At 37.0% G+C, this 144,179-nt stretch overlaps 2 protein-coding genes and 1 long non-coding RNA gene across 7 annotated transcripts; 2 read left to right on the top strand and 1 right to left on the bottom strand.

Moving 5' to 3' along the window:
* The first annotated feature begins 24,601 nt into the window (after nucleotides 1-24,601).
* LOC143443562 (uncharacterized) lies at nucleotides 24,602-41,758 on the top strand. 2 transcript variants are annotated; one of them, XR_013112676.1, is made up of 5 exons: nucleotides 24,602-24,674; nucleotides 25,530-25,565; nucleotides 32,825-32,857; nucleotides 34,206-34,238; nucleotides 40,775-41,758. It is a non-coding gene; the product is annotated as an uncharacterized LOC143443562 (long non-coding RNA). The 2 variants fall into 2 exon arrangements; XR_013112677.1 differs by lacking the exon at nucleotides 40,775-41,758 and adding an exon at nucleotides 35,165-35,304.
* Smim10l1 (small integral membrane protein 10 like 1) lies at nucleotides 31,137-92,284 on the bottom strand. Of its 4 annotated transcripts, XR_013112678.1 has the most exons (4): nucleotides 91,947-92,282; nucleotides 85,810-86,605; nucleotides 33,202-33,390; nucleotides 31,137-31,198 (listed from the first exon to the last, which is right to left on the bottom strand). XR_013112678.1 is itself a non-coding variant. In XM_076940670.1 (2 exons), the coding sequence occupies exons 1-2, from the start codon at nucleotides 92,136-92,138 to the stop codon at nucleotides 86,594-86,596; spliced, it is 204 nt and encodes a 67-aa protein (XP_076796785.1). In that variant the 5' UTR covers nucleotides 92,139-92,282; the 3' UTR covers nucleotides 85,809-86,593. The 4 variants fall into 4 exon arrangements, 2 of the variants coding, with proteins under 2 accessions (XP_076796785.1, XP_076796784.1); XR_013112679.1 differs by lacking the exon at nucleotides 33,202-33,390; XM_076940670.1 differs by lacking the exons at nucleotides 31,137-31,198; nucleotides 33,202-33,390 and having other exon boundaries at nucleotides 85,809-86,605.
* An 8,349-nt stretch (nucleotides 92,285-100,633) lies between these two features.
* On the top strand, nucleotides 100,634-101,560 carry LOC117715783 (taste receptor type 2 member 140-like). Its single transcript, XM_034512630.1, has one exon. It carries the CDS (start codon nucleotides 100,634-100,636, stop codon nucleotides 101,558-101,560), a length of 927 nt encoding a protein of 308 aa, XP_034368521.1.
* The last annotated feature ends 42,619 nt before the right edge of the window (nucleotides 101,561-144,179 follow it).

The following is a 144,179-nucleotide window of genomic DNA, read 5'->3' as shown; positions in this document are numbered from 1 at the left end:
TAGAATGCAACTAAAACAATTATAATAACTGATATCGTTTTGTTCCTGTCTTTAACCAACAACTCTAAGGGAATTTTTCAAGACTGGTTCTGTGACGTTTGTTTAATAGTCTATGCTACTTGTGGGGAGCATTACCAACCAAATAGTGTAAATCATTTAATGTATACCTGTACATTTTGGAGACATACAGATATGTATTCTATCTGTTTTTAGTAAAAATAAAATGTTTCCTTATAGGAGGAGCTAAGGTGGGAAGAGTAAGTAGAGGAAGAGGAGGAGCTAGGGGAGAAAGACAAGAGAGGGGAACATGGAAGTGGATGTGTGCATGTCTTTAGCAGTCAAAGGTAGTTGGTATATCTAGGTTGGATATTGGGTTACACCTCTGATTGTATGGGCATCTTGTTATTGAGCATTACCAGACATATAAAGCCTTTGGATAATCTAAGCATGAGTCTCATTTGTACCGAGCCCATGTGGATGGCAGGATGGTCTGGTCTCAGCCAAGCATTGTGAAGACAGCATGGTAGATTGGCAGAGCCATCTCCCATGCTGGCATCTCATATGTGGCAGGGCTTGTGTCTCTGCAGTATGGCCACAGTTGCTCCTGGCTAGTTGGGAAGGTGGCTGATTAAGAAAAGCCAGATTGAATGCCACCATTTTAAAATCTCCTATAATATTTCCTTACTGTTTTGAAATATATTTAGTGTTATTTACCCTTCTCTCTTTCTTCTACTTCTAAATGGTCATTCTTAATATGCAATTTCTTCTCATTTTTTCCCATCTTTTCTCATAGGATTTTTATTTTACTATGGCCTTCTCTAGAGCTTCTTTTCTTCCACCACATGGTTGTTTCTTTTTACTTCCATTTTTTACTTCATGTTCTATATCAAAATCTAAAGATTCACAGCTATGACCCATAGACAAAAGAGAACATAGAACATTTGGCTTTCTGTGTCTGGGTACCTTCACTCTTAATAATATTTTCCAGGCCTATTTGTTTACCTACTAAATTTTTGACAAAGTATATATAAAGAGGATTCAAAAAGAAGAAAAAATGGCAAACATTGAAGAAAGTTTTCCAAATTCTTAGAAGTTAGAGAATTTCATATTAAAATCTTTTGAGATTTCATGTTACACTAGTCAGAATGATAAAGATCAAGAAAAGAGCTGGTGAAATATTCTGCAGAAGATGTTTAAAAGGTAACCCTCCATTCAGTCTTGGTGGGAGTGCAATCTAGGGCAATAAGTATGGAAATAGTGGTGGGGAATTCTGAAAATCTGAAGTAAATTTAGCACATGATCCAGATTCGCCATAACTTGGAGTATGCCAACTGACTCAACATCCCACTCTTCAGATACTTGCTCATGTTCACTGCCAATCTATTCATGATACCTAGAAAGAGGAAACAACCTAAATGTCCTACATCTATTGAGTGGATTTAAAATGTGTCACATAAGAACAATGCAATAATACTTGGTTGTATAAAGAAAATTGTCCTTTAATATCATTGCTGCATTAGACATTGCACTTCTAGATAAGGCAACCATCTCCCATACTCCACCCTGCAGGACTGGAGTCCCAAAGAGAAATAATGGAGCCAGTTCATCCAGTAGATGCTCAAAGATACTATTGTTTGTCTTCATTTCATAAAGAGTTTGGTCATGCATGCCTCAGCACACTATCAGGAGACAATTCAGAGCCTCCTCCAAGATGCTTGTGTTCTTGTTCAGATCAGCTCAGAGAACAGATGATCAGCTCTGATCAGCTCAGAGAACAGATGAAGGTACCAATGAATACAGGGTAGGATCTGGAGACATTCAAGAAAAAGGGGGTGGGGGAAGAAGGGTATAAATGACATACATGGATGAGGAAAAAAGACAGGCCCATAGGATTACTGTGATAAAGATTGGAATAGTTATGTCTTTATAATATAACATGGTCTTTTTACTTAATATTCTATTTGAAATGCATGAAATTCTTGAAGAGAGAAATAAGATGATATAGTTTACGTTTAGGAAAGTGCTTTCCACACTGGAAAGAAACATGGCAAAAAGGACAGATTTGAGAGTATATTTTCATAGTCAAGGTTAATATTGGGAGCAGCCAGCTTTGCTGCATAGTGGGTGCCAGAAACATGATACAGTCAAACACATCAGGATTAATTCAAGGCATACAAATATAGAAAAAAATGTAGTTCTCTAGAAACTGGCATACATTATCAGAGCCAAGTCTGTATATTTTATTCAGTCCACATACAGAATGTTAAGCAGATCATATAATATTTTAATAAAATTTTAAGAAGGGTACTCTGGGATTTGTCTCCTGACAGTATTAAGGATTATTGAAGAAACAATCAGTTGGGTATGTTCTCAAACTGAATTATGCAGCATAATTTTGAAATGTGCAACATACTTACAAACAAGGAGCAATTTAATAGTAATTATTCTGAAAAAATAAAAATGATCTCTTTATTTTCTTCTTGAGGGTAACAACACAGAGCAATCACACATGCTTTTGTATACCTGTATTTTTCCAGAAACATCTCAGACATTATCTGTTGAGCTTTGTTGTGCTTAGACTCTGGAAATCACTTTTTTGTAGGACATCTGTAAATTCTGAAAGATTGTGGTCTGAAGTTTCTCTTTATCCTATTCTTTATTTCTAGAGGTCAACAATACTGAGACCTTTGATGTTTAACCAGGTAAAAAACAATCCATCATCTTTGCATGCTGTTTAACTGTCCTTGTTTCACTGTGTTGTCTCATCTTATATTTGTCTTAGAGATGAGTAAATATTACATTCTCTATGCATATTTCTAAATTATATATATATATATATGTAATTATATAATTATTCCCCAACCTGATGTTGGGAACATGATTGAGTTTAACCAGCTGAACAAAGAAGAGACAAATCTTCTATAACTGCAGAAGAAATTTGTCTGGTTCCCACTCCAAATCATCACTAAGATTAGGCAGAAATCAAATGTGCCTTAATATGACTCCTCTGATTGTGAGAGAGTTCATGGTTTTATTCTTCCTTCATGTTCATGTATGTAATTATAGAGCTTCATGAACAAGATGGAGAAATACTTGGCTTTCTCCATACTTTCTTTGCCTCTCCAGTTACTAGGTAATTGTCTTTAATTAAAAGAAAAATAGACAAAATATCCCCAGGAACTTAATGAACTTGTTTGACACCATTATTAGTCTCTTTCAGGATTATAGTGTATAGTGTATTAAACAACTAACTTATATTTTATTCTTGAGATGGCAAACTCTGACTTAAACCATTTGCACAATTAGAGATTTCATACAGTGCCCTGAAGTGCAAGTGGCAACGCTCCAGATGTGAATTCAGTTTTCTTGTCATTATTACTCTTTGACTTTGGAAATACCTCATGTGATAAATAAGAGTCCAAAAGTTCTTGTTTACCAGAAGTAGGGGCACACATATGTGCTGAGATTACACATAGAAAAACCTGTGTAATTTTGGACTATGAAATTAGAAATCCAAGATGAGGATATCTGGAAGAGAAAGTTACCAGGTGGCAGACATATCTGAAAGAAAGGATTGCCTCATCAGGTCACGGAAAGAAAACAAGAGAAACGTTGATTACCAATGTCCTCATATCTTTTGGCCCTTTCTATGCATATTCTGTGCAGAAAACCCAAAACTCAGATTCAGATCCCTCTTCTGCTGATGCAAATGTAGAGAATGTTCAAGAGGGGAATCACAACTAGCAGCACCTGAAAAGTCTTCTGCTAATTCCCGAAATGAACAGTTAGATCAACACAAGGAACAAAACATAAGAGAGGTTCAAAAGCAACATCTCCTTTCTGAAAATTCACAAGGAACACCACAAGGAAGAGATTTAAAGCAGGACCCCACTCTTCCTAAGACTAAAGAAAGACCTCATCTTTCCAATGACAATGAAAAGAAGCAATTATCTCCTCCTGACCTTGGAACGACAAAAGAAAGAAGAGGAATCAGTCCAGGAATTTTAATTTTTTCAGGACTGGGTTGATAATTTTAGGTAAGATGAATGAGTAAAATTAATAACTATACAGACCATCCCTCTGTATTTCTCAAATACTAGTGTGAAAATTAGTTAGTTGGCAGCATATGGACATGACATTATCTTTAGCTATATTTCAAATCTTGGCATTCAGACAATACAAGATGATAAATTTTTGATGCTATAAGAAGACCTTTCATAAGCTCTCCTATGTCCTTGTGCCTTTGGTGAACCTATCTCCACAGTTCCTTTATATTTCATTGCTTGTTTAACATTTGTAAACTTATTTATTTTTAATCAATGATTACCCTTTTTGTTGAGTTGGTTTATAGAAATACAAAAACAATCCCTGTTTGGTCATATGTCTACTGAATTCACTCTCACTGACTTCTTATCAAGTGTGCACAATCTGTCCTACTCACACAGTGATGCTCTGATTCATTGTCTCTAAATGATACCTCAGAGACAGCTCTAAACATGACCAGATTTTAATATGTTCTTCTAAATTTGTGTATGCCCATATTCATCATTCTCCTACCTTCCTAGGAGCACACATGACTGAATGTCATAGTTATATATTATCCTAAGTTCTCATTTTTATCCTTCAAAGCTATTAATTTTAATCCTTTGTCAATCAACTTAGAATTAATAGTAAGTGTATGTGAGTCTATATAATATTGAACTTGAGCTTTGAATGATATTTATATAGAATGTTAGGTTATTAATTTCAACTACTAAAGTTCTTAGAAAACTTCATTGCTTCATAAAATATGTATATCTCTCCACAGAATGCTTTGCTGATGATTCTAGATTTACTTTGCTGTTTGTATACTCAGGATTTTTTTGTTGTATAGTATTAAATAGTATATACTATTATGATATCCTTATGGCTTGTTCTGTTAATAAATATTTAGGTTAGTTTGAGTCGTTCACTCAGTCAGGGTGTATAGCACTGGGAACTTAGGAAATATATCCTGAAAACTTTTAAATCAGGAAAATTTGATGAACAATGTAAGAACACTCATTCATATTCATCATGTAAGAATATATTAGTTCTATTGTCTTCTCTGTAAAACCAAGAATAAACTTGAGACATGACAAAAGAATGAGGTGTAGGAGATGAAGGAAGAAGTGGGCTCCCACTCCTCTCACTTCAACGGTACCAGTAGCAGTTGAGAAACTCCAGCATGTCCCAATTTTTCAATAATGTTTGTCTTTCCTTTCTTATTTCAGAAAGTACCTGAGTATATTATGTCCTTCCTATATACAGGTCAATGATCTGAATCTAAATAATTAAGAATTGAAGTAGATCATTTAATTAATAGGATTCTTTTTGTTTCTCTTTTACTTGTAATAAATCTATTTTAAAAAGAAGAAAATGTACTATTTGTCTTGAAAGATTTTCTACAGCTAATTTTTTTCTGATATCATCCTGTGGTATAGACTTATACTTGTTTTTATATGGATATAATTTTCTTTAGAATTATTTATTTTCTGTATATGAGTACACTCTGTCTTCAGACACACCAGAAAAAATAATTGGATCCCATTACAGATAGATTGTAAGCCACCATGTGGTTGTTGGGATTTGAACTCAGGACCTCTGGAAGAGGAGTCAGTGTTTTTAACCACTGAGCTACCTCTCAAGCCAGATGATATGATTTTTATTAGTTGCAATTTTGATAGGGTCTTCTGGAGACCAAGCTGGTCTTAAGCTCAGGTTCTCACTGTAGACAAACTTCAACTTCTTTCTTTTATTCCTTTTTCTTTTATTTAGTTTTCTCTCATAAAATACATCCAGGCCATATACACCACTCAGTTTACTTCTCCAATTTTTCCACACCCCTGCATCCTCTTTATTTGAGAATCACTGCCTCCTACCTTCTTTTTTATTCAGAAAAGAACACAGTACACAGTGATACCATCCAAACACAGAATAACAAGTTGCAATAAGACTAGGAACAAACTTTCATATAAAGGCTGGATGGGGCAACCCAGTAGGAAGAAAATCATCTTATAGCAGGCAACAGAGTCAGAAAATATTTCTATCATACTATTAGGAGTCCCACAAAACCTATAAGCTAAACAACCTCAGTATATATTTTAAAAAAGGCTTAGTGCAGAACTATGCAGGGTTTGTGATTATTGTGTCAGTCTCTGTGAGCCTCTACGAGTCCTGTTTAGTTGATTATGTGGTCCATTTTCTAGTGTCTTTGATTCCTCTGCCTCTTTCAATCCTTCCTTTGTTTCTTCTTCAAGATTCCTTGAGTCCCAACTAATGTTTGGTTGTTGGTCTCTGCATATATTTACATCTTTTGCTGAATGAAGCCTCTTTGATGGCTATTATACTAGAGTCCTGTCTATGGGTATAGCAGAATATTTGTAGGACTCATTTTATTATCTCAATTTTTCCCAGTAGCACTTTGATCTATCATAGATCTGTTGGCTACTTAGTGTCCGTTTCCTGGCACTATAAACACTGTCAGACATAAGGTCTCTCTCTAGTGGTATCGGTCTTATGTTGGATCAGTCATTGGTTGGCCAGTGCAACAAGTTCTGTCCCACCCTTACTCCAATATATATTACAGATAGAACAAATTTTAAGTCAAAGATTTTTTTGGCTAAGTTGGTGTGCCATTTCTTTTACTGCAGGGTTTGAGTTATTAAAGAAGATGGACAATTCAAGCTCTGTATTCCTTGTTACTGGGAGTCTTTACTAGGGTAACCTTTGTAGATTCCAGTGAATTTCCATTATTCCTGGTTTCTAGTCCATCCCTGAGAAGTCTCTCAGTTCCAGTCTCCTCTCTTAGGACTTTCTCCCTTCATCTATCTTTGCCTACCTGATTCTTATATTCCCGTCTTCACCTGCCCCCAGGGAACCTTCATAATTATTTTATTTTTCCTTCCCAGGATGATCCATGTATCTACCTTCACCCTTTCTTATTACTTAGCCTTTCTGAGGTCTGTGTCTATATTTCATTGGGTTCTGGAATTTTTTTGGATACAATTCTACCAAGGATAGTAGTAAGGGTGTTTCATAAGATTTTTTGTGGCATAAAGAAAGTTGATTTTGTGTTCTTACTACTTCTCTGGATTATTAAAAATACAAATGTGAGGGACATCTTCTGACTTTTTCAAAACAGTGCTTTTGTAAAATGTGACTCTAGCATAACTATGGACACCAGCAGGGGGCAGACTTTCTTCAGGCAGCAACAAAGAGATTAAGTCCTGATGGGAAAATATTTGAACAGGAATTGAAAGTGCTCATGCAATTAAACTTCACTTTGATTTTTTTATTCTGATTAGAGAAGTAATATCTACAAATGAGGCAGTGCTGACACAATAAATTGCAATCTTACACCTTAAGTGGTCATTTGCGATCATTTCCCAAGTTGCAATAACCAGAAATGCTACAATTTGGAGTCTTCAAACCAAAAGGACATATTCTGACAACTACATAAATTAACACAAAACCCAATGCAATTAGTTTCCCTAACTAGTTTCAGATCTTATCAGTACAAAGGTGTACCTACTTTGATAACTTAGTTTGTTTTTGTTTGTTGTTGCTGTTGTTGTTGTCTTTGTTTTTGTGATTGTTTGAGCAGTGGTCTCACTACATAGTTCTGGCTGATGATTTTACTTGAATTATATTTTCAATTGAATGATAATATTTTATTATTTCCAAATAACATTTTTTCCTTAGAAAAGATATAACCTGCCAAAAGAGGACCTTCCACTGCACTCCCCCCAAAAGGTAAGATTAGGCAGGATTTTGTTTTTACATATCCAGGATAACAAAACAATCCAACTAATGAATCTGGCCTGAGGTGTGTGGTACCACTTGGCAAATTTATTCTTTATCTTGGGAACTTCTCTCTTTTAATTTTTCATTTTTATTCAGATGTTTCATTTCACCAGTGGTCTCCAGATCCAATTATCTGTCTCAAATATGAAGAACCACCTGTTATGGGACAGGGGAAAACAAAAAATAATGGACTACTCTACTGCCACTAGTCCCATAGCTCTTTGGTTTTCAATTGATTCTCTAAAACTTTTCTTAAGGTACAAAAATATTTCAAAAGAACAAAAAAAATACATAAAGAGTCAGAGGAAGTCAAGAAATAGGCAGAGAAAAATAGGAAAAGAAGAAGAGTAGGCTATTGAGTTTGAGTGTTTTATTGAAATGGCATGGATAGAGAGAAGAACTCTCTGTAATGAGTCAGCATTGAAGGAGGGTCTGTTGGGTGCTTTCTCTGCCTCTTTTAGGGATCAGGCTTTCATCCCACAATCTAGCTTCCAATCTGCATTGGTTGGGTACAAATATCTGCATCTGACTCTTTCAGCTGCTTGCTGGGTCTTTTGGAGGACAGTCATGGTTGGTCTCTTTTTATGAGAGCTCCATAGCCTCAGTAATAGTGTCAGGCCTTGGGGCCTCCCCTTTAGCTGGATCCCACTTTGGGCTTGTTGTTGAACCTTCTTTTCATCAGACTCCTCTCCACTTGCATCCCTACAGTTCTTTCAGACAGGAACAATTAAGGGCCAGAAATTTGACTCTGGGATGGTAATCCCTTTTCTCACTTGATGCCCTTTCTTCCTGTTAGAAGTAAGCTCTATAACTTCACCCTCCCTACCACTGGGCACTTCATCTAAGGTTCCTCCCATTGAGTCTTGAGATTTTCTCACCTCCCAGGTCTCTTGTGCATTCTGGAGGGTCCCCCCAACTTCCTACCTCCTGAAGTTGCCAGTTTCCATTTTTTCTGCTGCCCCTCAGGGCTTCAGTCCATTTCCATCACCTAATACCAGATCAGGTTCCCCTCTTTCCCAACCCCTCAACTACTTTCCCTCCCTGGCTTCTCCCTCCCTCTCTACTTGTGATTTCTTTCTTCTCCCTCCCAAGTTGGACTGAGGTGTCCTTACTTGTGCTTTTCAGCTTGTTGATCTATTTTGAGTTCTGTGGACTATATCTTGGGTATTCTGTACATTTTGTAGGCTAATATCCACTTACTAGTGAGAACATACCATACATGTCCTATTGAGATGGTATTTTCTAGTTCCATCCATTTGTCTGCAAAACTCAGGATGTCCTTATTCTTAATAGCTGGGTAGTACTCTATTGTGTAGATGAACCACATTTTCTGTATCCATTTCTCTGTTGTGGGATAGCTGGGTTGTTTCTAGCTTCTGGCTACCACAAAGAAGGCCACTATGAACATAGTGGAATACAAGTGCCCAAGAGTGGTGTAGCTGGATCTTCACGTAGATCTATTTCTAATTTTCTGAGGAACCTCCAGATTGATTTCCAGAGTGGTTGTACCAGTTTGCAATCCCACCAGCAATGGAGGAGTGTTCACCTTTCTCCACATTATTGCAAACATGTGCTATCACCTGAGGTTTTAATCTTAGCCATTCTAATTGGTATAAGGTGGAATCTCAGGGTCGTTTTGATTTTCATTTCTCTGATCACTAAGGACTTTGAACATTTCTTTAGGTGTTTCTCAGCCATTTGAGTTTCCTCTGTTGTGAATTCTAATTTAGTTCTATACCCCATTTTTTGATTGGGTTTTTTGTGTTTTGGTGGTTAGTTTCTTGCATTTCTTATATATTTTGGATATTAGCTGTCTTTCAGATATGGGATTAGTGAAGACTTTTTCCAGTCTGTAGGTTGTCCATTTGTCTTACTGGCTCTATCTTTTGTCTTATAGAAGCTTTCCAGTTTCATGAGGTCCCATTTACCAATTCTTGATCTTAGAGCATGCACCATTAGAGTTCTGTTTAGAAAAATTCCCCCTGTGCCAATGAGTTCAAGGCTCTTTCCCATTTCCTCTTCTAATAGATTCACTGTATCTGGTTGAGATCCTAGATCCACTTGGACTCCAGCTTTGTGCCAGGTGAAAATAAGTGTCTATTTTCATTTTTTTTACATATTGACAGCCAGTTAGAGGAGCATCATTTGTTGAATTTGCTTTATTTTTTCCATTGTATATGTTTGCCTTCTTTGCCAAAGATCAAGTATCTGTAAGTGTGTGGTTTTATTTCTGGGTCTTCAATTCTACTCCATTTATCAATGTGTCTGTCTCTGTACCAATACCATGCAGTTTTTATCACTATTTCTCTGTAGTAAATGTTGAGGTCAGGGACGGTGATTACTCCTGCCATTTTTTTACTGTGAAGTATTGTTTTTGCTTTTCTGGGTTTTTGGTCTTTCCAGATAAATTTGAGAATTGCTCTTTCCACATCATTGATGAATTGTGTTGGGATTTTGATGAGAATTGCATTGAGTTTGTAGTTTGCCTTTGGTAGGATGGCCATTTTTACTATGTTATTTTTGCCAATTCAAGAGACTGGGAGATCACTCCTTCAATTTCTTTTTTGGAGGGACTTGAAGTTATTATCTTATAGATCTTTCACTTGTTTGGTGAGAGTTACCCTGTCTCACCCACCTTGTCCAGCAAGGAAGACACAATGCCATGCCGGAGCTCTTCCTCAAGCAGTTTACTCAGGAACTTTGTATCTTCTTCTGACCCCAGGGAAAGCCCGCCCACAGGCTAAATACTCCTGGAGCAACCTACCCTGGCAAGCTATGTGGCGGCAGCAGATAGGCACACGTAAGGGGAAGCAGCACAGATCACCAGCCTTGTCCATATTAGGACTTGTTTTTCTTAGAGAGCACTCACCACCGGGCAGGCAGGGGGTGGGAGCCAGTGCCATCTTTACAGCGCAGCACATCACAGCTCTCTACAATTCCCCCTATTTTGTTTTAAAGACGAAACAGGTGAGAGTAGGGGTCTGATCTCTGAAGCAAACATAGAAGGACATTGTACAGGCTCTCCTATAGGCTTCATCAGCCCAATTCAAGCCTGACCCGTCCCATCCCAATTTTCTCAGAGGTGGGAAGAACACTGAAAAGTGTTGGAGTAAGGGTGGCACAAAGCCGCATAAATCAGACATGCTCCCCTCAAGGCTGCCAGCGGTAATCGGCATGCCTCAAGTGCAGTGCTTAGTCTCACAACCTGAATGTGACAATCTTATTCTTTCATGGCAGCCAGCTATGCTTAGGGGGAAGATCCAACTCCTACAACTATAAAGGCTTGAATGATCATGGCCGCATTCCGTCTCTGCGTGGCTCTCATCTTGCACACGCACCACGGGCCTAAAACACTAACTAAACCCACCATAGAGCTCAAGGCCCCAAGATTCGCCCACTCTTTTATGTGGTCCATGGCTCTGGCAATCCAAGCCATGAACCCAGTCGTGAAACTGGAGTCCAGGCACATGGATGGAATTCACTGCCATGATGGCCATCTGCAGCTGTTTCATCAGGCCTTCAAAATCCACAGCCCAGCTTCCTGTCAAATAAGCAGACAACTGACAAGAAAAGTTAGCAGCCTGGGTATAATTATGATATTGAATGGAGGTAACACATAGCCCATGAAATTTCCACTCACAGCCAGCTTGGGCAAGCTACCACAAGGTATCTACTTGTTCTTGAACAAGGTCATGTCTTTTGTTAACCAACATAAGCCCTCCTTTCAATTGGACATTCAAGGATGCTTGCAAATCTAAAGCAACAGCAAGTTTGCCCATTGCACTCCCCCTAGCCTGGCATCCTGTCCACGGAAACAAAAGACTCTCTACAGTATAGTCCATACAAAAGAGTGCCCAATGGGGTAGACTAGGAGGCCTGGAAAAATTCTGTATAGTACTCCAGCTTCGGTCTAACCATTCTTGGCCATAATTGGCAGGCCACCATCCCTCAATCCAAGTGCCCATCATATAAGTTGTTCCAGGCATGGAATCATCTGGCACATCAAACCAGGCAGCAGTCTGGTTATAAAGTATAATACAATCACTCTTATCACTTATATTTCTAACTTTTACAATGCACAAACTACCTAATAAAACAAAGCTCCTATCTTCATTAATGCTGGCTATCTCACTATCCTTAGGCAAAAAGGGCAAATCCAAACTTCTATTACTAATAAAAAGGTGGGGATAAACTTAAGCATCATGACATATTGGCATGGGTCTCGGGATGACCGACAGGATCCCCCAACTTTGCTCCTCTTGACTCCTCATGATCATCATTCCCAGCGGGAGCATGAGTATTCAAGAAGTGACATTTGCGCAGCAGCCTTTCTGGTACCCAGAGCGGTCCATCTCGGTTCTGCAGGAAAACACAAACAGAACCCCAGGCCCATGCCAACACTGAATCCAGTCCATTCCATTCTCCTGTCAACACATCTTTCCATTTGACATAACCTTTTAAAGATCCATGTCAAATACTATGTCTTTCAGCAGCCGAACGGCCTTCCTCATCAATTTTCAAAAACTTTAAGGTAAATAAGGCAAGGGCTATTCTGTCTCTAGGGGTGCGGCCTTGGCCCATTCCCCTTTTTTGTTTTTGTAAACATTCCTTTAGGGTGCGATGCGTGCACTCCACCATACCTTGACCTTGTGGGTTATAAGGAAGGCCATGTTTAAGTATAACTTGCATTTGAGAACAAAAGGAAACAAAAGAGTGGGCTGTATAACCAGGGCCATTATCAGTTTTTAATTGTAGAGGCTTGCCCCAAGCCCCCCCAGGCTTCCAGGCAATGGGATATAACATTTCTTGCCTTTTCTCCACTCAGGGGAGTTGCAACAATAAGACCTGAACATGTATCCACAGATACATGAACATACTTTAACTTACCAAACTCAGGGAAATGCGTAACATCCATTTGCCAAAGTTGTAATGGCAAAAGTACCTTAGCATTGACCCCTATAGAGGGAGGATGTTGAAAAACAATACAAGTAGGGCATTGCAACACAATGGAACGAGCAGCTTCTCTAGTTATTTTAAATTTAAACTGCAACGTTCGAGCATTAACATGAAACTGAGCATGAAAATCTTTTGCTTTGCAAATTGGACTCTCCTCCTGAAGAAAGATAAATTCTCTTTTGGTGGCTTGATCTGCCTCATTATTACTGTTACTCAGGGGTCCAGGGAGGCCAGTGTGTGCATGAACATGTTGTACATAAAATGGGCCTTTTCTTTGCCAAATCAAGGTCTGCAATTGTGATAACAGGGACAAATGGGACTGTTACTTTTAATTTTTCCCACCACTTCTATAACCTTAACTAAATTAACAACATATAATGAATCTGAAAGCAAGTTGAAAGCATCCTTATAAACTTTAAAAACTTCCAATACAATTTTGAACTCAATAATCTGAGGTGATCCAGGGGAAAATTGTATAACCACAGGATCCATGCCTCCAATCTTATAGGAACTGCATCCCGTTTTGGATCCATCAGTAAAGATGATTACTGCCCCAGTAATCGGAGCTGCTTGGGTAATCTTTGGAAAAACAATGGGATGGGCAGGATAAAAACTCATTAGTGGATGCCTTGGATAATGATTATCAATTTCTCCTTTATATCCACACCTTAAGATAGCCCAATGATCAACAGTTGCGCACAAGACTCTCACTTGGTCACTATTGTAAAAGACAACAATTGTCGCCGGCTCTAGGCCAAAATGATGTAAACTTTGTTCAATTCCCTCCTCTGCCAAACCTGCCACAGCGGTAGGGTAATGTTCCACTATTTTAGCTGCTGATATCTTTGGATTTATCCACATTAGCAGGCCAGCTTGCTACAGCACAGCCGTGGGTTGCATCAGGGTAGAATGGATGCATAACAAAACTGGTTGTCCCAATGTAGAACACAGTAGCATGGCTTCTTGTAGCCCATTCTCTACCCTACAGAGTGCTTTTCTCCTTTCAGGGGTCAACACCCATGGGGAATCTAATGCCGGATCCCCTACTAGAATGTCATATAAAGGTTTCAATTCATAATTTGGGATCTTCAAATAGGGCCTAATCCAATTTATATCTCCTAATAATTTCTGAAAATCATTTAAAGCTTTAAGATGATCTACTCTCAATTCAATTTTCTGAGGACGGACTTCATTGGGCCCTATCCTTGCTCCCAGGTAACTTACTACCCGCTCTTGTTGTACATTCTCTGGGGCTATATGGAGACCATGATCCTTTAACTTTTGCACAAGATCTTGATAGGCAGTATGTAAAATTTTTTCACTTTTATGTGCTAAAAGGATATCATCCATGTAATGCAAGCATTTCAGAGAAGAGAAAGAATCTATCAATGGCTGAATGGCCGCTCCTACATAAAGTTGACACATAGTGGGGCTATTTGCCATCCCCTGTGGTAAAACTACCCACTCAAATCTCTGATCTGGTTCTTCTTAATTAATGGATGGCAAAATAAAAGCAAAGTGCTTGCAATCTTTGGGATGTAGAGGGATGGAAAAGAAGCAGTCCTTAATATCAATTACAATTATCGGCCAATCCTTGGGTAAAGCGGTCAACAGAGTTAAGCCCTGCTGCACCGCCCCCATGGCCTGCATCTGTGCATTAATAACCCGCAGGTCATGTAACAATCTCTACTTTCCAGATTTCTTCTTTATTACAAAATAGGAGTATTCCAAGAAGATACTGAAGGTCAAATACGTTTCATAGCCAACTGCTCCTTTACAAGTTCTTATGCAGCTTGAAGCTTTTCAGAGGATAAAGGCCACTGAGTAACCCAAACCGGATCCTCTATACTCTAGGTAATGGGAATTCCCTCCTCAGTGGCCCCTAAGAAAAACCCAAACCCTGTCTTGTTTTCCTTGGGGCAGGTGTAATAGGGGCATTATGGCCCTGGAGGTACTTCCCAATACCATGAGAGGGATGCCAGCCCATACCCCTCATCATCTCTTGTGAAGCTTTGGAATACTGTCCCTCATTGGTCAACCTGAGCCTCATATCTCTCAAAAGATCTTTGCCCCACAAACTAACTGGATGCTCCAGAACATAAGGTTGAAATATCCCTGATGCTCTTCCTGATCCTTCCAGGGTAACTCCCGAGCACTCATATCTGGTGTTTTGGCATAGCCCAGCCCTTGAAGGGTCTGAGCTGATTGCTGTATAGGCCAGTCAGAGGGCCAATCTTTAATGGCTATAATACTCCTGTCAGCCCCAGTGTCTAGAAGTCCCATAATCTGTTTTTCATTAACATTCAATTCAATCAAGGGGCACTGATCCAGATCCAAGGATAAGTAAACAGTAGGGTTCCTGGAAGAGCCAAAGCCCTTCCCTCCCCGTTTCTGCTTTTGTGCTGGAAACTGGGCATGCAAGCTGGATAATAGCAGTAGTTGCACAATGAGGTCCTCAGGAGAGATAGCAAGAATCCCTCGAGGGGATGAAGCCATGATCTTGACCACTCCTTCAAAATCTGAATCTATGACACCAGGGTGGACTATTAAGCCCTTTAAAGCCGAAGAGGATTGGCCAATCAGGAGTCCTACAGTGTTAGGTGGTAAAGGACCCTGAAGATCTGTCTCCAGCAGCTGCACTCCCATCTGAGGGGTCAATACGACTCTGGTGGTGCAGCGGAGGTCCAGCCCTGCAGATCCTGGTGTTGCTCTCCGTGGCTGGGAGGTTGAAGGCTCAGCCAGACTCTCTGACTGTTCTCTACTGCCCCATATATTTGAGGGCCCTGAGGTCTGGGGCCCCTCTGCCCATTTTTTGACCAAGCACCTCCAAAGGCTGGGGCTAAATGTTGGTCATTGATGTCCTTAACAGAACAACATTCGTTGGCCCAATTATTTCCCTTTTTGCACCGTGGGCAGAGACCTGGCCTGCTAGGGCATGGCTCCTCCTTCCTTCCCTTTTCAGGACATTGCCTTTTAAGGTGTCCTGTCTTGCCGCAATGGAAGCAGGCACCACCCGGGGTACTACCTTTTACTCTGGATAGTTGCATAACAGCAGCAGCCAATCCTGTATTAGAAAGACCACCCCCCCCCATTTTTCTGCATATTTTCATCTAGGCATCAAGTCCTTTAGACTTGCATGGGGTAATAGCGCTGCGACACTCCTTGGTACACTGCTCAAAAATCAATTGTTGGATAAGTGGCATCGCCATATCGGGATCCCCAAAAATACATACTGCTGCCTCCACCATGCGGGCCACAAAGTCTGAGAACGGCTCAGTGGCCCCCTGTACAATCTTAGTCAGATTTCCACCCACTTCACCTCTATTAGGCAGGGCCTTCCAGGCATGTATGGCAATGGTGTTAATTTGCTCATAGACCTGGATGGGATACCCCATCTGGGCGCCCGCATAGTGACCATGTCCCATTATCATGTCAAAATCCCAGGCAGCATTACCCGCCTGTCTGTTTAATCCTGCTTGCTGGTGAGAAAATTCCTGATAAAAAAAACTTCCAATCTAGATATTGTCCAGTAGTTAGACAAGCCTTAACTGTGCTCATCCAGTCAATCGGTGTCATGCAATGTCAGGCCAAGACCTCAAGCTGGACAACAGTAAAAGAGGCAGCTATGCCATATGTCCTTACTGATTCTGCAAAGGTTTTTTTAACAAGAAGGAAGACCAAAGTGTGAATATTTCAATCCCACTTAGAAGGGGGAACACAATAATCATAGGACACAGAGGAAGGGAGGAATATGTCTGGGAGAAGGAAGAGAAGGGCAAAAGCAAGGCAAGATCATGTATCAGAAGACACAAGAGAGAAGTTCAGACAGCCAGGAGAATTAATAGAAATATGTAGTAGTGGGGAGTAGGGAACAGATGGAACCACTTGAAAATCTCAGATGCCAGGGATGGGAGAGGCTCAAAAGACCTAATAGGGATGACATTAGCTGAAATACCCAACAGCAGGGAGATAGAACCTCAAGAGACCACTTCCAGTAGATAGACATGGCCTCCAGTTGAGGGATGAAGCCACCCATCCATCTCAAAAATTTTAACACAGAATTTTTCCTGTCTAAAGGAAATACAGGGACAAAAATAAATGAGTCTGAAGAAAAGGCCATCCAGAGACCACTGCACTGTGTGATCCATCCCATTCACAGACACCAAACCTCTACACTATTGCTGATGCCACGATGTGCTTACAGATGGGAGCCTGATATGGCTGTCCCCTCAGAAGCTTTACCAGCAGCTGAATAAGACAGAAGGAAGTACTTAGAGTCAACCACTAGACTGAGATCGGGGACCCCTATGTAGATTTAGGACAAGGACTTAAGGAGATGAAGGGGATTGCAACCCCATAGGAAGAATAAGAGTATCAACTAACCCAGACCCTTCAGAGCTTCCAGAGACTAAGCCACAGACCACAGTATACACAGGATGGCCCATGGCTCCTGATTTGGATGTAGCAGAGGACTACCTGATCTGACATCAGCTGGAGTCCTGTGAAGTTTGGTTGCTAGAGGGGTGAGGCAGGAGTGGGTGAATGGATGGTGGAACACCCTCTTAGAACCAAGGTGGAGGGGAATAGGGTGGCAGATTCATAGAGGGGAGACTGGGAAAGAGGACAATATTTGAAATGTAAACACAAAAATATTTTTTTCAAAAAGAGAAATTCTTAATTTTGTTCCATAATTTTGGGTATGCTTTTCATTCATTTTCATTCAATTCAAGAATGAAGTATATTTGTTTCTTAATTTTTGTCTTTACCCAATTTGCATTAATTGATGAGTTGTTCAGTTTCCATGAGTTTGTAAACTTTCTCTTGTTTTGGTGTAATTATCCAAGTTTAATCCATAGTGGTCAGGTAGTATGCAGTGTTATTTCAATTTTCTTATATCTTTTGTAGACTTTTTCTAGAGCATGTGATCAATTTTAAAGGAAGTTCCAAGAGATACAGAAGAAATGGTATATTCTTTCGTTTTTGGTGAAACATTTGTAAATATCAGTTAGATACATTTTGTTTATAACATCAGTTAGGTCCTTAATTTCTCACTTTTTCCACTTTTTAAAAAAAGGATCTAGTATTAGAGATAGGAAGGTTTGACATGCCCCACCATCAGTGTTTGAGGACCACTATGTAATTTAGCAGTAGTTATATTTCTTTTATATACTTAGGTGCTGTTATGTTTAGCGCATACATGTTAATAATTTCCCTATCTTCTTGCTGAATTCTATTTGATGAGTATATAGTACATTTCTTATTGTCCTCTGATTAATTTTGCTTTGAAGCCTATTTTGTTGAATATTAAAATGATTAAAACAATTGTAAGATTTCTCTGGCAGAATTTCTGGGGCCATTTATGTATACTAGTGACACTTTGATTTCTTTCTTTCCAATTTGTATCCACTTTATTTCCTTTAGTTGTTTTGTTGTTCTTGATAGAATTCAAGTACTATTTTGAATAGATAAGGAGAGACTGGGAAGCCTTGTCTTGTTCATGATTGTAGTAAAATTGCTTTAACTTACTATCTATTCAATTTGATTATGGCAATTGGCTTGCTGTATCTTGCTTTCATTATTTCTAGGTATGTGCCATGAATTCCAAATTTCTTTAATACATTTAACATAAAGGAGTGTTGGATTCTTTCAAAGACTTTTAAAACATCTAATAAAATAATTATGAGATTTTGTTTATGTGGTGAATTTTGTTTATGGATTTTCCTTTATTGAACTATCCCTGTATCTGTGGGATGAAGCCCACTTGATCACGATGGATGTTGTCTTTGATGTGTTTCTAGATTCGGTATGCAATTATTAAATTGTGTATTTTTGCATCAATGTTCATAAGAGAAATTGGTATGTAGTTCTTTTCCTTTGTTTAGTTTTTGTGTTGTTTAGCTATCATAGACTGAGTTTGGTAGGAATATTGGTATTGGCTGTTTTTTGAAAATCTGTTAGAATTCTTTACTAAAAGCCTCTGTTCCTGGGCTTTTATTAGCTTTATTAGTTTGGAGGCTTTTACTGACTGTTTCTATTTTGTTAGGGCCTATAGGGCTGTTTAAATAGTTTACCAGATATTGACTTAACTTTGACAAGTGATATCTTTCTAGGAAATTGTCCATTTCATTAAGATTTTCCAGTTTTGTGGAGTACAGGCTTTTGGGAAAAAAACTAATGATTCTTCAAATTTTCCTTGTGTCTGTTGGTATGTCTTGTCTGTCATTGATTTTATTTGTATACTGTATCTATTTCTGTGGTTTAGTTTGGATGTGTGTCTTACTAATTTTCTCAAAGAACCAGCTCTTAGTTTTGTTGATTCTTTTATTGTTTGATTTTAATAGATTGATTCCAGCTCTGAATTTGATTGTTTCTTGTCTTCTTGAAACAAAAAAAAAATAAAAAGTAATAACAGTGAACATTAAAATGCTCATTGCGGGGAGAGGAGGGATGGCTCAGAGATTAGGAACACTTGCTATTTTCCAGAGTACCTGAGTGCTGTTGGCAGCACTCAAACTAGGAAGTTGTGAGCTCTAGCAGATCCAAATCACCTCCCCACACATGTGTCATACACTCAAATAAACATGCATACCTAGAGAAAAGTCTTTTAAAATTTAATAAAGATTTTTAAAATTTAAAAAGACAATATTTGTCTATATTATTTTTATTGATATGAATTGTCTTCATATAATGCACTGTATACTATAGTTTGATAAGTCCAAGCATGCACTGTGTAAAAACTAAACATATGTAGGCATAGTGTTTTGCTACACTGTGTAAATGTCATCCTTCTGTTATCCAAATGCTGATCTCATTTTCTCACATCTTGTTTCAATCAGCACATGACATTAAAATGCTTAAATAAAGAATTTCTTGTCTCAAATTTATGTAAATAATTACTACTACTTATTCTTTGCCTTATCAATAATTGCTGATAATGGCTGGTAAGAAGAGAGAAATAGGGCATGGCTTTCACCAGCCAAGGGAAGAAGGAAGAGATAAGAAGGGTTTTGGAGAGCAGATTGATCATGATGAGGGATGAAGAAAGGTGTTTTTACAAGTTCATCTTGACCTGGGTTCTTGTTGAGGCAAGTCTGGCTGAGGCTTCTAGTAGTGGGGGACATGGGTCCTGAAGTGGCCACTTCCTGCAGTGAGGAATGACTCCCAGTGGAGTGACAAAGACAAAAACCCATACACAAAAACCCAAAATCAGTCCTACCCACAAAATATGCAAAGACAAACATTGAGAGCAGTCACAGACAGAATGTCACCAGTGACTGGGCCAAATTAAGACACATTGCACAGGCAAGAACCAATCTCTGACACTATTAATGATGCTCTGTTGTGCTTGCAGAGAGGATCCAAGCTTAACTGTTCTTTTAGAGCCTCTATACCCTAGGCAATGCAAATGATGCAGAGATCCACAGCCAAATATTAGAGGGAGCTCAGTGGTCTTAGGGAAGAGTTGGGATGTAGGACCCTAAGAGGACAAGGACTCCACAGGATAAGCAACTGAGTCAACTAACCTGGATACTTGGTGCTTCCAGAGACTGAACTATCAACCAAAGAGTAACCAGGAGCTTGACCTAGGCCCCCTGCACACATATAACAGAGAAGTAGCTTTGTCTCCATGCAGGTCCCTCAAAAACTGGAACAGTGCTATCCCTGAATCTGTTTCCTGCTTGCATGCAAATCATATTACCTTAAGTGGGGTACCTTGTCTGGACTTAGTGGGAGAGGAAGTATCTAGCACATCAGTGACTTATGGGGAAAGCGAGTTTGAAGTGTGTGTAGGGGTGAGGAAGGAGGAATGAGGGAAGAAACTGCATAAGGGGCTACTGGGAAGAGAGTGTAGGCTGATGTTGGGATATAAAGTGAATAAATAAATAAATAAACAAACAATAATTCACTGAACAATGGCAGCTACTGCTGCAAGTATTAATTGGGATCATGGGTAGGGGGAAGCCAGACTATATGAAGATTAATAGATCAATACTACCAATTATTGAGGTGAATCCTTAAAATAAATATTGGCCTTTCTCTGTGATTATTGGGAGCTAGCTTGGATAAAGAAACACAACTTCTGTATTAATTTAGTGTTTACAATTACATTCAAGTATTCATGGTTAATGAAATTTGCAGCATCTTGAGTGCCATTCCCATCTCTTTGTTCTGTGAATAGACAGAGTCCCATGCATGAATTCTGAACATAATAACATGCTATGTTTATTATAATTGTCAGCTTACCCTACTGAACCACATTAGAATTCATGCTTGCCCTTTATTTTTATATTTATTATCCAGCCTGTGGCAGGATTTTTTTCCTGTCCATTGTATTTGAGTGGAGCTCGGTGATTAGGCAGTAGAAGAGGTAGGAAGAGCTAGAAGTTGGAAGGAGGAAAAAAAGAGGAAGAAGAAGGAGAAGGAGGAGGAGAAGAAAGCAGGAGATGTTAGCCTCATGTTTCTAACATTTATTCATATCAAGGTTAGGTGATTGGGTTTACAATTCTAATTGTGTGGACATCTTGTGTATTGAATATTTGCTAATATATAAATCCACTGGATAATCTTAAGCATTAAGAGTCTTCTTTCTATCAGGTACTGCAAGTATGGCGGTTATTGTCTGGGGTTGAGCCGAGAACCATGAGGGTGGTGGAGTTGGCCAAAGGGCTATGCTTAAAGCCATGAAGTATATGGAGCTGACTTGTGGAGGCAGCAGCCATGCTAACATCTCCTGGGTTCCGGGCTGGTACTCCTGGTCAGCCAGTGCTGTGGTCAGAGAGGGAACATAGAGCAAAAACATAGAGCAGGAACATGGTGACAGCCAGGGAGCTAGCCAGAGCTGCCCGCTTTTTAAAAGATCTCTGGCTACACCAGCCCTTTTCTATCTTTTTTAACCTTATTCTTCCTAACTTCTAGTACAAATTCTTCTGTTGTCTTCTACAATATCAACTCTCAGCACTGACAAATGAGAAAAGAATGTGATGTTTGTCTTTCTGTGTCTCATTTACTTCATTTGCTAGTATATCTTCTAATTCCATCAATGTCACTACAAATGTGTAGTTATGGACTGTTTTTTTAAATCAAATTTATGTCTGAATAAAATTCAATTTTGCATCTATGTGAAAAGAAATTTTCCTTTAACCATTCATGGATATCTCACTTGATGTTAGCATACAATAAACATGGAAGTGCAGATATCACTATGATATTCTGATTTAGTTTCTTTTGGTACATATCTAGCAATAGAAAACTAATAATACTACAAGCTAATTAATTTTTACTTTTTCAAAAATGTAAATGATTTGAGTACTAATATACAATCAGTAGAGGTAAATAGAGTCCTTATCTGATCACATTCTTTCATTTATAGGTAAGTCATCCTTAGGCTTTGCTTTTTATGTTTCTTTATGCTTACTGCTATTGTGGTTTGCTTATATAATTGTTAGCTATCTGAACATCTTCTTTGAGAAATATCTATTATGAAATGATCAATGTCTATCACCAAGTAGGGTTTCATTCTTTTTCCTTCTACCATGATGTGATATATTTATGTGGTCTAAAAGTTATTATAGATGAATTATTTTGGCATTTAAGAGTTAAACATTCAGAGAAAATTGTTTATTACTACTTACAACACAAAAATTCTTAGTCATGTCAATATGAACAAAACATCTTCCAATTCAAAGAAACTTCACTCACATTCAGACTGTTTACCTATTTAGTCAATGCTTTTCTTAAATGCTGATTTTCACTTCTGTGTTCCAGTTAAATAAATACATGATAGAGTAAGGGAAACAGAAGTATTTACATTCTGGCTTACCTCAAGATTTTAACTCTCTCAGGACAAAGAGGCACATGTATGAAACATGTGGCAATTACAAAATACAGCACAACTGTGAGCATGTCTGCCCTTCAGAATATAGCCACAATTAAGCCAAGCAGAAAAGAAAAAGCCTAATTGCACTTCACTGTCCATATCATCTGGAGTAAACTAATTTGGTGAGGATATCTTCCTTTAAGAGACTGTACTACTGAGATGGCTAGAATAGACTTTCCCAGACAGAGTTTGGAACTACTAATACATACAGGTTTGTTTAGGATTTATTTTTCAAGGGTAAGATGCTATCTATCACAGCTAACATACAGACATATTTATCCTCTACCATCATCCTGCCCAAAATTTAACATTATAAAACATCTAACAAGATTTTGAATGATAAAAGGCAGCTCTCAATTGATTATGCCTCCAAAGAAACAGCCCAGCAGATGCTGCATGTATCAGTAATCAGCACAGGAAAAAAGCATAGCTATTCTAGTAGTGACTCAATAAGGATATTTTGGTACCACATCACCTTAGTACTGATTCAAAAACTAAGAACTAATGCTACAGTTGTGGCTTGTATGTCAAAGATACTTGATGCTCTTGTAGAAAACCCAGCTTTTTAGTATATACAGTTACCATATACACATCTACACATGTGGTGTACATACATACATGCAGACACAAAGTACATGCACATAAACTGAAAATATGTATTTAAAAGATAAAGACAATAAATGAAAAATAAAATAAAAAAATAATGACAGAGTATGGAACTGTCACACTTGAAACAAAAGACCAAAAATGAGTTATCACAAAATAAATGAGAAAAATTCAGATGTGGGAAGAAAATAGAGGAAAGATCTATCTAAAATAGAAAATATCAATACACATTTAAATATCAGTTTCTCAAACTATGAGGGCAATAATAAGTATCAGAATCTAATAAATATAAACCTGATTTGTGGTTTTGTTTTTTACACTGTCTTGTGTAGTTTTCTTTAGGCTTTTCTTTTCATATTGACCTTTGAATGAATAAAGTGGTTCTCAAATTTTTTGTGTGCATAAGCACACATGTTTATGTGCATGTTTGTTCAAGCACATGTGCTTCTACTTTCTGTATTTTATTCCTTTTTGATTTGTTTGTGTTTTTTATATTTTTGAAAAGAGAAAGAGACAGAAAAGGTATGGAATTGAGTGAGTTGGGATGGTCTAGGTAAGGTAAATGAAGGGATATTACCAACCAATTTTATTTTATTAATTAAATTCAATAATGAAAAAAAATTAGTGTAAAGCCAAAGATGATGGCAATGTCATAGAGAATTAAAGTGCTGTATCACAGCCGGTAAGCTTCAGTAATAAGCAATATCTTTGAGGAGATATAATATGCAAACACTCTCAGTAAAAGTCACAAAGCTGGAAGAAGGGGAGATAGGAAACGTAATGTTTTGTTTTAGGAAATATGTAGTTGTGGTGTTCTACCATGGAAAGCACATTGTACCCTTCTTAAACACCCTTAAGGATATTAAACCCACCTGTTTGCTTTATGTCATCCACTTCATCAGGAATGACAATCCCAAACACAACAGGCTCTGAAAAACTTGGACATTCTTTGTGGACATGGGTAAACACATACGGAGTGGCAGAAATATAAACATACACACAAACACAAATCATAATCACTGTAAAAGGATAATTCATTGTATTAAATACTAGTATTATACCTAAACAATAAGCAAGTATTAATTCTAAGGTTTGAGCTGGTTGTTTGGAGTGCTCTTCAAGATCTTTGCAAAGGTCACCTTTTCAGCACTGTGAGAAAAGGCTTATTGACAATTTCTTCTACATAATATCCTGTTGTGACAAATTCCCAAATAAGAATCACAGATGATAGTCTGCAGGTGTAAAGTTACTCAACTGAGGTACAAACAAAGGTTCCATTGTTCTACTAATTTTCTTATATAAACCCAGTAGCATTGCTTATCCCACCATACCTGTAGGAACAAATCCAGAGTGCTCTCCACGATGCTGGCTGTCCTGCCAACAGTGATGTTGCTGATTCTGAACTCAGCAGGTAAAAATTACTTCAGTTTTGGAGTAGATTCTGTTGGAGCACAAAAGACACTGATAGGTAGGAAAAAAGATGTAAGATAATAACCAAAAAATAGGCTAAAGATTTCATGTGGCAAGGACAAATTCTGGCTCTTAGATAAGTTCAGGCCACCTTTGTTGATGTATAGCCAGAACAAAAAACAAATTTACATAAAGAAGAAAAATGAGGGTTTTTTTGCAGAATGAATCTCTGTGATGTAAGGATGCATGGGATGGTGGTAAGACTGAGATAAGGGTGCCCCGTAAGGACATATGTGAACAGTGTACTGGAGTAGCCTTGTTGTAAAATAGATCCAGCTCCAATAAAGGAGATAGATGGACAGTCCTGCTGATAATAATAATAAGATGATAATTCTCACCTTGTTGCACATACAGAGAGAAATGGAACTCCCAATTCATGTACTTTATTCTCTTACATATTCTCTACTTTGAGATACTGTACATATGTTTGCTCTTAGTTTTTCTTCTTGAAACACATATTATTACAATCCAAACATAATGAAAATAATTCATAAATAGACAATATAATTTGACATTGAAATATGACTATTGAGCAAAATCAACAATTAAGTATCAAATGCAGAGGCAGCCCTAGAGGACATTTTTTTCTTTACAGTAGATAGGTAACAGCATATTGGGGATACTTGACAAAAAGTATATTTCTTCTCTTCAGAAGATCTTGGTGCGGCAAGGGAGTTTAAGTATAGTTTATGTAGAGAGTGGTTGGAAGAAGTATTTCAGCACAGGACATTGTTAGCTCTTGAGAACTGGGGCTTAACTTTTCAATTTTTTTTTTTTTTTTTTTTTTCTTTCCTAGAAACCGTCTCTGACCAATCTCCTTTCTTATCAAGAGGTAAAGCCTAATTCACCTTCAATCACCTTTCTATATTTCCCCAGTCATTTATTAGTTGTTAACTATCATTAAAATCACTTTTATTCTAAGAAATGATCAGCCACTACTCTCTCTAAAGACACAGCCTAAGTTTCCCTAACCTTGATAAAGAGAGAGTGGGCACAAACAGGATCAACGAATTAAGCAATAGAATTAATTTGCTTTGTGGCAGTACAGTGTTGGATTAAATTTGGTTTCATCATGGAATATCTCATTTATACATCTCTAGTGTTTAAAACGTGTCTAGTGTATTGTAACCTAGGCTCTAGTTTGTTGTTTCTTCAGCTTGACGCACATATGTCTGGGCCCTTCTGGGTCTTAGAGTCTTCTAAGTGAAGGCAGGTATACTTGTAATAGGACTGCATTATTACTTAGTTCTCTCCCCTTTAATTTTTAATGGTCTTCATTTGTTCTAATCATTTATTGATTTGATTATTATGTGACAAATTGACTTCCTTCCTGATTCAGTTTAGTGGAGTTCTATATTCTATTATATTCACATAGGTCCCCCTTTTTGTTAGGAATATTTTCTTCTCTGATTTTGTTGAAATATCTTCTCTTATTATGACATGGATTTATTCTCTTTCATCTATTCCTATTATACTAAGATTTGATCCTGTCATAATTTACCAGATTTCCTGGAATTTTCTTTCAGATATTTATTTGTTTTTATTTTTATATTACTTTTTAATTTATTCTTTAATTTTTTAAATTTAATTTAATATTTTATTTACATTTAAGATGCCATCCCCTTTCCCCATTTCCCCTCCCTAGAAAACCCCTGTCCCATGTCCCCCCCCTTTCCTTTTTGCTTTTATACAATTTTTTTAAAATGTTAATCTAAGGATTTATAAGTTTGGTAATGCTCAATCAGAAGCATAACCCAATACCCAACCTAGATATAAAAACTATCTTTGACTGGTGGAGACCTGTGAACATCTGCCTCCATGCCCCCTCTCTCTTTCTCTCTCTCATCACCTAGCTTCTCCTCTCCTTCATCTTCTCTCCTTACTCCATCTCTTCCTCTCAATACTCCTTCCCACTTAGCTCCTCCTACATATCACTCTTCCTGTTAAAGTAAAACTTTTCTCTCAAAATACAATTAGAGTATACTTATTCCTAATTGTACCAGTGAGGTACAAGATAGTCCTAATACCCAGTCCATCATTTTGTTGACTAACCAGAACCTCTGTCATCTCTCCTAACTAAAACACTTACTTTTGATCCTGGCTTTTTTCTTGGCTTTAGAATGAATGTCAGCTGAAAACTATCTACTCAGATCTTTTCTCTCAAAGTAAATAGCCAGGAGTTTTTTTTTACAGTCTAGATTTTATCCCCCTCCTGGTTCACCAGACTCTTCCACATCCCACACCTTCTTCCCAGGTCTCCAAGAGGATTTCCCCATACCCCTACCCAACCAGGTCTTCCCACTCCCTGGTCCCCCAAGACTCTTGATGGTTGGGTGCATCTTCTCTGACTGAGTCTAAACCGGCAGTCCTCTGCTGTATATGTGTTGGGTGCTTCATATCAGCTTGTGTATGCTGCCTGGTTGGTGGTTCAGTATCTGAGAAATCCTGGGGGTCTAGGTTAGTTGAGTGTGCTGTTCTTCCTTTTTTTCTTTATTTATTAGATCTTTTATTTACACTTCAGATGCCATCCCCTTTCACAGTGTCTCTTCCTCAGCCTCTTTCTGCTTTTTCCTAATTCAACCACAGGGGGTCACCAGCTTCTGTCCATTGGTAGGGTCTAAATAACTTCATCTGACTCTTTTAGCTGCTTGTTGGGCCTTTCAGAGGGCAGTCATGATAGGCCCCTGTTTGTAAGTCACCATAATATTAATAATACTACCAAGCCATGAGGCTTCCCTCTCATCTGGATCCCAATTTGGGCCTGTCACTGGACCTCCTTGATCTCAAGAAGGCTAACAAGCCAAGGGCCCAAGTGAGGATGCTTCAATCTCACATGGTAAGAAGAAGAAAGCAATCACAGAAAGGGGTGGAACCTGCGTGGGAAATGGAACAGGGAGGGGAACATGATCAGATATTCTGGGGTGGGGGTAGGGGTGGGGAAATAGGACTGAAGCCCTGAGGGTCAAATGAAAGAATGGAAACAGACAACCTCAGGAGGTAGAAGGTCGGGGACCCTGTAGAATGTACCAGAGACCTGAGAGGTGAGAGACTCTCAGGATTCATAGGGAGGGACCTTAGATGAAATGCCCTACAATGGGGAGAGGGAACTTGTAGAGTCGACCTGCTTTAGAATTAGAATGACAGGACATCAAGTAGAGGAATGGGGTTCCCATCCTACAGTCAAAAACTCTGATCTTTAAAACTCTGACTTTAATTTTTAATTAAAATGTATTTTAATTTTTTTAAAATACATTTCAGATTTTATCTCCTCACCCCATTCCCCCCACCACCCAGGAACCCCCATCCTGTCTCCCCTCCTGACTCCACAAGGGTGTGCCCCCACCTACTCCCCTACCCCTCCCCACCCTCGAATTCCTCTCCACTCGGTGTTCAGCCTTCATGGGACTAGGAATCTCCTCTCCCACACATGCCTGACAAGGCATCCTCCCCTAAGTATACAGCTGAAGTCATGGGTGCCTCCCTTTCTGCTCCCAGGCTGGTGATTTATACCCTGGGGAGCTCTGGTTTGCTGGCACTGTTGCTCTCCTCCTGGGGCCACCAATCCTTTCAGCTTCTTCAGTCCTCTAACTTCTTCATTGGAAACCCTTGATCAGATCAATAGGTTGCTGCGAGCATCCACCTCTGGATATGTCAGACTCCAGCAGACCTTCGAGGAGACAGCTACATCAGGCTCCTGTCAGCATGCACTTCCTGACATCCATATTGATGGCCGCTGATATGGTCCTTTTTTAAAAGAACTGCAGGGACAAAAATGGAGAGGAGTCTCCTGCATTCATTCTAAGCATTTTTTTGTCCAGTGTGCCTATATATTCTATCATATATTTAATGCCTAAGATTCTTCCTTTCATCTCTTGCAATCAGTTGGTGAAGCTTATCTTTGCAGTTCTTATTTGAATTCCTAAGTTTTTCATTTCCAGAATTACCTCAGTTTGAGTTTTTTTAATTAATTATTTTATTTACTTACATATCAAATGTTGGCCCACTCCTTGTTTCCCCCATCCCAGGATTCTTCATCCCATCCACCCTCCCCTTTTCTCTGAGAAATTGTCCCCCTCTCCCCTGCACCACCACATCTCTCATCTGCAGGGCATCAAGTCTTTAAAAGATTATGTGCACCCTCTTGCACTGTGTCCAGACCAGGCAGTCCTCTGTTACATATGTGTCAAAAACCCCATACAAGTCTATGTATGCTTTTCTATTGATTGGTGACTTAGTCTCTGGGAGCTCTGAGAAGTCCTGATGAGTTGACACTGTTGGTTTTTCTTCCTATGGGGTTGTCATCCTCTTCGGCTCCTTCAATCCTTCCTATGACTCTTTAATATGGGTCCTTGACCTCAGTCAAATTCTTGTATGTAAGTATTTACATCTATCTCAGTAGGCTACTTGTAGACAGTCACAGAGGGCAGTCTTGCTAGGCTCCTGTCTGAAAGCACTGTTACTGTAGCTTCAGTAACAGTGTCAGGGTTTGGTCCACACCCATGGAATGGATCTCAAGGTAGCTGCTTGTCACTGGTTGGCCTTTCCTTCAGTCTTTGCTTCATTTTTTGTTCCTGCATTTTTTATAGAAAGGAACAATTCTGGGTCAAAAATTTGAAGGTGTGTTGGTAATCCCATCTCACCACTGAGGGGCCCTTTCTGTATAATGGAGGTAGTCTCTTCAGATATCTTTCCCTACTGTTGGGCATTTTGTCAAATGTCACTCCACCTAATCCTGGAAGCCTCTCACATCCCAGTTCTCTGGGACTTTCTAGATGTTTCCCTCACCCCCAACACTGGCATCTGTGTATTTCCATTCATTCTCCTTGTCCACTGGGTTTTTCTCCTGTCTTCACCTGTACCTGATTCTGCTCAGTTCCCCTTTCCCCTCCCCTCTCCAATTCAGGTCCCTCCCTTTCTCTGCCTCCCAAAATTATTTAGTTCACCCTTCTAAGTGGGATTGATGCATCCTCACTTGGGCCTTCTTTCTTGTTAACTTTCTCAAGGTCTATGGGTTATATCATGGGTATTCTGTACTTTTTGACTAATATCCTCTTATCAGTGAGTAAATGCCCCGCATATCTTTTTGAGTCTAGTTTACCTGACTCAGGATAATATTTTCTAGTTCTATCCATTTACCTGCAAAATTCATGTTGTTCTTATTTTAATAACTGAATAGTATTCCATTATGTGAATGAACCACATTTTCTGTATCCATTCTTTGGTTGAGGGACATTATTGTTCTTATTTTCTTTGTCAGGTCTTGAGTAGCATCATTCACTTCTTTGAGTGTTTGCATTTTCTTTGATTTCTTTAGGTGATTTATGCATTTTCTCTTTAGGTATTTCAATCATATCCATACATAATTTTTAATATATTTTTCTTGTGTTTTAGTTATGTTGGACTATTCAGGTCCTGCTGTGGCAGGATAGCTAGTCTCTAGGGTAGACATATTATTCTGAAAATTATTGATTTTGCTTTACACTAGTGTTTGCATATTTGGAGTTTTAAAAATTATGGCTCTAGAAGCTGAAATCTGCATTTGTCTTTGTTGTGTGTGTGTTTTCTTTTTTGAATTTTTTTTGTCTCTGATATCAGTTAAATGTGGTGGCTGTCTGTTGCTTGGTATGAGATATTTGTGGACCTGATTGGTGTGAACACTGGGTTCCAAGTATCATGTGCTTATGGTTATAAGTAACTAACTCTTAAAAATGGGGATAGACTAAGGGTATGAGTGTGTTTACAGGAGGGAGGAAAGTAGAATATTCCATCAAGAACTGTTTAGTTAGTCTTTTTGGAATGAGGTCAGACTTTGAAAATTGGACATCCAGGTGTGCTATAAAACTGGGAATGAGACTGATGGATTGGATCTGGAGGATCAAAGGAGAGATGAAGATCTATAGTCAACCTCCCTGCTTCTCTGGAAGGGCTGACATGTGGCTTAGCACTGAATGCCTTCTGCCACTGGGTCCTGGGATAATGGGATTATCTGGGGGAAAGAAGCTTGGAGGAGAAATATATGATTCACTGGAATATGGTTAGAAGGGAAATGCAGATGTCAGCAGATATTCTAACACAGAGCTGTACATGAATCTGGAATATTGAAATAGGAGGAAGATAAAAGAGATGGATATATGCAGTCATCTCAATAGCTATCCCAATAGAAGTGACAAGTGGGTCACAAATAAGTCTTTGAAATCAAAATTGAGAGCAAAGTAATGACATTATAGGGAATTATTACCCTGAAGGAAATGAACAAATGTAATTATCTGAATATAAATGAGAAAAATCAGACAGACATAGGGAAATATTAAAATATCAACTCAGAGTAGAATACACACACACACGATTAATAGTTTGCAATTTTGTGATTTTATGTTTTGTGTTCAGTGTGAAGGGTCACTTACTTGTTAGTTTTTCTTTTTATTTAACCAGATTTGTTTGACTTTTTGTGTCCTTCTTGAGCTGCTAAAATATAAGAGATATAAAGGGTAAGGGGGTACATGGGTCAGCTAGATATGAAAAAATTTGGTGGAGGGGAAATGATCAGAATATATTATATAAAGTTATTTTAATGATAATAAAAAATTAAGTAAGCCAAAACATGGATTTAATATGTTATGGAGAATTAAAATGCTATATCTGCCCTGCTGAGTCAATCAGCTTCATTGATTAATACTATCTTCTAGGAGACATAATGTGCAAACAATCTTTGTATAAGTCATTAGCTTAAACAAAAAGTGGAGATGGGAAATAAAATGCTTTTTTTTTTCTAGGAAATATGGAGTCCTGGCATTCTTCATGGAAAGCACATTGTAGACTCTTTCAACCTCTTTCAAAATATTAAACTAATCTGTTTGCTTTAAGTCATCTTTTTTTCCAGGACTGAGTTCCTGAAAAACAACAAGTTTGGAGAATATTGGATAGTTTATGGATGTGGCAAGGAGGCAATCAAACTTTTTCACAATATGTGCATATTTTATACCAGACACTTATGGGACATAAAAGTAATGATCTATGATATCTGAAAATGTAGTTGACTATTATAGACATGGATATAAATACAGAGTATCTTGTAGAAACTGAAAGAGAAGAACAAATGTAGATAATCATGATATGCACTGTAGCATATGGCACCATAATTGACACAAATACAAGCACATGTGTGAATATTTGCCATATTATCACACTCTATGGTCACACATTAACAAGTATGAATACATATACAAATGTGTATGTAAAAACATATTATAGTACTATATACTACTTATTAATTAATTTATTTATTTATTCATTTTACAGACTGACTGAAGTCCCCTCTCTGCTCTCCTCCCTGTCCTAGCCTCAACACCTTTATTCCCTCCTCTTTTTCTCACAGACTGGCAGCACCCCATGAGTATCCATCCACTCTCTTACATGAAGTCCCAACAGGACTAAGTGCATCCTTTCCCACTAAGGCAGGGCAATGCAGATCAGCTATGGAAAAGGGATCCAAAGTCAGGAACTTTCCCAATTGGTTAATGTGTCAGTTATGGTCAGCCACCTAGAATCTTGGAAGGAAGCCTTCCAGAGATTCCCTCTCCAACTGATCTCCATTCTCCTTTCCCAGTCTTCTTCCTGTAGTTCCTATGATGGTTCTTTTCCCAACTATTCTTTCACCCATTCCCTCCCACCATCTACTTCAGATATCTATTTTATTTCCCCTTCTGTGTGAGTGTCAAACAACTTCCCTTGGGACCTCCTTGTTATTTAGGATCTTTGGGTCTAAGAATTGTAAGCATGTTTGTCCTGTACTTTATGTCTAATATCCATGTATAACTGAGTACCTAACATGTGCGTCTTTCTGGGTTACTTTACTGAGGATAATATTTTCTAGTTTCTTCCATTTGCTTGAAAATTTCATGATGTACTTGTTCTTCAATAGGTGAGTAGTATTTTATTGTATCTATATGCCACATTTTTAATACATTCTTTCATAGTGGGACATGTAGATTGTGTCCAGTTTCTGACCATTGTTGACAAGGCTGCTATGGAGCTATGCTTACAAATAATGGAGACTTAACTCTTTGCTTCAATCTGTTTTTTCTTTCCTAGATATGACCTTTGGTGATGCTGCTACTGTAGAAGGTAAAGCAGAGTTCACCATCAGTCATCACTCTACATTTCCCCAAGCATTTGTCAGTCTCCACCATCATTAACATTTTATTCACAGTGCTTTATTCATGTAAGCTTCACTCTCATTACCACCTCAAAACCTACCACTAACATAGTTGAACAAGTTTCATTGGGGTTTGATGAAGCATCTTTGGGCATATGCCTCATAGTGGTATAGCTGTGTCTTGAGGTAAATGTATTCCTAAGTTTTTGAGAAAGCGCCACATTGATTTCCACAGCAGTAGTAAAATTTTCATTCCCAACAACAATGAAGGAGTGTTCCCCTTGTTTCATCTCCTCCCATCATGTGCTCTCACCTGAGTGTTTTTATTCTTAGACATTTAGAAAATTGTAAGACAGAATTATTTTAAAAGCCACTTAAAAAAAAACTTGAGAGCCTCTTCATAGATGCTGACAGTCCTGCAAACAGTGGCTCAGCTGTCCCTGAGCTCAGAAAGTAGAAGGCATTCAGAGTGGGAGTAGATTCTACTTGGGCTTAGGAACTCCTGTGAAGTAGGAGAGAAAAAGGAAATGAATAGATGAGAAACACAGATAGGCTGAAGAGTTCTTATGGCAAAGTTTGGTTTTGTCTCTCTGACACAAGTACATTATCTTAGTTAATATGCAACTGTCATTCCATAAATAAATATTGACATTAAGAAGAGAATATGTTTTATTTGAAGAATGACTTTTCTATATTATAAGAATTCATGAGAAGGTATAAATGATAAGAAATTTTAGTGAAGACATAAAGTGAACAGTGCATATGGCTTGCTTTGCTATAGAGCACACTAAGACAGATGAAAGAGACAAACAACCTTTCTGTAACAGAAACTGATAAAAATTTTCACCTCTTTGCATATACAGAGAAAAATCCAATACCCAATTCACGTATTTTATTCTGTTAGATATTCTCAAACTTAAAGTGCTTCAAATATTTTTGTGCTATTATATATATTTTGCCTTTATGTTGTCTGAAAAATTTAAGAACATAGTTCCAACATTTAATAAAATAACCTATAAAAGGGTAATAAAATTTGAGACTGAAATATCAATATTCAGCAAAATCAGCATCAAAAATAACAGAATGTGAGGGCTCCAAGTTAAGACAATTTTTCATTATAAGAGGTGGTAACAGAATAGTGGCTACTCTGTTACATTGTATATTCGTGTATTTCCAGCAGAATCTCAGGATAATAAGGGAGCTCATTTACAGGCTGTGTAGCAACTGGGCAGAAATTTTATTTCAGCACCAAATATTTGAGAACTTTGTAGGTCTGGAGACTTAACTCTTTGTTTCAATCTGTTCTTTCTTTCCTAGATATATTCTCTGAAGAAACTGTGATCATATCAGGTAAAGTTAACTTCATGCTCAGTCATCCATTTCCCTGTCATTTATCAGTGCTCCACTACCATTATCATTGCCTTTATTCTTGGGAATTAATGGTATTTCCAGAGACATAGGCAAACGTTCCCCAACCCTGTTGCATGCAACCGTGATCAAGATGATAAAATTAAACAGTATAATAGATTTGTCTCAGACATAATAGGATATGAGTGGCTATAACTCAATCTTAAAGGACTACTTAAAAATGAAGCTCAAGTTAGAAGTAGCCTAATCCTGGATTCTTGGTGGTACAGAGAATCCGTGAATGGCTTTCCTTTTCCCCAGTTTCCATCCTCACACTTAAACTGATATTGGGGAAATGGACAATAATACCTATGTATAACACCTGTCTATGTTTGCCTATTCAACTGCACCTGTTACTTCCTTAAAACATTGATTTACATACTCTGAAAATCCTGAATGGGCTATCTTGTGTTTCTGTCCAGGATTCAAATACTGCCTGTGAAGCAATAGGCTCCTTACCATCTAACTCTTAAGAGGATTGATTGGGAACAGGTTTTAAATTCATGGGAACAAGTTATTTCAGGTTCACGAAATGCAATTTGAAGATATACTTGTAAACTTCAGTGCATTATTTCATTTTTGTCTTAGGAGAAAATGGAAATAAAATTTAAAGTAACATAATCTTTTTTATCAAATATAATTATTATTATTTTATGAATTATAACTAATTTTTACATAAGCTGATATCCAAGATGTTCTAAATCTTAATACTGGATTGAGTGAAGAAAATCTCAAACAGCAGTGGGAAGCAGGGGTGCAGGGTATTGAGAGTCATGATATAGAGGAAAGGTGTGTGATGCCATAAGTATGGGAAGACCAGAAACCAACTTCTTCCACTTCATTCATCAGTTCTTCCCTTACAAATACAGGAATTAATGCAACCAAAAATCTTAAACTGCACAGACTTTCCGTCTTTGAACTGATATCTGAGAAAGATGATTCTCAACAGAAATAATCACAAGAATATCAGCAGCAATCTCCACTCCACTTCTGAAAAATCAACAAGTATAATACATATAATGAAATCAATGGAACCTCTTACTTCTCATCCTTTCAGAGACAAAATGCCAATTTTTTCCTTATAGTCATGGAAACCAACATCAAGCCCCCCCAAGTTCTAGATATAAAGTGTCAACCATTGTCTTCCCAGGGGCAATCCATAAAGATCTCCCAAAATCCAGCCACTCCATTAATATAAGTGTGATGAGAGTATGTGTCAAACACTAACATTTCTCTCAGTGTAATGTGAGTATTAAGTAGCAGGAGCAGGTTGGAACATCTCACTTCTCAAACCCATTTCTAATATTTCCATTCAGATATTTAACAAGAGTACACAGAGACCTTACCTTTGGAAATCTCTCAAGGTCAATATTGGAGTTGAAAAACACAATCTTACCAAGTTTACAAGGGTTGAGTTGGCCTGTTTTGTGAAGCGCAGCAGTGAGCTCCCTTTATATTCTATCTCCTGTGTTTGAAGTCAGTTTTCTCACACCTTAACAAACATATTTACTTGTAATTCCCCATTTCTGGTTCATATCAGGATGATAAATGATACTATAATAAATTGATGCTAAATATTATCTGTACTTCCAGACTTGTTTTTAAATAAGAATATGTTCTAGCAAAGAAGAGTCTATTTCACAAGAAAGCAAGATAATAACTGCTATAATTATATTACCCCTGCTCCTCAAATCCATATTAATAAATTATTGTAGTCTCTAGAAGACAATGTCTTTCCTACATGCTTATAATCCATTTCCACTTTTTATTTTAGAGTTTACATGTAAGATTATGTTACCCAAAATAAAAACCCATGTCTTGGAAAAAGTAAACATAAATTTTTTTAATGATGTATAGTTAGCCCTAGAATATTGTGTTGTCATAAGAATTCAGTGATTTAAATGTAAAAACTACATACCAAAGGAAGGTTGAAGTTATAATTGAATGTTTCTTGTTATCTAAAAGTAAATACACTTTAACTTTGGATTTATATATAAAGAGAAATGCAAATTCAGATATATTTATCCTCTTATACTAAGGTATGTTTTAGTTACAAATTTTTGAAAGAGTTTTTAAAATATTTAATTGAAAGATAGTATTTTTTACTGCAGTCACAAAGTATTTTGCCCTTGAAAATATATACCCTGCCAGAAATCAACTCTCTAGAGTTAGGTTTGGGGCAGGATTTTTGCTTTTAGGTTTCCTGAAGAAGAAAAGCATCCAATTAAGGAATTTGGAGACCACTGGTCAAATGGAACATCTGAAGAAAAATGAACAGTTAAAAAGAGAAAAATGTCCTAAGATACAGAGTAAATTCACCAAGTTGTATCACCCACCTTCAGCTTGATTTTGCTTCAATCAAGAGACATGAGTGGTTTTTAAGTAGGTCCAAATCAATTCAAAATTAAAGCTTTGTATCATCTTTCCTCAGTTTCATTAAGAGTTGAAACTATAGGTTCAATGGGCTATTTTGACACTCAATTTTATAAGGTAATATAGTTTAGCAATTAATTACTTCCTGCACACTTACTTCCTTGGTCTTGTGTCTCTCAAGCCTTTTTATTATCACAACTCATTTCTCTTGTTGTACAGATATTTTTTTCAACATTTTCTGAGAGGAAATAAAGTCTGCAATTGAATGTATGGTAGGTTTATTCAGGTCATTACATGTGCAAAAACTACTACAACAGCTTTTCAAGTAATACTTATATTACCTCAACTTCTACATTTGGTTTTAAAAAATTAGAAATTGAAAACTTACCATTTTTATTGCAAGACTATTCTGTCAATACAATTTAAATTGTCTTATGTGGTGGCTAACTTTCTGACTCATAAGTTCCTACAATATTCCTTGTACTATGTTCAAGGCTCCTGCACTTTGGTAGTCTCTAGTATCTCCCCGGGTGTTCACCAGAACTTGAAGAACTGATGTTTCCACTGGGGAAAATCCCAAACTCCAAAGACAATTTTCTCTTGGCTTTATGTCAGACATCTCTTGTCCTCTGTGATATCTTCTATGATAGTCTCTTCTATATACAATGTTGGTGAGCTTTTTTCTTCTGAAGTCATGTTAGGCACAAGGTATAAAAGTAACTTTTATTTGCCAGATGTATTTTTGCCTCAGGGGCTTACTGCTGAATTAGCTCACCAATTGTATTTCTGTCTGAACTCTGCATGGCTGACTCAACTCATCTCTTCTGGTTCAAACTCCTCTCCATGTTCACCAAATCAAGGAGTCTTCTCTGAACTCACTGAATTGCTCTGCTTGGCCTTACATTTGTTATGTTTGTCAGGGATTTCAATACAATTCTATTGATCAACATATTTCTTCTGGTGCCAATATTATGATACGTATATTATTATAGCTCCGCCACACACCTAGAAATTAGGGACAGTTATGCTTTTAGTAGTTTCTTAGTATTCAGGATTGATTTAGCAAATATTTGCATTTTTTCTGATTGTGTGAGTATGTTTGTGTGGGTGTGTGTCTGTGTGTGTGTGTCTTTACATATGAAGTCATAGATAGTCTCAAGATCCGTGAATTTTTGTGTTAGAATTTTGATGAAGAAAAATATAATTCTTTAGAATTTTTAGTAATTACAGTCAATCCAATCAATATCTTGGTAAATCCAAACAATATCTTGGTAAATCCACAAGCAAGGGAGAGCTTTTCATCTTCTGATATTTTATTCAGTTTTTTTTCTTTAGTGACTTGAAGCTTTTAATCATACAACAATTTCAATTATTTGGGTAGAATTAATTATTCCAAGATATTGTAATCATTTAGGCTATGGTGAAACATATTATTTTCCTGTGTCTGCTTCAGTCCATTTGTCTTTTGTATGTAGAAAGGCTACTGATATTTGAGCACTAAATTTGAGTCTAGCCACTTTGCTGATTGTGTTTTTCAGCTTCAATAGTTTCTGAATTTTATTTGATAAATATATAATAAATTTTTTATTGCCTTTTGATAAGTTTTGCTTTGAAACCTGTTTTGTTGAATATTAAAATAACTAAACCAGCTGTAGGATTTCTCTGGTGGAAATTTTGAGGTTACTTACATATAATATTATAACATCTGCAAATAGTAATACTTTGATTTCTTTCTTTCCAATTTGTATCCCCTTTATCTCCTTCAAATGTATTGTTGCTCTGGTTAGAATTCAAGTACTATTTTGAGTAGATGGGGAGAGAGTGGGCAGCCTTGTGTTGTTCATGATTGTAGTGAAATTTCATTAACTTACTATCTATTTAGTTTAATGCTGGCTATTGGCTTTCTGTATATTGCTTTTATTATTTTTAATTATGTATTACAAATCTGAAATTTCTCTAATACCTTTATCATAAAGGGGTGTTGAATTTTATCAAAGCCCCCTTTTCAGTGTTTAATAAAATATTTGAACATTGTAATTTTTTTAAGTTTGTTTGCGTGGTGGATTTTTTTTATAGATTTTTCTCTATTGAACTATCCCTATTATCGGTGGGATAAAGCCCAATTGATCTAGATGGATGGTTTCTTTGATGTGTTCCTAGATTTGGTTTTCAAGTATTTTAATGAGTAGTTTACATCAAAGTTCATAAGAGAAATCCATGTTATTTTCCTTTCTTTGTTGAGTCTTTGTGTATTTTAGATACCATGGTGATTCTGTCCTCATAGACTGAGTTTGGTAGTGTTCCTTCTGTTTCTATTTTAAATAATAGTTTGAGGAATATTGGTATTAGCTCTTATTTGAAAGTCTGGTATATTCTATATAGCAGGATTTTATTCTGCTACATTGTATTTGCAGTGGAGCTCAGTGATTACACAGTAGAAGAAGAAGTGGAGCTGGGAGACAAAGAGTAGAAGGGGAGGAGAGAAAGGAGAAAGGGAAACAGCCATGGGGAAGCATGGATAGGTCGAAAGCTGTCCTGGGTAGCAACTTCTATCAAAAGGTTAGATATTGAATAACAACTCAAATTGTGTAGGCAATCTTGTTGATTGAGCATTTCTAAATATATAAGTCCTTCAGATAATCATTAAGCTTCAAGGGTCTCATTTCTATCATACTGCAAGGATGGCAGATATTGTCTAAGGTGCAGCAGATCTTTGTGGATACAGAGCCATCCCCCACGCTGGCATTTAGTTGATGCCAGGGCCTGTGCATCTAGCTAGTCAGAACCCCAATCAGAGCTGAGGAGCAAGGGGAACATGGTGGCTGTCTGAGAACAAGCTGGACTGGGCATCATTTTGTAAATATCTCCCATTTACAATTCTGCACTAAAACCATCTGGTCCTGGGCTTTAATTGGTTGGGATGCCTTTACTAAGTATTTCTATTTCTTTAGGGGCTGTAAGGCTATTTAAATAGTTTACCTGATAATTATTTAACTTTGATAAGTGTAGGAAGCCTTGGTCAGTGGTTATACGTTCGCCATTCCAAGATGGCGCTGGCCTCATGTCATCTCCACTGGTAAACAAGTAACTGCGCAGCTGCAAAGGCAGAAAGCGCGCCAAAGTCACTGCCAATCCCGAGGCGCAATATTGGGTGATGAGCGAACAGCCAATCAGAAGTGAATACGTCGCTCTAGGGTGTATAAATGGCTCAGCCATTAAAGGCTAGACTTTTAAAATATAAAGGCTGAACTCTCAGCAACCACATGGTGGCTTACAACCATTTGTGGTGGGAATCTACCGCCATCTTCTGACTTGTGAGTGTACATGCAAAAGAAAATGGTTTACTTTTAATCTTGATTTGCTCTTAGTGATTTTTAAAAGTTATTAAGAGATATTATTTGGCTAAAACCTCATTTTAAGCTTACCATAAGAGGATTTAAACCTCTGTTTGATGTTTTCAAAGGGATACAAGTCCTAAATTAAATCATATGTGTATTTTCTTGAGTTTATCCTGCTTCAATACAATTAAATTATGTATTGTAGCCACTGTTTAGAATGTTAAAAAAAGGGTGTATCCGCCTTTGTCTTGTTGAATGGTATGTTTCATGAAGTGCAGAATGTTTTGGCTACAAGATCTAATATCTCTAGCCATTTGAATAACATTAAAATTAATAAGATGTTTAAGAATACATCTACAAAACCGGTGTTGGTGTGTGTAGACCCTCCATTTTTCTTTATGTTATCCAACCTTCAGAATAATTCTGATATCTTGGATTGTAAGAATGTAACGTGCTTTTTAGCCCAATGTTGGAATGGATCACTAGACGTAGCCATGGTTAATAAAGTTACAGCAGCTACTGTTGTTAATCAAATTTCAAAAAAGACCTCTAAGGCTTTGACCATTTCACAGAAAGTGTAGGCATAATTGGCATCAGACATTTTGTTGGTCAATCAGGGAGTTGATTTGCTTCAAGCCCATGTGGAGCAGCTCACGGATGTGGTTCAAATAAGCTGTGTGTCAGCAACCCCACATCCAGGTATTACACCTCTGAGATTTGTGAATGATACATTTATTTAAAGCCATAATCTTTCTGCTTATTTAAAAGAGAATTGGAATGGGGAGTTGGACCAGATGCAGCAGCAATCGCAGATCCGGATTTCGAGCCTTGATGGAACTCCGGATTTCAAGCCTTGATAGAGTGTGGATGGACCCTGTTACCCCTGGCGATTTTACTTCTTGAATTTCTTCTGCCTTTTCCTTCTTTCTTAAAAGGTGGGAATAGGCCTGCTTGGTACAGCCCTATGTTGTGGATTAGTGTTCATGATGGTTGGTCTGTAAGCTCAGAGCCCAACAAAAATGTGACAAGGTCGCTAAAGCCCAAGCACTCGCAGCCTTGGAGCAAGCATCTCTCCCTGAAATTTGACTATCTACGCTAAGAAAGTAGCCAATGACTGAGACCTTCAGTCGATGCACCCCAAGGGTTCAGCCCATTGCACTGGGTCGATGAGAGGTCTAAGTCCAGCCAGCCCTTGCCTAAATAGCTGTGGTACCTGAATAGTAGGTTGACAGCCCTTGCACTCCTGGGAGCTATACTCCATTGCACAGGGATGGGTGTCAATTCCTCTTTACATCCCCTTAGCCCTTGCACCCAGAGGACTTGTTTCCATCACACCTGGAAGGGTAAGGGAAAATCTTCGGGCTGTAAGCTCTTGATCGCTTATTCCCCCAAGATGGAGTTTGCTTGATCGGGCTTAAGTTCGAATCTTGATTGGTACTGCGTTTGATAGGCAAAAGGCTGTTCCATATTAATAATTTAAACAGGGAGAGATGTAGGAAGCCGTGGTCAGTGGTTATACGTTCGCCATTCCAAGATGGTGCTGGCCTCGTGTCATCTCCACTGGTAAACAAGTACTGCGCAGCTGTAAAGGCAGAAAGCGCGCCAAAGTCACTGGCCAATCCCGAGGTGTAATATTGGGTGATGAGCGAACAGCCAATCAGAAGTGAATACGTCACTCTAGGGTGTATTTAAGCTAGGCCTCTTCCTGTCTTTGGCCCTTCCACATTTTCCACGCCTGTGATACAGAATAAAGCCTCGTTCTGCAGTAACTAACCGAATTCTGCCTCTCGTGCTTCTCTTCCACGGGTGATAAGGGGACACGGGAGGTGCACGCAACAGATAAATGGTATCTTTCCTGGAAATTGTCCATTTCATTAATATTTTCCAATTTTGTGGAATACAGGCTTTTGAAGAAAGAGCTAATACTTTTTCAAATTTCCCTAGTGTCTTTGGTATGTCATGCTTTTTATTAATAACTTTGTTTATTTGTATACAGTATCTCTGTCTGTTGATTAGTGTGGATATATGTCTTAATGATTTTCTCAAAGAACCAGCTCTTGGTTTTATTGATTCTTAGTATTGTTTACTTTTAATAGATTAATTATGGCCCTGAATCTTATTATTTCTTGCCTTCTACTCACTTTGGTGTGCTTGCTTTTTTCCCCTAGATATTTCAAGTGTACTTTTTAAATTACTTGGATGAGAAATTTCTAATTTCTTTATGGAGGCACTTAGTGCTATGAACTTTACTCTTATTACTGCTTTCATTGTGTCTCATAAATTTGAATATATTGTGTGTTCATTTTCATTGAGTTCTAGAAAGTTTTAAATTTCTTTATTTCTTCTTTGATCCAGAGATTTTTGAGTAGAGATTTGTTCAGTTTTCATGAGTTAGTAAGCTTTCTGGTCTTTCTGTTATTATTAAAGCTCAGCTTTAATTCATGTTAGACTGATAAGATATAACATTTTATTTCAATTGTTGTGTGTTGGTTGAGGCTTATTTTGTGGCTATATAGTCGATTTTGGAGAATGATCCATGAGGTGCTGAGAATAAGGTATATTCTTTTGAGTTTTGGTGAAATGTTCTATAGATTTTTATTAGGTCCATTTGATTCTTATTGCCTGTTAGTTTTATTATTTATGTCTATAGTTTTTGTTTAGATGACCTGTCAATTGTTAAGATTGGGTTGATCAATGGATTGAATGAAAAACTCAGAAATCAGCATACAAACCTATGTATACATGATTTTTGATAAAGAAGCCAAAACCATAAAATGTAAAAAAAGAAAGTAACTTCAACAAATGGTGCTAGTATAACAAGATCACTGCATGTATAGAAATGAAAATTGATCCATATTTATCACCCTGAACAATCCACAAGTCCAAGTAAATAAAAAATATAAATAGTAATATAGACACACTAAATTTTATAGAAGAGAAAAATTGGAAATATACTGAAACACATGGGTACAAGATACAATTTCCTGACAGAACATCAACAGCAAAGTCTTATGATCAACATTGTATAAGTGAGACCCCATGAAAATGAAAAGCTTCTGTAACGCAAAAACACTGTCAATAGTTACATACTGATTTGGAAAAGGTCTTCACCATCCCTACATTTGACTGAGTGCTAGTTACTAAAATTTACAAAGAAGTCAAGATATTAGACACCAACAACTGAAAAAAGCCAATTAAAATTTGAGGTAGAGAGCTAAATAGAAAATGCACAACAGTGGAATCTTGAATTTCTGAGAAGCACTTAAAGAAATGTTTAAAGTCCTTAGTATCAGGGAAATGCAAAAACAAACAACTGTGAGGTTTCATATTACACCCATCAGAATGGCCAACAACAAAAACTAAAACTAGCACATGCTCTGAGGATATGGAGGAAAGAAAACAAACAATTTTTCATTTCTGGTGGGAGTGCAAACTTGTACAATTGCTTTGAAAACCAATTTGGCAGATTATCAGAAATCTTTGAATAGTCCTACCTCAAGACCCATCTATACAACTCCTGGGCAAAGATCCAACATCCCACAATGACACTTGCTCAACTATGTCCACAGCTTCTTTATTCATAAAAACTAGAAACTGTAAACAACCTAGATGCCCCTCAACTGAAGAATGGATAAATAAAATATGGTACATAAACACAATGGACTGATATTCATCTATTAAACACAAAGATATAATGAATTTTGAAAAAAACTGGATGGAATTGAGAATATCATCTTGAGTGAGGTAACACAGTCCCAAAAGTACATGCTTGGTATGTACTAACTTATCAGTGAATACCCACCATGCAACATTTCACAGACCCAAATAAGCTAAACAAGAAGGGAGGTCCAAGAAAAAAAAAAAAAGCTCAAATGTCACTTAGAAAGGGTAATGAATAGTCATAAAAGGCATATTGACAGAAGGAGCATGGAGGGAGGGTGTTGGAATGGGGAATTAGGGTTAAAAATCAGGTATGAGGAAGGATAGGAGAGATGAATAGATGGCCATAAAATGAATTTAAAAAATGTAACTAATAGTAGTGAAGAGGTAGAGGATGTGGGATAAGTGATACAACCAGCAATCAATTCTTGTGTCCTTAGTTGTATCACTCACATTGGGAACATGGATCCTGAAAAGGCCACTTCCTGTAGTTAGGCAAAGATTCAAAAGGGACCAAAGGGACACAAACCCACTGACAAAAATTTGACCAAAATTAATCCTACCTACATGAAACTGAGAACATAGATGGAGCAGAAACTGAGAGAATGGTCACCAAATAACAGGTTCAACTTGACACCCACCACTTGGGCAAGAACCAATCTATGATACTATTAATGATACTCTGGACTGCTTACAGAAAGAAGTCTAGTATGGCTGGCCCCTGAGATGCTCTACTCAGCTGCTTAATCAGACTGATATAGACACCCACTGCCAAATATTGAATTGAGCTTGTGAAAAATTGTGAAAGAATAGGAGGAAGGATTGTGTGCTCTGAAGCTCCTAGAAACTTCACTGGAAGACCAATATATTCAATAAATCTGGATCATTGGGGTTCTCTGAGTCTGAAATCAGAGTCAACTAAAGAATATTCACAGTATGGATGTAGGCTTCCCCTCACATATATAACAGATATGCAGCTTGGTTTGAATGTGGGTCCAAAGCATCTGGAACGGGGTTATTCCAAAAGCTGTTTTCTGTAAGTGGATATGTTTTTAGCTGGGCTGCCTTTTCTTGTCTCAGTGGAAAAAGAAACACCTAAGCTTGCAGAGACCCAAAATTCTAATGCTATAGGATGCTTTGAATCACTTGTAAAAGAGTTCTTAAGAGTCATAAGACAAGAGCAATGTGAAGTCACCCTATTTTATCACACTCTACTGCATTTGAATTCTGCAGATACTATAGTTCTGAAATACATGCACACACTTACACAAAAATGCACAAAAATAAACAGAATGACAAACGTGCAAATATACCAGTTCTTTTGGAATTGCATGAGCCTTCAGATTTATAGAATTTAACAGAAACTCTTTGAATTACATAATTTGAAAAATAATTAATCTGTGACACAATTAATCTATGATACAATTATATTGACTTAATGTCATATTAAACAAAAGGACTCTGTAAATTCTTCTATAAAGCCTGGAATGCCAATAGCAGTGAAATGCCTTGTAAACTATCTAAAATATTTCTATCAGGTAATAAATAAAAGAGCTATTTGTACACCTAGGTTTCTTAAGATGTATTAAAGAATTTTACCTTTTTATGATTAGGATAGAATCTATCAGTGTACTGAAGCAAGAAGGGATGTTACACCACAGCACATCAAGAAGATCACTCATATCCTTTGTGTTGTTACAGATAAACATAGTTTCACATAATAGCATATACTACCTAGATGTCACATAAACTAGAGTTTGTAACTTAATATATGAATAAACATTTAATAGTCCAACCTGGTAGTACTGTGAGTTAGCATGCAAAGACCCTTTCATATCCAAAAGATACTGTTGCAGTCAGGTGCTTCCCAACTTCTGAGTTTTATAATCTTTCTTTTCCATCTTCTGCAATCATCCATAATTTGGGGAGACACAGATGATATTGATGGCCCATTTGTGGTTGAAAAGTCCACTACACTTTTAAATATGGTTTTCATTTATTTTTACTGGGGACTAAGAGATTTTTCTGCATTAGTACTGTACCAAATATGTTAAAGGGTGTGCACTATAGTCATCCTACAGTCCTGTGTCACATGGAAGGTAGTCCAGCTTTGCAGTTTTTGATCTTCAGTATTTACCTATACCTTATTTCTTTCCAATGCTTAATCTTTGTCATCTCCAGTAACTTTTGTCACACTTCTTTTATTCTATTATGCTTTTAATGCATTCACTACTGAGCACAGCCATTTGGTATTTGAGGTTAAGTAGCTTGTTTTTGTGTTTTGGGGATTTTTTGGGGGGGGAGGAGTTCAAGACAGGGTTTCTCTGTGTAGCCCTGGCTGTCCTAAAACTCACTCTGTATACCAACCTAGGCTGGCCTTGAAAACAGAAATCCGCCTGCTTCCCAAGTGCTGGGATTAAAGATGTGCGCCACCACTGCCTGGCTTAAGTGGTTTGTTTTACCATAATATGTCCAATATTGTTCACATTGTCACAAAAATATCGCTAAGGATTTCTAAAAATCAATTTATACTTCAATTGTTTTTTATTATATATTGACATTTTAAATTTATTATCTGTTAATGGGCATTTCAGTTAACTGTATAGCTTGGTATTCTGAATACTGCTGTAGTACACATATTCTCATTCCATTTCCTATGCAACACTAAAGATTACAGGACCAGGGCACTTCTATTTTTAGTTTTCTATAGTATTTTTATAATTTTCACCCTAAAAAAACTTCAGAAATATGTACATATTCTCATTTCACTACACATTTTCCATGTATTCACACCCAGTCTTAAAAAAGTAAGAGGTTGTTTCAATTTGCTTTTCTGCTCTATTACTCTGATCCTTGAGAATGCTGTGATTCTTAATGCAATTATTGGATATTCCTCAGGGCCTTTGATATTGAGGTTTCTGAGGGTTTCTCATTTTTTGAGAATTCTGAACATTAATTCCTTTTAAAGTATTTTCTCAATATCCAATAGATGGTCTGTTTGCTCTTCAATATTTACTTGACTGTGAAATGTTTATTAGTCTTCTAAAAATCACTTTGAACACTTGAGCTTCTAGTTTTAGAAATTATTTAAAAATGGAAATGTCTGCAATTATTTTTTATATCTTTTATTGTGGAAGTTTCAACATATTAAGGATGCAGGTATCTCTCTATCTCTCGCTGTTTGTCTCTGTCTCTATTTATGTTTTCTTATTGAGTGTAGGAAATTTCCTTTAGATCAGTTGACTCAGAGATGAAGATTCTGCAAAATCAACTGTCATTAATAGTCAACCCACACCATAACACAAACCAGGCAGCCTATCTGCTCTCACCCTTCAATCTACTCTTCATTTACTTCCCTAAGCCTTCTGAATGTTTTTCTAGGACTGTGACCTCCTTATGGTTTTTCACCCTTTTTGGGTGAATCTTTATAGTAAATTGCACTTGACTAAGACCTTGAAACCACCACATGTGACTAGGACAACAAATGTTCTGCCAGCTGCCTGACTTAGACCCTCAAGTTATCCGGCTTTGTGCTTCATGAACAAAACACACTTCTTGAAGAAAATTTTGTTATGTTTGTTGACAAAACTAGTAAATTATCAGAAAGCAGCAGAAAAAAAATAAGACCTGGTATTAAGAATATAACCCACATCCCCTCTCATACCTCCCTCTGCATCTCATGATTATTTTTTTCCTCCTCCTAAATGGGACTGAAGCATCATAACTTGGGCCTTTCTTCTCCTTGAACTACTTAGTGTCTATGGATTGTATCTTAGGTATTCTCTATTTTTTGGCTAGTATCCACTTATCAGTAAGTACTTACCATGCATTTTCTTTTGTGTCTGTATTACCCTGCTCAGGGTGATATTCTCTAGTTCCATCCACTAGCCTGCAAAATTCATGATGTTCTCATTTTTAATAGATGAATAATATTCCATTATGTAAAATGTACCATATTTTCTGTATTCATTAAGCTGAAGGAAAAGGGAAGGGTAAAATGCTGGAATTATATCTTTAATTTTAAAAATCAAAATACAAAAAAAAGAAGATTAATGAGTTCTGAATATCAAAATAGAAAAAAGTCAAATCATTCATAAAAGCAGACCCATTAGAAACATGACTGACATTCAACAGGAAAATTTCAAAACAGAAAAGACTGGGGAGATGTATGTCAAGTACTCAAAGATGATAAATATTAATCCAGAAAAACTATTTTTTAAAGTTAAGGGAGAAAGAGAAACTTTCCATGATATAAACAGATCACATAAATTTATAACTTGTAAGCCACTATATAAAGGGTTTTAGAAAGAAATCATCAATATGAAAAGCAAGGATAAACACTTTGAAGAATTCATAGGTAACAAATAAACACCAAGACCTGTGTTTAAAAGACACTTGAGAAAACAAAAGAAAACCAACAAAATAATATGTATTAATATATGTTTAGATAATAATTGTATAGATAAGATATGAAAGGTCACAATTCTCCAACTAAATGACACTGGACAGCAGATTGAATTAGCAAACAGTATTCATGCTTTTACTTTCCATATATATTCACTATTCACTATAGATGGAAAAATATACTCCAAGCATATGAAACAAATGAAACTTCAAAATGGGTAAGAGAAAGTATTCAAATAACTGAGAAAATGAAGTTCAATCAAAAGCCATCCAAACAGATAAGGAAGATAATTCACACACATTAACAGAAAAATTTACCAGCACAATACTGTAATCCTGAACACATATAACCAAACATTGGAACACCTGATTTCATCAAAGTAGTGCTGTCAGATACCAAAACCACACATTGGCTCCAAAACAGGAAGAGTGGATAATTTTAATATCTCATTCTTAATACTCGACATGTCACGAAAAATCTAAACAGATATGATAAATCAAATGAAAATAAAATTAAATAAAATAAAATAAAAGAAAGAAAATCTCAGGAGTTTCTATTCGAGCGCTAAAGTACATACATTCTTCTCAGCAGCTCACATAAGTTCATCCAAAATCAAAGAATGCATTTAAGTATGAAAGAGGTGTAAAAAATCATAAATTGGAATAACATGCTGCATTATTTTTGACTACAATGGAATAAGCTCAGTATTATTAGTAGTAGTAACTACAGAAACACATGGAGATAAAAAAACCACACTACTACATAGTGATTGTGTTACAAAGGAAATCACAAAGGAAATTCAAATTTTCTTAGAATTCAACAATAGATTTATCATATGAACCAATTATACCATTACTTAGGTTATGTCCAAGGTAATCTATCTGCTATCATAGACGTAGTGGTTACTCCATGTTCATTGCTGATTGATGCATGTTATTCTAGAAATATAGAGAGCCTACCTGCCCATTGACTTGGCGATAGGTACTGAAATCATGGAACCTATTCACAATAGATTGTTGTTCAGCAATGAAGAAAAATAATGTATGAAATTTATGGAAAAATAAATGCACCTGTTAATAAAAATTCAGAATATGTAACAAAGAATAAGAAAAGCAAATATGCTTGTCCTTTCTCATATATAGATGCTAGATTTGGGTATATACATATGTGTGTTTAAATTGGTGTACCCAGTGAAGGAAGGACACGAGCAATGGAACATGCAGGTGATATAAAGAAGGAAAGAGAGACGCTTCTAAAATATATACTTAAATATATATTTTTAAAAGGTTTATGTTGTGCTTTCCTCTAACAGGGAAAATGCAAGCTCCTGATTAACAGGCTATCATGTCAAAGTTCCAGTACTTTGTATGAGCTACCTCTTTTTGTGTTGTTGGTTTCTGACTCCTTGCCTCACTACAGGCCATTTCCATTTCTCTTGCTAATCATCCAGAACTTTACAGCAAGGTCCTTTACAACATACAGAAATCAATCTGATAAAATGTTAAAATGTCCATTTGTTCCTGCTAACTTTAATGGTACTTGAAGGTCCAATGCAGACAACCATTAAAGTAATCTATAATTTTATCCATCTGTGATGACTGTAAGCTACAATAATGACTTGTCTGGAGAGATATTCTCACTAGTATAATAATGATAGAAATATTATTGGAGTAACTATCCTCTCTCGTTTTTGCTTTAAAACACATTGAACAAGATAGACCTCAAGTCTGGTACTATTAACAGGACAACAATGTCAACACTGACTAGGATTAGTCTCTATGTAGAAATCTATTTTTATTATTTTCCTTAATGAACATAAAATAAACTTTTAGTTACTATTATTTAAAAATCATATTTATATATTTTTTCTGTGTTTGATTGCTGTTCTTGATTTTACTAATGTGCATCATGAGTGTGCAGTGGTAAAGGAAGACAGAAAAGTTATTGAATCTCAGGATCTTGAGTTTTATTGCTTTACTAGCCTTTATATAGATACTAGGGACAGGAAATGAAACTAGATTGATTGCAAGAACAGGTATTGTTAATTGCTAAACCATCTGTTTTCCTTCCCAAGTTAACTGTACACTCATAGATAAATGCATGTCTGAACTTGTGCCAGGGACATTTTTTATAGTAGAGGATGACCAATACAGATATTCCCTGTGTTCAACATATAAACTATAAAAGATTATGGAGTTTGAGCTCTGACTGAACATCTGTATATCATGCCCACCCCACTAGGCTTAGTATTAATTATAGAGAAACAGGTGAATATGTGAGAGTTATGGTAGTGGATAACAGAAGTATAAAAGTTTCAAATATGACAGTTGTGTTTGTCATGATTTCTCAGGTACTATCTCTACATGTATAAGACCTATACAAGATCAAACCAGACAAAACCACTGTATGATTGGGAAAGGGATTTATAAAATTTTACCACTTGTTTATAGACTACTAGAAATTGATGAATGCTGGAGAAGAGTCACTCTTCTTTGAGAATATTGCCATAAAAACCACCCATACCTTAGTAGATTGCCTGCCACCTATTAACACACAGAGAAATGTATGTGAACCTAGTGTGTTTACAGAAAGATTATATAAAATTGGGAAGGAATCAAATTTTAGAGGAGCGTGGAGTCATTAGCAGAGAAACGGATGGATTTGGTCAAAACTTACTGCGTGTATGTATGAAAATTTCAAGTCTCCAATAAAAATAGTTTTTACATAAATAATTAAACAAAAATTACTGAAACACGGCATATATGGTTTAACATGCAATTGACACCTGCTCATTGCTTATCTTTCATTTCCTCGCTGATAGACTTCCTTTATATTTGTTTTATATCCCCCGTTTTCACTGTGCATGCTGAAGTCAGGATGTGATTTTTTTTTTTATTGATAGATTTCCTGTTCATTGATTTACAGCATTGAGGAGAGTGAGAGACGGGGAGCAAAATTGGAAGAATCAACTGCTTTATTTCAAGGCACAAGAAGCCAAAGTCAAATGTGACTGCCAGCAGGAGCATTGCTCTCACTGCTGCACAGAGGTGTGAAATCTTCATCCCGGTCTTTCTCTCTGCTCCTCCTTTCTCATCCCATATGCTGAGGACCATTCTTTCACATTCCTTTCCTATTTAGTATCTGGTGAAATCACACTGTAAAACATTAAGTCAAAGGGCATACCAGGGCTTAGTACCTACTGTGTCACCTATAAAGTCTATAAGTCCAGGAAGAACAGTCTAGGTTTTTATAATAGCAGGGAAGAATTTGCAAATGCTAATATATCGCTAGTGAGAATATTGACATTTTCTCACAGGGGAAACCTCATTATTACTGGCAGTTTTCAAGGAATGCATAATCCATAATCCATAGTACTATCCCTCAGTTGCTGATGTCTTCCTGTAAAAATATCTGCAATTAAAAAAAATAAAATAAAAAGAATCTCTGCAATCTCCACCCTCACAGGAAGAGTCCAACTCTCAGTATTCTGAGTGGATCTTCCTAGGTATTTCTTATTAGATGTCCCAAACTGTTTCAACTCTACCCAAACTCCCTCATATTACTTCTGCCTTGAACTAAACTGGTTATCTCCACATGGTAGAGTTAAACTGTAACTCTCCACATGGTGTTGAATGACAAGTCAGCATCTCATGTTGAATAATTTGGATTATCAAAGTAAAGGATGAACAGGGAGTGCCTTTGTATAATACATTAAAACAGAAGAAAAAGCATAGCACCCAGTGCCCAAGAAAACTTCTTGGAAACAGACTACCTTGTATTCATAGTGAAGAATGAAATAAGATAGTTAAAGGCAGAGTAGCACCTAGACTAGAGAGCTAAATTCAAGAATTATCCCAGATTAAATAATTTTTCAGAAAAGTGCATGTGAACCAACAGTTTTCCCAACGTAACTGGGGAATAATAAATGTCAGTATTTTATGTAAATCTACTAAGAAGAAATGAAAGAACAGCAGGGAGATGCTGTATAACATTGCATGAATGAGACATAATACCTATTTAAATGTTGTACACACTAACCAAAGTGCATGCAGAACTGAGATCAGTCAATTACAATAGAAGTGACTAAAAGTATTTTTTCAAAGAATGCTTAGCCAAATTCAGTGCCATAGGATCTAGAGAGATAGAAGTTCTCAAGAAGATTAGAACATGAAGCAATGTTAATTTCAGGAGATGTTTACTCACACTGCTCCACAGTGAAATTCTCACTATAATTTCATTGGCTAACTTTACTTTAACAGCTCTTAAAATATTAATTAAAACAAAAGGTTCTTGGCTGTGTAATCTGTTTGAGTAAGAGATTACTCCCAGATTAGAATCAGGTCCCTCTAAGATTAAATCCACAAAGCAAATTAGGGTCTGAGTAAATTTAAACATGGGTAAAGGTGTCACAATTAAATTTTCAATTTCATATTGCAAAGGCATGTCACAAATGTGTTAAAGTCACAGTGAGAGGGCAAATCACAACCATGTTCAACTTCAAAATCTTTAGGAAAACAATGGTTTTTGCAAATAGTTCATAGCTGCAAACATATCATTGACAGAGACAAGCATTTTTTTCATATACCAGTAATTCTGACCCAAGGAAGATAGGAAACAGAAGGATCAGGCATTCGAAGTTCATCTGGGATACACCATTAAGGATTAGTCTTTTGATTAAATCAGGGCTGTGAGCGACTGACTAACTGAGTTCCTAAATTCCTTCAGTTAGGAACTCAGTTTCCAGCATTTCATATAGAAACTTTAGGCCCAGACAATAATGTGCCATAATATAATACCTAATATATAATATTTTTAGAAAAAAACAGACTGGGAAAATTCCTTCAAATGAGGCCTAGAAGCCATCATAAAATTTGCACCATGCTGCTTCCTTTGTAAGAACAATTATTTCCCTGTATTTCTTAAAGGTCCTCTTTTCTCAACCAGGAAATGTCATGCCTTAAGGATAAGAATACCATTGTTGACTGTAACCTTCATTGGCAGTACTTTCCTCTGGATCCATGTCAGGTTTTAACCGAATTTCATCTGGCATGCTTAACTTGAAAAATATTGCATTACTCTAAACTAAATAGTTACCAATAAAGAAATCTAGAATCTGAGTAAAAAGTTGTAAAACATATTTTCGATTCTTACTCTATGTTGACTTTCCTCCCCAGTAAATGAATTAAAAATAGCCTTTCTTAGTAATTAGAATCATATCCCTCTAAGATTAACGCTACAAACAATTTAGGGTCTGAGTAAATCTAAATATGGATAAAGGTGTCACAATCAGATTTTCAATTTCATATTTCAAAGGCATGTCAAAAATGTGTTACAGTCACAGTGAGAGGACAAATCACAACCATGTTCAATCTAGTGATTGAGCCATCCACCAAAGAGCAAGCACAGGATGGACCTACGCCTCATGCAGATACGTAACAGCTGTGTAGCTTGTTCTTTGTGTAGGTACCACAACAACTGGATCAGGACTGTCCCTGAATCTGTTGCCAGCCTGACTGGAGTTCCTCTTTTCTAATTGGGATGCCTTGTCTGGACTTAGTGGTAGGGGATGTTCCTAGTACTGCAGTGACTTGATGTACTGTGTCTAGAGAGGGTGTTTGTAGTGTCTGTAGCAGTTAGGAGGGAGGAATGGGGGAATCTGCATGACGGGGTGCTGGGAGGAAATAGCATGGTCTGATATTAGGATGTAAAGTGAATAAATACATAAATTAATGAAAATCTCCTAGACAATGGAAGCCATTATTTCAAGTATTAATTGGGATGATAGTTGGGAAGAAGCAAGTATAGCTTATAGGATTAATAGACACAGCTCCCTGGGTATTGAAGTGAAGCATTAAAATAATTCTTCATCTTTCAGTATGAATATTGTGAATTAGCTTGGATAAAGAAACATAGCTGCTGTATTAATTCTTTGTATACACTTATATTTACTTCATTTAAAAACATGGTTAATTGAATTTATAGCTTCTTCAAAGCAGTTTCTCTCTCTTTCTTTTGAGAATGGACAGAGTCCTGTGCATGACTTCTTAATATGTATATGAACACGATATGTATATTATGATTGTCACCTTACCACACTGAACCACATTAGACATTACTCTTGCTCTCTATTTTTATACTTATCTAATCCTTCTTTATATTGTCTAACATTATCCTTCCTAACTTCTAGTGCTCTTTTGTTTGTTGTCTTCTACTATATCAGCTCTTTCCAGCATTTGCAAATGAGTAAAGGTCATGTGGTGTTTGTCTTTCTGTGTCTTGTTTACTTCACTTGCAAGTATTTCTTCCAGTTCCAGTTCACATTACTACAAACATGTGAAGTTATGGGCTGTTTTGTAAAAATCAATTTTATGTGTTAGAGATCATAAATTGTGCATCAGTATGTTTTACTTTTCCTTTAATTATTGATGTTGATGTTATATGTAATTAACATGGAATTATGAATATCACCATAGTATTCTGATTATTTTCATTTGTTACATATTCAGCAACAGGGCATTAATATTACCAGATAATTTATTTTTACTTTATTCAAAAATGTAAATAAATTAAGTAATAACATTTAATCATTAGAGGTAAACAGTATTCTTAACTAAGTATATTTTCTTTTCATTTAATAACACATTTCCAGTTTCCTCATGCTGACTCCTCATGATATTGTGATTTGCTTATAATTTTGTTAGATATCTGGACCACTTTTTGAAGACATAACAATTATGAGATGATAATTGTTTACCATCAAGTAGGGTCTCATACTTCTTGCTGCCATAATGACATATTTATGTGTACTAACATGAAATTAGTATAAATAGAATATTTTTGAAATTTAAGAGTTATATTATAGACAATTGTCTTTATTAATATTTATACCATGAGAATGCTTAGTTGTCTAACTATGAACAATGCTCTTCAAATTCATGTAACGTCAGTTACAGTCAGACTAAGTTTATGTTCTCAGTGAATGCTTTTTTTTAACTCCTACCCATCACTTCTGTGTTCCAGTAAAATAAAAGCATGTTAGAGTTAGATAAATGAAAGAGTCTACATTCTATCATACCTGGAGAGTTTACCTCTTTCAAGACACAGAGGCACATGTATGGAATGTGTGGCAATCATGGAGCACTGCCCAACTCTGAACTTGTCTTTCCTTCAGAATACAGCAATAATTATGGCAGGATGAAAAAGCAAGAGCCTAATTGTACTTCAATGGCCCCATCACCTGAATCAAACCAAATTAGTGAGAATGCCTTCCTCTGAGAGTCTCAACTATTGGGAGAGGTAGAATACTTTTTCAGACAGAGCTTGGAACCATTAATATATACAAGGCAAGTGGGTTTAGGACTTACTTTTTAATGATGATACTTACCTGTCACAGAATCATATAGACTTATCTTCCCAGTATCATCATCCTGCCCTAAAGTGAACATGATGTAACTTTCAACAAGGTTTTGAATGATAAGAGGCAATTACTCAGTTGCTTAATTGATGTCTTCAAATAAAATACCCAACAGATGCTGTGGCTAACTGTAACCAGCAAAGTATCAGAACATGGTCAATTTAGTGACTCAAAAAGTGTATTTTGGTACCATGGCACCTTAGTACTCTTTAAAAATTACAAACAGATGCTGAAATGGTAGCTTGTCTGTCAAGGATACTTGATGCTTTTGTAGAAGACTCAGGTTTTTAGTATATACAGGTACCATGTGTATGTGTGCTATACATGCAGACATGCACACAAAAAGTCTTTGCACATAAAATGAAAGTATATATTTAAAAAAATAGAAGTAAGTTGAGAACAATGACAGAGGATGGAACTGTCACACCTGAAATAAAAGACCAAAACTGAATTATTGCAAAATCAATGAGAAAAATTATAGGTGTGGGAAGAATATAGAGGAAAGATTTATGCAGAATAGGGACTATCAATATAAACATGTTATATTTATATCAATATAAACATGTTATATTTATATCAATATAAACATGTTATATTTAGGACTTATTTTTAATGATGATACTTACCTGTCACAGAATCATATAGACCTATCTTCCCAGTATCATCATCCTGCCCTAAAGTGAACATGATGTAACTTTCAACAAGGTTTTGAATGATAAGAGGCAAACTATGTGGGGAATCATACTTAACAGTATCTCAGAGATAAATGTGCTGTGATTTTTTTTTGTTTTGCTTGTAGACTGTCTCATGTTATTTCTCTTAAGCTTTTTTTCCCTTATTTGGTCTTTTGACAATTATAAGGCTTGCTACTTTTTGTGTGTATGCACACATGTGTTTGTGTGACTGTTTGCTGATATACATGTTCCTTTTTAGTCTTTATTTTATTTCTTTTAATCTTATTTCTTTGTGCTTTGGTTTACCCTTTCATTTGCTAAGGTGAAAGAGAATGAAAATTCATGAAATTAGGTTAGTTGGGATCTTCTAGGTCAGTTAGAGAAAGGGAAAGTATGATCAGATTATATTGTATTAATATTGTTCAATAATAAATTAATTATTATAAAGTAGAACATGATGGTAATGTCATGGAGAAACAAAATGTTTTATCAGAGCCGCCCAGTCAATAGTGAGCTTTAATGCTCAACAATATCTTCTAGGAGACATAATGTACAAACACAGTTAGAAAAAGTCACAAAGCTGGAAGAAGTAGAGACAGCAAACACAATGCTTTGTTTTAGGAAATATGTACTTTTTGTGGTTTACCATGGAATGTACATTGTTGCCTTCTTTGTATTAATCATCTGTTTGCTTTACGACATCTACTTTTCCGGAACTAAGAATTCCAAACACAATGGTCTATGAGAATCTTGAGCATTCTCTGTGGATGTGGGCAGAGTTAGAGACACTGCTTAAAAAATATATAAACTTTTAGTACTAGATGGTTATAGAACATAACAGTAATTTAGGTCTATGCAAACTGAAAACCTAGTATAACACAGTGCACATGGTACAAATGCATAGTGACCTGTAGAAATGGAAAAAAATAAGTAACGGAGACACCTAAGGTATTCAATGTAGCATGTGGCACCATAATTGACACAAATACAAATATATGTACATATACTCCCCACATTTTAACACAGTCATGCTCACACGTTTATAAGTATAAACACATATAGAGTTGTATATATATCAACACACATGAACACAAATCACAATCATTGTAGAGGTACAATTGATAATATTAACAACAAGCATTATACTTAAACAATAACCAAATATTAATTCTAATGTTTGAACTGAGTGTTTGTAGTGCTTCTTTAAGATCACTCCAAAGATCATCTTTCAGAACTTTGAGAAAAGACGCATTGACACTCTCTTCTGTGTCATATCCTGTTGGGCTAAATTCCCAAAGAGGTTTAACAGATGACAGTCTGCAGGTGTGAGTTTACTAACTTGGGGTTCAAAGGTTCCATTGTTCTATTACTTTGTATAAAGCCAATTGCCTTGCTTACTTCAGAACATTCTTGGGAACATATCCAGAGTGCCCTCCAAGATGCTGGCAGCCCTGCTAACAGTGGCCTTGCTTGACCTGAGCTCAGCAGGTAGAAATCAACTCTTATTTGGTGTAGACTCTGCTAGGGCATACAAGACACTGTTAGGTAGAAAAGAAAAAGGAAAATAATAGACCCAAAAGGTAGCCTGAAGATTTCATATGGTAAAGACTAATTCTGTCTCTTAGACACATTCAGATCATCCTTGTTGGTGTAAAATCGGAATAAAAATATACTGACATGAGGAAGAAAACTAAGTTTCCTTTGCAGCATGAATCTCTACAATGTAAGGATATATGGAAAAATAGTAAGATTTAGATAATGATCCCAGTGAGGAAGTAAGTGAGCAATGCACTTGGCTAGCCTTGCTGTAGAGTAGATTCAGCCACAATGAAGGAAATAAATGCACAGCCCTGCTGTCAGTAACAGAAAAAGATTATAATTTTCACCTCACTGCATGTACAGAGAGAAATGCAACTCCCAAGTCATGTACTTTATTCCCCTACATATTCTCTACTTTGAGATACTGTACATATATTTACTTTTAGTTTTAGTTTTTTTTTGAAAAAATATATTAATAAAATAAAAGTATTTAATAAAATAATTTATAAAAGGACATAAATTTTGACACTAAAGTCTGAATTACCAGAAAAAAAAAATGAGCAGAAAAATAAGAAAATGTGAAGTCTACACTAGAAGACATTTTTCTTTAGAGTAGATGAGTAATAGTATATTGCATATATTTTCTTCTCTCAAGCAGAATCTCATGGTAGCAAGAGCACTCAGTAATAGGTTATGTAGAGAGTAGTTGGAAATAGTATTTCACCTCAGGAGATCATTAACTCTTGAGAATTGGGAACTTAACTTTTCACCTCCATCTTTTTTTTCCCCTAGTGGTTATCTTTGAAATATCTCCCTTATTAAAAGGTAAAGCCTTTCTCACCTTCAATTATCTCCCTCTATTTCCCAGTCATTTATTAGTTGTCCACTAACATTATCATAACTTTTATTCTAAGGAATGATCAGATATTACTTTCCCTAAAGACATGGCCAAAGTTTTTTCTACCTTTATATGGAGACAATGGGTATGATCAGGATTAAAAATGTATACAATAAAGTTGATTTCCTTCAATGTCAGTGCACCCTTGGCATAAATTTGGTTTTATCATTGAATATCTCATTACTCTATCTCTGGTGATTGAAAGTTTTCCTGGGTATTGTAGACTTAGTTACTGTATTTTGTCTCTTGAGATTAAAGCACATATGTTTAGGCCCTCTGGCTCTTAGAGTCTTCAAAGTGAAGACAAATAAATGTAATTCTAATGGGTCTGCATTTTTGTGTTCATTTTCCCCTTTATCTTTTAATGTTGTTTTGTCTGTTCTGATAATTTATTGCTTTTATTATTATGTTGCAAGCTGATTTTATTTTCTGATCTAATTTAGTAGAATTTTGTATTCCTTTGTAATGATGCAGGTCTCCTTATTTATGTTAGGAATATTTTCTTCTCTGATTTTGTTCAGCATTTTTTCTCTATCTATAACCTTGATTTTTTTTCTCTTTCCCCTTCCTCTGCCTCCCATGATAGTTTTGTTCACCCGTATAAGTGGAATTGAAGCATCCCAACTTGGGCCTTCCTTCTTATTAGATTTCTTACGCTCTATGGGTTTTATTCTGGAGTTAATGTACTTTTTGTGTAATATCCTCTAATCAGTGAGTACATAAAATATATGTTCTTTTGGGTTTGGATTACCTCATTCAGGATGATATTTTCTAATTTCATCCATTTGTCTTCAGATTTCATGATGTCCTAAATTTTAATAGCTTAATAATATTCCATTGTGTAAATGAACCATATTTTCTGTACCCATTCTTCAGTTGAGGAATAGTATTGAACTTATTTTCAATGTCAAGTCTTGAGTAGCTTCACTCATTTCTTCTACTGTTTGTGTTTTCTTGATTTCCATAGGGGATTTATACGTTTCCTCTTTAGGTATCACTATCATAAACATACAAGATGTTTTAATTTCTTTTCTCTGTTTGTGTTTTAACTATGATGGACTATTCATCATCTGCTGTGGCAGGATAGCTGGTCTCTGATATAGGCACACTGTCCTGGCAGTTATTGATTTTGCTTTATGCTTGTTTTTACACATCTGTGATTACAAAAATTATGATTCTAGGAGCTGAAATCTGGATTTGTCTTTGTTGTGTGTGTGTTTCCTTCCTTGGTTTCTGAGTCCTCTCTGTTTTAAAAATATGTGGTGGTTTTGTGTTGATTGGTATGAGACTTGTTGTAGACCTGATTGTTGTTGATACTGGGTTACAGGTATCAGGTGGTTCTGGTTATTGATTGCTAACTCTTAGTTATAGACTAACTGTATGAGTGTGTTTACAAGAGGGAAGGATGGGGATAGGAAAAGGGGGTAATTGTGCTTACAGGGTGGAGGAAAGCAGAATACTTCATCGAGATCTATTTATTTAGTCTTTTTGAAATAGGGTCAGGCTTTGAAAATTGGACATCCCAGAAGGTGTGCTATAGACCTGGGAATAGGACTGAGGGATTGGATCTGGAGGAACAAAGGAGAGATGAAGACCTGTAGTCAGCCTACCTGCTTACCTGACAGGGATGACATGAGGCTAAGCATCAATGTGTGGGGGTGGGGGTGGGGGGTGGGGGCAACTCCTGCAGTGGGGATCTTCTTTACTGTTGGTTTTTCTTGAGGCAGTGAAGGGGAAAGAGTCTATGTGGAGGGTAGGACTTGGTCTTAGGAGATTCTAGGGTAAGACTTTGTCTTACAAGATATTTAGGGTTGCTGTATAATAAAAAAAAAGTTTACTCACCTAATTCTAAGTTACTATGCTACTGTAGCTGACCTGCCTTCTCTGATCCACTTAGGCCAGAAACTGAAGTTTCTGGTACTTAGCACCTCTTCCTAAAACAGAAAAGAATTAAGTAAACAGCCTTTGTACTATCTCAGCCAGACCTGCAGGGATCTAACTGCTTGTAGGAAGTTGCAGGAAGAAAAAAGGGACAATTTGAAAAGTGATTATAGTGTTTATTAGTAAGTTGTAAAAAGTTTCCAATGAAAACTATCTAAGGGGAAAAGCAGATAGCGCCTAAGCCAGAATAGGGAAGAATTCTTCTAAGTGGGGAAAGGGAGAAAATTCTTCTCTATCTCTTAAGTGGAGAAAAGGAAATAATTCTCTTCTCTTCACTTTGTCCTCAGTACTTATACATCTTTCTGAATACATGATCACATGTTACAAAGTTCATCACAAGTTCATACAAAAAATCAAATCATAAATTGAAATAGAAGTTTACAACAGAGAATATTTATGTGCATATCCATTAGGAGTAATTATCTGGTTAAACATCCATCACCTGTCTCAGCTCCACTGGTTCACTGAAGGTTTAAAACCATAACTAAGTTATTATTAACGTTTTGTATAGAAAAACCCAGTCAGTATCTTCTATCTTAGCACCTATAATAAATTGTTTTCTCTTTTTATGACCTTGGGTTAATTGTTTTATAACCTCTTGGAATGTGCTCTGATTATGAGAAAGTCTGGTTATTCTCTAAGAGCAATTAACTGATGACACACCAAAGCAGTGTGCTATAACTTAGTGATTGTTATATATGTTTAATAATAACAGTAAAAGCATACTAATAGCAGAAATCTTTCCTAAAATGAATACCTCACAGCCTTGCTTAATAAGTAAAAACTTGTTGCAGATTATATACTAATCTGAAGCAGGCCATTTTAGAATGATCACTTGTTAGTTATTAGCTAGTCCCATTATGACTCCTGACTCCTGACATCAATGCCTGCTGAAGTTGGGCCCTGGAATAAGGGGATAATTTTGGGGAAGGAAGAATGGAGAAATGTGTGATCTACTAGGATGTATTCTGAGAAGAAAATGAGATATCAGCACATATTCTACCAAAAAACTGTGGATGAGGCTAGAATACTGAATTAGGAGAAACATAAAAGAGATGACTATCTGCAGTAATCCTACAAGCTTTCCTGATAGAAGTGACAAATAGGTCAAAAATCAATCTTTACAAAACAAAATCGAGAAAAATAGTGACATTAAATGGAATTATTACCCTTAAAGTAATGAACAATTAAAATTATCTAAATATAAATAAGAAAAATAATACACACATAGGAGGAAAAGATAGAAATATCAAACAAGAGTACAATACTCACACACAAACACATAAACACACATTTATATATAATAGTTTCCAATTTTTTTATTTTAAATGTTTTGTGTTATGTGCAAGGGTTCTCTTGCTTGTCAGTTTGTCTTTCCTTTTAATCTTAGGTGTCTTACTTTTGCTATGCTTTTTCATGTGCTAAAATGGAAAAAGATAGAAAGGGTAAGGGGTTAGATGATTGAGCTGGATCTGGGATGATTTGGTGTAGGGGAAACAATGATCAGAATATATTGTATAAAATTATTTTTAATGATTAAAAAGGGAATATAAACTAGAACACGGTTGTAATATGTAATGGAGAATGAAAATGCTGTATCAGACCTGCTGAGTCAATCATCAGCTTCAGAGATCAACAGTGTCTTATAGTAAGCATAATGTGCAAAGAAAGATTATAAAAGTCAGAAATCTAAAAATGTGGAAAAGTGAAAGAAAGTGCTTTTTCCCTAGGAAGTATGGATTACTAAAATTCTGCCATGAAAAGTATATTGTAGACCTCCTTGCCAGCCTTCAGAGTATTAAACTAATCTGTATGCTTGAAGTTATCTTCTCTTTCAGTGCTGAGCTCCTGAAACACAACAGGTTCTGAGAACCCTGGACAGTCTTTGTGAATGTGACAAGGTGGTAGTCAAACTTCTTACAATATGTGCATATTTTGTACAGACAGTTATGAGACACAACAGTGATGATCTATGCAAACTGAAAACTTACAGGAACATTATATAAATGGCTATGAACACTGCTGCAACACTGAAGTAGAGAAATGAATGGAGATAATAGTGATATGCACTGTAGCATATAGCACTATATTTGATACAAGTACACGTGTGAAAACTTTCTACCTTATAACACTTTGATGTTCACACACTCAAAAGTATGAACATATATACAAATGTATATGTATAAACATATTTTTCTACTATATCTTCCTCATTAATTTATTTATTCACTTTACCTCTTGACCACACCCTGTCTGGTCTCCATTCTTCGAGTCTGCCCTCACCCTCGCTCTTGCTGAACCCCAACCAGTGGACTGGAGCAGCAGCTTGGGCCGGGATACAGTGGCTGATTAAACAAATAGACAACAATAACAAATCCAGGGAGGAGAAACCCCCTAAGAAGTGTATTTTTTCTTCACAGGAAACATGAAGATACTTCACAATTGCTTTCAAACTGGAACAGATCAACGAGTAAACCTGACCTGAGAAGTTATCAGTGCTGAAGGAGACATCACCACCCATATCTTCAGGGTGGCTCTATTGGACTCTTGATTCCCTGACTTATGATTTAGTGTGGAACTAGATTATATTAGATTTAGTGGGAATTTAGATTGTTTAGACCCAGGAGAAAACCCACTACCACAGTTACTATAGTTGTTTTTTGGGTTTGAGATTGACTAGAGCAGGAACAGGGATTTCCTTATTTGTTTTCTTTAGATCAAAGCTATGATCAGTTTTGTATTTCTATAGATTTAGATTCTGATATAAGACATTTATAAACAGAATAGAAGAGGCTTACACTTTTTACTCCTCTGATAGAGGGAGTTATATGTTGCCCTTTAAAAAGAGTGTTGCTGTCATACTAACTATTCAGGCGTTGTTAAGTCTCTTGTCTTTTGGGTCCATGCAGTTCAACAAACTGATGGCTTTTGTATGAGATGCTATTCAAATGAAACCCCACACAGGTCCATTATTACAGGCTAGAAGTAAGGGATTGTAAAACCTCTGTCATCAAAACTAATGAGGTATATCCCCTAACTTACGCGCTAAGCCTGATAGTCAGCGACGGGTAAGAGAGCATACGAGACCCTTGCCCCTAAAAGAAGGGAGGCCTCACCATCCTAAGACAGGAGCTCAACCAATGGCTGTTGAGTATCCAAGGATGGGAAAGGGAGGCTGGGGTCCTTTGTTCCAACCTAGGACAGCCACGGTTTCCATAAGTTTTCCCAGCCTTCCCTTTTGAAAAAAAAAAATTTAAAAAGGGGGACCTGTTGGGGGCCGACTTTTAGCAGAAAGTGGCTATCAGCTTTGCAGCCATCTTGAGCCATATACCCTGACATGAGATTTGGATTACAATAGCCTACAACAGCTGAGCACACTCCAATAATCTTGGTTTAGATACCTTGAGATTAAAGGTGTGTGAGATTAAAGGTGTGTAACTTAAGAGTATGACTTACAAGTGTAGAGATCAGATTTAGAGACAAGACCTAAGGGCATGATTAAAGGTATAACTTAGAGGCGTGGCTTAGAAGTAAGACATATAAAAGGCAGAGACAAAACAGACTATAGACTGAGATCAGATAATCAGACATTAGGGAGACACAGAAGAATCAGACACAGCAGACAGAGGAGACAGAGAAGGAGACACTTAGAGGAAGAGAGACTGAAGAATTAACGGGATTGAATCACACCCTGTCTGGTCTCCATTCTTCGAGTCTGCCCTCACCCTCGCTCTTGCTGAACCCCGACCCGCATACCAGAGCGGCAGCTTGGGCCGGGATACAGTGGCCACCCAAACGTGGGTTGGCCCGGGCCTCAACATTTTGCCTGGGCTGCGACGTTTTTGGCCGCCCCAACGTGGGGCTAGTGTGGACCCCAACAAGTCTTCTGTATGCCTGTTCCCCTCCCAATTATTCTTTCACCATTCCCCTTCCTACATCTACTTCAGATGTCTATTTTATTTTTCCTTCTGAGTGAGATTCAACATCTTTCCTTGAGCCCTCCTTGTTACTTAGGATCTTTGGGTCTATGGATTGTCTTGTACTTAGAGCTAATATTCATATATAAGTGAGTACCTACCATTGTCGGATCATGGAAGGATATTTTGATTCTTGGCTGGGCATGGGTTTTTGAACCCCGACTCCCATGGAGAAACGGCAGGTGTGCAGCCATGCCCCCAGAGTCCAGGCTCTTACACACAGTCTACATCTCTATTAATCTGTACCTTGCAGACAAGTTTGGCTAAGCAGTTCCTCCCAGAGAGGTTTGTATCACCATCCACCTACAGGTAGAGGGCTTGACTACAGGCTTTGGCCTCGAGAGATTTCCATATTAATGAGTTATCTAAAGGCCAGTGGGCTTAGCTAAATTAAGTTATTCCTTTTCCCAGCCCCTCCTTTTCCCCCTCCCCTATTTAAGCCAGCTCTCCCCTGGCTTCTCTGGGGAGTGCAGACCATCTATTACATGTCATGAACAATAAAACTCTTGGAAACCACGAGTTATTGGGACCTGCTGTTGTGGAAAGCACCCCAAGGGTTTCTACCAGGAAGTTCCCACATACCATGCCTGTCTTTTTGGGTTATCTTACTGTGGATGATATTTTCTAGTTCTATCCATTTGCCTGAAAATCTCATGATGTCCTTGTTTTCAGTATTTGAGTAGTATTTCATTGTGTAAATGTGCCACATTTGCTATTCTTAACAATGCTGCTAGGAAATATATATATTCCTTGGGCCATGACAAGGAAGTAATTTCAGACAGGAATCTAAATCTTAGGCTAGAACATAAAAGTAATTTCAGGAAGAAATCTAAATCTTAGGCTAGAACAAAGAAGTAGGCTCATCTATTTTGGTCATCCTGATAAGCCCTTAGAAACAGTGATCATGGGAGTGGTCACTGGACTTGGTTTATTGCCTTGCTCAATTATTTGGATCTACTGTATTGCTAGTTGCTCAACCTAGAACCCGACATTCATATTTTCATGTAATTAAAATGGTATAAAAGCAGATTGGGAAAAAAATTAAACTCATCTCAGCCTCAGAACTGGCTGGGGTCATGCTGCAGTGTTGCCTAATGGTCTTTTTTCTTTTTAATTCTCATTCCTACACTGGGGAACCTGTTGACTGACTGGGATGGTGTGTGCGTGTGTCTGTGTTTGTGTGTGTGTGTGTGTGTGTGTGTGTGTGTGTGTGTGTGTGTGAGAGAGAGAGAGAGAGAGAGAGAGAGAGAGAGAGAGAGATTGATTGATTCTTAACTCTTTGCTTTAATCTTGTTTTCCTAGCTTCATTCTTTGAATATGCTGTGGACATAACAAGAGGCAAAGCTGAGTTTACCCTCCATCATCACTCTCCATTTACTATTACTCGGCATTTATTAGTCTCCCCCTTTATAGGTAACAGTTTAGACTTATTATTTATTTGAAGCCAAATAGAAAGGTACAAATACTCCTGCAAGTGATGGAGGACATGAAGTGTAGGGGTCTTAGTTTTGTCCTCAGTGGTCCATGCAAGCACTGGAAAATGACATACTGCTATATCTAATAGCCTTTCTTTTTCTAACTTATCAGAAATTTATGAAAAGTTGATCATAACTGAAGGGTCAATGTCCCAGTAAATTAATTAAAATGTGATTTCTGAGTATTGTCTCTTTTTCTGGAAGTGGGTGATACTCAGACTAAAATTTAAGGACCACTATCCCAACATAAGTTCATTCAGGAGTTTGGGTCATAGATGCTTCCCTAAAGTTCATTGTATCCTTAGACAAGTAACATACGAAAACCTTCCCTTATATACATTCTCAACTTTTCCCTCCTTGGAAACAATAATACAACCCCCCCCCCTCGTGGGGGTGAGAATTTCACTATGTGACTTGAATCTGCATAGAAGAATAGCAGCTTTAGGGATTATTTGTCACCATTTTCTAAGACTAGAAACCTGTTAGTTTGGAGTTATCAGAACAAGAAGAAATTTTCACCCAACTAGTCAAATGAAGAGGAAGACCAAGGCAATTAGTAACCACTTTTAGACCTTATCAGAACCAAAGTCTCTCTCTTTCACTATGTGTTTTTGTTTTGGTGGTGGTGGTGGTGGTGGTTTTGTTTTGGTTGGTTTTATTTGAATCTGCATCTCTCTACTTAACCTTGGTAGACCTTGCATGTCCTATATTTAGTACAAACACATACCACAAAGCCTAGAATGTTCATTCTCCTCCTCCTCCTCCTCCTCCTCCTCCTCCTCCTCCTCCTCCTCCTCCTCCTCCTCCTCCTCCTCCTCCTCCTCCTCCTCCTCCTCCTCTTCTTCTTCTTCTTCTTCTTCTTCTTCTTCTTCTTCTTCTTCTTCTTCTTCTTCTTCTTCTTCTTCTTCTTCTCCCTTCCATCTCTGTTTCTTTCTCACTTTCCTTCTGTCTCCCTCCTTCCCTTTGTAATTTTAGGTAAGAAAATGAATCTTCTACCCAACAAAACTATTCCCAGAACTTAATGTCATTTACCCAACAAATCAGTGACTCTTGCAAAATATGTGAGAAGTGTCTATTTTGCTTTCAATTCCATATTTTGTCATGGTAATATTTAAGTATTTGTTGGAGTTATTTCTTTTCTGTATGAAGATCTACATTTTTATTTGGTCTTACACATCTTTCCCTTTCAGTATATTTTCTAGTTCTATGCCATACTGGCATCACCCTGTTTTTAAACATACTTTAAGCTTCTTGTGTTCAAACTTCAAGTGATAAGCAACATATCCTGGTTAAGATGATATTAAGTGCTTGCTTATGTTCTTTCAATTGTACAAGAGGATAATTGTATTCATTTAAAAATCAGTATTTAAGAATTTCCATAAAGGATGCATGTTTACATGTGCAAATGGACTTCCAGACTTTCATTGTTTTGCAAATTTGAGGAAAATAATAATTCTATATTTTCATCAGGAACAAAATTTTTTTAGTATATTAAATGAAGACAAATATTAGTTTCCATTATAAAGTTGAATATAGAATAGGGCAGGAACTTGAAAGAAATCAGGGTAAGATAAATCCACAAAGATATTAATCTCCAAAAAGAAAGAAATATAAATTGGTATAAATGTTTTCAAGGGTAAATAGGTATTAAATAATTAAATTCAGCCTTTGATCTCATTTCTTGGAAGACAAAGGCAAAGACAGGCATGTTGCTTGTTAGTTTGGTGCCAGTCTAATCTAAAGGACAAATTCAAGTCAGACCAGCCTACACACAGAAATCATGTCTCAATAAATAATAATAATAGCAATTGCTTTGAATTACCAAAATGAAGTTGGTTATATGTTAAATGGTTATGACTGTATTGTACATCCTCTTTGAGAGAGGTCAACATGGAGCAGACTTCTGTGGAAAAGAGACTGCTTACTTGAACCAGTTTATATTTATGATGACTTCAAACTACTAGACAAAAGATATGCTATGTTGGGAGAGAGGCTCTCTGTTTGTTTTAATAGAAAAGAAGATAAAGATTTAGATTCCTTCCAAAATAATAAGGATCAGATTTGATAGAAGACCCCCTGAAGATCATAGAGGCAGAAAGAAAGGAGAAAGTCAAAAGGACCAAATATCTGGTAATGTATAGTGCTAAATCCTCTATTGAAACAATCCTAATACTGACTGAGTCATATATGTCTCCAGTTAAGACTTTATCTTACATGGACAATAAAACTTGCTGTCTAAAGGGTCTTCATGACGTATTATTACATACCATCATTTCAGATGGCATGAATGAAGACATATTGCAGTTTGATTATATGATCAAACTAACTTCAATAAAGATAGTTGTCTTTCACTGCTCAAACATGGGGGAATCACTGTATCCCTAACCTCAAGCTGTATTACAGAGCAATAGTGATAAAGTCTGTGGTATTTGTACAAAGACATCCAGGTAGGTGAGTACAATAGAACTGTAGACCCAGAAATGAACCCACATACATATAACAATTATATATGGGATCTATTGGGGCTGATTACAAATAATTATAGTCTAGGACATGGAGGAAACAAAATAGGAAGCTTAGTTTCAGGAATTCTACCCTTCTTTTTCTTTCTTTCTTTATTTTTTTGATAATAGAGAGTTGAAAAGAATAAAAGAATAAGGGGTATTGAATTATTATAATAAAGTAGACAAATGGGGTTACTTATTGAATCTACATTTAACCCAAATATATTGGATACCCATAATCTTACATTGACACAGAATTTTGTATTTTGATATAAATCTGTTTATTTTTGATACACCTAATATATACTGTTTTTACTGTTCATTCAAAGTGTTATAATTAATAATTTCTATGTAATATAATGTTATGAAATATAAAGTTATAGTACTTTTGAAAGCTATTATTTCAAACTGTTGTGATGATAAAATGCAAGTTATGAACTATTAGGGATGGTTAATAAATATAAATTAATAGTCAAATAGTCAAGCTCATGGTCATATTAGAATCTAGTTTAGTTAAACACAATAAAATGTTTTTAAGGTTATTTGGATACTAAATAGCTAAAAATAAACTATGCTTGGCAATTTACATATATTATAGATGAATAGTCTTCAGAATCCTCAGAGATCCTCAGTTTATGGCATTTAAAGATGTTTTATTAACTAAAGATATTTTTTCAATGGTGAACCATGTTTGCTCTTGCTGGTATCCCTATTCTACTTCAAAATATGTGATGAACACCAACAACTTCCATATGGGGTTACTTTAATAGTGGCAAGCTAGCCACAGGGCAAAGAGAATGCACTAATTTCATCTACAGACAAAATGCTGTCCAAAAGGACAAATGAATGCAGGAAAGTTGACTGCTTAGCTCTGCCAAGACAGGGTAACTATGTCATTCAAAATCCCTGCTTCACAAAAGGTCTGTCAGATACTCTGGGACACAATGCTGAAGGTAGATGCTCCAACATTATATAGAATACTGGGGATTGTCCAGGTGCTCAACTGTCCCTGTCATTTCTATAATTTTTGGAAGCAGTGTTCTTGTGCTTCCTGCATACTCTGGTAATATCTATTCTTTCTCAGTCTCTGATTGGGTTGAACTAGATAGCCATAGTCTTATTACAAGCATAAGGTGTTTAGATCTAAGAATGTGTTTTTAGAATGATAATACTAGTTGAACAAAAACTGATTTAGATGCAGGACTCTGAATTCACCAATATAGGGTTGATAATAAAATACTTTCTTCTGAATTGTAAATTATACACTTGACTTTTTGAATGAATCTCTTACCTAATAATTTTGATAATTTTATCTTAATTATTCATACAGAATGTTGCTTATTATTGTAAGATAAAGAGACTTTTTAATTAGTCAAAAAATGAGAATTTCTGAGGTCTGGGCTACTGCTATTTATTGTATGCTAAATAAAGCTGAGCAGATCTGGTTGCACCTGGGAATGAGAAAATCCTCACATACACCAGATATTGCTATGTATTCTTGCCCCCAAGTTATCCCTGATTGCTCAATAAAGATTCCTACAGTATGTAGCTAGGCAGAATTGAGTTAGGAACGCTTTGTTTTCCATTCTTGGAGATTCAGGCAGAGATTATGAAGAGACAAAAGAGGAGAGGAGAGAAGATACGATGTCATGGGGAAGTTGAATCATGAAAACATGGCCATGAGGGCTGGTAACATGTTGTAAGACTGGCCCAGGAAGAACATGTCAAGTTCTATCACAGGGTTATTGACAAATAAGTAGATAAAATTGATATCTGCCCAATTCTAGTGCTGTCCAGGTTTATTATAAATATAAGGGGCTAGTGCATTTTATTTTAGACCTGAATGATCTAATGTGGGATAGAAACCTCATATAATAATTAACACAACATCCAGTAAAAATAGCGGGTTTGGGGCTGTGTACATGTGTATAAATAAAAGTGCAAAGAGAGGGATAGATTGAGGAAGTCAAACTAACACAAAAAATTTTGTTTGATTTTTGATAAAAGTAAATTTAAAAGAAGCTAAAATGAAAACCTCAATAACTCAGTTGAATTTTTTTAATTTAAAAACTTCAACAGCAAGTTAATAATACTAAACTAAGTATTGGCCAATAAAAAATAAATTAAAATATAAACAAAATATGAAAACATCTTGAGACATTGTGAATAGTAGTAGCTTCTGAATTAAGAGCACTAAAGAATGAGAGGAGTACAGTGATGTGGGACGAGAAAATATCTTTAGTAAAATCGCAGAATAAAAATATTGAAACCTAGAGAAAGATAAGTCCTTTAGGGTACAGAAGATTTACAGAACACTAAATAAATAAATGACACAGAAAAGATATTCTTCAGCATATTAGCAGTGCAATTATATGGATAAAAATGTAGGTAAGTACATAAGTAAGTAAATATAAAAAAGAAAAGGAGAAAACTAATGATTGATGAGATATTGAAAATTAATCTATTTTCAGCATTCGTTTTCTAATTGGTCATCCAGTACAGAGAGGATCAACCATGAAATCTATATGCACAAAAAAATAAATCAAAAAAATGAACCCAAAGAAAAAAACCACATGATCATCTCACTAGATGCTCTTCATGTTCTATATATGCACTGCTAGGCATCTCACCTTAGGTCGCCCACATTGACTCTTGGGAGCTTATCCCATACCAGGTTTCTTGCATGTCTTAGAGATGCCCCTCTTCTGCCTGCAGGTGCCCTCACCACCTGCATATTTCCATTAATTCTTTTGGCCCTCAGCTTTCTTTTCTTCCTCTCCCCACAGCTGATTCTGACCTTCTCATAGTACTTCTCATTTCTCCCACCCAGTTCTCTCCCTACCTCTGCCTCTTAAGACTATTTTATTCTTCCTAAGTGAGATCTAAGTATCTTTGCTTGTGCCATCTTTCTTGTTTAGCTTCTTTGTGTCTGTGGATTATACCATGAATATCTTGTAATTTATTGATATTGTCCACATATAAGTGAGTACATATCATGTATGACCTTTCGTGTCTGGGTTACTTCACTCAGGATAATATATTCTAGAGCCATCCATTTGCCTGCAGAATTCATGGTGCCCTTGCTTTCAATAGCTGAATAATAATCAATTTTGTAATTGAACAGCAATTTCTGCATTCATTATTTAGTTGAAAGAAGAGTGGATTGTTTCTAGCTTCTGGCTATTACAAATATAACTGCTATGAATATAGTGAAGCATATGAACTTGTGGTGTTGAAGCATCTTTTGGATATATACCCAGGAGCTGTATATGTGGGTCTTTAGGTAGAACAAATATTTCTAATTTTCTGAGAAACCACCAGATTGATTTCCATGTTTGCCCTCCCATCTGCAATGGAGGGGTGTTTGCCTTGTTCCCCATCTTTGCTAGCATCTGTTGTCCCTTGTGTTTTCTGATGGGTATAAGATGGAATCTCTGAGTTATTTTGATTTGCATTTTTCTGATGACTAAGAACATTGAACTTTTCTTTTAGTGCTTTTCAGCCATTATAGATTCCTCCATTGAGAATTCGGTGTTCAGGTCTGTACCTAATTTTTAATTAGTTTATTTGGATTGATGGAGTCTAGCTTATTGAGTTCTTTTTCTATTTTGGATTTTAGCCCATTATTGGATGTAGGGTTATGTAGCAGGAGATATTTAGAAAATCAGCATAGCTCCAGCTAGTTCCTGGGCAGCCACCATGTTTCTACTCTATGTTCCTGCTCTGACCCTGGCACCAGCTAGACAGAAGAACTGTCCCAGGATCCATGAAAAGTTGGTGTGGCTGTTGCTTCTGCCGGTCAGCTTTGTGGACACCATGGCTCTAAGCATGGCTCTTGGGTCAACTCCACCACCCTCATGTTTCTCGGCTCAGAGTAGACAATAACTGACATCCTTCTGGTACCCAGTAGAAATAAAATTCTTAATGCTTAAAGATTATCCAATAGATTTATATATCACCAAACACTCAATACACGAGATGCCTACACAATTAGAAGTGTAAACCCAATATCTAACCTTTTTATATGAATAGCTACCCAAGACTGCTAGAGACACAAACGTCTGCCTTCATCTTGCTTCTCCTTATATTTCTCCCTTCCCCTTCCTTTTTTATTCCAACTTCCAGCTCCACTTTCTTCTACTGCCAAATCATCAAGCTCCTTTGCAAATACAATGGGCAGGAAAAAATCCTGCCACAGGTTTAATGAAGATCTTCCCCAGTTTGTCAGCTGCCATTTTGATTCATTGACAGTGTGTTTTGCCTTACAGAAGCTTTTTAGTTTCATGAGGTCTTATTTATCAATTGTTGATTTAGAACTTGAGCCATTGGTGCTCTGTTCAAGAAATTTTCTCCTGTACCAATGCATTCAATATAATATTCTACTTTTTTTTCTTGTAGATTTAGTTTTTCCAACATTATGTTGAGGCCTTTGATCATCTTAGACTTGAGTATTGTGCAGGATAAGTAATATTGTAACTGTTTGCCTTTTTCTACATGCAGATATCCAGTCAGATCAGCACCATTTGTTGAAGACCCTTTTTTTTATTCCATTGTATGGTTTGGGGTTCTTTGTCAAACATCAGGTGTCTATAGGTGTGTGGGGTTATTCCTGGGTGTTCAATTTGATTCCATTCATGAGCCTGTCTGTTTCTATACTAATAAACTAACATTTAAAAATCATCAAAACACAGAAAAAAGAAATAATGAGCTCTGAATCATGAAATGAAGAAAAGTCAAGACATTTATAAAGGCAGACCCATTAGAATAATACCTGATATTTAACAGAAAAAATTAAAGATAGAAACATTTCAGAAAATGCTTTCCAGTACAGAAAAATGGTAACTGTTAACCCAGAAAAATGATTTCTTCAGTTTAAGGGAGAAACAGAAACTTTCCAAGACAAGTACGGGTCTCAGTAATTTATGACTTGCAAGCTAGTATAGGGAGAACTCTAGAGAAAATCATCTATCTGAAAAAAAAAAAAGCCAAAACACTGAAGAATTCACATAGAACAATTAAACACCAGGACACGTAATTAAAAGACATGTAATAAAAAAATGTGAGAAAACATAAGAAAACCACCAAATGATGGAATTTAATATACATGTTTTGATAATAAATGTGAATATTAATCAGCTCAATTCCCCGATAAAATGACACAGGCCAACAGACTGGATTTGTATTAGTTCCCCAAGAAATACAGCTCAAAACATCTGACAGATACTATATTAGGGTAAAAGGATGTCGACATGTATTCTAGGCATATGGAACAAATGCAACTTCCAAGAAGGGAAGAGTAGGTATTCTAATAATGCAGAAAATGGGGTTCAATCAAAAGCCATCAAAAGATATAAGGAAGACACCTTATATTCATTAAAGGAAAAATCTAATAGCACACTACTATAGCCCTAACCATATACAAGAAAACACAGGAACATGTAATTTTATCAAAGTGCAATTGGATACAAAACCACACAGTGACTCCAAAACAGTGAGAGTGGATGATTTTAATGTCCCTTTATCATTAATAGACAGATCATTAAGGATAAATTTGTAAATAGATACAATAAATCAGATGATAACAGAAATTTACAGAAATTTCTACTAAAACTCTAAAGTATATGTATTCTTCTTAGCAGCCCATATGAATTCCTTCAAAATCAAAGCACATATTTGAATATGGAGCAAGAGTAAAATCTCCATATATTGGAATATCATGCTGCATCCTTTCAGACAACAATGGAGTAAAGCTCAGCATTAACAGCAATAGAAACAACAGAGAACACACACACACACACACACACAAAAAAAAAAAAACTGTGAAGATCGAACAATACACTGATGCAAGGTAATTGTGTTAGGAAGGAAATTAAAATTGCACATAATTGAATAAAAACAAAACCACAACATATCAAAATCTATGGGATACGATGAAAGAAGAGTTAAGAGGAAATTTTATAAAACTAAACACCTACAAATTGAGAGGTATAAAATTGAAAACTTAATTATATACAAGAAGGCTTTGAAAAAAACAAACATAAATAATATTTCAATAATATTTCAATACTATTTCAAATAGGTAGATGGCAAGAAAATCAGCCTTGCAATTAGTGAACTAGAAATGAACAATTATTACAAATAATCAGTGAAACAAAAACTTTCCCCTTAAAATAGATTAATCAGGCTTTCAGTTAGTTTTAGCAAAATAAACTCTAAGAAAGTAAGGATATAAATGAATAAAATTAGAGGGAAAGGGAGCAGATATTATAGAAAACACAAAAAATATAGAATTATAATTTGATTTGTTTGGAGTTTGCCTGTTTATTTCATAAAGAGAAAATGAAAGATAGGGTATGATATTCGATGCAGGGGAGGGAGGCCCAGGAGGAATGAGATGACAACAGGTAATGATCCAAATATACTATGTGGAATTATATCCAATAATTTCAAACAATGAGTGCAAAAAGAACACAATTAAAAGCTATGGAAAATTAAGTTGCTGTATCAGAAAAGCTCAGTCAAGCATCAGTTTCAATGATCAACAGTATTTCTGTCATACTTTGTCTTCTATGTTTGAAGTCAGTGATCTCACACCTTAAGTTTCTTATTAATTATTCTCCCTCCATTCCTATCTTAGATCAGGATACTAATGATACTTCAACATATTGCTGATAAACGTAATCTGCAATTCCAGGCATTAGTTTTAAATCACATGATACTCTAGCTAAAAATGAGTCTACATCATAAGCTATCAGGATGATAATTTTTAAAACTATATACTTTTCTGTCCCCAAGTTCATATTTATTAATTCTGTTGCATTCCATAAATATCACTGTCTTTTACTGCATGTGCAGATTTATTTATCTACCTCTTATTATATTCTTTATATGTAGGTCTATATGTTCCTGATTGCAAAAGAAATTACAAGGAATAAATAAATATACTTCACACACACACACACACACACACACACACACACACACACATTATGTTGTTTTATAGTTGTTTAGATATTTTGGCTTTTCTTCTTAGTGCAAATATATACCTCTTCACTCTGTGTTCTAGCACATATTTTTTAGCTCAAATCACATAACTAGATATTCAGATAGATTTCAGCTTTCTCTAGTATAAACAGATTATAAGAACCGTCTTTGTAGATAACTTTTCTCAGGTTATGAGGAACAACTTATATCTCATTATCTATTTAATGCTCAATAGGCATGATAGAAAAGCTCCTACAGGGAAGGGAGGAACTTAAGTGGTGTGAGAGAGGAGCTCACTTTTCTTCTCAGTAGTGTTTGCAAGCACTGGAAAACTATATTAATCCATATCACATAGCCATCATTTTCCCTTCATTTCAGAAACTTATGGCATTGTGTTCATAACTGCATGGTCAATGGCCCAATAAAATAATCAGCATGCAATTTTTGCTTGTCTTTCTTTCTGGGAGTATGTAGAACTCTGATAATTAGGTTTATTTTTTTTTTTTTTTGCTTGTTTGTTTGTTTGTTTGTTTTTGTTTTTGTTTTTTTGAGACAGGGTTTCTCTGTGTAGCCCTGGCTTTCCTGGAACTCACCCTGTAGACCAGGCTGGCCTTGAACTCAGAAATCCACCTGCCTCTGCCTCCCAAGTGCTGGGATTAAAAGCGTGCGCCACCACTGCCCTGCCTCAGATAATTGTTTAAGGGCCACTGACACCGCATAAGAACATGCAGGATTCCTGGTAATGAATGCTTCCAGAAAAACAATTGTATTCTTAAAACCAGTACCAAATGAAAATGTTCCCTGGTGTACATTTTCACCTTTTCCCTCTCTGGACTAATAGTACAAATACTGTGTGTGTGTGTGTGTGTGTGTGTGTGTGTGTGTGTGTGTGTGCACGCACGTGCATGTGCACACGCGCATGGGTTTATGGAGTGCATGGTGTCTTTATCTAGCCCTCTCCACATTACATCTTGGTGTCAGGTCTCTCCTAAAACCTGGAGCTTCCTATTTCATGTTAGCTTGCTGGTCACAAACACCCAGGATCCTTCTCCTATATCCCTCTTACTCTCACTCTTTCCAGTGCCTAGGTTACAAGAATGCACCATCACACTTGGCTTTTGCATGGATGGTAAATTTAGCTGGGGATCTTGACATTGATGCTTTTACTTGTCCAGGTAGCTTGAAGGATTTAGTTTATTCCTGAACGATATTATTTCTTCCCCTTTGTTTAATACTTGTGGTGGTTAGGAGTATGTCTAGCCCAGGGAGAGTGGCACTTCTTGGAGGTGTGGTCTTGTTAAAGTAGGTGTAGCCTTTTTGGAGTAGGTGTGCCATTGTGGACTTGGGCTTTAAAACCCTTACCCTAGCTGCTTGGAAGCCTGTCTTCTCCAGGCGGCTTTCAGATGAAGATGTAGAACTCTCAGCTCCTCCTGCACCATGCCTGCCTGGACACTGCCATGCTCTTGCCTTGACGATAATGGACTGAACCTCTAAACCTGTAAGCCAGCCCCAATCAAATGTTGTCCTTACAAGAGTTGCCTTAATCATGGTGTCTGTTCCCAACAGTAAAACCCTAACTAAGACACTATCATATTTCACATTCACCAGAGTGTCCACACAACCATGCACTTAAATCCACATACTTGAGGCTTGTGGTTTTTTCTTGTAAAATGCTTAACAAATAGTTCATATTTATTCACTTTTTTTTGACATAGTTGGCTCTCTTTAAACATCCATGCCACAATGCAATCTCCAATAATAAAAAACTTTCATAGAAGTTTTCTCAATTTGAAGGATGTTGAAAATTTTTCCCTTTTTTTTTTTTTTTTTTTGGTTTTACTTAAATGAGTGATACATATTCTTAATTGATACTATAGTATTTACTGTTTGTTTTTTTTAACCTTGAAGCCACATATGCTATAATTCTTTAAAAATAAATGTGACAAAAATATTCCCAAATCCTTGTGTCTGAGTCTGCATTTAATTTAGCCTTGTGCTATATTTACAAACCAACTGACCATGGAGTTCAAGGTTGAAATGGACTTTCACTTAGAATTGTCATGACAAAGAGAGGATACTGTGTTTGAATTTCAATATAAATGAAAAGGAAGCAAAACTCAGTATTTATGCAGTTTATATTCATAAATATAATACAGTTTTAAATTGCATACAGAGCCATATGAGTAAAAATACTAAATTTAAAAAATCAAGTATAATAGCTAATTTGAAATTTATTATCTGTATAACCACAAACCAAGGATTTCTTACAGTACTTTTCAACTATTCTGTAAGTTTACAGTAATTTCAAAATGTTAATTTACTATAAAAAATAATTTCTTTGTTTCCCAAACCTCATTTTGTTCATTTAAAAATGCTTATTTTTATTTTGTTTATGGATATTTTACCTACATATATGTGCCTTATGGGTGCCAGGCACATTCAGAAGCAGAAGTTTGTCTTGGATCCCTTGGAACTGGATTTATTGATGGTTGTGAGCTACCATGTGTGTCTTCGGAACTAGATGCCAGATTACTGGAAGAGTAGTGGGTGATATAACCATGTAACTGCTGAGTAGTCTCTTAGCCCACATATTCCATTCTTGATTAAATTATATTCAATAGTGAAGTGATTTTGTCACAATTACTATTTCAAAAATTATAATAACATATTTTTTATTTCTTCTTTTTTATTATCAAATCATAATTTTTACTTTTTAACACAGGGGTTATAAACATGAAATGCAAGATGTGGGGAAGGGGATGACACAGGAGCATAGGTGTTCAGGGGGAATACAGATTTTGTCACAATTACTATTTCAAAAATTATCATAGCATATTTTGTTTAGCTTAGCCCTAAAATTAGAGTTCTTAAGAGTCATAAGCCGAAAGCACAGTGAAAACACCCTGTTACATCACATTCTGCTGCATTTGACATCTCCAGATATTACTAATCTGGGAAAAAAAAAGGCTAAGGGTGACAAAGGAGAGAAAATATCAGTACTTCTGGGATTGCATCTAACCTCAAATGTATGGGATTTAACAGAAAGTATATTATTTGCAAGATAATCAATCTGTAAACACATGATAAAGAGATATTGGACGTTATGTTGTATTGAACAAAAGAATTGTGTGAATTCGTCTAAAAAAAATGTTTGGAATGCCAGTAGCCACAGTGCACCTTGTGAAATAACTTAAACAAAAATCTAACTAGTAATAAATAGAGAAACCAAGTGTGTGTAGAGCTGTATTAAGGAATTTGATATTTTAAGTTAAGAATGGAATATTCTCAGGGTAATGAAGTATGAAGCAAGGTTATACCACAGCACATTAGAAGGATCACTCATAACTTTAGAGTTTTTACTGGCATACATATATTCACATAACAACATACACTACCTATATGCTGCTTATGCTAAAGTTTGACAAAAGTATACATGCACAAAATATTTAATAATCCAATCTGGTAGTAAGGATTTATAAGGTCTTAAACAGGGTTTTTATATAATATGTTTAGTAATTCTTTGAGAATTTCAACAAGGTAGCGTGATAATTGCACAACCCACTTCTTCCCAAATTCATTACCAAGTAACCCCAATTTACCTTTATGCCTTATTATTTATTTTTGTAATAACCCACTGAGCCCATACTGTGCTATGTTGCTATTATCCTATTCATGGATATGTAGCAAAGGAAATATAATTATCTATTTAAGCTGATAAATTAACTTTCATATTTATTGCTCTAGTATTCAAAATGCTAACTTATGATGTCCATTCAACAAAACAGATGAAAATATGTCAGCACATGCAGGAAGGATATTTAGGAATAAAAATGATTTTAAAAAGTCCTGAGTACCTAGTTATTCACTGGCTCATGGTCAGGTCTAGAAAAGGCTCACTCTTAAATAAAACAACCTCTTCCCTAGAAATAATAACTGTCAATGTCTCTAGTGATGGGGCTTCATGAGCCTCCCTCCTTCTAGTATGTTATATGGCTTATTCGTGTGCAGCTGTTGTGCAGCTCATCACAGGTACTATGAATCAGAATGCAGACATCCTGTTTATTCCAAAAGACACTGTTTCAATCAGCTGCTTCCCAACTTCTGAGTTTTACCATCTTTCCTCTCCAGCTTCTGCAATGATTTCACTTGTGGGAAGGTTGGTGATATTGATGGCCCATTTGTGCCTAATGAGTCCATCGGACTTTTTTTAATTCCCTTTTCCTTTTTATTTAATCTTTTTTTCTTACAATCCAGATTTTATTTTCTTCTCAGTCCACCCTCCAACTGTTCCACACCCCATACCTCTTCTCCCCACACAACTCCCCCTCTAGTTGAGGATATCCACACACTCACCCCCTACCATACCAGACCTCTAAACTCCCTGGGGCCTCCAATCCCTTGAGTTAGGTGCATCTTCTCTGACTGACCCAGCAGTTCTCTGCTGTATATGTGTTGGGGGCCTCATATCAGCTGCTGTGTGCTATGTGGTTGGTGGTTCAGTGTCTGAGAGATCTTGGAAGTCTAGGTTAATTGAAACTGTTGGTCCTCCTACAGGGTCAACCCTGTCCTCTCCATTTCCATCCCTGCATTTCTTTCAGACAGGAACAATTATGGGTCAGAGTGTTGACTGTGGGATGACAATCTCATTCCTCACTTGATGCCCTGTCTTTCTGCTTGAGGTGGGCTCTTCAAGTTCTCTTTCTTCACTGTAAGGCATTTCATCTAAGGTCCTTCCTGTTAAGTCTTGAGAGTCTCTTATCTCTCAGGTCTCTGGTACATTCTGGAGGTTACCCCCAACCTCCTACCTCCTGAAGTTGTTTGTTTCCATTCTTCTGGTCTTCAAGGCTTCAGTCCTTTTCACCCACCTGATACCAGATCATGTCTCTCTCGTTCCTGTATTACTACTGTACCAGATATGTTAACAGTTGAGCACCATGCTCACCCTACTGCACCATACCATATGGAAGCCATTCCAGTTGTCTATTTTTGGTTCCCAATATTTACCTATACTTTATTATTTCTTTCTGATTCTTAACTTGCATAATCTCCAGTGACGTTAATCCCATTTTCTCTATTCTATAAACCTTTTAAAACATTCACAAACAAGGAAAGGACACTTGGTGTTTGATTTTTTGTGTGTAGTATCTGCAGGTACAATTCACATTGTTACAACTATACTAATGAATAGCTCAGTTTTTTTGTTTGTTTGTTTGTTTGGTTTTTTTTTTGTTTTTTTTTTTGTTTTTTTTTTTTGTTTGTTTGTTTTGTTTTTCGAGACAGGGTTTCTCTGTATAGCCTTGGCTGTCCTGGAACTCACTCTGTAGACCAGGCTGGCCTCGAACTCAGAAATCCGCCTGCCTCTGCCTCTCAAGTCAAGCTGGGATTAAAGTTGTGCGCCACCACCGCCCAGCTAGCTCAGGATTTCTAAAAATTAACTTTGTATTTCAATAATCTCCCATTATGAATTAGTATGTTTTTTCATTTCTTCGCTGTTTATGAACATCTCAGTTAATTCCACAGCTTGAGTATTTTGAAAAATGCTGCAGTAAACTTGAGCCAAAATCACTTTGATATTCTAATTACACTTCCTTTGCAACATATTCAACCATAAGATTGAAGAATTACAGTAATACTATTTCCAGTTTTCTATAGTATTTCATAACTGCAGTACTAATCAACAATCACCAAAAATGTAAAAGGGCAACCATTTGACCACACCATTGCCAGTCTAAAAGATGTGAGGAGAAATCTCACTGTGGTTCTTGAGATTCATTTCCCTTATAACTAGTGATATTGCAATTTACATAAACAATGATCTTTTCTTGGATCAGTTGATTTAGAGATAAATATACATTAAAACCAACTGCCAACAATAGTCAACCCACATCATAAGTGGAACAGGTCTGGAAGTCTATTTTCTCTCTCCCTTCTGTTTGATCTTTATTCAGTTCCATAAGGCCCCTGGCTAATGTCACCTCCTTGTGGCTTCTCTGTCTTTCTCTGTCTCTCTCTGTCTCTCTGTCTCTGTCTCTGTCTCTCTGTCTCTGTCTCTCTCTGTCTCTCTCTCTCTCTCTCTCTCTCTCTCTCTCTCTCTCTCTCTCTCTCTCTCTCTGAAGCTTCATGATATTAGCCTGCTCTCTACCAGGTGGCCCTCAAGCCACCACATGAGACTGGGAACACAAATTTGTTGCCAGCTACCTGACTGGTACCTTCTGGTACCTATCTGGCTTTGAGACCTATTATCAGTATATACTTCATGGAGAAACATGTTCCATAATTGTTGACCATGCTAGTGAAGTCACCAGACTGTAACAAACAAGCAAAAGACACGGGATAAAGGCTGTACCCCTAAGCACCAGACAAACAAAGGAAATCCAGATTCCTACACTATTTCAAATTAGCCTTCCCCTGAGCATTGTAAACGGTTCTGTGGAAAAAGACACTTGACTTGAACCCTAACCTTAAAGAAAACAGTGTTTACCAACAAACTCCAGATGTCCAAATATACATGCTGAAAAAACACTAACAAAAAAAAAAAACCAAAAAAACAATAACAATGACAACCAATGGTAGCAAATGGCAACATCTGCTTCAAAATATACAAATCTCATACTAATGCCACTTGCTGAAAATGACCTGAAATTACTTCTAGACTAAGTTTTGAAAAGATACATTAAAATATGGTAATAAAAGTACAAGGAGACAAAGAGATGAATGGAATAAGGAAGTCAATATAACACATAAAATACAATTTGCATTTTTGAAGAAAATAAATTTAAATGATGCTAGAAATGAAAAACTCAATAACCCAGTTGAAAACTTTAGTTGAAAAACATACCAACAAAATGAATCATGTTAACAAAAGTAACTAATAAGAAATTAAATAAAAATATGAACAGAAGATGAGATCGTTTTGGCGCATTGTGAAAAAAACAACCTCCAAAATTTGGGTATAAAAGATCAATGACTAAGATGTCATCACAGTATCCATGGCTATGCTTATGGAAGTGGGGCTTAAAAGTAAAGTTAAGAGACATCCAGAGACCTGCAAACTACCATGCTTGGGTGAGAAAAGATGCCAACAGACCTGTCACCTGCCCTCCCTAGCACAGCATGTGAAAGCTGTACACACACAGAGGCTTGTCTATCACTATGTGGTACAGGAGAAGGAAGACATCCATCCTGTCACCATGGCACACAGATGAACCATAGACTCCTAGAGGAGCTCTTGCTGCCACAACATGGACAGAGAAGGTCACTTAGAGGCCCACTGGACACATGGCCCACCTGCAGCAGGAGGCACTATGATATTCAAGTGTGTGGTGAACAGATGGAGAGAAAGAGAAACAGAAGAGTTTGAGCATTATGAGGAGAGTTGGAACTGGAGATGAGAAGAGTAAGAGTAGCTTGCTGGGAGTAGCTAGCTACACCCTCCCATGGTGAAATACATGCCAGTCCTTCAGCTGAGGGTCATGTATGGGATGCAGAGGAAGAGGTTAGTATCTATGTCTGTGGCTCTGGGCAGCTGCCTTGTACAGCTCTGGAGATCTGGGTCCACCTTTGATCTTTCTCAGCTCTAGGCAGCTCACAGTGGGAGAGGGTGGGCCTTGTGCCTCATCCCAGTAGCTTACTGCAGCTGACCCTGATTGCCTGGGTGCAGGTGAACTGGCCTGTTGGGAATGAGCATGAGGGAACTGTCCCTGTCCCTCACTGTTGGGAAAGCTGGTTTTGCACCTTGCCTGGGCAGCACAGACCTGATGGTAAAAGCATGGGGAAGCCAGCTCTGAGGGTATGTGAATGGGCAAACTAGACCAGGTCCTCCCCAGTTGTAGTATTAGGGAGAATGGGCCCGGAGCCTCTCCTAGGAACCAAAATTGAGCTGGCTCTAGAGGCATGGGTGCAGGTAAGGCACCGCTGTGTAAGTATAAGGGATGGCTGTTGGCCTGGTCAGTCAGCTACCATGTAGTCCCAGATCCAGGGCTTTGAATTGGTCTAGCCCAAAATCTACATCATAGGTGAACTGTTGGGACATATGAAAGTCTACATCATAGGTGAACTGTTGGGACATATGAAATCAGTCCTGCTGATTCAAAGCTGCAGGATTTCACTGACACATGGCAATGACAGGATAAACTGGAGGAATTCCAGTGAGAATCTTACATTGATGTTGCCACAGAAGTCAAAGACCTCCAACCAGGCCAATAGCTTATGGCAATGAACACTTGCAAATGAATATGTGTAGAGAGAGAGGCTATTCGACCAGCCCCATGAGTGGTCATTTTAATGGACACTGTTATTTGTCTTCCTTTTTTGCCTCAGTAAGGTGATGGCATTCTAATAACCTTATTTTTTTTTTTTTTTAGATTCTACTTATTTTTATTTTATCTGCATGGGTGTTTAGCATATACATTATATATATATATATATATATATATATATATATATATATATATATATATGCACCACATGGGTGCAGAGCTGTGGAGGACAGAAGGTGTCAGATCCCCAGATACTTCAGTTACAGACCGTGTGGGTACTGGGAACTAGTGTCTTCAACTACTGATTCATCTCCCCAGCCCCCTTATCCCTTTAACTGCTGATTCATCTCCCCAACTCCTGTATCCATTATGTTTTGAATGTGTGGGATATACAGTGTGTGTGTGTGTGTGTGTGTGTGTGTGTGTGTGTGTGTTGAAACAGAGGCCATCAGTTGATACTGTATATCTCCTTCAGTTACTCTTTATTAAGGGAAGATCTCTTGCTGAAACAGAGCTGAAGTGCTCCAGAACATCACATTGGCTAGTCTAGCTGACCATGTGGCAGGAATCTGACTCTGGAAAGCTAGGATTAGAGGCAGCATAGATGCCTGCTTAGCTTTTATGTGGATTCTGGCCATCTGAACTACAGTCCTTTTCTCCTCTGAGGCATCTCCTCAGCCCTGTACCATCCTTGTCTTTAAAAGTCAAATTTGTTACCAGAGTACAAAGAAGCTTCACATATAATTGTCCCTTTGTTTATTTCTTATTAGGGAATGTGTTCAAGTTAATTCTATAAGCCCTCAGTTTTAATATAACTATATTCATGAAGACTTTTACTTCTTGCAACCTTAGTATTACCTGAGTATAAGAATGTTTTTCATTAAGTATAGAAGAATTATTAAATCCAGGCCGTTTAATAGTGACACTTTATGCCATTAATAAAAGTAAAAATCACAGAATAACATTTATGTTGCTTCTTCAAGGTAGCATGTCCTAAGAATGAGTGTTTGGATTTGTGTTCACATTTCATTGCAATCCTATCACTACAGTTTTAGCACAAGACACAGATATTAGAAGGCAAAGTTTATAATAGAATGGCAAGTTTAATAGAGACTGTGGATGTGTAGATACATTTATAATAATATAATTTAAGGGTATATACACTAATTGTAAAGTACAAATAAGAGTTGGGGAGGCTTACTGTAACATTTGTGCTGTGATAGTGAGACTATAACATAAACATACTAGATGTTACACACAGTGTACCAGGTATTCTATGTGTTTAGTCTTTATAGTTGTAAGGTAAAAAGAGAAGCTGCAATGAAAGGATGATACAGACTTGCTAGTTTGGCTTCCTGGAGTTATAAGTAGGTAATGGTAGAGTATTCCCATATTCCATCCAGCTATGTCTGAGCTGTGTGGTTCTACATAGAGAGGGTGAAAATGAGGCTGAAAATGGATTTAAAGATAATGCAATACATCCCAAGTAGTAATCTGTATTTTATAAAACAAAATATGTCATTTCAGGAATTATATTTTAATTATCTTGCCACAGAGATTATAATGTACAAATTAAATTGAGTGCATATTAGCCTTACATGCTGACCTTGTTTTTATTTTGAAGATTTAGTGTTCAGTGTTACTAAAATTTTGTAATTAAGCTAATTAAGTAAACTTGTGAGCCACTTTTGACTCTAATAGAATGGTTGCTGGGGTAAATGAGTTAACATCTATCTAGGAATAATTTCACTTAAGAAGCAAGTTTTAGGAGAGAGAATTATAAGCAGCAGGGCCTTGTTCTTGACAGTAGAATGGCAAAATACCAGTAAAGGAAGCCTGGGCCATAGACTAAGCCATTGCAATGAATGGTTTCTAATCTGTGTGTTTGAGTGGCTAGCAAGCTCAAGCTCCACATCTCCATTCTCTCCATGTGCCACTTTCCCACAGGACTCATTAGCATCAGAAGCTCTCCCAACACCTACATCCCGAAGCCAGTGCATGCAACCTAAAGTGGTTGATCAAATGTGGAAAGAGAGAAGGCATTACTGTTTCTTTTTCACTACTAACCTCTTACCTGCCAAATATATGGTCGTGATTTCTTCTTTCCATCCAGAGGAAGGTGACTGACAGGAGAAGAACACTCTGAGTCTGTTGATGAAACTGTCTAAACTCTGATGCCAAGTTCCAAAGGCACCAGGTATGCCCTAGTATGCTTTCTTGAATACTTCTGGACACATATACCAGCTAAAAGCCTATATCTATCCTGACTTCTAAAAGTGCTATAGAGATTTGTATCGACTGGGCCATGTGCCACTTTTTAGGTGGATTCTCCTAGCAGAACCTTACTACACCCCATTAATAGTTTTTTCACACCATGGCAAAACCCTTCGAAATCCTCTCATTTTAGACAACAGGTAAGATGCTGTCTATCTGTATCCTTTTGAGAGCCTTAAAATTGATCTTCAAAGAAAAATATTATCTGAATTTTTGTTAGATGCATTTACCAAACATAAGCAGGCAGTTCTTTTGACTCATGGTATACCAAATCTTGTTTGACAGCTTTTGTAGTTATTCTTTGGTTTGTTTTATATTTGTTACAATGAAGCCATTACATTCTCTAAGACTAAGGAAACCCTAATCACACTCACTATAACCCTAATCTCTACTCTCAGCCACTGTGGAGCCTGCCCTTCTATGTTAGGCTCACTCCATCTTAAGTTTACTGTAAAGAAGTGCTGTGATAAACTATTTTGATGGAACAACTTAAAGGAGATGGGCTTTATTTCTGATCACAGTCGAAGGCGCAATCCATCATGGCAGGAAAAATACAGTGGCAGGAGTTTGAGCAGGTGGTCACATCAGAGCCACACCTGGGAAAAAAGAACTGAATTTAATTGCTGTTCAGCTCCCTTTCTCCATGCACACAGTCCAGGTTCCTTGTCCAGGAAATGGTCCTTCCCACAATTATGATAGTTCTTCACACATCAAGCTAAGCCCCACAGCCATATCCATAGACTCATCTACCAGGTGACACTAGATTCGTCAACATTAATACCGACAGTCCTATCCATTGAGAACTGTGAGAAAAAAAAATCTATTTTAAAAATGAAGGGGTATTCAAAGTGATCAAAAATCTACAATGAAGCACACACACACACAAAAAAAAGTCTTTGTAAATGGCAGTGCTTAACCTGGGTAAATATCCTCCAAACACAGGAAATGAGTTTGACACTTCATATTGTTGTTTTGGTCTCTGGCATTACTCCTTGGGTTAGGATTCACTCTCATTTAAGATCTCGTATGACTAAAAACATTCCAAAAGGCCCACTATAATATAGTGTCTGTCAAAGGAAAGGCTGCTAAGGTCAGTATCTAAGAGCAAGACGGGGCATAGTTCTTTACTCATGAATGGGACATGACATTGTCATGGGTCAGGAACACTTCCATTGGCCACCACTGGCCACTAAGATCATTGGTATATGTGTGTGTGTGTGTGTGTGTGTGTGTGTGTGTGTGTGTGTGTGTGTGTTAAAGATGTGTATGGAGATGGTTGCGAAGACAGAAGAAAAATATGCAGTCCAAGGAATCATTTCACTGGAATTCCTCACACATCACATGTACACACATGTAAATAGGAGTGATTTAAAAGGCTGTGCAATTCCAATAGAATAATGAGTTATTGAGAAGAGGTAATAAGATCATCCACAGATGCAGTAGTTCACTGTTATTCATTCTGTACTTCCCATTTCGTATGACTTAGAGCAGAGTGGATTTCTACAAGTGCTTTCTCACTATTCCTTGGTGCTACATACTATGTTTAAGCTTAGTACATCATGAAATCAATGATCATCTGTTTTCTAATTTTTAAATTTTATTTTTATGTGTATGAGTATTGGTCTGCAAGTGTATATGTGTACTATGCCTACTCCTGGTGCCTGTGAAGGTCAAAAGCGGTTATCAGATGCCTATGGTACTGGGGCTATGGATAGTTGTGAGATGCTATGTGCTGCTGAGATTAGAACCTGGGTCCTCTGCAAGAGTAGCAAGTGCTCTTAACAGCTGAGCCATCTCTCCAGCCAAGTTTTCTGTACCTGTCATTACATGGTTAGACTATTTTGGACTGCAGCCGTAGTACAAACATTAACCATGTTACCTGTGCAGGCATTCTATAATAATATGCATAACATTTAGATATACAATAACAACTTCTCCATTATATATAGTCCAACCATTTGATTTTCTGTTTTAAAAAGTGTAACAGGTAGTTGAACATAGGATTATAAATAATATCTGTAGTCATTTTGACTTTTAAAAATGTAACTATTCTTTTGGGTATTTACTGATAGTATATGGTAGATGTGATTTTATACTTCTCATTGCTTTCTTTATAGTGTTTCCTCTTTAATGTAACTATGAACATAATGTTCTTCTGTATCATTGAACTGGTTTTCTTACTTAAACATTTATTTTTGATCTCATGATTTGGTCACTTTTAAACCATGCCTACCATAGATGCTTCTTTCTCTGGTGGCCATTATATTAGCTTCAGAGTATTTCTAAAGCATCAGTAACTTCTAGGTCTCTTTATTTCCATGCCATAAACCTATGATTATCTATCCTCTTCCAAACCCTGGGACTAGAAGTAATGCCTTTGCATTCAAGGCCGGCAGGTGCTGTACTCCACACTGCTGAAATAAAAAAAATGTTTGGGGACACTAACAGGAAATATATATTGAGATGGGTTCTCATTTGGCTCAGAATGGCCCTGTATTCCCTACATCCACTTTGTCTGGGTTCAAACTTATAACTCTCCTGACACAGTCTCTTGACTAGTATTACAAGTATGTAACACAATGCCCAATGTTTTTCCTAAAGCTCTCAAGTTAATTACAGCAGTCAAGATAGGTGGATTATAACCATAAAATAATACAATCTATTTTATAGTGAATTAACATTTATGATACAAGGTAGATATTAATGAAAAGAAGAATATAATTGAAAAGAAGAATATAATAAATATAATATAATTAACAATATAATTGTTAATTTGTCTACCCCAACTTGATATATTAAGATCTCACCATGAAAGATAAAGAATTTAGGACAGTATGAGGAAGGGTGTTATGAAATGCAAATTTTATATATATGACATGGCTGTTGTATACAAGAGGTCACAGAAGCTGTGGTTAAGTACACTAGACCAGTACCAGATCAAGCCTCTTCAATGTCTCCATCATGGAATAAGGAAGAGGTCCTTAGGCCCCAGCCTGAGCTGAAGAGCTATAAGCAGATGGCTATTGCCTGTTTTCTTTAGGAATCTGGATGATTGAACTCAGTGGATTAAAAAAATATAGAATTAAAGCAGGGAATCATATTGTGAGATAATGTAGGAGGTGACCTGAGGTTCAACACTGAATGTAAATCCTCAGGCATTGTCCATATTATTGTTGAAAACATTGTCTTCCAATGTTCTGAAACTTTGCCAAGTAGGCTGGCCAGAGAACCCCAGGGATCTGTCTCTGCCTTTCCTTAGTATTGGGGTTGCAATCATGCAACCAAGCCTGGGTTTTTAGGCTCTGGGGATCAAACTTGGGTCTTCAGGCTTTTAGAGAATGTCCTTTACTGACTAAAGTAAGTTTCTAGCTCTTTCTCTCTGTGGTCACTCTTTCTGCCCTATAACAATTGGAATTTTCTGATACTTTAAAACATCAGGTATATTTCTTTGTTAATAAAACATTGACTATTTTTTTCCTTCAGAGCACTTATTTGCCCTTTAAATTTTAGCAATGGGAAGCTTAGGCAAAAAGCCCTGGAACTTCTGTGACATTTAAAATGTCACAGAAGCAAGTATGAAGGCTAGCAAGTATGAAGCCTTTTGTTGCCACAGCTCAGTAAACCCAGTAATCAGAAGGTGATGGCAGGGGATCATGAGTTTTGGGCTAGCCTGGAATACATAGCCAATTCCAGAGAAACCCTCTTGAGTAGGGGCCGGGGTCGGGAGGTGCTGGGCAAACAAAATACAACAACAACAAAAGTGAGACATCCAGATTCACAGGCTTTTCCAGAATTAAACTAATGAGGAGACACTCATTATTTCCTTCTAAAATTTTTATTCTTAACCACTGGATTCTTTTGCTTTTGTTTCTTTGGGACAGTGTTTTTATCATATGGCTCAGGCTGTTCTTAAACATATATACGACAGTTCCAATTCAACTTCCAGAGTACTAGAATAACATCTGTGTGCTACTGTGTCTGGTTCTCACTGGATACTTCAGTTATCTTTGAGTATCAGAAAATTTTTCTGAGAAAAGCTTGGAAATTGTAATTTTCAAACAAAGCCAGCAGGGGGGTTTTTACAATAGCATGCACTGTCTTAATATGTGTTCACAGGGACAAAATAACACAAGACATTACATGTCAAGCCAATAATGGTAGATTTTCATCTTACATGAGTTTAGAAAGGATACAATTACATTTACATGTAAGAAAAATCACAAGTAGAAATGGAAATCATTTCCAAGTTATAGTAGGTAGAATACTTCTATATTGATATATGTTAATATTATCAAGCAGTAACAGCTGAGTGTATGATTTAGATTTCAATCCAACAAGATTTCTGGTCATTTGATGTCTGGTAGACTTAATTACCTAGGGAGCTTTAAAAAAATATTTTAATTAGACTTTAATGGAAAAAAAATCATATATATGATTTAAATCAAATAATGTTAGATTAGTAACAAAAACCAACAAAGCTTTGCTTTTCCTCTACTTATCCCCATTTATTTTCTCTAGAAATAACCACTTCTAGCTCTTAAATGTTTCTGAATTAATTTTCCTAATCATAGTTTATGTTGCTTTTTATTTATTTGACCTTTATTTATTTATTATTATTATTATAATTTTTGTAGCACTGGGTATAGAGCCTCATGAATGGTAGGTCCACAACTTAAGTCTACAATTTAATCAAATCTCCTGTCCTCTAGAATAGATCTTGATGTACTTGCGTCATTATACATATATCTTTTTCAGCTTTCACCCTCCCAATATTACATAATTATTTCTTGTTAAATAAGAACTTATATTACAGGTACAATACTATTCACATGAGGTATGGCAGGCAGCATTTTTGATTATTTTATTTTTCTTGGGGTTTTTAATTACTTGTTTTAATTTCAAAACAAAATACAATTACTAATTCACCCCAGGCTTGGAAAAAATCTGTAGAGTCCATTCACACACACCAGATATTTGCTCATTTTCAGACACTGAGAACCTTCCATCTTTGGACATTTATTGTTTAGGTCATGTGATTACTGTCTCCATTCAGCAGTCAGAAACATGGCTGTCCATTATCAACAAAATCTCCTCTTTGTTCACAAACATACATACATACATGTTTTACCCTCTCACTCCACAAGGAAATCATCATTCCATTTACTTTCTTGTCCTTCCACTTGTCAACTGCATTTTTGCAAAAAGGTTTGTAACATCTGCATTTTACTCTGCAACTAAAATTAAGTATTCTCTTTAAAGAAGAATGCCATATTTGGTCCATTTCCATTACTGCTAGGGAATAGTCCATTCCTGTGAGGCAATTAGTTTCTTTCCTTTGGAAACAATATCTCTTTGAAGGGAACGTCTTCACATATTCCCACTATTGTTTTCAAAATCCTGCTGTCATATATTTAGGGTTATGCTTTCCTGTAGTCTGACCCAGTTTCAATATATCCTCTTGTGGGGGGGAAGAGATGCATGCTTTTTAGATCACATTCTTGATATAACAGGCCTCTTATTTAATGTCTGGCTCACAGTCCAGTATTCTCAACGATTAATTCACAACGTAAGTTTGATGTAAATCTGTGTTCTTGAAAAACTCAGCCTTCCTTTCCCATAACGCATCCTGCGCCCTTTGTCATAGCCTAAGACTTGCAGGAGTTTATTTACTGCTGCGTAGTTCCTGGGATACTTCCTTGGATAGCTCCTCTGCTGCTGGAACAGTATCTTTGCTCCTAATCGCCCCGCTAGCTTTCCCACCTCCAATTCCCAGGGAGGGGAGGCTGCTGGGAGCCGACTGCGGGTGAGCGAGCCTGCTCTCGCGAGATTGCACGGTCTTCTCGCGCATCTTGAAGGGGCCGCGGGGCCGCCTGGGAAGCGGCCATCTTGCGGTCCCGGGTGGCGGGCCACGCAGACACGGCGGCTCTAAATGTGTACCTGCAAGCGGATGTTGAGGATCACGGAGCCCGCGATGTAGAAGTACGGGAAGTTCATGCGCAGCTGCCAGGCCAGCTCGAAGAAGGCGAGCAGGGTGCGGGAGAGCCCCTTGCAGAAGACACCGTACGGGGTGGCGGCCGCAGGGCCCACAGCCCTGAGCGCCAGGGCGGACGGCGCGTCGGCGGGGCCCATGGCGTTGTCCCACCAGGCCGAGGGTCTCCGATGCTCCGCGCACTCCCGAGCCGGACCGGGCCGTGGCCGGGATGAAGCGCCCACCGCTCTCGCCTCCTCCGCCAGCCGCCGCCGCCGCTCCCTCCCTCCCTGGTGGCGCGGGGCGGCGTGGGCTCCGCCTCTTCCTGTCAGCTTCCCGAGGAAGGTTGGCTGCAGGCAGTTATGTAACTGCTAGGGACAGCAGAGATCCGCGGTCCCTTTAAAGGGCAGAGCTCAGTGAGCTGACGTGATTTAGCCAACATTTAGTACGCATTTTGCAAGGCTCAAAGGTAGATGAAAATAAGTGTGTCCGCTGTGTAACGTTCTCGGACACACTAAGACAAAGTGATCTGTCAGCTTAGGTAAGCTTGTACAGGCATAGAGTGTGCATTTGTAACACACTAACTGTGAAAAATCATCATATTACGTTATGGATGTACCTGCGTATTAGGACTATTTAGATTGCAAGGGACACGTTAAGCAAAAATACATGCTCTTTTCTGTAGGCTGTGTGTGTGCACGCGGGCACGCAACTTTATATGGTTGTGTTTCCACTTAATATAAACACATAAAAAGTTCAGATTAGGTATAGAATCCAGCTTTTTGCATGGAAATACACTAGTGAAAATCCTAAGGTAGACTTAAAGGACCAGAATACTAATATTTTCATATTCTTAGTACCCCATAGAAATACGAGTCCCCCGTATTCACAGTTTATTTCAGGCATTTATGTAATGCACTTTCATTGTTTTTATATGTTTCACTAATGCCCCAGCTTAGCCTCATTTATGTATTATGCATGTTTGTTAGTTTCTGAGCTCTGATAGTGTCAGCTCGAAAGGACACTCCAATTTCCCAAACTTCAACTGTCTACCCAAACATGAACTCCACCTTGGACTGGAGGAAGATTTCTAATTAGATAAAAGGCAGCATTCCTTCAGAAACTTGTGAAGTGTGTTCCTATTTGCCAAAAAGGAGCATTCATTTCCCTTACCTCTGGCAAAAGGAACTTGTAGTTCTCTTGCTAACATACCTGTGCCCCCTGTCTAGTCTTAAAAAGGTCCCTTGCCTTCAGACTTCTTCAGTCTCCACTCAGTTATACATTTCTGAGCCAGATGCCCACCTGCTTGCCCTTCCCCGAGGCCAGCTACTCTTTTGTAAACATTGTTGTTCTCATCATACTTTATTTTGTATCCCTTGTTATTCTCCCCTCTCACAGATAGCCCTGGCCATATCCAGGCTGGCCATGATCAGTCTACATTTTCTCTTTGCTCTAAACAGTTCCAGTTGCCCCTGGCTATTATCTTACATCTACAATAAAATCTTCCCATACCTTGGAGTAGTCATGCCATCTGTTTATATGTAGAGCACTTCTGTTTCTCAGTAAACTACTTATAGGGCTGGTGCAAATAAACGACGTTGCAAAAGTTGGAAAACTTAAAGGGTATCAATTTCTGCTTTTCTGCTCTTGTATCAATGCTAAACCAGTAGAGAAACTGGTCCCAAAAACCAAAAAATAGAGAAAGAGTAGTTTGGGATGACTGACCAACTTAGAAACAGAGAATGTACATAGTTTTAATGCACAGGTGTAGTTTAGTATAATCGGAATCCATGGGACTGTTCAACATTGACTTAAGTAAGACCCTGGATCTTCCTCTTACAATAACAGAATTATTCACTCATTCACATGCTTACACCACCTCACCCATCCCTAGGGTCCACTGGTTCCTGCCTTTGATAACTCCATGAAAATAACTGCCTTTTACCTTCAGGGAGTGGGGAATATAGCAGTTATGCAGTAGTTCAAGTGGCCACAGTGAAGTCTTATTCCAGTAGTAAAAAATAAGGAAGATTCTTTAAAAAGCTCTCAGTCCCACTTATTGCTCAAGAATGATTGGAATATATTTTAGAGGATTGTGGTTTACCTTTCTATCCCTTGAACTTTAGACTTGAAAGCCTATTTCACACCTCTTGCCAGGTGTGTACATTTCAACAACTGATCAAGTGTAGCAGATGATTAAAATCATTTCTCTGGGTAGTACTTCATAGCCTTCTTTTGACTTTACCCAATCTATTGTTTCCTTAACTTTGATTCTATCTAAAGCTTGCTTTAAAATGGTTTGTTTAGCTTGATAATCATTTGAGAATGTTTAAGGTGAGCCACAATGATTCTTTGTAGAACCATACTCCTAATTATTTATTTGAGAATTTATTAATGTAAGTCCATTAGGAAAGAAGTTGTTTCAAAATTAAAGGGATGGATTCTAGTGATGGAAGGTCATAGACCAGGAAAAAAAATGAGTTGTCTGAATACCTGTATGCTAACCATTTAAATTCAACCTTGTCACTCATGCTGTACACTGGAACAGCTTGATATTTAGTGGAAACTTTTGCAGAGATTTACTCAAATCCTTTGAAAGAAAAATAAAATGTTTTCAAGTAAATGCCAGTAATTAGTTTCAGAAGCAGCACTAGGCAATTTATGGGTCTGTAGTATAAAATCAGTTTTTTAATAAAATTTTCTTAATAGTAAATGTCTAGCACCATGTTATACTTTTGGAAAGAGTAACATCCTGCCTTTTTAACCACTTATTCATTCTGGGGATGAGCTATTTGAGACATACTTCACTAATGATGGAGTGGAACATTACATAGTACTTGGCATGACAGAAAAACTTTGGTTATCCAGCAAAACTATTATGTAGAAAGATACAAAACCAAATATATTTCTAAATCTACTTGTAAAAAATGTTCTAAAAGGACGGGGCTTTGTTTTAACTTTAAAAAAAAAGGCAGAGTCTCAGTGTGTTGCTTATTCCCATCACCTGAAGGCTTCACCTCAGACTATTGCTGTATTCAATACCAACTTTTGTTACAAGACATTTGTGGGTCCATTTAATGCCCTAACCACAACAAGGTCAAGGAAGTATTTTTTTTTTTTTTTTAAGTAAAAGTGTTGAATCTTTCATTGCCTGGGAGGAATAATTGAACACCGTATTCACTGTCTTTGGAATTATTTTTCTGAGAGGATACTTAATGGAAATATATCAAACAACACTGAGAAGACTACTTATAGTAGTCTTCACAGTAACTGGAAACATAAACAGTCCAAATGCCTATAAGTTCAGGCAGATCAATAATTACAGTATAGCCTCACAATGGAACAGGGTGGATAAATGCAAGACAAATAATCAAGGATTGGTAAGATCTGGTTCTTCTTAGCAAGCTAGACTGTTAGCACAGTTAATGGGGAGGGGGAAATTAACAAACTCACTGAGTAGAGAAGTGTTACAATAGACATCAAAGAAAATCACAACATTATAAGAGAATACTTTAAATGCCTAAACTCTACTGAATTAGAAATCTAAAAGAATTTTTAGATTCATATAAACCAAGTTGAATCTGGAATAAAACAGCAGTATGAATAGGCTAATAATGAAGAAGAGATTGAAATGATTAGTTTACTGACTAAAGCCAGGTCTAGATGGATTCATATAAAATTGAACTGGATATTCAAATAGGAATTACAACAAATACTTCTGGAATTGTTTTTTTTTTTTTTTTAATGAACAAAAAGGGGAGTGTGGGGATGTGGGGGTCAAGGGAGAAACAGAAGGAAGAATTTCAAACTTCTAAAAAGTCAAATACCAAACCAGATAAAGACAGATCAAATAAGAACATTGCAGACCAATAACTGTGATAAACATAGATGCTGAAATACTTACAAATGAGGTTTGATATATCAGAAAGATCACCCACCACTACCAAATTGGGTTTATTCTGGAGATGTAGAAATGGCTCAACATAAGTAAATATAATAAATCCTGTCAGTGGAAATAAAGACAATCAAAAAATCCAATACCTGTAGAAAGTCCTTAGGTAAGAGCCACCATACCTTAATGATAAAGGTATTGGAGACAAAAGGCCTGAAGAGAAATGCAAGAGAAGAAAGAACAGGTTCATGCAGTAGTGTGGATAAATTCTGTCAACATCTACTGATCAAGAAACTCAACAAAGAAGACCACAAATATAGAAGCTTGGCATAGTGGCTCATACCTGTAACTATAACACTTGGGAAACGGAGGCAGGAGAATTAACACGTTTGCCTTAGAATTATTTACCTATTAGGTTATAAAAGTTATAAGAATAGTTTCTGAGTTTTCTAGAATTATTATTACTTTTTTATAATTAGGATGGTACTCAAAAGTGGTTTCCCTTCTCTGAGAAGAGGAGGGGGAAATGAGAGGACTTGTAAGGGTGGGACTGTGAGGAGAGGAAGGGGTCTGTGATCTGAAAGTAAAGTGAATAAACAAATTATTGAAGAAAATACTTATTTTAAAATTGAATGGACAAAACAGTAATCTTTCCAGAGCTCTAAACACGAGGAATATTTTGGCAAACATTACTAATGGGTTAAAAATCCTGAAGGGCAGGCAAGATGTTTCAAATCTTGATTATCTACAAGAGACACACATTTGAGACAATAGAACAATAATTCTATCATGAAGCATGTATGTAGCAGTATATAGTACAGGATTACACACTTTCAAACACAGTTACACATAGTTATTAGCTGTTGTGGGAGCATGGGTTTTCCTGGGTTCCCAAGAAAACACTGAAAAAAAGAAACCCTATGTATTGAATCTATCCTTTTATTAACAGAAAACAAAAGTTTAACCCAAATAATGAAGATATTCAAGAAAAGTGATTACAACTGTCAAGACAGAATATGTCCTTATTTTCATACTAACAAATGAGAATTCAGCTTCGATTCAACATCAGATGTGAAGTTCATTTGTCTATACGAGGAACATTAAATATATGAACAAGAATTAATTTGAGCAGTTATGAAAATGTACTGTTTGTAGAAAGATGGGTTTAGTTCACCTAATAACACACTATGGTGCTATTTGCTTAAAATTGGTCACACAATTGTAAAGAATAAATAATTTCACTATACATCCACAATTCAAATACACATATGAAGTTGATATATTAAAAGAGGGGGCAGGGAAGATAACTTAGCTAGTAAGAGCACCTGCACTATCATGGGGATCTAAGTTCAAATTCACAATTCGTAAAAAGAAAGGCATAATCATGTGTGTCTTCAATACCAGTGCTTGACTGAGGGAATAGGAAGAAGAGAAAGGAAAATTGTTGGGCCTTGCTGGCCACCAGTTTGTTCCAGCTCAGAGAGAGATGCTATCTCATGGAAATAGAAAAAAGTGATAGATAATAACACTAGATGTTATTCTCCAGTCTTTTCCTGTGGGGCATTTGCACACTTACACATGAGGGTGCATATACCACATACATACTCCCTTACACACAAGTATTACTTGTTTTGATTTTTATTGAGTGATTTTATCACTGCTCAGGTGAGTATGAAAGTGACATAACTGGAAAGATAAAAATGAAGGAGGTGATGGCTTTTTATGTGTGGCTCATCACTGTAGACACTTCACACTGTGCATCCCTGCTTTGTGCTCGTTGATTAATCCACCTCCTGTGCAAGAAGCACAAGAAGATGTGGCAGCTCCACATAGATGGGACAAGATTTCATCATCGTGTTCCACATGAATAGGCAGCAAACTGTAGATCCTGTCTCTTCAAATTTGGTTGCTGTGAATTGTTATTGTTGTTGTTGTTATTATTATTATTATTATTATTATTATTATTATTATTACAAAATAAAGACACGCCATTCCAATAATTATTCATGTTTGCCATTCATCTCCAATTCATGAGGAGCATCTTGTAAAAAGAAAATAATGTCAGTTCTATTTGCCTATTATTTGTACCTAAAATTGAAAACAAAATAGTTTTCAAAATATTATTACTGAATTAATGAATGGATTAATAAATGAATGATTATGTGAAAGTTGGCAATATGAAAATAAATAAAACCTGTTATGATATCTGCATAAGAGCATGAATTTTTTGTTTCTATTTTAATTTTTAGGTTACAAGTTTATAAAGTAGATGGCATTGGTCACAGTAAAGACACATGCAAAAGAATTTAATAAAATTTTACATATTTTCAACTGTGAATTTCCATACCATCATTTCATTTTCTTATTTTTATATGCAAAATGCCATTTAGCATTATGAAATCTAGGTAGCAAGCAGATTTCTTTCCTTATTTTTCTTTTTTTTTTCTTTTTATGGCTGTGAGATTAAACCCAGTGTCTCTTACATGATTGACAAGTATTCTTCACTGCAGCTACACCTGAAGCCTACCAACATCCTTTCTCGACTGTAACTTTTGTGCATCTTTCTCCTTAACACTTACAAACACTTTTCAAGTGCTTAAAAGCAAACAAAGAAAATCTGCAATTCAACATCCTTCAGTGCCTTAGCATTTACAGAACAACAGATCTCATGTTCACAATGTTCCTTTATAGTTAAAATTGAAAGGGTAACCTTGATAATACAGAATATTCCCTTAGAAGATAGATATTTGAGGACTCACAGAGATCCATGTCCAAAGTAGTCAATGGATTGTGCCATTTGAAGAGTGACTCAATTTGTAAATGCATGCTTTGTATTTTGCCTTTGTCTCTTAGATACAGTTACTCCTTTTTGTGAAGGAGTGCCTTGCAATAATTCTGTAAGAGTTTGGGCTCTTCTTTTTCTACAACTGTGTCAGAGACATGCATAGTAATCTTCCCACTATTAATAGAGTAGCAAGTTTGTTATAAGCAAAGCAACTTGAACACTAGAGTGCAGCAGTTACAGCTGCTGAGGCAGAACCTCAAGTGCTTCCTATCCAGAGTGGAAAATGAAGAGAGGTTCGGGGAATCTCCTGGGGTGGTGTTCCTCACTCCCATGGATACAAGCTCTGTCCCTTTGCCTAAGGGCCTTTACCAGCTCTTCTACTAGTGCATGCTCCATATGGCTCCACCCCCAGTGAGTTTTGCATTTCTATTTGTTGTCTTCCTCCTTTTTAGTATAGAGAAGAAACCATTTGAAGAGTTCATTTCTGTGTCCAGGTACACTCCTGCTTCTGTAGTTAAAAATTTTGCCTAAATTGTCTTATATGCTAGCCTAATTTATCTTCTTAGTAATTTTTTCCCTAAATATTGAGCATTTATGAGAAATTTCAGGATATTTTTTCTCATTTTTTTTTTTTTGCTCAGTTTTACTCCAGAGGATGGTAGTTGTAGTTTGTCTTTCACATGCAATAACACATGGCTTTCTCGTCAATATAAACATTTTTTTGTTGCTGTTACTTTAATACAGAGTCTTGCCAAAGAGCCCAGTTTTCTTCAGTGCTGGGCCATATATACCAGTGTGTATAAGTATATCAAGTTTCCTAAAATTTTTAGGTTTTTCTGGTTGCTTCTTTTCATGGTTTTTCTTGTGTGTTATTGTTCTTTTCGCTATCATCTAGCTCCTGAAGAATGTTATGACCTGTTGCTATATTTCCTGGCTTGCCTTGGGTGTGTATTGTGTTTTATTTACTTTGGTGCCTACAGTAATTTTAAATGAACAGATGTTGGTGCAAAGTGGAGGAAAACAAATAGTATCTGAAGCTTGTACTGGTGAAGGAATCTCATGCATGAGCAAAGAGAGGAGACACAGAGAATGAAGAGGATTCGTTTTATGCAGATGAATTTAAGCTTATTGTCTGCTTATAACAATAGAAATATTTCCAAACTTATTTGCATGTATGGAAAAGATAGTCACAAGTCTTTAGAATATTTACATCACAACTGTATCAATTACAAATTAAAGCAATTTTATACCTTCTAACAAACTATCACATTACTAAATCTTAAGTGAAATATACGTTAAGTAAATGATAAACCTGAGTTCTAGAAGTCAGAAATAACAAGGATTATCATGGAAATAAATATATGTGTAATCCTGTGTATGTATGCATACATGACCTTATAAAAAGTAAAATTTATCAATCTTGTCAGTCCCAGTTATTTGAGGAATTACTATGGAAGATTATTAGGTAGCTGTTTGTTTTTTTTTTTCTAGAGAGAACTTTGGTAAACAAGAATAAGAGCCTATACTGGCACACTTTTGAAATACTTAACAAAATTCTTATGTTATATAGCAGTTTAGATACTATTGGCTTTCATATGAGTTATAATTTTATAATTTTGCTTGTCCGAAATTAAATGGTTAAATTTTAATATATAGATCGTTGAAACCATGTAAATAAATATGTTCGTTTTGATGACAGCATATGGCAATTTTGTTTCCTTCAGCATCAATTACAGAGGACTTCAGTACATCATCCATAAGGTGTATAGAATCTGGATGAAGCTCAGCTGGGCTTTTTTTGAAAAAGAAAATGTAATATTTTGTGAAAAAAAACTGTAAACTAGCCCATTAGTGATTCTTCATGTTTATGTGACATGGTATGTAAGCCTTTATTAAATTAATATGCTATGAACTCTTAAGAATCAGCTAGACACGCTTCAGAAGACTGTAGTAGAAATTGGAGCATCCTCTTGGAAACAATGAATGCTGTCCTACAGTGCATATTATTAACTACTTTATGTGTGGAATTCATAGTGGGAAGCTTAGTCAATGCATTCATAGTTCTGGTGAACATCATGGACTGGGTAAAGAGGAGAAACTTATCTTTTATAGATCAGATCTTCACTGCTTTGGCAATTTCCAGAATGGGTTTTCTCTGCTCAATAATTACAAGTATATTGGCATATGAATTATATCCAGACATAATAATGACTAAAAAACTGGTGAGAGAAATTAATATTTCCTGGACAGTTACCAATCATTTCAGCATCTGGCTTGCTACAAGTCTCAGCATTTTTTATTTTCTCAAAATAGCCATTTTTTCAAACTCCATTTTTCACTTAAAATGGAGAGTAAAACAAGTGGTATCAGTGACATTGCTGGCATCTTTGCTCATCTTCTTTTCAAATATTTTAATCATAAACAGATGTACTGATGGCTGGATTGATGCACATGAAGCAAATGTGTCCTACAGTGCTATCTTAAGTACTGCTACTCAAATTTCTAGGCTTATAATACTCATCAATGCTATGTTCACACTTATACCATTCACTGTATCTCTGACAATGGTTCTCCTTCTCATTTTCTCTCTATGGAGACATCTGAAGAACATGCAGGGCAATGCCACAGGTTTTAGAGACATCAGCACTGCTGCCCACATAAAGGCCCTGAAAATGGTGGTCACTTTCCTATTAATGTATACAATTTTTTTCCTGTCGATTCTTGTGCAGTTTTGTAACCTGAAATTTCAGAAGAAAAATTTCATTACTTTATTTTTCTCTGCTACTGGACTTGCCTTTCCCTCAGGCCACTCATATGTCCTGATTCTGGGAAACACTAAGCTTAGAGAGGCATTTCTTTCCTTGGCATGGTGGCTGAGGTGCAGGCTCAGGAATGCAGAACCCTGAGATTCCTAAAACTTTACTGTTGATCATCTTTTGTATTTTAGAGGACGATCAGTTCCTAAGAAATTAAATATGTTTAAATTTTTACTTTCTTTACTTCATTTGTAGTATTGTAAGTTTAGAGAAATGTTTATGTAGATCAGGAAGCATCTAAACATAGTACAACCTTGACAGAAAATTTGGATATATCTGTATTGTTCTACAATGATAGATATGAATATGGACTAAATAAATATATGAACATATTGTATTAGTATAATTTTCTATATAGTTTTAATTCCTTTGACATTTTAAAATGATTTATGCTTATATGTAAAAAAAAATACATGTATTTGTATTCAAGTTGACATAATAAATGTGAAGCTGTAATTCTATGGGCTTAATAATACTTGGATAATCTAGAACATGTCAAGAAACGATATATAGCCTTGGACATCAAAAATAAGTAACCTATTCTTGTTTCAAATACAAGATCAATTTTGAATAATTTTAATGAAATTTCTTATTCTAATTCAAGTTTTTTTTTCTACAATTAATTTGGAATTCAAGAATCATTGGAACATATTCATCATTAGGAAATGCACTATCATTTAAAGTAGATTTTATATTGTGCATCCTATTTAAATTCCTATCTCCATAGATAACAAAGTATCTTCATTGAATGTTACAGGGAAGAGATTTGTGTTCTTGTTTTACTTTACATAAGTATACACCTGTGCTTTTCTCTGGGAAACAAACCATACTGTCATAAAAATAGAAATTTAGAGTAACGTAGGAGTGACTGATGTGTTATTAGCATGAAATTTTGTTGTGTATGTGTATTGTATTGATTATATGGCAACATGAAATGTGAGTTAAAAATGTATAAATGTAATCACCCTGGAGAGCAGTTTAAAAGCTCAGGCAGAAGAGGGGATGTGATGTGAGCTGAAGATGGTTTTGTGGTTTATGGTTGTCTTTGCTTCAGTACTGTTGAATCGGTAGTAAGGATCCTTCAGATTACTAGCTTTATGTTTTGTCAATATTGTTCTAACATTGTTTATTATTTGTTCTTTGAAAAATGTAGAGTATATTTTCTGTATGTTGTCCAGATTCAATTGGATAGGTCCATGTATGTTATAGAAGGTAAATATATGTGATAGGTATCCACTTAAAGGAGGATGCTATAGCACATACATGAAGTGCATCCTCGTAGAAGAACAGGGAAGGGGAAGGGGATGGATGTTTTTAGGGGGGGACCTGGAAATGAAAATAAAGGAAATATTATATATATATACATATATATGTATATATATAATATTATATATATATATATGTGTGTATATATAATATTTTTATACATATTGTATTACATACACACACACATATATATACATGTATATATATGTAAAAGAAAATGTCAATGCATTTTTTTAATATATGAATGAATTCTTTTAGTGAAACAATGTTGAAGAACTGAATTGGGAAATAGGGAAAACTGTTCTGTAACTAGGTGTTTGTTATTCTGTTAGAAATCAATAAAAAAAAAGGATGTGTGTACACAAATCTCAGAGAAATTGGACAGCATTAGTCCAATTTAGTATCAATATAAAAGTATGTCAAACTTCTCTCTACTGTATTGCCAAGGTGCTGGTAGACCAAAGAACATAGCATTCAGCAGGCTTTTTCATCATGACTTCAAACAAGTGTACATAGAACAAAATCTCTCAAATGCCGGTTTATTAGTAGCTTTTATTTCACCAATATACTAGATTTATTGCCAGACCTAGCTAATGAAATTCTCATAGCTCAGTGATCTAGAGTTATGTATTTTTTTTTTTTTTTTTTTTGGTTTTTCCAGACAGGGTTTCTCTGTGTAGCCCTGGCTGTCCTGGAACTCACTCTGTAGACCAGGCTGGCCTCAAACTCAGAAATCCACCTGCCTCTGCCTCCCAAGTGCTGGGATTAAAGGCATTATGTATTCTTGATGGTGTCTTCTCAGCCTTGATTTAGTGGGTGTGTGTCTGTGTGTAAAACAAAAATTATAAGAAAATGGAGGTCATGAGTTTTAAAGAGGTAATACTGGGAGAAAATAGTTATCCTTTGTAATAGAATTGTTAGCCCATGGAATGCATTCAGAACTGTTTGCTTAGGGAAACTAAACACACTGTACACTATTGTAGTTCCTCCAGGTTGTTCAAATCACGAACAAGTGAAGAACATCCTTCTAGCCTGTGGCAGAAGTGATCCTCCTAGCAGGTGGTGTGCTAATAGCCTCAGATTGTTTCATTTGTTCAATAGCGCTAAGTTTTTCAATGGTACCTTCCTTTACCTAAAAAGGAAAGATAAGAATTGGTCTGGTGCTATACTGGGGATTTTGAGTTGTATTTTTTCTTTTATCTAAATAATATTTTTTATTAATTACTTGAAATTTTTATGTAATGTATTTTGAACACATTAGCTTATGTCACCAGCTGCTTTCATAACCAGCTTCTCCACTCTCCTCTCTTTTCCCACCCATTTTTGAATTTTCATTTTTCCCCACCCACACAGAGCCTACTTTCTGTTGCTAAACTGTTCTTGAGATGGGGCCTATTTTGGTGTGCAATTTACCCAAAAGGGACCAGAGAATTAAAAAAAAAAAAAATAAAGTCTTGTCTCAGAAGCTACCAAATGTCTGTAGATTCTCAGTTAGAGACAGGATTCACTTTGCTCATCTATGCTTGGATTTTTGGCTTATTTGAGCTTGTGCAGGTCTTATATATGTTGTTGCATTTGCTGTTATAAGTTCATGTGTGCAGCTGCCTCACTCTGTCCCAAAACCAGCTTTCTTTCTGTTATACACCATCTCTCAGTCTCTTACAATCTTCCCTTCTCCTCTTTCATAAAGATCCCTGAGCTTTGATATGAAGACTGTGTTATGAGTGTTCAATTTAAGACTGAGAACTATATAATCTTTTGTTTCTATACATATTGATGGGGTGAGACTCTGTGTTCATTGCAATTTACTGGAAGTAGACCATTCTTATGAATTCTATGAATACAGCAACAAGTCAATAGGAGTCTTTAAATTTGTTACTTTTTTGAGAGTTAAATACAGCATACTTTGGTCATACTCACCTTTCTCCAAATCATTCCTTCTCATTCTCCTGATACTCATCAAACTGTACATTCTTTCTCCTTTTATTTGTTGTTTTTTTAACCTATCAATATCAATGTGTATTGCCAAATATCCTTGAAATACATAGTAAACAAATCATTATTAATTTTTAAAAAGTGTGCTATTTACAAGGAAATGCTTACAAAGAACAGCCCTTCCTAATGAAATGACTTATTTTTTATTTTTAATTTTTATATTTATTTATTTATTTATTTATTTATTTCAGATGCCATCCTCTTTCCCCATATCCTCTTCTTAGAAACCCCTTATTCTATCCCCCCTCCTCCTTTTTGCTTTTATACCATTTTAATTTCATGGGAGTGTTAAGGTCAGTTCTAGGTTGAGGAACTAGCAATACAATAGATGCAAATAGTCAAGGAACAAGGAAGACAATAAACACAAATAGAAAAAAAAAAAAAAAAAAAAAAAAAAAAATAAGGCAATAAACAAAATTCCATGAACACTCACATCTAAGGGCTTATCGGGATGACCAAAATATCTGAGCCAACTTCCCTGTCCTAGCCCAAAGTCATTTTCATGTCTGAAGCCTACTTCATAGTTCTAGCCTAAGATTTAGATTCCTGCCTGAAATTACTTCTTTGTTCTAGCCCAATGTCATATTCCTGCCTGAAGCCCACTTTCTTGCCCTTGGCCAATGTCATATTCCTGCCAAGCAGTCCATTTCCTTGTCCTTGGCCCATGTCAGATTCTTGCCAAGCAGCCCCAAATTTATTATGTTGTTTTAGAGATGAAATATGTGGAAACTGTTCTTTGGTCCATCATCACCTTGTCTGGACAAATCTGGTTGTTCTAGGAATGGCTATTTAGGTTGAACCTTATGTATTTCTCATGCAGAGTGGAAGATCCAGGTGTAAAGCTCAGGGGTGCTCATTAGGTTTAATGTATTATTCTTTCCCGGGGAATGCATTTTGATCACTTAAAAAGATCTGCAAATTCCAGTAGTAGTATCCTCTCCACACAGCCTCAACCCCGGAGGGTTTGACATTTCTCTTTGCCTTCTTCCTCTTTGTTGTTGTAGGGAAGGACCCAGGCCATGTCTCAAGCAAATCTTTCCTGCAATGATGGCATGTTCACGCTTCTATTCTAGCAACTTCTTTAAACCTTTCCAAATAGTTATATTATTTTATCTTCCTAGTATATTATCTGTTCTATAATTGTTGCTCATTTGCTCCAGGGGACTGAGGCTGTGCTCCATCTCCCACAAGGGAATACCTGTAATCTCTAAAGGGCTTTGTTTTTAAAACAGTGTCTCACTTACATCTCCAGTTTGTTTTGGATTAGTGATCTTCCTGCTTTCACCTCTTTATTGTTAGCCTGGGTTATCAGTGTGTACCACCACATCAATTTCACTGTAACATTGACACCTGTTTTTGTTTTTTTATTTTTTGTTTTTGTCTTCCTTAACCTGATAGGATAATCTCTCAACTTTTTCATATACAGAGATGAAAGAATTACAAGGTCAGAGCATATTTTTAATCTCATTGCATCAGTTATACATGAAAACTCTTTTATACAGCAGCTTAAGAACTGTAGCAGTGTTGGGCCTAACACGAGGTCTAATCTCCATTCCACCTCCACCCTTCAGTCATGTACACAGGTGGAGGGCCCTAGAGAGATTTACATACTAATGAGGTACCTGAAGGCCAGAGGTGGAGCCGATTAAACATTCCTATCAGGTTACAAAACAAAGAATTTAAATGAATTCATCTATATCTCAAGGGTCTTTCCAACTCTCTGTATCTTCCTCTGTTAGTGCATATGCTTCACCCTTTAGCACCTAGCAGAGGACCTAGTTCATCACATTCCTCCCCAGCCCTTCTCCCCTTCTCCCCTCCCCTTTTAACTCAGGTCGATCCTGGGTTTAGGGGGATATGCATCCAGACCCATCCACGATCCGCCATGTGAATAAACCAGTTTTGGAAACCCAAGGGCTTCCTCGTGTGTTGGGGCTGCGCTGCTATGAGGAACCATGAGGAGCCAGGGAGAGGCTTTTAGTTAATGAACAGCCGGGCCCAACTTCCAGCTGGAGAAACCCAGAGCGTTCCCAGCCGACTACTCACAGCATGGCAGGAGGAACCTTGGGATCCCCAAGCCTTTTTTCCCCACATAGCAGTACTAAGCATGAGTTGGAAGTCCACTAATGTTGAACCAGAAATAATGAAACAGCAAGTCAGCAGCATTTGTATGTTTCTCTTAATGGGAAGCAGTGTGTATGTAGCAGTGTGTGTGCATGCACGACCTTGTAAAAAGTAAGATTATTATTATTTTCAGTACAGAATTCAGAGAAACAATGTCTATGAGGTTTTTAGGTAACAGACAGATTACTGTAAGAACCTTGGGAAGTATCCATAGGCTCCTGTACAAACTTAAATTTGATATATTTAATGTCATTTTTCTTTTATATGCCAGTCTAGATATCGTTACCTGGTATTAGTTATAATTCCCTAACATTACTTGTCCAGAAATCAAATATTGAGACTAAAAGCTGTATAAAGAAAACTAGCAAAAAAAAAAAATACAAAGAAATATGTCTTTATTTTGATGATAAAACTGAGAATTCAGTGTTTCTTCCTCATCATCAACAACAAGACTAAAAAACAAACAAACAAAAGAACAAAACACAAACACCAGGGTGCTCTGTGAAAAAATATTAAACCAGCTGTCTTGAATAATGTAAAAGTTTTGCCCCAAAAAACTATGGACATTAGTTATTTGTATTTGATTGGCACTGTATATAGGGGGTATTGGTGGTGAATGTTATGAGAGTTCAAGAATTTTATATGTAGAGCATCTTAGAAGATTGATTAACACACCTTCCTTACTGTACTAGAAGCTAAAGCATTCTTCCAGTGGCAATGACTCCTATCCTATATTTCACATTAACATTTATTTTAAGTGTGGAATTCATAACAGGAAATTTAGGCAGTGCATTTGTGGCCTTGGTAAACATGATGGGTGAAATGCGTCAAAAAAAAAAAAAAAAAAAAAAAAAAAAAAAAAAAAAAAAGATGTCTTCAGTGTTTTAGGTCTTCACTATTCTGGCTATTTCTAGAATCTCTGATATCCAGACACTAACTGCAAGTTTATTGCTGTTAGCCATCTACTCATCTCTAATAACTGGAAAAATTAAGAGAATTATGAAAAAATATTGGACAGTGACCAATCATTTCAACATCTGGCTTGCTACATACCACAACACCTTCTATTTTCTCAAGATAGCTACTCTTAAAACAGTATTTTTCTTGACCTGAAGTTAAGACTTTAAAGAATTAGTTTAATTGACATTGCTGACATCTTTGCTCATCTTTTACTTAAACATGCTATTCATAAGCACATGTATTGATGTCTGGATCGATGGACATGAACAAATATGTTCTACAGTGCTATCTCAAGAAACCCTACTCAACTTTCTAGGCTTTTTTGATTCATCAGCACTATACTCATATCCACACTATTCACTGTGTCCCTAGTAATGTTTATCTTGCTCATCTTTTCCCTTTGGAGACATCCGAAGAATGTGCAGCACAATGCCAAAGGGTCCAGAGAAGTCAGCACTGCAGGCCTCATGAAGACATTGCAAATGGCTGTCACCTTCTTGTTACTACATATGGCTTTTGTTACTTCTGTATATAGTGACAATTTTGAAAATTTGATTTCTTTTTAAAACACAAAAATATTATAAGAATGCCTTTTCATTTTAATTCCAGATGTGGGGATATGGGGCTTCTTATGTCTGACTACAGCATCAGACTATGATATGCCCTATGCTCTAACCAAGGCATGGTTTAGTCAGCTGCAGATAGTTTCTGCAATTGTGTGACATTTAGAATTCTAAGAACTTTTCAGAGGGTATGCATTTAGACTGCTGGGTCTATGTTTGGTCTAGGTCTTATTTTTATTAAAGCTTTTTAATTTCATTAAATAATAAATTTTGAACTTATATTCTGTATGTTTTTTACAGATAATTTTATGAAAAACAGATACTGTCAAATGTGGACTTGGGTAATATGCCACTAAATAAGGATATTATGTTATTAATGTGTAGGCCATTTGTCCACTTACAGTAATGGAATGCCATTTGTCATGTATAGAAACTGACATTCCTTGAAGTTAATTATAGAAATATCTACAGAGGGAAGCTCTCCCACAAGTTCATGTGAAATATCCAAAGGAAAAATTGTTCACAGCCATACCTGTCCTCTGGTGGGAAAAAAAGAACAAATTGCAAAAGAACAGAATATGTTTTTGTGCCTGTGTTAAGTCTTCTCATTTCTTTTTATGATGCTTAATAGCTACTTAGTTTGTACAGAAAATGCAGGTTTACTTTTGTTTGATAAATTGGTAGCTGTGGTGCTCATTTTTTTTTTTTTTTGTTTGTTTCTATGACTAAATACCAGAGTAAAGCAATTAAATAAAGAAATAATTTGTTTTGGCTGACAGTTTAAAGGTACAGCCTATTCTTGCAGGGAAAGAATGACAATGGCCCCCACATCTTATAGATGCCTAGAGATTGGAGTTGTAAATAATCCTAGATCCTGTCAAGATGTCTACTCTCAAACTTCATAGAAACTATCTGTTTACTAATCTATGAAAAAGATTTTTGTGCCTAAAGCCCATTCTCTTCTGTGTTTCAGATAAAAAACTGTACCATCAACAAACAATTCCACATGAGGATTATTTAGCTAAATAATACCCTTAATCTGTGTTATTTTATGTTATCAATTGGCTTAAATATGCAAAGTGATAAGTACTTGTGAACAGTTACTAAAAGAGGGGGAACCTGTTGAGATATCTGCAGAATGTTCCAGAGTTGCAGTGATGAAGTTTTATGAGTTGTCACCATGTTTGTGGGGGCCATTCAGGGATGAAGCTGTCCTTATGTCTCCTTGCTCTTGTAAGAAACCCTCACCCATGCCTCTTCAAGATCCCCAATAAATTCATTAGTTCACCAAACCAGGCTTGAGTGGAATCATCTCCTTGTTCTGTTGTGGGGGCCTTTCCTGAGAAAATTTATTGATATTTTTCTAGGAAACAGTTTGAGAAGAGGGTATATTACAAGACACCAACACCACCAGAATCCAAGTCAAATTTAGAAAGTTTCTATATGACTTTGTAGAAAGTATATTCACATGAGTGTGGGAAGTGGCTCTGCTCTCACCATTACAAGGTGGCGCTTGGCATAGGCATTGCTTGAGAGAAAAGACAACTCCATATATGGAGTTGTATGCGCTGAGAGGTGTGGTTACCCGATCACCCCACCTCGCGTCATTGAGAGTGGCCAATTAGTAGTGACATCGTGGCAATCGCAGATTGGAACAAGGAAAAGGTTTTAAGGGGATGCACGGGGAGGAGAGAGGAGAGAGAAGAAGCGTGCTGTACAGGGATAGCTGAATAAACCGCTTGAAGAAGAACACGGTTGCCGTTGCCTTATTCTGTGGGTCGGACGTGGGTAGTGACACATGAGAAATAATTTTAGTCATATGCAACAAGGTAACTGAATGATACTCTTAAAATGCAAAAGAAGACAACTATGACCCCAACCTGTAGCCAAAATTTGTTCTTATGTATTCAGTGAAGTAGTGCCATTCCATATTAGAAAACAAAACAAAATTGGTACTATTTAATACACACCTTCTGCATAAGAATGCTACTAGTGAACAAATCCCAGGACGAATGTGAGGGACTACTTTGCTTATCCTGAAACTAAAAGTGTTGGTGCTGTAATGATTTCAGAGGTGAGCTGTGGTTGTCAATGTTCCCAATTCTTTGACCCTTTAATACAGTTCCTCATACTGTAATGACCCCCAATCTTAAATTTGTTTCATTGTTACTTCATGACTGTAATTTTGCTACTGTTATGAATCATAATAAAAATATCTGATATGGAGGTTTTGTGATATGTGACCAACAACATAGTTGCAACCCACATGTTGAGAGCCACTGCTATATAGTATTTATTGATTTTTCTATGTATAAATAATTTTGGTGAAACTACAATATAAGGGGATTGGTATTCATATGAGAACAAGGTAGACATGAGAAATCTGTGACAAAAAACAAAGTGATTTGCCACCCCAGCAGGATAGGCCTTGCAGAGTGTAATACTAATAGACACTTAACCTTGGACTTCAACAACCTGAACTTTGAGGAAATAAATGTCTGTCAAATAGTGGTTCTTAAATGGATGCTTAGGGAAAGCAAAATGGAAAAATTTTATCCATTTAAAAGAATGTAAATATGTTGAGAAATTAAGTCTTAACATTGTGCAATTGGTAATAAAGCTGCTATTTTATAATGTAAAGTAAATGTTGCCAAATTGTCTACAATCAGGTGTACACAATTTCTTTAGTAATGCTGAATGAATCACACAACAATATTTTCAATGTCCATTGTGTATATGCAACTGTTTCTTACTTGCTGAATCAACAACATTCATACACACCTTAATAGAGAAATAGGACTAACATCTATTAGTAATTCTATCTATCAAGACAAGGAGAACAAGACAGATCAATTAAGTGCAATATGTTGTAATAATCAATAAAAAAAAAGATAGACCATAAGTTTAGATCAGTACAGATTTATTAAGCATTCATGTATTGCAAGTGATATTTAATACAGTACATTTTTAGATCATATTTTCTGACTACCTTTAAATTTTTATATGTATTTCTTTTATGGGTATGAGTGGTTTGGCATCATTTATACCTGTTACCCTAGGAGGTTAGACGAGGCCACTGCATCCTCTGGGAGTGGAGTTAGAGATAGTTGCACCATGTCAGAACTGGGAATTGAACACTGGTCCTCTATGTACTCTTATCCACTGAGCCAAATTTCGAGCCCTAAATCATGTGTTGTCTACACTTTATAACTTTGCATATTTTTATTTTTCATACTATGTATTATATAGAAGTATCTTATAACAAATAAAATTGAGAAAATATTAAGGAATTGGTTAATAAAGTTGTAAGACTACAAATCAAGCCTAGTGATGCAGAAGTAGAAGAAGGTGAATACCATCTCACAAAAGTTGTTCTCTGACATCTACTATGGCATGCATGTGCCTTCAATCACATGCACAGACAAACACACACTATGCACACACACACAAACAAACACACACAGACACCAATAATAGTTGATACAAGCAAAGTTTAACAAGTAAAATGTATCAGTGTTTACAGAGGTTATACTAATGAGGTAAATAAAAAATAAACACAACAATTAGGTCTGTAATATTTCTTTCAATAGGCACACCAAAAAATAATACACAGTAAAAAAAATATTTCTTAAGACTGAAATTGATAAAAGACAAATGATCAATATGGAGAGAAGTGAAAATATGAAGTGATAATATTACAAACACAGCATGGTGCACTGGGAAGTAAAAAGAGCATATACACAAAGATTTTCAGTAAGTTTCGAGCTTGACCAGCTTCTTCCTCAGGTCCTCCAAGGCACGGGCAGAACACAGAACTCAGCAGACTTAATTTTCTGAGGTTCCTCATGATATTTTACATAGATCACCTTTGACAAGGCATCTCTTGAAAGCAGATTAAATAATCCAAAAGTAGGATTGGGGCTAGACCTCAAGCATGAATTTCTAGCTTAAGTGCACACAGTTGGGTCTTGAGTTATATTCCTCTTGTTTTTAGACTGTGTGAAGAGAAAGAGAGAAACAGAGAGAGAGGGAGAAGACAAAGGGAGAGGGAGGGGGAGGGGAAGGGGAGGGGGAGGGGAAGGGGGAGGGGAGGGGGGAGGGGGAGGGGAGGGGGAGGGGGAGGGGGAGGGGAGGGGGAGGGGGAGGGGAGGGGGAGGGGGAGAAATTTGGTTGCAAATAATATCTTTAGAAAACATGAACTTCCCACAGATATCAAGGCAGCTTTATATAGTGAACAGTTTTTTTTTTTTTTTTTTTTTTTTCAGTTAGCCCCACAACTTAATGTGTTAGCTGAAATAAACTATCAATGTTGAAGAACAACTTTGGTTATCACTTTGGTTATCTTTTCTCTCTCGAGGACTGAGGCTTACCTCCACTTTCGTCATTCTCTGCATCTCCCATACATTACTTTTAAGTGTTTTACCAGCTGATACTTAAACAAGATGAATCTAAATAACCCAGGAGCTGTAGATGGCAAAAAATAGCAAAACAGCGAAAGTGAATATGTCTTCCTTTGCATGGTAGCAGGTGAAAATCCAACAACTGGAGATTGGGGCTTGTGATAAGAGCACACAGTGCATGGTTGGTGTTGTTTTTCACTGTTTTAAGAAATGATGTTTTTTTGTAACCAACACTGCACTTGTTAGCTCTCCTCGTTTAAGTTGCATTCACCCTCAACTTCATTTTCCTACCTATTTCCTGTTCAGGCATTGGCAGAACTTTATGTCAGGAGATGAAATCCTAGCTACTTGATATCTGTGGGAAGTTCATGTTCACCACATTTTTATTATCCATGTAGACATAAAGATTAAAGAAGCAGAAGCAGAAGACAACTCTATAGAATGAACAACAGTATCAACTAACCTGAATCCTTAAGAGCTCTCAGACACTAAGTCACCAAAGGAAATACAAGGACTGATTCATAGCAGAGGATTGTCTTTCTGATGTTAGTGGGAGAGGATGCACCTAATTCTGTAGAGACTTGATGTCCCAGGGAAGTGGGATGCTTGGAATTGAAGTGGGAGTGAGTGAGTGAATTAAGGGGTGAGTGCTTGGGTGGGGGATGGACTCACTCAGAGGCAAAGGGGAGGGGAAATAAGATGAAAAATTCTGGGAGGGGGACCAGAAAGTGGGGTAATATTTGGAATGTAAATAAAATATTTGATATATTTCTTAGTCATTTTCATCTCATCTTTTGGAAATTTTCTGTAATGATCCTCACTACAAAGAAAGGATCGGATTAAAGAACTGTCTAATTTCTCATGGAAGGTAAGATGGAAAAGCTCTAGTCATGTAGCAATCAGACTTTGAAAAAGGTTTGCAGTTTAGACTACTTCATATTTTTAAAATTTTTATTGTTTATGTTACTTATTTATATTTCAAATGTTATCCCCTTTCTCAGTTTTCCCTCCACAAACCACCTATACCCTCCTCCCTCCCCTTACTTCTATGAGGGTGCTCCCCCACCCACTCAATCACTCCTGTCACACCACTCTAGCATTCCCCTGCACTGGGGCACCAACCCTTTATAAGACCAAGGACTTCCCCTTCCATTGATGCCAGACAAGACCATCCTTTGCTACATATGTAGCTGGAGCCATGGGTCCCTCCATCTGTACTCTTTGGTTGGTGGTTAAATCCCTCTCTAGGGAGCTCTCTAGGATCTAGTTGGTTGATACCGTTGTTCTTCCTATGGGGTTGCAAAACTTTTTAGCTCCTTCAGTTCTTCCTCTAACTCCTCCACTGGGGTCCTAGTGCTCAGTCTGAAGATTGGCTGCAAGCATTCCCATCTGTATTGGTTAGGCCCTGGCAGTGCCTCTCAGGAGATATCAGGTTTCTCTCAGCAAGCATTTCTTGGTATTAGCAATGGTGTCTGGGTATGGTATCTGCATATGGGATGGATCCCCAGGTGGGGCAGTCTTTGGATGGCCTTTCCTTCAGTCTCTGCTCCACTCTTTGTCCCTGTATTTCCTTTAGACAGGAGCATATTTTTGATATGGGTGGGTGGCCCCATCTCTCAACTTGGGGCCATGCCTAACCAGATTTTTTTTTAAATGTGATCATTTGCTTTCTTAATTCTTTGTGGGTTTTTTCAGTTTCTTTTTTAAATATTCTAATGATTAATTGGCTATCATACATATACTTGGCAGTTTCTGCCCTATCTGTGGTCCTTTCTTTTACTTAATTGGCAGTATCCTTTTCTATTATTTGGAAACTTATACTTTCCCATTATGGATAATAAGGGAGAATAATACAATTTTCTCTCTTATATGTAATAATTTTTTATAAACTTGATTTTAGACAACAAGAGACTGAGGCAGGCCCTCACTTCTGTGTTGTGGTGCCTGATACAGGTAGATTCAATGATGGTAAACAGTCTGGTTCCTAAACCATTTTATAGTCTATAACATTCTTAGTTCATAAGTTTTATGTTTTAAGAATAACAAGGTATGGAAAGAGAGGGAGGAAGATGGGTCATTTTTTTTCAGACTAAGTATTTATTAGAGACAATGAAAGCAGTAGGGTCAGTTAACACAGCAGGCTTCATAGACAAGGTCAAAAGTACCAGCCTCCCAGGGAGAAGAGTTTTGTTATTTTAGTGTTCTTTGTGAGACTGTTGAGGAATAGTGAAAGTATTTGGCCAGGATGGAACAGGTCTACAATTAACTAATATAATTTAACTGGTCTTAATTATATATTCAATTATTTCTGCCTGAAGCAGGTGTTTAAACAGATACAATGACATTTCTGGCTAAGAGTCCTCTGCAAGAACAATGAATTTACATACTACATGCTGTATTAGTGGCTACTTAATCTGTCTGCAGTAGTTCTTGTTGTTTGGGAAGGTCTATTTTAGGAGGTGAAGAGAGCTGGGCTCTTCTGGGAGCTGCAAGGTTGGAAGTATAGAAGACTGCATGATGTAGTTTAGGTTTATTAGGAAGCACACTTCATCAGAATAAAGATTACAAGGGGGCATAGCTAGCAGTAAGACATTTTGTATGTATATATTTATGATTTCCAAACATTCTTCAATTATATATAACTTTATTAATTTTATAAAATTGTATGCACAGTAAGTACTCTCCATATATATATATATATATATATACATATGTGTGTGTATGTGTGTGTATGTGTGTGTGTAAAGATGAAGATATGTATATTGCTATGCAGAGAACAATATAAATATGGACCAGTTAAATATACACAAAAGTATCAGTTTAATATTTTAGTCAAGTCTTAATGATCAAAAGGTTTAAAATGAGAGATTAGTAGTAATGTGTGAAGTAATTATCTGTATATAAACATATGAAATATGAATTGTATAATTATAACAGCTTAAGAATAATTTTACAGTTAAGAATGTTAGGAATAGACATATAAAATATAAACTTAGAGAACAGTTAATTTTCTGTTTCAAATATATTATCACACAATAATAAAATATAAAAATATAGTATTTTGTTATTTCACAAATTCTTCTTTTGTATTACATATAATTTATGTTTATAATTTTTATTAATTCTCTTGAAATTTCACATTATGCACCCCAATCTCATTCATTCCCTGTCCCTCAGTATTTACCTCTGCCCTCACAATCTCCTCCTCCAAAGAAAAACAAACAAATGAAGAAGAAATTAAAAATCATGCTGTGGAAGCTGCAGTGTGTACTGGTATATCACACAGTATATTGTTTTGCTCAAACAACTATATTTGCAAGTGTTCCTTGCAGTGAGTCACTGGTCCATTTTAATTCTGTGTCTTCTGCTATACTATCAATACCAGATCCTCATCAGAACTCTTCTAATATATCCTACTGTTGTCCTGTTTATGGAGGTCTTAATTTGGTTCTAAAATACCAGCTCCTCCATTTACTTTTGTAGTTTATAAATTGGGGAGATGTTGGGGTGGGCCAAATCACAGCCCTGGATCTGGGCCTGGGTGGTAGCTGTGTTCATTAGCTCTCTGATGCTCATGCTAGAGCCAGGTCTCCAACACTGCCCAGGAAAGGGGTGGGGCTAATTCACCAGAGTGCTACAGACAGCAAAAAATATTGCCATAATTTATATACTAATTATTTCAGGACCAGCTCTACTGTGCTTCCTTGATGAAGTATGAGGCATGTTTTCCTGAGCACTACAGCTAATGAGGGGCAGGGCCAAATATCCTGCTCTCATGATCTCGGGGCCAGGTCTTCCAACTACTGCAAGTGGTGAGGAATGAGGAGGGAGGAGGGTATCACTCCACATCCAGTTCATCTCACAGCAGATCAGAGTCATGTTCAGCTCTCTGGCATTCAACCCTTTAGGGCTGTCTCATTAAGGCCAGATTTACTTACTATATGCCTAGGCAAGGTACAGCACCTGCTCTCCTTATGCTGCACACAATGATAAATGCATTTAGAAATATGAATCGTATCAAAATGTATTAACAAAGGAAATGAAATAAAACATTATTATTTAGGACCACAATTTTTTATCAACTTTTTGAAACTGATAAATTGATGATCAATAGACAATAAGAATTTTAAATGTTTTATGTTCTTGTTGAAAATTAGTAAATGGACAAAATTGTGATAATATTAATTAAGACTACAGTATATGGGCTGGAGAGATGGGTCAGTGGTTAAGAGCACTGGCTGCTATTCCAAAGGTCCTGAGTTCAATTCCCAGCAACCACATGGTGGCTCACAACCATCTGTAATGGGATCTGATGCCCTCTTCTGGTGTGTCTGAAGACAGCTACAGTGTACTCACATACATAAAATAAATAAATCTTTAAAAAAATAGTAAATGGACAAAATTGTGATAATATTAAGTAAGACTACAATATAATCTATGAGTAAATAAAAGCTGAAGTATATAAGCATGATTTCTTAACAAAATATTCAAAACTAAGATTAAATTGGACAATTTTAGCACCTAGAATGATAATGTGTCCACCTTTTCAATATCAGACTTCCAATGTGCTGGTGGGACAGAGAACATATACTCAGTGGGCTTTGTTTTAGTGGTTCCTAAATAATCTAAAAAGAATCTCCTAAGAAGACATCTATTGGAAAGCAGTTTTCACCACCCCAGACTCTCATAGAACTGCCCACTCATGCATTTTTTAATATGTTTTATGAGGAATGATTGAAAATATTTATATATGTCTTCCTTCAAAAAGTTGAATTTTAGATTTAACTTTTTTTCAATTCTTACTGGGTTTTTATATCAAGGTAATTCTGTCCCTTTAAGATAAATTCAGTTATGCTTCTTCCCTTAATTGTGGAAGATTGTGAAGATTTGGTATAAGGTACTTCTTAATGATTTGGCGGGATTAGTTTTCAATTTATCAGGTCCTGAGCTTTTTGTGGGAGCCTTTTTATAACTGCCTCACACATGGTATTGCTCATCTATTTAAATTACTTATAACTTATTTCTAAAAATTAGTGAGAAGGGGGGCAGAGGGAGAGAGGAGAGAGAGACATGCTGTGAGTTTACTCAAAGGACAAAAGGGAATGTCAACTTCCAGAGAGAAAGAACATCTGTCATTCCTTAATGCTTAGGTTTAAAACAAAACATAAAACAAAACAAAACAAAACAAAACAAATCTACGACTCCATTTGGTACAAAATTTGTCCATGGACAAGAGACTAAAGTTTTAAAAGTGTGTCTGACATCATAAATTTCTCCTATATGCAGTGGCTGACATTTTGCTGGGCTTCCTAGACACTAATTTTAGACAAAATTCTTTATCTGGAAGTCCCAAGTAAGGTGATTCTATGAGTAAGAACTAATTTTAATCATTATGAGTAATGATGTTCCTAAAAATATGACAGAATTACACTATAGTGTTATTCTACTTGACACTGTCCACTGAATTGAAAATAAGCGTGAATTATTTTGCATATCTATAAGGGAAAGACACAACTTAATTTCATGAATTCCATTTATTTATTGTTGGTCAACATGTATTTATTAACTGGATCCTGTTCAGAAATCCCTTTTCTGTGCCAATGTGGTCAAACATATTCCTTATTTCTCCTCTATCAAGTTCAGTGTACACATTACATATGTAGAATCAATATGTACACATTACATATGTAGAATCAATATGTAGAAGAATAAGAACATGTAGAAGTTCTTTTTTTAACAGTTTATTCTTTAATCTTTTTATACAGTCCAGTCTTTATCCCCTCGCTGGTCTGCCCTCTGACTGTTCCTCATTCCATACCTATTCCCCTCCACCCACCCACCATCTTCAAGATGATGTCTCCACCCTACCACCCCATCCCACCATACCTACCCACTTCCTGTGGCCTCAAGTCTCTTTTTTTATTAGATATTTTATTTACACTTCAGATGCCATCCCCTTTCCCTATTCCCCCTCCGCTTAGAAAACCCCTATCCCATGCCCCCTTTTCCTTTTTGCACATATACATTTTTAAAAAAATGTTAATTATAGGCTTTATAAGTTTGGTATAGCTCAATCAGAGGTGTAACACACTACCCAACCTAGATATATCAACTATCTTTGACTGGTGGAGATACATGAACATCTGCCTCCCTGTCTCCCCCTTCTTTCTCTGTTTCATCACCTAGCTTCTCCTCTCCTTCTTCTCCTACTCTTCTTACTCCTTTTCTTCCTCTCAGTACTACTCCCACCCTAGCTTCTCCTACATATCACCCTTCCTGTTAAAATGAAACTTTTCTCTCAAAATACAATTAGAGCATAATTATGCCAATTTGTACACGTGAGGTACAAGATAGTCCTCATACCCAGCCCATCATTTTGTTGACTAACCAGAACCTCTGTCATCTATCCTAACTAAAACATTTAGTTCTGAACCTGGCTTTTTCCTTGGCTTTAGGATGAATGTCAGCTGACGACCATCCACTCAAATCATTTCTCTCAAGGTAAATCGCCAGGATTGGCTATAAGGCTATAAGCTTTCAACCCCATCAGAAATCCAGAATGACTGAGTTAACTATAATTGTGGGAAGCACAAAGCAAAGCATAGCTTCTAAAACTTAGCCAATTTATAGAGACCTCTGAACACCTGGACACTCCCTCTACTACAAAACGTTGGAGCATCTGTTCTTCCGCCTTCTGGCCCAAGATCATCTGACAGACCTTAGTGAAGCAGAATTATTAAGGGCTGATTACTCTGTCTAGGCAGATATAATCAGTCGACTATTCTGTGAGTGTGTCCTTTTCTGGACAGTAATTTGTCTGTAGAAGGAAAGAGGCACTTCTTGTCTAGTGGCTGTCTCACCACAACTGGAGTAACTCCAAAGATGCTCAATTTCTTCTTAGAATTCAATATATGAAGCTGTCAGGAACAGACAGGTCTCTAATCAGAATGAACATTAATACAGAAATGTTTGTCATGTCAATTCTAAGGATTTCTGATGTTTTGAAAACCAACTATCCATGTAAGGTAATCTGGACTGTTGCCTGTTAACTCCACTCAGCTATTTCTAAATAAAACATAGAAAACACCCTAACAGTAAACTCCAACCCATGAATTTGCTGTAGTCCCTTAACTCACAGGCTGACCATATCAAATCAGTTATAAAAGTTAAAGAAGGACTGGGTCTAAGCCTTGTATTCTTAAGTGTGTTACACTGGTACAATGCCTATGAGGGTAACAATATTCATCTCACTCTTATATCAATAAGAAGCTCGTACTAATGAAAACCTTAAAATTTGTAATCAAAGTAAATTGGTGCCGTTTAAGAATTTATATCTTCATCTTGATACTAATTATACAGATTTCTATTAATAGGTTATGGCTATGCAATAAACCCTAGCTAATCCTCTCTATTCCCACAACACCACTACTTTTCCCTAGAAAGACAGCCCAACATTTACCACCTTAGTCCCCAAGCCCAGGGAATAGGGGCACTGACTCTTCATTAGCTTCTTCAAGCTGAATATGGGCATTGAGATATTAGAAGAAGAGTCGGGGGAAGAGCAAATTGATAAGCCTCTGATGCTGTGTCTTCAGTGCCTCCAGATGGAATTCCCGGACCTCAGAGGTTTGAGCAGGTCTGCCCAGCTTGCTTGTTGAGTAGATACACCAAGGCTGATCATTCTGCAATATACAATTCTCAAAACAAATTTTAGTATCAAGATGGTTTTTTTTTTTTTTTAAAGAGGGCTGATATTTTATTAAGGATGTTGGTTCTAACCGTTTTTCTTTTTTCCCCCTCTTTTATTGGATATTATATTTACATTTCAAATTTTATCCCCTTACTGCATTTCCCCCACCTCCCAGGAACCCCTTATCCCACCCCCCATCCTCCTGCTTCTATGAGGGTGTTTACCCACCTACCCTCCAATCCCCCCTCCCCCCTCAGATTACCCCCCCCCACACACACACACACTCAGTGCTCAGCCTTCAAGGTACCATTGACCTCATCTCCCACCTATGCCCAACAAGGCCATCCTCCCCTACATGTACAGCTGGAGTCATGTGGCTCTCCATATTTGCTCCTAGGCTGGTGGTTTAGACCCTGGGTAGCTCTGGCTGGTTGGTATTGTTGCTCTCCTCATGAGGCCACCAACCCTTTGGCCTCAAGTCTCTTGAGGGTTAGGTACAGCCTCTCTCACTGAGGCCAGAACAGTCAATCCTCTGCTGTATATGTAGCTGGGGTTTCCTATTAAATGGTGAATGATGTCTGGTTGGTGGCCATTGTCTGTTAGATCTCAGGGGTCCAAGTTAATTGAGACTACTGGTCTTCTTATGGGAGCACCCTCATCCTCATCTTCTTCCAGCTTTTCCCAATTCAACCACAGGGGTCCCTGGCTTCTGTCCATTGGTTGGGTGAAAGTATCTGCATTTGACTCTTTCAGCTGCTTGTTGGGCTTCTGAAAGGGCAGCATGCAAGGCTTCTGTCTGTAAACACATCATAGCATCAGTAAAAGTGTCAGGCCTTGAGGCCTCCTTTTGAGCTGGATCCCAATTTGGGCCTGTCACTGGACCTCCTTTCCTTCATGATTATCTCTATTTTGACTCTCCAGTTGTTTCAGACAGGAACAATTCTGGGTCATATTTTTTGACTGTGGGATGGCAACGCCATCCCTCCACTTGATGTCCTGTCATTCTCCAGGAGGTGGGCTCTACAAGTTCCCTCTCCCCACTTTAAAGAATTTAATCTAAAATTTCTTCTTTTGAGTCCTGAGAGTCTCTCACATCCAAGGTCTCTGGTACATTCTAGGGGGGTCCTGTCTCACCCCATCTCATATCTTCTGAGGTTGCCTATTTTCATTTATTCTGTTGGTCCACAGGGATTCAATCCTATTACTTCATATGCCTGATCATTTTCCCGTTTCCCCTCCCATCCAGTTCCCTCCCTCCCTATGCCCCCCATGATTACTTTCTTCTCCTTCTCAAGTGGGATTGAGGCATCCTCACTTGGGCCCTTCAGCTTGTTAACTTTCTTGAGTTCTGTGGATTACATCCAAGGTATTCTGTAATCTTTTGGCTAATATCCTCTTACTAATGAGTACATATATTTATGTCCTTTTAGGTCTGAGTTACATCACTCAGGATGGTATTTTATAGTTCCACCCATTTGCCTACAAAAAATTATGAAGTCCTTGTTTTTAATAGATGAGTAGTATTCCATTGTGTAAATGAACCTTATTCACTGTATCCATTCTTCCATTCTGGGACATCTGGGTTGTTTCCAACTTCTGGCTATGTAATAATAATAATATATGTTATTATATTATATAATAATATAAGGACCTGCTCTCATTCTTATATGTGTAGCTTATTCACTATCAACATATTGTGAAGACATTTTCTATTCTTTAGTGTATATTGTTCTGTTTATTAAAAAAATAAAATCAAACATTGTCAGAGTGTAGGCTTACATGTAGATTCCCAATTTTACTCAACAAGTCAATATATGTGTTTTAAGACAGCACACTGCCATTTTTATTACTATAGCTTTGTGGCATAACTTAAAAAAGGGGAATTCTGGGGGCATAAGGTAGGAGTGTGTGGGGGAGCACCCTATTAGAAGCAAAGAAGAGGGGAAATGGGGTGAAGAACTCATGGAGGGGGGACCAAGAATGGGGGCCCCACTTGAAATGTAAATAAAATAATAAAAAAATTATATATATACATATATATATTCTTCAAAAATCATTTTTAAATTAACATTAAATTTTATAATATAGTAAGCAAGAAACGACCCTAATCTCAAGCCATATATTTCATAGGAATTAGTGTCATGCAGAATGAAGAAAGGTGACATAGATCTTAAAAATACAAGATAGTATTTCATGTCTCTTAGGTACTGAGGTTCCTGTATGAACTTAGTCACTCTCTACATCTCCTATATAATGAGACTGAAATTTTGACTAGCTGGCTTTGACACTTGATCAATTCAAATTACATAAAAATGAGACAAGGCAAAACTTTACAAAACAGTGAAATGGGATATGTGTTTATTTGCATGGTAGCAAATAAGAATTCAGTTTGAACTTCAACAGTAGCCATAGAAAAATCTTACTCATGTTAGAAGCATACAGTGTATAAAAGTGGTTTTACACTGTTTGAATGTAGTAGTATTTTCCATAACAAACATCAAACTTGTTTATAATTTTCTTAGCCTTGCTTTCTGCTTTAACATTGTTCATGCAATGTAAAAGCAACAGAAACTTCATGACCCATGCAGAAGCTTGCTATTGGTAGAACATTGCATTAAGGAATTCTAAATTATAAACAGTTGTACTGAGTTTATGTTTCTACCTGACATACAATTTTCAATGAGCATTTTTTTTCATCTAGTTAATAGTAGAATTTAGTTTTGGAAATTTTACCAACATTACCATCGCATTTGTAAATGGTTCTAACTTTGTCAGGAGAAAAGATAATCCCCAGAAGAATAAATAATCCCTTCTTCTTCTGCTTTCTTATTCTCTTTCTTTCTTTCTTTCTTTCTTTCTTTCTTTCTTTCTTTCTTTCTTTCTTTCTTTCCTTTCTTTCTTTCTTTCTTTCTTTCTTTCTTTCTTTCTTTCTTTCTTTCTTTCTTTTTCTTTCTCCTTCCCCTTCTCCTCCTGCTCTGATACTGCTCCTGCTTCTGCCTCTGCTTCTGCTTCTTCACCTGCTTCAGCTTCTTCAACTTCTTCTGCTGCTTCTCTCCCCTCTTCCTACTCCTTTTCTTTTTAAGAAATTATCTCACTGTGGCACATTGCTTGGACTAGAACTTGATATGTAGACCACTCTGGCTTCTAATTCACAGTGATCCACCTGAGCTGCCTCCCTAGTGATACAATTAAAGTCATGAGCCATTCCTCTGTCTGGAGATATAATTTATATTGCTTTGGCTCTCCTTAGAATTGATTTACTTGAATTTTAATTGGGCTGATTGTGATCTAACTTACGTGCACTCACCAGGACAAATATACATGATATAAAATCTTTTCAATGCAAAAAACTTGGGAAATTATTGATTCCTTAACTACCCCTGCCGACTGTGCCCTAGACTTCCTGCTGCCAAACCCTACTTGCCCTCAGGGGTTGGGGGTGAGGTAGCCTAGAATCAATGGCACAGACTTCAGGAGCAGGTAAGAAATGCCACAGTGTGTTTGTGGGACAGTGAAAGGATACCTTGGTTTCTGTTGGAGCACTGGATAGAGATGGCTGGAGACCTAGCAGGTGTCCCTGTAAGGATCAGCATACATTTCACCACACTCCCAGACTCCAGGCTCCTGACACATAGCCAAAGACCTCCATTGATCTGTGCCTTTCAGTCATGTAGGGCAATGTCCCTACAGCCCCTCCCAAAGAGGTTTATATCACCTAGCACAGGTAGAGGGCATGACTATAGGCCTCAGAGCCTCAAGAGATCTCCATATTAATGAGATACCTAAAGGCCAGAGAGTATAGCCAATTAAGCATTCCTTCCCAGACCCTCCTTGCTCCCTATTTAAGTCAGGAATGCCCTGAGAAACAGGGGTGGGGGGTTACAACCACATCTACTTTCCACCATGACAATAAATGTTTTAAAACCATGGACTTCCTCGTGTCTTTGGGGCCCCACCATGGGGAACCATAGAGAGGGCCTTTGACTACCAAGCCACCACTTAATCTCCCACCTAGAAGTCTTCTCTATGGCCCCACCATGGAGGCCTGCCAACTCAAGCAACCTTGCCGAACCACCCATGCTACTGCTGTAATCAAGAGTCTCTCACATATAAGAAATCATTAGTTCTCTTTTAATGGTCTTTGTTTAATTGTTTTACAACCTCTTGGAATGCGCTCTGAGTAGGAGAAAGTCTGGTTGTTAATTAACTGGTGACACTTGAGAGACTCACAGAGTTCTCATTGCAGTTTTGACTATCAGAAAGGTACCTAATAGCAATCTCATTATAAAAGAGCTTAATAATCATTGATATAATTTTAGGAATTCTTATAGGATCATCATTAAGACTTAAGTCATCTATTTGTCTATATAGCATCATTACAAGCCAGTACATCTTCATGGATCTGCAGAGATCTGCTCCAAAGGAGTGTGCTATTACTTAGTGATTGTTATATATGTTTATTAATAATAGGAAAATCATATTAATAGCAGGAATCTTTTCTAAAATGAATCCCTTACAACCTTGCTAAATAAGATTGAATCTGTCACAGATTCTTTAATAATCCAAGGCAGGCCACTTTAGGATGATCACCTGCTAGTTACTAGCTTGTTCCATTATGTCTCCTGATACTCAGGCTATCTTCAGTTAGGGCCTCCTGAAGGAGATGCCTTTGTGGCACACAGCCCCAACATTTAAGTAGAGGTGGCCACATTAGTTCCTCCTACATTTCTTTCCTTTTATTTTTAGATTTTGACATCCTAATGAGAGCCAGGTGCCATTGCCTCTACATTGTTGACTGCACCTTGGAGGATTTCCAGTATACTGGATTTTGCCTGTCTTAGGTTGTCCTGTCTTCCAAAATATTACCCATCATAGACTACCAGCACTCACAGAGATATACTGGAGGCATGTCACATAAGAGGAATATGAGAAACTGCCTATATGGTGATCTCAGGTATCTTTGCATTCCAGATTTTGATCACTTCCTTAGGGGGGGTTGCAATCAGAATTTTCAAGAGCCAGCAGCTCTTGGAGGAGTGCTTTATTTTTGGAGTGCTGCCTAGAGATATACTGTGTGAGACACTTAAACAAAAATTATTACTATTATGACAATCCCTCCCATCAGTTGCTATCCACAAGGGGTCAAACAGGCTCTAGATGTTTTCCCACAATTTTCCTAGGAATCTAGCATCTAGGAAGAGCACAGATATCCTGGTTGCATTATGTTGGCTGTTTTCTCCCTTAACAGTACTGAATAGTTAAGCAATTTGTCTGACCAGGTACTTTCACGTTATTAAGCCAAGTGTTGTAGAGCTTCAATGGCATTATGTACCTGATATGGGGTTTGGGAGATTGAGTGAAATCTGAGGTCATGTGCCAATAGAGACATGTCCCCAACAAGGACCAATTCTTCTGCCATTAAGTCAATATGTTGTTTAAAAATGTTGATGGCATAATAAAGATGTTTATTTAGTATCTTTTGCATCTGTAATGGCTCAGTTGACTTAGAGACTACAGTCATAGTGACTGTCTGGGTCAAGGCAACTGCAGTTGTTGTTGAACTGGCAATTCCTGCAATGATGGCTGCAGGGAGTATAGGATCAGCTAACTTGATGTCAATTGATGCTGGGTGGGCAGTGACCATTAATATTGAGGGTGATCCCTCACTTTGTGACCTGTGTGGTGTAGTTGGTCATGTTGCATAATGTCATCAAAAAAGACATGATCATTCATAGTATGGAAATCACCCATGGTTGTATGGGACATCAGCCAAAGTAGGTGAAAAAGTCCTTGATTGCTGTCTAAACCCTGCCAACAGACAGATCATTTTGTGGCCTGTTGGCTTCCAACTCTTGTAATGCAGGGACCAGACCAGATCTCCAGTGGAGGACCCTCAATGATTCAGTTTTTGATATTATATTGACATTTGTCTCAGTGTCAACCAACACTTTAATGAGTCTACTGTCTAAATGTACACTCAACTTTGAGGAAACACAGGCAAGGTTCAAAAACTCCTGGCCAAGCAGGAATTCCTCTCATTGGAGGGGCTGAGGGGTGCCCGTTTTGAAGTTTAAATTGTCTTCCTTTCTTTGATGATGACAGCACTTAGCCCAGTAGAAAACTTTGCTACAATGTGGATAGCTGGTTGTGGGCCTAGCTGAGGGACAGTACTCATCTGAAGTTACCAGGCTTGCCTCAGTCACAAATAGGTACACAGTGTATGCTGAAATTATTTATCAGTGATGAAAAACTTTCATGTTATCTTCTGAGGAATGAGGCAAAGCTGTCATGTTAGTCATTACTTGCATCATCTATACATTAGGTTTTGAAGTTTTACCATCTAACAACTTAGTTATATAAATTCAAATTACATAGAACCTAGACAAAGCAAAACTCTAAAAATAAGTAAAAGAGAATATGTTTTTATCTGCATACTAGCAAATAATAAATCTCTTTTACCTCCAGTACCAGCAGTTGTATTAGGTGTCATAAAGGTATTTCTCACAACACATGACTGGAATTATTTGATATTAATTTGGATGATAGTGTTCTTCTTAACCAATGTGAACTTTGTCTCATCACAGTTCCTATATAACATTGGACACAGTATAAACACAGCTGGATATTCATGCCTACTCAAAAACATTTACAAAGTCTTAATTTAGAAGATTATAATATGCAACCAGTTACAGTAAACTTTGATACACACAAACACACACACAAGAGATAGAGATAGATAGATAGATAGGTATATAGATAGATAGATAGATAGATAGATAGATAGATAGATAGATCTTACTTGACATTACTATTGAGATTATTTTTCTCTAAAGCTAGGGAAAGTATTTTATCTTAAAAATTTTGTGAATTTCTACCTACTTGAAATCTGTACTAACTTTCTTAGCAGTAATAAAATAAAATAAAACAATAAAACAAACAAATCAAAATATATGCCCCTGTGATAGCATACTAACTAGTTTGGTTGTGTTCAGCATTGATCTGCCTAGGAAAAGTTAATGCACTGATATTCAATTGGAGTTTACCAGCTTTCATTTAATAAAAAACTGATAATAATTACATTTACTGAAACAGCAAAGGTGACATTTCCAGCATAGAATATGCTACTGGCATCAGTGTGTTTTATATTCAAGGGAGGCAAATTTGATAATCTCATGATTTTTCACTTGAGAAGGATAGGTATTGTTGGGGATTTTGGTCTTTCCATTTCATTCTTTTTCTTTTCAAATTTTTTTTCTTATATCCCTCTGTCAAAGTGGTATATGTGCATATGTGTTTGTGCATGTTAGTGTACTATGTAGGTAAGAGATAACCTTTCTGCATTTTCTTTTGTTGCTCTCCACCTTACTTTGGGTTTTTGCTAAAATAATGTTCCTTACGTCACAAATCAGAAGCAATAGAAATGTTGGGTTCACACCTGTCTTTGTTTCTTCTTCAGTGAGCTGTAGTTGTTGTTTGTGTGCTTTGTAGTCGGTTATATGAAAAGCAACAGACAATCGAAGATTCCAGGAGCACTAACAGCTGCAAGTCACAGAACAGGAGTGTAATGTGGAAGCTTGCCTGAGGGTTTCTGTTTCTGTTCTACTTTTCATTAAGATTGGAATCAAGCTATGTGTAAAATATTGCTAATTTGTTTCATTTTGTGTCATTTTTGTGTACAACTGCCTAATTTGAAAAAAAATGTAGGTTATGAAAATAAAGATTTAGGCACTGTTAAAAATAAAAAAGAAATGCAATCTAACAAATATTTTTTGGTGCATCCCTTTCAGGTGAACTGTGAAACTATTATCTTATAACTAAAGGTCATAAAAGGGATTAGTAACTTATTGTAGGTGCAAGGACAGAAGATAAAATATTCACTGTACCTATACAAAAATTTAATATTAATGAGACATTAGACAGATGATTTGTTTCTTGACATACCATGCTAACTTAGATAAAAGAATTATTGATTTAAATTCTCAGTAAACATGTGGAACTAGTGGCATATAAAAAATGTTTAGTTAGATGACTAGTCTCAATGGAAACACACGTAAACAGCACTGTCCTTACTTCTTATTCAATTTATGACTTGAATATTCATTTGAATTTGTGAACTTATAAAAAAATATCTTTAGAGTACCATGTGATTATATATCCTAAAAGATCAAGAACTGGAATTGATAATAATAAGAATATAGAACAGACAGAGCAGAACATAAACAGCAAAGCAGAAGGAGCTACAGAGAGAGCAGGTAGGCTTCTTTTTACCCTGGGGCAGATTTTTTCTTAAAAGCAAGGCAACAAAACCTCTACTGAATTTTCTGCTGCTATATAGAATATTCTAATTCCCAAAGAATAATAAAGTAAGTTATAAAGTAAGTAAAAGTTAAGTTTTACAGCATTTATCAAGAACAAAGTATTATAAAGTGAATAATAAGAGAGATAAAAATTGAAATTTCCCTAGTGTTAATGTACCACAGTATACTAATAAAGAGTGAAGTTTTTAATAGGACTATTTGATTCTCTGAGTTAACTTTCATGAGTTCTTTGTATATATGGCATATTAACTCTCTATCAGACATAGGGTTGGTAAAGATCTTTTTTCAATCTATTGGTTGGCATTTGGTCCTATTGACAGTGTCAATTTTATGAGGTCCTGTTTGTCAATTCTTGAACTCAGAGCATAAGCCATTGGTATTTTGTTCAGGAAAATTTCTCCTATGGACCAGTGTTCGAGGCTCTTCCCCACTTTCTCTTCTATTAGTTTAAGTCTATCTGGTTTTATGTAGAGGTCCTTGGTCCACTTGGACTTGTGCTTTGTACAATCAGATAAGAATGTATCAATTTGCATTCTTCTACATGCTGACCACCAGTTGAACCAGCACCATTTGTTGAAAATGCTGCCTTTTTTTTTACTGGACAGTTTTAGCTCCTTTGTCAATGATCAAGTGACCATAGGTGTGTGGGTTTATTTCTGGGTCTTCAATTCTGTTCCACTGATCTTCTGGCCTGTCTCTGTACCAATACCATGCAGTTTTTATCACTATTAGTCTGTAGTACAGATTGAGGTCAAGGATGGTGATTCTCCAGAAGTTATTTTATTGTTGAGAATAGTTCTTGCTATCCTGAGTTTTTTGTTATTCCAAATGAAGTTGAAAATTGCTGTTTCTACCTCTATGAAGAATTGAATTGGAATTTTGATGGGGATTGCAATGAATTTGTAGATTGCTCTTGGCAAGATGGCCATTTTTATTTACTATAGTAATCTTGCCAATCCATGAGCATGGGAGAGCTTCCTATCTTCTGAGATCTTTGATTTCTTTCTTCAGAGACTTGAAGTTCTTGTTATATGGATATTTCACTTGCTTGGTTAGATTCACAGTGAGGTATTTTATATTATTTGTGACTGTTGTGAAGGGTGTCATTTCCCTAATTTCTTTTTTGACCTGTTTATTCTTAGAATAGAGAAAGGCTACTGATTTGTTTGAATTGATTTTATATCTAGCCACTTTGCTGAAGTTGTTTATCAAGATTAGGAATTCACTGGTGTAATTTGGGGGGTTGTGGGACAGTGAAAGTATAGTTTGGTTTCTGGTGAAGCACTGTCTAGAGATGGCGGGAGACCTAACAGGTATCCCTGCAAGGGACGGCATACATTTTGCAACACTCCCAGACTCTAGGCTCCTGACACACAGTAGAAGACCTTCATTTATCTGTGCTTTTCAGTCATGTAGGGCAATGCCCCTACAGCCCCTCCCAAAGAGGTTTGTGTCACCTAACACAGGTAGAGGGCATGACTAGAGGCCTCAGAGCCTCAACAGATCTCCATATTAATGAGATACCTAAAGGCCAGAGAGTGTGTGTAGCCAATTAAGCACTTCTTCCCAGACCTGCCCCCTCCCTGTTTAAGTCAGGCCCACCCTGAGAAATGGAGGTGGGGGGCTGGGGGGTACAACCATATCTACTTTCCACCATGACAATACATTTTTTAAAACCATGGACTTCCTTGTGTCTTTGGGGCCCCACTGTGGGGAACCATGGAGAAGGCCTTTAACTAATGAGCCACTGCTGCTGCCTAATCTCCAGCCTAGAAAACTTATCTATATTCCAGCCTTGGAGCCCTGCCAACTCAAACAAGCTAGCTGAGCTGAGCCAGCAACCCAGCCAAGCTACTGCTGTAACCAAGAGTCTCTCACTCTGAGGGGTGCTGCCAGAGCTCTCTCCCTCGTCCATTTGTGCTGCGGGCTGGTCCAGCCCATATGCCCATGTGGCTCAGTTCTTCAGTGGCTCCTAGCAGTGTCTGGGAGCCCAAAGACAGAGACCACCAATCTCCTGGTCAGCTGCTTCTGCCCAGAGACTCCCACTCAGGATCTCTGCCCCCACGAAACTTCAGGCTGAGACTTTCATGCCTAGGCAAAGCTCTCAGTGGCTTCTCACAACCCAGTGTCCACCTGGCACTGTGTGGAGGAAACTCAGTCAAATTCTCACACTTCTGCCTCCCTGAGCTGTGGCAGACACACAGGAACCACAACACAGCCCAATAGGACCCATGCCCACGTGTGAGCTACAGACCCACAACTGGTGGAGGATGTAGTCAAAGCCAGCCCCAAGAGTACCACCCTCCGCTGATACCCACGAAGATCCTCTCCATGGAACTTGATCAAGGACAGTGAGTAACACCCAGCCTAGTTCAAAAGACTAAGTCTCTTTCTGTCCCTCCTTCGTTCTCTCTCTACATGTTCCTGGCCAGCCATTTCCCTTTGAACTTTAGCTACAGCCGCCCACTCAAAGACAAAATGGCAGCAACTCCCTAGCCTCCACTCTTTGCCCAGCTCCCAGCCCCATAGAGAGGGCTCCTTCACAGCTAACAGCTGCCTTTCAGGCAGGAGGGTCACACTGCCTGCCATGACCCTTGTTCTAAGACTTTTCCCTTGGAGTGAAAGATTCTTTGGGTGAGAGATTCCCCTTTCCTTAGAGACAGTTTCCTTCTCATGGCTGAGAACCCCAGGCCAGGCCTGAACAGACTGTCCCCTCTCTCTAAAGAACACAGGCTCCAAGCTCTAGTCCCCAGCGTTTCTCCCCCAGGGCTCAGTCTTTTGCACACCACCTGCTAGCATAGGCTTCTCCTCCTCATCAACATCAGCTACAGCCACTTAGTTCAGCTGGTTTGCCTGAAACAGCGGCTCTGGAACCCTGCTTGATGAGCCTGTGTTCTTATGATTTAAGGCAGACAAATGTTACAAAATACAAAAGTCCTGTATTTTGGAAAGTTAACCTTTATTCCTGTATGTATGAACACTTATTTCTCATTGCTCTTTATGTTTTTGACTAACCTGGGAAATCTTTCAAAAATATGATACAGCCTTTGTTTTATTATTTTATAATCTTGGATATGCAAAATGATTTATCCCTTGTTTAATCAGAAGTTTAAACAATGCCCCTTTTCAACTTCAAAAGCTTCTCAAAATTGGTGTTTGACTTTTAATTTCTCATACTCTACTGACCCACAGCCAGATAATATGTATAGAATGAGAGGCCTTGCAACATTGAGCCCTAAATATCTCCATCAAATACCCTTGAGGGCTCAGGGAAACTTGGTGACTAGGAAAAGGAAAGGTTTTAAGAGCCAGAGGTAATAGAGGACATGTAATAAAAAGGTCCTGTAAATCAACAGGAAAACTGACAAAGACTAAGTCAACATGCACAGGCCTGAAGGGGTTTGCACCAGACAGGGTCTTATAGCTACAAGAATAAGTGAATTTGTATCCCCAAACTTAACCTAAAACAATCTTCAATAGATAACCACTTGCCATCTTGCCATTAAAAAACAGTTTTCTTTATGGGGAGTCTCTTAGGGAGATACACTACTCCTAAGTATGAATTGCATGCCCAGCAGTAGATAACAAACAGAAAACAAACTCAGTGATATTTTTGGAGGTTCTATTTTGCAGTAAAAGTAAAAGAAAATAAATAAAAAGACATGTCTATATAGATACAGGTATCAGAGAGAACTTAAAATATACAGCATAAGAAAAGAAACTGTCCATAGTACATAATTAAAACACTAAATATACAGAAAACTTAGAGTATTTGTATCATCTGAGGAAAAGCCACAAGTCTCATATGAAGAAAAAAAACCTCAAAATAACAGCTGACTACTCAATGGAAACTCTACATAAAAGAAGATTATAAAATAATATGCCCCAATTAAAAAAAAAAACTAATGATGCTAATTCACATTATTTTACACAGAGAAGTTATCTGACATAGTTGACTGAGGAGAAAAAAAAAACTTTCCATAATACTAACAGAATCAAAGACTTCATGTCCACTAATCCATCCCCACAGAGAATGCTGGAGGAAATACATCACACACACACACACACACACACACACACACACACACACACACACAAACCTACTTAAAAAAGTCTACTTAAAGCCAAGAATCTACAGAAAAGAAACAAGTTGCAATTACTGACCACAAAATAGGACTACTAACCCAGACAGAACTAACAGCTATCAGTACAGATCTTCCAAAATAACCATAATAAAGTTATCCACTTATCAAAAAGCACAAGGAAATTGAATGGGTTTATAAATAAAACTCATTGTCTGAGTGTGTGTATGCATGTATGCATGTGGAGTTTGCACTTTGTATATGTATGTGTAATGGTTTTGTGTATATTGTATGTGTATATTTCTGTGTGTGTGGTATGTGTGTGTATGTGCTTGTGTATTTGTGTATGTATTATTTGTGTACACATTTGAATGCATATGTGTGGGTATTTGTGTGCTTTTGTATGTGTGTGTTCTATGTATATATGTCTATGTGTTCATGTGTGTGTGTGTGTGTGTACACAGTTCCTCAATCAACTGTGGCAGATAGCATAAATATGGTTGGGAGCCAAGTCCTAGCAGAAAGCAGCTATCATCTTTGCAGACATCTTGGGCCATATATAGTTGCAGGTTGATACCTTTTCCCTGACAAGAGACTTGTTTATCTAGCATATTTTTGCAAGCAGCCCACAACAGCAAGAGTATATTTACAGTACACTCTCATAAAATCTTGTTTTTCTCAGATATATCCTGAACTTGTTGTTTAATGCCCCCAATTGCAAGGTGCTCATGGTTAAGTGTCTCCAGATGCACTCCCCTGCTTGTGCTTCTATACCCATATTTGCTTTTCAATAAACGAGACTTGATTAGACAACTGTCTTGTCTTCATTCTTTACATGTCTTGTCCCTCCAACCCCACTCTTTCCCTTGAAGACTCCTTTAACTGACCAGCGGGCCAGGTCACCTGATGTTCAATGTGGGGCAGTGAGAATGAGAGACCTAGTGAGGGCCATTACTGGAAGAAGTGTCAACTGAAAAATTAAAAGTGAAACAAAGGTGATCACTGTAGGAGCCTGCAGAGTCGAGACCAGTAAGTTGTAATAAAAAAAATGGGACAAGAAATAAGTCAGCATGAACTATATGTGGAACAGATGAGAAAGGCTTTAAAGATGCAAAGGGTAAAGGTAAAAATTCATCATTTGTTGTCATTTTTTGATTTTATTAAAGAGTTATATTGCTGGTTTCCTCAAGAAGGAACCATTGGTGAAAAAGGATGGCATAGAATTGGAGATGCACTTAAAGATTTTTACAGGACATTTGGGCCTCAAATTCCCCAGTTACTGCCTTTCATATTGGAACTTGATAAATGAAATGGTCTCAACAAAGTGTTTATAGATAGCAGTGGTCATTGAAGAGGGTGAAAAAAATTTAAAAGAGAGTGAAAAGAAAGAAAAGGGAAAGGAAAAGAAAAAGAAAAGGTTGATTTTTTTAAAGGAAGAAATAAATTTAATTTTGCTAGATAGTGATGACTGTAAGGGGGCTCCTTTCAAAGGCCATCCAATAGGTCCCAAAATTTGGATCAGACTTTAGAGACAGAGAATCCATGGGGAAATGATTAGGAAAAAAATAAAGATGGGATTACTCATCTCATTGAGGCTCATGGCAACACTGGGAGAATAGGCTTGGGGTATTTTTGATGGGGATGTTGATTCAGCTGCACCTCCAGGGCATTGTGCCAATCCCATCACCTGAAAGGGGGACTTTGCCCATCTGGGTGGATCAGTGGTCGCTCACCACAAAAAAATTACAAGTTGCCCAGTTGCTACAGCCAGAGCAATTACAGACAGGACATTTAGAGGACAGTAACTCTCCCTGGAATACCCCAATATTTGTCACCAAGAAAAAATCAGTAAAGTGGAGATTTTTGCAAGACTTGAGGGCTGGTGATGCGATCATGATTCTGATAGAAGCCTTGCAACCTGGGCTGCTGCCCATATTGGTGGCCATACCTTTAGGCCATTGTAAAATAGTTGTAGATATAAAAGATTGGGTTTTTTTCTATCCACTTGCATCCTGAAGACAGAAAGAACTTTGCTTTTAGTGTTCCCGCTGTAAACTTTAGAGAGCCTATGAAGAGATATTGATGGCAGGTCTTGCCTTAGGGTACAGCTAACAGTCCTTTCTTGAGCCAAAAGTTTATGGCCTCTGCCATAGATGGTGTTAGAACCATATGGAAGCAAATCTACATGATTCATTACATGGATGATATGTTAATAGCAGGAAAATTGGAAAACAGGGTCCTCAGGTCTTTGATGATCTTAAAACAGCTTTACAGACTGCAGGGTTACAAATAGTACCAGAAAATGTACTGTTACAAGATCCTTATATAGGATTTCAGATTAATGTTCCATGTATTATTTATACTAAGGCCACCTTTAGGACTGATTCCCTCAAGACACTTAATGATTTTCAAAAATTATTGAAAGACCTTAATTGGCTATGCCCATATTTAAAACTTACTACAGGAGAGTTGAAGCCTGTATTTGATATTTTCTAAGGAAAATCTGACAGGGCTGTAACAGAGGTTAGAAAAGCCTTACAGATAACTGTACTACAAAGGTTCAATACAATGCTCAGCCTCCTAAATCAATCATCTTCTAAAAACAGAATATATACTAAAAATTCTCAGAGTTTTACAATATGTACATAAAAGATATAAAAAGAAGGGAAAAAGAATAGAATGGGAAATTTTTGAGTCAGTTTCTAAAAGATGAAAAATACACCAACTTTCAGGGGTAGAAACACTCTGCCTTTCCTTTCAGGTGGAAAGATGAGCTCAAATAAGAGTAGAAACAGAAATGCAAACACCCAAGGGTGTGGCTGTGTAAAGTAGCTAGAGATGGTAGTGTTTAATGATCTCTGTAATGGCTATTACATTGATAAATCTGCATGTACTGTTAGAGCTCTCCGGGAATATAGCTATGGGAGACAGGCTATCTTCTTTTCTGTCCTAAGCATGATTATTTTAAAATGACCTCCAAAGGCTTTTCTGGGAATGGGTTGCCCATTTAACTCAGAGTTAAGGGAGGACAAACAGCCCAACAATGTGCCTTTGAAAACAGCAAAAGGAAATCATTTCAACAGATGTTACTTTTATTTATTCAGTGATATAAAGATAAATGGAAAAGTGTGGCTGGAATTTCAGCCCTGAGGCTCTCATGTCTGGGGAGAAATCTCAACTGGGATTTCAGATGACAATTTTACTTTCTCCAGTGAGTTTTCAGCTGGGCGTTGTCAGCGGCCTATTCCAAAATCTCTGTTTGTTGCTATCCTTTGTTTTCTTTAGATGCCTCAGCAGAGTGAACATTCTGCATCACATTTTGGAAACTTCATTTGGTTGCCTTAAAGGTCCTCTTCTACTTGATTTCTGGTGAATGTTTTTGGTATTGGATGAGGTGCTATTGTGCTATTTATTTTCTATTTATATATTTTATTTGTTCTTTTATTATGGTTTGTTTAATAAATTAACTCATCCAAAATTCAAAATATATCTATTATAGATCATACTCTACATCATACAGAAAAAGTTATTAGAGAAGAAAGTGTTGTTTCCTTCAAGGGAGGGTTGTTTTCACCATGGGAGTCTTTGCCTAGTTTTAGAACTGTACCTTATTATGGATTGAAAATATAAGTTTTCTTCTTCCAGTCTGGGCCTGAGCACTGAGCAGATCCCAGGCGGTAGCTCTGCCCCCAATCTCACAAAACCCAGAGGAAGTGGGACTTCCAGGAACTCTAACCTGGGCAGTGCCTTAGGTAGGGAGAAAATCAGCCCCAAACAGGAAGTAACTGAGACCCACTAGAACCCAGGAAGTTACTCCTGGCCCAGAGCACTGGTTCCTTCCAGTCTGGGCCCGAGCATTGAGCAGATCATGGGTGGCAGCTCTAACCCCAGTAGTAACACCCACCCCGCACAGTTCTGATATAACCAAAATAATAGGAAAGACAGGCTCCAGTCAGAGACAGGGCAGGTAGCACTAAGAAAAGCCAGATAGTGAAGGGCAAGCTCAAGAACATATGCATCAGCAATCCAGGGTACTTGGCATCATTAGAACCTAGTTCTCTCACACAAGAAAGTCCTGAACACCCATATCAATAGGTAAGCAAGATTCAGATTTAAAATCATTTCTAATCATGATGATAGAGGACTTTAAGAAGGATGCAAATAACACTCTCAAAGAATTTGAGAAGAGCACAGGTAAACAAGTAGAAGCTCATAAAGAGGAAACACAAAAATCCTTTAAAGAATTACAAGAGAACACAACCAAACAGGTGAAAGAATTGAATAAAACCATCCAGGACATAAAAATGGAAGTGGAAACAATAAAGAAATCATAAAGGTAGACTACCTCAGACATAGAAAAAGGAAAAAAAATCAGGAGTCATAGATGCAAGCGTCACCATTAGAATACAAGAGCTAGAAGAGAGAATCTCAGGTGCAGAAGATACCATAGAAAATATTGACACAACTGTCAAAGAAAACGCAAAATGCAAAAAGTTCTTAACACAAAATATCCAAGAAATCCAGGACACAATGAGAAGAACAAACCAAAGTATAATAGGTATAGATGAGAATGAAGATTCCCAACTTAAAGGGCCAATAAATATCTTCAACAAAATTATAAAGAAAACTTCCCTAAAGAACCAGATGCCCATAAGCATACAAGAAGCCTACAGAATACCAAATAGACTAGAGCAGAAAACAAATTCTTCCCATCACATAACAATCAAAACACCAAGTGCAACAAAACCGAGAAAGAATATTAAATGCAGGAAGGAAAAAAAAGGCCAAGTAACATATAAAGGCAGACCTATCAGAATTACACCAGACTTCTCACCAGACACTATAAAAGCTAGAAGATGCTAGACAGATGTCATACAGACCCTAAGAGATTACAAATGCCAGACCAGGCTACTATACCCAGCAAAATTCTCAATTACCATAGATGGAGAAACCAAGATATTACAAGACAAAAACAAATTTACACAATATTTTTCCACAAACCAGGTATTATAAAGGATAATAGGAGGAATTCTCCAATACAAGGAGGGAAATTAGATGCTAGAAAGAGCCAAAAAGTAATCCTCTTCCAACAATTCTGAAAGAAGATAGCCACACAAAGATAATTCCACATATAATAACAAAAATAACAGGAAGCAACAATCACTGTTTCTTAATATCTCTTAACATCAATGGATTCAATTCCCCGATTAAAAGACATGGGCTAATGGACTGGATAAATAAACAGGACCCAGCATTTTGCTGCATACACAAAACCTACCACAGTGACAAAGACCTTTTTTACCTTTGAGTAAAAGGCCAGAAAACAATTTTTCAAGCAAATGGTACTAAGAAACAAGCTGGAGTAGCCATTCTAAAATCTCTAGCTTAAGAACACAAAGGGAGAGACTCAGGCTCCACCTGTATAGGTAGTTGAGGGTGGTCTTGCCAGGCATCAGTGGAAGTGAATGGCTTTGGTGCCTAAAAATTTGGATTCCATATTGTTGGGTGATTTTGAGAGCAGGGAGGCAGAAATGGGAGGATGGTGAGAGCACATCCTTATAGTAATTGCAGGAGGGGGAATGGGGAAAGGAGTTAGGCATCAGTGGAAGTGGAGAGCCTGGAAGTTTGGATTCCTTAGTGATTGGGAATTTGAGAGAAGAAAGACAAGAATGTGAGGATGGTAGGAGCACACTCTCATAAAAACTCCCACAATTATATGGATTAGACATGAGAGAGGCAGGCCACTAGAATACTAGATTCCAAAATTTAAACAAAAAATTATCTTGATTCTAAAATTTGTTTTGAGAATTGTATATTGCAGAATACACAGCCTCAGTGTATCTACTCATCAAGTGAACTGAGCAGACCTGCTCGAACCTCTGATGTCCTGGAATTCCAACTGGATGAAGTGAAGACAAAGCATCAAGCACTTATCAATTTACTCTTCCCCCTGCCCTTCTTCTAATATCTCAATGCCCATAATCAGCTTGAAGAAGTTAAAGAAGAGTCAGCGCCCCTATTCCCTGGGATTGGGTACTAAGGTGATTAATATTGGTCTGTCTTTCTAGGGAAAAGTAGTGTAGTGGTTTTGTTGGAGGATTAGCTAGGACTTATTGCATAGCAATAACCTATTGGTAGAAGTCTGTATAATTAATATCAAGATGAAGTTATAATTTCTTAAATGGTACAAAATTTACTTTGATTTCATATTTAAGGTTTTCATTGGTACGAGCTTCTTATTGATATAAAAGTGAGATGAATATTGATATTCTCATGGGCATTGTGCCTGTGTAACACATTTAGGAATACAAGGCTTAGACCCAGTCCTTCTTTAACTTTTTTAACTGATTTGATATGGTTAGACTATGAGCTAAGTGACTATAGCAAATTCATGGCTTTGAGTTTATTGTTAGGGTGTTTTCCTTATTTTATTTAGAAATAGCTAAGAAGAGTTAACAGACAACAGTCCAGGTTATCTTACATGGATAGTTGGTTTTCAAAACATCAGAAGTCCATAGAATTGACATTACAAATATTTCTATATTAATGTTCATTTTGATTAGAGACCTGTCTGCTCCTGACAGCTTCCTGTCGTGGATTCTAAGAAGAAATTGAGCATCCTTGGAGTTATTCCAGTTTTGTGGTGACAGCCACAAGGCAACAATTGCCTCTTTCCATCGACAGACAAATTACTGTCCAGAAAAGAACACACTTGCAGAATAGTCGACTGATCATATCTGCCTAGACAGAGTAATCAGCCCTTAATAATCCTGCATCACTAAGGTCTGTCAGATGACTCGGGCCAGAAGGCTGAAGATTTGATGCTCCAAAGTTCGGTAGTATAGGGGCTTTCCAGGTGTTCAGCAGTCTCTATAAATTGGCTAAGTTTTAGAAACTATGCTTAGTGCTCCCCATAATTTCAGTTAACTCAGTCATTCTGGATTTCTGACGGGGTTGAAGACCTATAGTTTCATAGCCAATCCTGGCTATTCACTTTGAGAGGAAAGATCTGAGTGGACAGTTTTCAGCTGACATTCATTCTAAAGCTAAGAAAAAACCTGGTTCAAAACTAAGTATTTTAGTTAGGAGAGATGACAGAGGTTCTCGTTAGTCAACAAAATGATGGACTGGGTATTAGGACTATCTTGTACCTCACTTGTACAATTAGGAATAATTATGCTCTAATTGTATTTTGAGAGAAAAGTTTTATTTTAAAAGGAAGGGTGATATGTAGGAGGAGCTAAGGGGGAAGGAGTACTGAGAGGAAGAGATGGAGTAAGAAGAGAAGAAGATGAAGGTGAGGGGAAACTAGGTGATGAGAGAGAGAAAGGGTGGGGCATGGAGGCAGATGTTCATGTGTCTCCACCAGTCAAAGATAGTTGATATATCTAGGTTGGGTATTGGGTTACACTTCTGATTGAGCATTACCAAACTTATAAAGCCTTTGATTAACATTTAAAAATGTATATAAGCAAAAAGGAAAAGGGGGCATGGGATAGGGGTTTTCTAGGGAGGGGAAATGAGGAAAGGGGATGGCATCTTAAATGTAAATAAAATATAAAAGAAAAAGAAAAAGAAAAAGAAAAAGAAAAAGAAAAGCCTTACAGAAGGTTGAGAGTCCTATTTTATTCCAACTTGTAACTCATATTAATTATTCTAAGCCTTTATATTTTCTTATTTTTAACAACAAATTAACTCCTACTGCAGTATTTGGCAAACTGTACCCATATTATGGCTCCATCTTCTCTCATGCCATAAGAAGGTCCTTTATCCATACTATGTTGCTGTAGCTGATATGATTATGTTAAGCAGAGATGATAGTCAAAAATATTTTGGAAAAGGCCCTGATGTCACCATTCTACTCTATACAAGTTATCAGGTTGATTGGCTTATACAGAGTTCTGAAGTTTGGCCTATCGCATGTGCCTCATTTGCTGGCCAGCTAGATAATCATTATCCACCAAAAAAAATTGGTTCAATTTTCTAATCTCAATGCATTCGTTTTTCCATCTCGCACCACACATGTATGTACCTATAGAAGAAGCATTGATAGTTTTCACTGATGGTTCCTCATCAGAAACAGTCACATATGCCTTTAAAGATCAACTAGTCTCCATTGCTAAATCCTCTGTGTCAGATCAATTGGTTGAATTACATGCTGTTATTGCTGTGTTCTAAGCATTTGTGAATCATGCCATTAATATTTATACAGATATCTCATATTTAGTTCAGTCTATCCCTCTGATAGAAACTGCTGTACAGATAAAGCATTCCTCAGAAGCATATGATTTGTTTTTACAGTGTCAACAATTAACTTTGAGGAGAAAGTGTAAATTCTTTATAGGACACCTGAGAGTCCACACTGGACTACTAGGTCACCTCTCTGAGGGAAACACCAAAGCAGATATAGCCTCTCATGTAACTGCAGTGACTTTATTATATCCACTGTCTAACTTGAATCAGGCCATAAATGCTCATGAGTTACATCTCCTGAATTCTCAAACTTTAAAAATCATGTTTAAAATTACCAGAGAACAAGCTAGACAAACTGTCAAACAATGTCGATCATGTGTTACAGTTTTACCTGTTCCTCATTTGGGTGTAAATCCAAAGGGACTGATACCAAAAAGTCTCTGGCAAATGGATGTTACTCATAATAATGGATTTGGAAATAAAAAATATATACATGTATGTGTGGATACATACAGTAGTTTCATTTATGTGACATTACAAACTGACTAAGCAAGCAAAAATGTAATTGTTCATATGCATGCAACAATCACTATATTGAGTGTGTCTAAACAGATAAAGACTGACAATGGCCAAGTTATGCAAATTTCAGTTTCCACCAATTCTGTGAAAAATACTACATAAAACAGGTATTTCATATAATCCACAGTGCCAAGGTATGGTAGAAAGGGCACATCAATCCATTAAGCATCAATTTGAAAAAAATTAAAAAGGGGGAGTGGTACCCTATCAAGGGATCCCCCAGAAATATTCTTCATCACACACACTTTATTTTAAATTTTTTAACTTTGGATTCTGAAGGAAAATCTGCTGCAGATAAATTTTGACATCTTGATGTTGTTACTGTCCTTCATAATTGCTTTCAAACTGGAACAGATCAACAAGCATATGCCATATAATCTGACTTGGGAAGTCCTCCATGCTGAATGAGACATCATCACCAGCACTTCCAAGGTGGCTCCATTGGAATCTTGGTTCCCTAACTTATGATTTAGTGGGGTACATTGTTTAGACCCAGAAGAGAACCCATTACCACAGTTACTATAGCTGTCCTTTTGGGTTTGGGATTGACTGGGGCAGGGACGAGGATTTTCTGGCTTGTTTTGCAAGATCAAAGCAATGACCAGCTCTGTACTTCTATAGATTTAAATCTAGAAAGAATGGAATCCACTATATCACATTTGCAAAATTTATTATGTTGCAGCCCCAGCTGCCCCACGTTGGGTGCCAAAAATGTTGACGACCACTCTTCCCCAAGCTTGGGGGCCCAAGTGTTGTGGATCGCTTTGTAGATGTTGGAACCTGCACTGCCAAAGCCTTGGGGGCTAAGTGTTAGAGCCCACACTGCCCCAAGCTGCTCCAGTCTGTGGGTTGGGGTTCAGCAAGAGAGAGAATGAGGACAGACATGAAGAATGGAGACCAGACAGAGTGTGATTCAGTCCTGTTTATTCTTCAGTCTCTGTTCTTAGTCCAAGTCCCAAGTCTTGAGTTCCTAGTCCCTAGTTCCTAGTCGCTAGTGCCTCCAAGTTCCATGTTACTTCTTCCAAGTTCTAGTGCCTAATGTCTAAATCTAGTTCTTCCTCAAAATGCCTAATGCCTAATAATAATTTTTCTGAGTTCTCTAGTCCAAGTGTCTTCTTCCTCAATGCCTAATTCCTACTGATTTCTTCTGTCTGCCTCATCTCTAAGTTATTCCCTTAAGTCTCCGCTCTAAATCACACCTTTAAGTCTCACACACCCAAGGGAAAATCCTGGGTATCTAAAGCACAATGTTATCAGAGTGTGCCCAGCTGTTGTAGGCTATTTTAATCAAGTCTCTTATCAGGGTATATGACTCAAGCTGCCTTCTGTCTGCTCCCCACATTATTATCCTCCTTATGAAGTAGTACTACAGAATAGAAGAGGCTTAGATCCTTTACTCCTCCAATGGGGGAGCAGGGGGTTGTGCTGCCCTTAAAAAAGAGTGCTGCTTTTATACTGACCATTCAGGCATTGTTAACGAATCTATGAAAAAGGTCAGAGAGGGCCTAGAAAACTGCAAATGCTAGTGTGGCCAGGAAAAGGGTTAGTTCAAGGCTTTGTTTAGTACCTCACCATGGCTCACCACTTTACTCCCATCCATCTTGGGACCACTATTAGGGCCACTTATTTTTTTGTTTCTTGGGCTCATACTGTTCAACAAACTAATGGCTTTTGTATGACATCAGATAAATGCTATTCAAATAAAATTCATACAAGTCCATTATCACAGGCTGGAAGCAGAGGACTCTAAAACCTCTGTCATTGAGGCCAATGAGGATTAGCCTTTAAGTTATGTGTTAAGAAGAATGGGTAAGATCCCTCAAGACCTCTATCCCTAATTGGGAGGCCTCACCACCTAAGACAGAAGCTCAACCAAATGGCTGTTGAGTATCCAGAGATGAGAAAGGGAGGCTAGGGTCTGTTCCAACCTAAGACAAACATGGTTTCCATAAGTTTTCCCAGCCTTCCCTTTTGGAAAAAATTTATTTTTTTTATTTTTTTTATTTTATTTTATTTTATTTTATTTTTTTTGGTTTTTTGAGACAGGGTTTCTCTGTGTATCCCTGGCTGTCCTGGAACTCACTCTGTAGACCAGGCTGGCCTCGAACTCAGAAATCCGCCTGCCTCTGCCTCCCAAGTGCTGGGATTAAAGGCGTGCGCCACCACTGCCCGGCTTGGAAAAAATTTAAAAAGTGGGACATGTTGGGAGCCAACTCCTAGCAGAAAGAGGCTATCATCTTTGTAGCCATCTTGGGCCATATATTTGAAGGTTGATACCTTTTCACCCTGACAAAAGACTTGTTTTTCTAGCATGATATTTTTGCACACAACAGCTAAGCACATTCTCATAAAATCTTGTTTTTCTCAGACACATTCTGGACTTGCTGTTTAGTGCCCCCAGCTGCAAGGCACTCATGGTTAAGTGTCTCCAACTGCACTCCCCTGCTTATGTTTATACCCATAATTATTACCCATACTTGCCTTTCAATAAATGAGACTAATCATACAACTGTCTTGTCTCCATTCTTTGCTTCTCTTG

The sequence above is a fragment of the Arvicanthis niloticus genome, chromosome 9 (assembly GCF_011762505.2).
Source record: "Arvicanthis niloticus isolate mArvNil1 chromosome 9, mArvNil1.pat.X, whole genome shotgun sequence".
Taxonomy (NCBI): Eukaryota; Metazoa; Chordata; class Mammalia; order Rodentia; family Muridae; genus Arvicanthis; species Arvicanthis niloticus.
This window is presented reverse-complemented; position numbering and strand designations above follow the sequence as displayed.

What these genes read in the sequence shown, in the direction of transcription:
- Smim10l1 (XM_076940669.1), bottom strand. Translation starts at nt 92,138, where the DNA reads ATGGGCCCCGCCGACGCGCCGTCCGCCCTGGCGCTCAGGGCTGTGGGC.
- LOC117715783 (XM_034512630.1), top strand. Translation starts at nt 100,634, where the DNA reads ATGAATGCTGTCCTACAGTGCATATTATTAACTACTTTATGTGTGGAA.